Source organism: Anopheles nili, chromosome 2 (genome assembly GCF_943737925.1).
Source record: "Anopheles nili chromosome 2, idAnoNiliSN_F5_01, whole genome shotgun sequence".
Taxonomy (NCBI): domain Eukaryota; kingdom Metazoa; phylum Arthropoda; class Insecta; order Diptera; family Culicidae; genus Anopheles; species Anopheles nili.
In genome coordinates this window covers 17,498,942-17,643,120 of record NC_071291.1, presented here as the reverse complement: position 1 = coordinate 17,643,120, position 144,179 = coordinate 17,498,942, and the positions used below count along the sequence as shown (strand labels likewise).

At 51.0% G+C, this 144,179-nt stretch overlaps 2 protein-coding genes across 2 annotated transcripts; one reads left to right on the top strand and one right to left on the bottom strand.

The window, feature by feature from the left end:
* Positions 1 to 72,612: 72,612 nt before the first annotated feature.
* LOC128730907 (limbic system-associated membrane protein) lies at positions 72,613 to 100,351 on the bottom strand. The gene is made up of 10 exons (XM_053824000.1): positions 100,324 to 100,351; positions 100,152 to 100,268; positions 93,388 to 93,588; positions 82,994 to 83,134; positions 82,741 to 82,872; positions 76,396 to 76,493; positions 75,420 to 75,797; positions 74,507 to 74,715; positions 73,044 to 73,102; positions 72,613 to 72,743 (listed from the first exon to the last, which is right to left on the bottom strand). The coding sequence occupies exons 1-10, from the start codon at positions 100,349 to 100,351 to the stop codon at positions 72,613 to 72,615; spliced, it is 1,494 nt and encodes a 497-aa protein (XP_053679975.1).
* A 32,214-nt stretch (positions 100,352 to 132,565) lies between these two features.
* LOC128721732 (retinitis pigmentosa 1-like 1 protein) lies at positions 132,566 to 134,964 on the top strand. The gene is made up of 3 exons (XM_053815513.1): positions 132,566 to 132,662; positions 132,740 to 132,989; positions 133,063 to 134,964. The coding sequence occupies exons 1-3, from the start codon at positions 132,618 to 132,620 to the stop codon at positions 134,892 to 134,894; spliced, it is 2,127 nt and encodes a 708-aa protein (XP_053671488.1). The 5' UTR covers positions 132,566 to 132,617; the 3' UTR covers positions 134,895 to 134,964.
* The last annotated feature ends 9,215 nt before the right edge of the window (positions 134,965 to 144,179 follow it).

The following is a 144,179-nucleotide window of genomic DNA, read 5'->3' as shown; positions in this document are numbered from 1 at the left end:
CGAAGGATTACGATAAACCAATCACAACGGCGTTCCGGTCTGATTATCAATGTTGTCCGTCGGCCATTGCACGCCACGGTCCGGGATGGTGACCTTGCGTCGAGTGACAAATAAAAACGCGAAAAGGGGCATAAAAAAAGGGGAAAGAACAGAAAAAAAAACACCGAACCAAAGGAATCAACCCGGTCGGGGGTTTTACATAACCCGTGGGCTCGGTGTAGCGTGACGGTTACGGGTTCGTTTGCGAGGGCGGCCAGGGTTTTACGCCACTCGACGATGGCACCGGGAGTGATCCCGTGAGGCTTTTGCTTTGGCCAAACACCGTGAGGGACGCAATCGTTAGCCATCGCTGATAATTCACTTGTCATGGAAGTTCGTTTTATTGCCACCCGAGCGGACGTGAACGAGCGTTTCCATTAGGGAGATTGTTGTTTGTTTTGCGTCCCGGGCGCAAAACCGTACGCAAGTTATATCACGCGATGCTGCGTAACGGTTGGTCGAGCGCGTTGTTGTGCTTGAGCTGGGAAATGCGAAAAAAAAAAATAAAGACAATCGCCGATCAGCTCTCTGGACGCTGGTTATGCAAGATAATCCACCGGTCGTGTCTTCGCGACTCGCTGGTGCCGCTTTTATGCGGACAAACTTTGCGCACAATGCCGGGTGTGGGCGTGAGAGTAGTTCGAGTGAAAGTTCGTCAAATTTGGCTCAATCGCTTGAGTAGCTGCACAGGATGGGTGCTTTCACGCATTCCCCGTTTGAGTTTGCAGCTGTGGAACGTAAGAAGCTACCAACCAGGCAACGTTGAGCATGCATTTAATTCCATCTCGGTTCACTTCATCAAGATTCCGATTCAAATTAGAACCCCCATTGGAGCCCGGTTTTCCACGGGATGGATGGAAAAATTGCAACAACAAACACAAGGACAAAGAAACGACCCCATAATGGCTCTCGGGCATGCACCGACTACGAACAAGGGCTTCACTTGTCGAAAAACAAAGAAGGGCAAATTATGCAAACACCGTATTTCACTTACACGACGTAAATGCTTTTGACAGTGGCGCGGTAACACACTCCCCCTCCAAAGCCCCTGCTCAGCTCACAACCACCGCAAGGGGCCCAAATCGACTTAGCTCAAATTACTAGGAAGTAAGCGCAGGTGAATGGGAAAGTCGCTTTTCGATGGCGCGAAAGTGGTAATAGAACCAAAAGCCAAAGAAAAACAAGCAAGCTCAACCAATTTCCCAAACCCCCCACCCGGTTGGTGCTGCAAGTGCAAGAGAAAGAAAGTGAAAGAGAAAGAGAGTAATTTCATTAGCAACCCTTACCAAAGCTTGAGAAGCTATCGAAAATATTCGCCAAATGCCATTCGTCGGACCCCCCGTTGGGTGAAGAAAGGGGACACAAGGGGGGTGGGGGGGGGCATTCGAAGGGTGGCCACTTGACCCGTCGGTGCACTTCTCGGTGACCTGTGGCATCGGTCGCTATTTTCGGGGGCGATGCGATCTGAAATTACACACCACCGCCGGCTCGCCTCGGTTCGAGCGCATTTGCATTCGGATGTAAAAATGTTCGACAACGGAATCCAATTTGCATATTTCACTCACCGACCGACCGACGGCGGTGGCGTAGTTGGGCGGTTTTTTTTTTGTCCGGCTTTTTTTTTCTTGCATGGCCGGCAAGAGATTTCGACCACGAAACCGGCTCCGCGGGCAAGCGCAAGCGGGATGCGATATCTAAGACACACCTGGTGCCTTCCAGGACGCCCTTTCGGTAATAAAGCACTGGAAAAGTACGGCATGTCCTTTCGTTTCGTGGCCGGACCACATCCCGCAGGTGGTCTGGGTTGGCACATTCGTCGCAGTTAGGCACATCAAACCCGTGGCTCCGTGGGGCGAATGTGGGATACGGTGAGTAAAGACGAAAACCGAATAAACAATTACCTCGCGCCGTGGGTGGCCTCCCAGCCAAAAAGAGGGAGGGGGGGGGGGGGAAGGCGGGTCAATTGAAAGTAAGAAACAATCGGTGTTGTTTCATTTTCCACCCGAATGCACCAGCTCCACACCAGACGATCGGGGGCTGGATCTGCAGCACAGCTCAGGGAGCAGTGTTGATTTAAGTAATAGTATCGTTCCTCCGTTGGCCATTCCGTTGTCTTTGCGTGCAAGGACGAACGCTCTCGTTTAGCTTCGTGTATGTGTGTGTGTGTGTGTGTGTGTGTGTGTGTGTGTGTGTGTGTGTGTGTGCGTGGTGTTGCTTCTCTATTCTCTCCGGGTGTGGGTGGCCCGTTTTTTTGTGTGTGCCACTTTGCGCCACAACAATCCTCAAGGATTCGCTTCCAGGGATGCCACGAGCGGACGAGAGATTGGGACGAGTTTTATTTACAGTTGTTGCATCGCCCGACGGTACGATGGGTGGTTCATGTTTATGTGTGCCTGTGTGTACATCTACAGCATCCCAACCACAGTGGTCGAGCTTTCTTCATTTACTTTCGCCCCTGATTGTGCCGGCAAACGACGCACCATCCGGTCCAGTCCGCTAGGGGATGCCGGGTTCGAAAGCCGGGATGCTTCTTCTCCACAGCTTCTGGCCCGTTGACGATACCTTTTAGCGGGCAACCTCAACTTGGGATGGTGTGTGTGTGTTTTTTTTCTGTTCCATTTTTTTTCTTCATGCCGTTGTTTCACTGGAAGGGATTTGTGGTTCAGTGGGATCCCGAAACAGGCAGCATATGCACGCTCGCGCGCTTGGAACGCACGGTGCGGGAATGCGCAAGTAAAGTGCAGCTAACCACGCGAGCCACCGGTTTGGCCACCCGAGCCACCGGGTGACAGCGATGGGAGCCACAAAAAAAAAAGAAGAGAAAACCGTTGACGAACAAGCGATTAGCCCAACACAGCAGTGTCAGTGTCGTTCACCGTGGCCACGGCTCATCGAGACCAACCGTACCGTACGGGTGAAAGGATCGGAGTGATCGTTCGTGGAAGCGCGACTCGCCCGCCAAGGGCCAGCTAGGTACAAGAATGTTATAAATTTCCATTATCTTGGCCGGATTTGTGGCGTTGGAAGCGTCCGGTCCGAAAACCACAACGAGAAGCACGGTATGGTGGCGGTCCATTTCTGGTTTCGTTGTAGTTTCGCCCACACTCTCCGTGGGTGGGTGGGTGGGTACTGGGAAAGTTCTTGCCTACACGAAACGTGGTTGTGATGTGTGTATGTGTGTGTGTTTACATCGCCACCCGGACCGTGGGAAGCGCAGGGATGATGTTTTTCCGTGCGCCAACACCGGTCGCTCGTTGTTCGTGGCCCTGCGGCTGAAACTAGCGGACCAAGTACCGTGAACACCGGTGCATCTTACGCGTCCGGTGGGACGAGCGTCACGGGGCCAAACATGTACTGCAACCGAAAAAGCCATCCATTCGTGTGCCCCACGTCCCGTAACCAGAACATGTCGCTGACGGTGCAGCCGTGTTGCAGCGAGCATGAGCCCCGGACCGGGTTCGCGCGTGATTTTTCTTTTATGCAAATTCTAATGATAATTAATGTTTGCGTTCCGGGTGAAATATACGTACACTCGTGTGTGCACAAACACACAAACACACACGCACACGCAGTGTATGCAGCGAACCAATGCCCCGGGAACCGTTGGGCGACGATCGTGAACGACTGGGCGTCTCCATCGCGCAGGGAATAAAAACATCAACGCAACGCGAAGGAAGCCACTCGGCAGAAGGCGTGCAAAATGGCACCTTTTTTGTGTGCTGACTTTTTGCGCTACACTCGCGATGGGATTTCGCAGTACAGGTGGGGGCGGTTGGGGCTTTTGTTTCTGTTTCGGGACGCATTTTGCGAGCTGCCGTTGGTTTTGTTTTTCTTTCGCTTTCACTCGAACACACGCGCCGGTGACGATTTGCAGGGGCTGCTCTTTTGAAGGGAATCGTTTCAGAAAAAAAAGGGGTTTTAGAATTTTTTGTACCACCTTTCTATCGAAAGCGTTACAACAAGGGAAGCGCATTCGAATTGTTACGAGTATCGGTGCAGCCAAGCTTCCAGCGCCGGTGTGGTGCATCATCAATTGATACGGTAATGATGTGCTGTTATTCGTGCTTTTTTTTTCTTGCACCCTACATTATAATGTGATGCCTCAGCATGCTTCATACACCCGGGTGTAATGCTATTACTACTATTGAAAATGTAATTTCCCTGCTGCCAGGTCATGTTCGTTTTGTATCGTCACACAAAAGCGAGCCACAACAATGGCACTGCCAAACGGGGCACAAATGAAGCGTTCGCAATGTTAGAAATACTTTGCAACTGTTACCCACGCTGTGTTGGATGAGATTTCGCTGGAACGTTGGATTAAAAAAAAGTCAGATGCAAACCAAACGCACCCACGCCACCGCGTTGGCGTATCATAATGCGCAATTCATCCGATTATGTTTGATGTACATTTATCGATTTTGTCACGGCCTTCCCGACCACCCGGGTTTCGGGCTGATCGGATTATTTTCACTACTGTTGCCGAAGGCACCTAACTGGACCGTTCCCCCTTTTGCAATGGGTTTACGGAAATGGCTTTCACCTGTTGCCGTTTTGCGCGCTCGGTAAACAAATCGAGCTGCGTACCGTCCCGGAGGCCGATCCGTTCGAGATCGAACCGGGAAGGATGGCACAGCGTAGATAGGGCTCCCCGGACGCATTATAATGTGCTGGTTGAATTCGCTCATCGAGCCCTGGTTTGGGCTGGTTTTGGGTGGAGTGCTTCGAAAACGGTTCAGTTCAGAGCACGGACATTCCAATTTGTTGTTTCCAGGACGAGTGATCTTGTACGGCTGCAGGGTTCGGACTCGTCGGCACCAGAACGATAGCTTTCGGCTCTGCGTGGTCTGTTTCGCGGAGTTGGGTTGAAATCTGCGTGTGCCTTTCGAAATGGTTTGGATTTGCGGATGTTTTTGCCGCACGATCCCACGAGGGTCCACTCTGGACAGCCAAACCAGCCCCGGTATCGGCTGTGGCAATAATATTTGTTTTTACCAACGAATCTCAGCGTTTGCTCGTGCCGGAAACACAGTTTCAAATCCCCAAAATAATGTTCTCAAGTAAAGGAAATCGTAAACCTGCCCGGGAAGGTCTGTCCTGCCGATCGGCCGTTCGTTCTGGCACACGTTGGCTGCTGCTGCTGCTGCTCAAATGCATCAAACCGTTCAGTGGGCTGGCCAAAAGAACGCTCCAGTGTCCGTTCCAGTGAGCTCACGCGCCCATCACACAGCCAGGTGCCAGTCGACAGGCAGTTCGTTCATTCGTTCGTCTCTTCGAGCTGGACGCTTGAAAAACGACGCACCCGTCGGAAAGGAAGCGTAAGGAAGAGAGACAGAACCTTTACGCTTTCACACGGACATTCGATTGTAGTACATTTCCGGCTCACGCCATTGCGTGCCGTGCCGGTCGCTGGATAAGCTCCATTTGAGCACAAAACCGAAGTGCTTCCGGTTGCACTTGCAGCACGAACGGTTGGCTGGTGCGTTCTGGAACCAAACCGGCACTATGTAACTACTTTTTGCCGCACTCTCATGGTGCCATGATTTACCTCCCGAGGCCGTTGGTGGGTGTTCGTTTGACGCTGGTTGGCTTCTTGCATTGGAGGTGTTCGTCATGGGTGCGATCAAATGTTTGGGAGGAAAATGATGCAAAAAGCAAGAAGGAAATGCGAATGCGCTTCACGCACCGTCTGTCGATGATGCGCGTCGAGCATTTTGCCACGAAAAATTACGCTTCACCCAGTCACAGATGCAACCGGTGAACCGCGGAGTGCATTAGCGAATTTAGCCGGTTTTCTTTGCCTCCTCCCTTATGATGTGGGTGTGTTGCATTTTACCACCCACCCACCCAAGAATCGCATCATCGCAACGGCACCAATAATCGTGACCATTTGTTGTGAGGTTATTTATTGACCGGTTGGCCGGGTGGCCAGTTCGTGCGATTTCGAACCTGCTGGCTCTGGTTGGTGTTCTCGCGAGATGGCAAGCCAAAAAAAAAAAAACACCCCCGCCTCGAGCAGTATCAGGGCAGCAAGGTGGAAAATTCCTGCCTGGGAAAGATTCATGGTGACAGATTTCCCATTCATCCGTGGCACAATAACTCTCGCGCATGCTTTCCCCGCTCTTTGGTAGGAAAGGGGTTTGCGCTTCCGGTTTCGCCTTCGAGAATGTGGCGCTAAAACGTCGCCATAAATCTTTCTTCGTTTCATAAAAGTGCGCTTTTCTGCTTACGGTCGTTCCCGCTTGAAATTGCGGGGGGTGGTAGAAAACTCCAAAAAGCTCGGTTCGCTTCGATACCTGCAGCGCCGATGCGCTACCGGTGCTATGGCGCGTTTGTGCTGCATTTGCATAAAGCGTTTGATGGAAAACACCGACACGGTGTCATTTTTCGACGTCTTGCGCTGGGTTCGGGCACGTTTTCGGGGCGTAATAAAGCGGACTGCTGCCGGTTTTCCCGCGGTGCGCGGGTGAATGTCGAAATCAAATTGTGATTTTCGTACGCGAAACGCTACGACCCACCTGCCTGCCTGGGAAACCACCGGCCGATACGGCCGATAAGGGTGATAAGTTTTCCTTTCGCTGTGCTCCATTTAGAACCCGACCCGCTCTGATTGCGCTCCGAACGTCGTGCCGAAAAGAATGAGAGGTCGAGATTTCGAGGTCGAGATGTGAAAGAAAAAGAAGGAAATGAAAATGAAGTTAAGCAAAAAAAAATGTCCAGCCCTTCGGCTGTTGGTGCTCGGTAAGGGCAAAAGTGGTTGATAAAAATTTGCATTTGATTGAAATTCAAACAGTATAATTATTACGAGTTGTTTTTATCGATTGATATTCCACCCCCGCTACGTCAACTGTTCGCCCAACTACACCCCCGTCGCCTGTAGGAAGGAAGCAAGCGAGGTTTTCTTCACCGAGGGCGCACATCAAAGGCGCCACTCGAATTGGCGAACCCTTTCGCTCAATTGCGTTCATTTGTCTGCGATTCCGCAGCACCATCGTACGAATGGGTGCCCCGAGTGCCAGCAGGACCAGGGCACCGGCGCGCATTTTCCTTTCAATTTAAACTGAATAGCGGTGGCCGGGAAATGGTACCACCGCTCAATCAACCGTGCCGCTGTGCCTCATTTAATTTCTGGTCCGCACCTTTCGCGCGAGCGCGCACGTTCCTCAGAGGGAAGAGAGAAATCTATCTCCAATAATTTTCCCACGAACCGGAATGGCACGGCTCGCCGGTCGTTTGCGTGTTCTTCTCTACCACGAGTCAGCCAAAAAGCCGTCGATCGAGGAAAACGCCAAAGTCGGGTTGGTGGGTTTGTCCGTGCTGAGTCGCCCGGCCGTATCATGGCACCGGCTTTTGGGCTGTAAGAATGGTGGACGGATGGCTGACCGCGTGGATGGATGGGTGGTACGGTTTTGGTGCACCTTCGGGTCGGTCATAAAACTCGCAAAGTTGTCCGTTTCCGTTCGGGAATCTCACTCCCTCAATCGCCCTTACGCCATTGAGGACCACCGACCCGGAGAGCTCGTCATTTTTATCATACAACGCCGCGGAAAACTTTTCCATCCGATTGGTTTTTTTTTCTTCATCATCTTGGCTGGGATTTTTTTCTTGGCCCTTCGCTACATTCGCCAATTGCAGGAAGCGCCTTTGCGTGCGGATTGCCCGATTGTGGCCGTTTCGGGGCCATTTCGCTCCTTCGTTCAAAAACCATTGAGATGGAATGGGACGACCCGATGCCATTAACCTTATGACATCTTAATAATCAGCCAATGGCTTCGGGTACGCGGGTGGAATTCAAGCACCCGGCACCGGGATATCTCAGGAGCGTCATCGAACGGAATCCAACGGTTCGAAGGTGAAACAAGCAGTTTCATTAGTGAGCTGCGTTTGTGTGTTTTTTTTTGTGTTCCTTTTTGTCGTTACCCGGCCGGGTAACACGGAACGCGAGGGTATGCTCGTATTTGATCATAAATTAATATGTCCATACTGTGCCGGGTTGGGTGTTTTTATCTACTGTTTGCTTGCGAAAGGCCAATCGCAGAAATCTAACATTGGCCCGTTGAAATATTCATCGACCGACGCTGGGCGACATCAAAGTGAACCCGATGGACCCTCGCAATTGGCCGGAGTGACGTGGAACCACGTGCCACCGAAACTGGGAGGCCCGCTTCGGGGCAAGGGATAGATCATTAATGGATAAATGTAAAATTCGAATCCTTACGCTCTCCCCGGTGAACCCGTGATAGGCACCGGAGCCATTTTTCTCATCACCAAAGGATGTTGATTATGTGCCCGTGGATGGTTGGCGTAGGCGCACGCTGTACATGATGCTTCGTGGTAACGATAAGAGAGCGAGAAAGAGAGACAAAGAAAGAGGAAGAATTGAAGAAAAAAACGAAAGGGACGAAGCAATCCCAATCAATTTTCCAAAAGCCGGAGCGAATTCCGCGGATTCGGGGGTGGTGGGAAATTAGAATAGAAATTTTCGCCGCCTAATCGATCGATATCACTTGATTGATTCGAGTACCGGCGCACTGATGGAGATGAAGGTAAATTGGTTGCGCCGGCCCTTTGATGGAGGGTTTTATTCATGGTTGATGAAAAGCACAAATCGCTCGGAAGCGAAACGAAATGGGCAGATCATCGCGGCCCGTTATTTATATTTTATGTTCCACCCAGCGCTTCGATGTCAAGTGTCATTGAGTGGGGTTTATGAGCACTGGTTCGGGGTTTGGCTTACGAGAAAGTAGAAGTAGTAGGCCTTGAAACAAGCAGAGCATATTTTATTTCCACTTCCCAGTGCAATGCTTCGCAATGGTTATGATTGTATTTAACACGAGCATTAATCATGGAACAAGGATAACAGTAGTAACGGGAAAGAAAAAAAGTACCCCATAGACAGCGCCGCACTAAGCTCACGTTACAGGATACATTACTCCATTTTCTGTGCCCCGGGGGTGGTGCAAATATAGCAAGAAATAGAAAACCTTCCCACGATGCCCATCACTTTTCAATCTCCGCAAACGGGACGCGGGTCACAGATTATATCAAGCATCCTTGGTTGGATCCCCACGCGGTAAAACGCGCAGCAGCACTGCGCTGACGGCGCTGACACCCGACACAGTCGTGGATCATTTATTTTGCTTTATCAACACACAGGTCGTGCTTTTGATGCGGGCAGCCCGAACCGGGACCTTTATCCTTTATCCGGAAGACGCCGGAAACAAGTGTCTACCTACGGCTGGTGCCAAGGAAGTCAACACAAAACAACAGCAACAGCGCCCCCGTTGATGACAACGACGACGACGACGACGACGACGATGGCGATGGCCAACAACAATATGTCACGCTCAGCGCTGTGGGCGCAATGCAGGAAGAGCCGGGCAACCCGTGGCCACCCGCAAATGGGTGGCCATGATGGTGTGATGTCAAAGAAGGGCGACCGCCAACAACTACTTGAAAGCCCACCGGCATTGGTGGGAGCAGTGGGTTGCTTCGGGAATCAAGAGGGATGAAGAAGACAAAAAATCTCCCCACATAGCTCCCCAGTGCTCGGGGTGGTTTTATTGCTGACACAGATCAAAGATAAGCCGCAGTCCCGGGACTAGTTCTCGCACCATCCTGTAGGGGGATGTGGGATTATGTGTGGGTGTGCGAGATGAAGAAAGCAATGGAGGTTATTTTCTTTCCCTCCCCTTATTCGTGCCACTGATGGTTTGAGGATGTGTGTAGTGTTTCGAGGGGTGCTTTGCATCCCGACCTGCTCGATACTCCCGAGGCGTCTGTGGGTTGGTTGGTGACATCAGCTTGCCGTCACGCGAACTCTTCCTCCTACGAGTACGAAGAAAGACAATGACACGCGCCCGGTGTTTGAAAGTGATTTAAAAGCGCGCGCGCGCGGGCGAACGCCATAGGTGAGGTTGTAGGGCATCAGCTGGCCCGGTTAAGACGGGTTGGTTGGCATCGTGCCGGCTTGAGTGATGATGCTCCAGAACTTGAGCTAGATTAAATAAGTTCCGAGTTCTTGCCGGCCGCAACGCAACGATGGTACAGCGCGGGTGCCACCTCCGGCGGCGGTGAAAGTGAAACGGATCGCTCTCACGGGCGAATGGAGAAATAATAGAATTTTAAAGTGCTTTCGAGCGATAATTTATGTTTATCCTCTGGCTCTGGCACGAAGATGGATGCTCAGCTTCGGATCATCCCCTGTACGCTAGCTCTCCAGCCGGGCGGATCGATCCGATGGAGGCGCCTGGTACCGCATGGTGAAAGCAAACCACTTGAGTGGGCCACCAGGCGCCTCCATTCCGATACATAGCATGAATATGTGTGTGTGTGTGAAATAAATTAATGACAAACTTTCGAATTGGGACACTTTCGGTCGGGTAAAGCTGGGTACTTATGTTGGGTCCCGACCGTTCGGTGAATTTTCGAGGCTCGATGGGCCCCGTTGCTGATCGTTTGCTTTAAATGACTCTCGATTCACGGCCACAGAGTCGACGGCCCCGTCGGACTAAACCAGAGGACAACGACACACCACCCACTCGGTCGGTTGTCTGTCTGGACCGATCGGTGTCGGTTGGTGGATGGCGGAAGATTTTGGTATGATTAATTTCGCCCCGTCTCGAGCAGGCAATTGCAAGGGCATCTGGAAGAGCAGCTCCCGGAAAAACGATCGAATCATTACCGTGAGGGAGTGGGGCTTGTGATAGAGAATAGAAAGGATGGGGGTAAAATGAAAAATGAATGCCAAAAACTCGAGCCCGGGTCCTTCCGAGCCGACTTCCGGCGTGGGAAAGAGCCGGTTTTTTGGTGCCACAGATCAAAGCCACCAACCGGAACGGGGGCTGTTTTACGAACAATAAACGTGCCATCGTGGCCGCTACGAGTGAAAGGCCTTGGCACTAGCAAGGGCGGAAAAAAAAGGAACGGCGGGAACCGCTAAAATGCTGGTTAACCTTTGCCACTTGGGGCTTCAGTGAAGTGTCTGTCTTTTGTTCAACCACCGCTGCCACCGCGTACCACTATTAAAGGAGCTTGTCTTTTGCGGTTCGTGTCAACCGTGGCGTGTTTGCGCTGGGTGCTGAAACCGGATGCCCGCCCGGGGGTTGTTTCACGATGGTGAGTGGATGTGTAACAAGTGTCGTTGTGCCATCGATTGGACGTTTGATTCGATTTTAAGGGTGAGCTTCATCAGCTAAGAGGTGGCATATTTGCCCAACGTGTAATGCTATCGGTGCACTTGTGCTCACGTTCTCCTTGTGTTATCGATTGTTTCGGTATGCAGGGAGAATATTGGAAGCTTTCGAGCTTCCATTCTCTACACCCTTTATGCATTTCTACTCATAAAGAATTATTGCAGTGCTGTAGCGAACGAAAATCTAGCTCATAAATCTGTGCAGCTCTCGTGGCATTTGTGCGAATTTACCGAAGAGCTTGCAAATGGATTGCTACAATACTAATAGGTGTTTGCAAATTGTTATCCCGAGCATGCGAGCTTTAGCCGCTGCTTCCGGTTGGATTCAAGCGATGGGTGTCGGGTTGAAATTTGCTTCAAAGTCCTTGTCCTGATCTGCCGAGCGCAAGAGCTTTCAAGAGCAAGAGCAAACGAGCACGCTGAGAGCGAGAAGCCATGTGAAAGGAAACGTGAAACTAGACAGTGACCGAGCTCGAGGATAGTGAACCGAGTGTCACGGTCGGTGGGCCACGGACGGTGACATCCCTTAAACTTCCGCCCTTGTTTTAATGGTCATTTTTATGGGTGATAATATTTTAAATGTCATATCTCGCCGCTGATTCATTTGAGGTCCGCTCGTTCGGTTGTGTCCTTTTTCCGTCCCACAAACCCACGCCGGGAACATAATGAGGCACGGTCGGAGGTCACAAAATGGTGGGCATAGGGGACGTTGGTAAAATGTAGCCCCCCACACACAGGGGTTGTGAGAAATAAAGTACCATTTCCGCAGGCGCATTTGGCGCGGCTCGTGCCAAGTGTGGAAAACTTTTAACCAACCACTTTTCGGTGTTCATGAAAACGGTTCGCTCGTCCGGGATCCGTGTCGGGTTGTTCCTTTCCGGGTTCCTTCCCACATCGGCGCCACACGTCGATATTTGAACGAGCAGAGCATGTGTACCACACTTGGGACGTACCGGATGATGGAAAAACGGGCTTTTTGATGGTAAAACATCCCTCCGAGGCGCTATGTGTGTGGTGCTTCAGTGTGGCGCACCTCACAACATCGACAGTCCGGGGACAGGTCCGGTGAAAATAAACGCTTGTTATATCCGGTGCAAATGAATAACACTACGATTTTGTGGCTGTCTGTGGGCTCCCGGGCCCACGAATGTACCGGAACCAGCGAATCTTGCGGGCAATATTTTCGCCCTCCGCACGGCACTATTGGTGCTTCGTTTCGATAGAGCCATTACAACTGTCCCGAGCTTTAGCCGTACGGTCGGTAAATTGTTGTCCTCGGGGTGGCTTCCGTCCGATCCTTCGGTGTGGCTGGCAGCGAAAGTGAGAGAAACCGTACATATCTCGAAGGTTTTATGCAGCGGAAAATTATTTTGCGCTCACCGCCGCAGACATGTTGCTTTTCCGGGCAACAGTGGATCCTTGTCGTGAGCACGGGCAACGGACCCACATGCGGATACGGTCGGGATTCGTTGGGTGGGGCGCTGTCGATGGGTTTTTGCATGCATGCAGCGCATAAACATTCGCTTCGGCTGCGTGCGAACGTTTGCCACGTTTGGCGGGTGTTACCGTGTCGCCATTGTTTTCCTTCACAACCCAATGCCTTTCCACGGTGCCGTTCGCCTTTTTAGTGCGAATGCGTCGCCCGTGTTAGGGTTTTTTATTTCAGCTCACCGCTCGGAACCCGCACCCCAAAAGGTGACCGGAAATATGATAACCGCTCGTCGTGTTTGTGTGCGCGCCGGTTGTTGGAGAAAACCAAAAGCCCATCGGCTAATGGGCAGGATCGAGTGTCGAGGGGCTTATGATAATGTCACTGATAAAGAGAAACTACGCCCGTAACGATTGGGCGGGTCCGGTCGGGGTCGGGCTTTGCTTCTCCTTCTTCTACACCCAGGCTTATGTGAGTATGCTACCAGACTTTTCAATTAACCTTAATCTGGAGTGCGACTGGACGGGGGTGTGGTGGAAAAAGGGCGCGGTGGGAAAAGGTAAGGAACTAAATTAAGATATCGATTACCGGTCCGAGGGCTAAGTGGCCACTCGAAGGCGTCCGGAATGGGACCTGGGCCAGACTCGTAACTTACGTAGAGCGTGTCCTAGCGTATGTGTGTGGGTTGTTGTGTCCATTTCCATTATGGTTTACAGAAGAAAATAAACTGTTTGCTCGATGGGCTCGGGTTATGGGCAGATAATTTGTCGATACGCCGGGACGGGTACGATGGGCTTACAATCTCGCTCGGGTTAGATAGGAACACGTGTGCATGGGGTTGGTTGTGTAATTGTTGATGTGAAGTATGTAATTGATGGCTAAACACTGGAGATTCGATTAAATAATATCGAACGATTTGTGTTCACATAAACTCCAGCAAAGAAGGTCCGACCCGTGGTTGCTGAGACACGGCTGGGTAACTAGATGACAAAAAGTTTATTCAATAACTGGCACTTCAAGGGTTTAAGTGACTGACAAGTAGCTGCTGACTGAAAATTTGGTTCACATGAATGCGAACGAGCTTTTGAGAAAATGAGTTTTCAATAAAAAAAAATGTGATATCGTCGTACAAAAATAGCACAATCCGTTTAGTGGCTTACCCGAATCGACGCTTTGATGAAACAGGAATCCATCACATTAGGTGTGGAGGCAAAAAATAAAAAAGCTATTTCCGTGGAAAGCACCCGGCCAACCGATTTCCTAATCATTCTACATTGCTTCGTGAAAATCATAAAATCAATTCCATTCCCCATCTCTGTCTCGATTGACGCGCCTAAGCCGATCTGCCCGGTGCCTTTCACCATTCGCGCCCTCCGGTCGAGATGTGGCGCGGAGAGCGCTCCCAAGGGTGTTCGATTTATTAAATTTCGTTTCATCTCTATTCCTGCGGTGAACTCAGCACGGCGCGCGCGTGTGTGGTGAAGAAAAAAGGAGCATTAAAACACCACCCCATGCACGGTGGGCCCACGTACGTATGTGTGGCATTCTTTTTTCTCCATTATATCTGTCACTTTTATCTCCGCTCGCTTCGCCGTGTTCGAGCCGCGTTCGGCATTCAAAAGGATGCAATTTGAATGCATTTGCCATCGTGCTCGGTGCCGTTTCACGCGGCCACAAATCGTTAGCGATTTTTTTTATGTTGCTTCCTCTACAACCGATTTTGCTATCCATGTTCTAGTGGGATAGCATCCGAAGCCGCGATAGAGACAACAGAGTGGAATGAATTGTTCAAATGACGAACGGAGCTAAACCAGCGGGTCCCGTTTGGGTTGGACGAAGAAAAAAAAAAGCCTCCCTCGAGCGGAACAAGAATGAGGGTGTTAGAAACGTGCCAGGGGCTTTGGAAACCGCGCCTCACGATGATGACACTAAATGTTGGTATTGAACCATTATGGACGAGCAGGACGTCCCGATGGGCCACTGGTGTGAAATACACGGCCCAACGGCACGCTCGGGCACACGACGACACGTTTAAATGAGGCATAACACGAGGTACGGAGGCATGAAGTCGTGGCAAAAGGGTTCACAGTTCGGACTCTAGACCGACGATCCGAGGAAGCGTTCCGTGCATCGGCGCGACACCAGAATGGCCGATAGCAGCAAATTGGATTTTTACAGTTTGAAATATGTTACTAATGGTTGGAAATTGTTTTCCATTGTCATTCGCAGCGTTTCGGTATGGGAGTGCGAGTCCTTGCCGTCGTCCTTTGGGGGCCGCAATCATTGCATCCACCGATCGATGGGTTGTGCCTATCGACCGAACCGTAATCGATGTAATTTATCCAGAAAATATTGGAACAGCTCGAGCCCGAGACCACCGAGTGTACTTTAGCCGGGCGATTCGCACGCTCTTGAGTGTTGGATTTTCTTTTTTGTTTCATGTTGTTTCGCTTCGTTTTCCCCTTCAAGCATTCGTTCTTTTAGCAGGAACGGGGGTGTTTTGTTCGCCCGCCCAGGTCAGGACCGAAGCACGCCGGAGACAAATGGGTGCCGTTCGATCATTTTGGCGTGTGAACGGCACAATTAGGGAAGGCGCGAGCTTGGGTTTTTATTCCCATTTTCCCGGAAGTGAAAGTCCTGCTCGTCCTGTGCCCAGTGAGAAACAACCGGGATTTTATCACACATGCCACACGGCACACTGGGCGTTAATGTTTGATGACTTTTGTGGGGTGTGCGCCTTCGAGCTAATCGAGCAAATTTGTTTCGTCCTGCCTCGGAGCTACGTTTGAGTGACGGTGCCCCACTCCGAGGTATAGGTGTCTGGAAAAGGGGCCATTCGTCCTTTGGTGGTCATTTTTTAAATGCATTTTGTTTTTTCGTACACGAATCTGACCACCTTTTTTCGGTGCAATTGCAGGGCCTGACTTTCAGCGCTACGGGGGCGAATGTAGCACACGCGGTGGCAAAACGAGCAGTAGTCGATTGAAGTCGTCCCAACGTCCCATAGGACCATGATGGCCCTTAGGGAGGCAAGCATTTTATTATGCTTTTTGTGCTGTTTTTTTCGTGTGTGTGTGCGCTCCTTTTACAAAGCTTTCCGGTCGCTTTCCATTAGGTCCGCACACGTCTACCAGTCGTGCGTTGGTTAAAACGCACTCGCTCGTAAAAGTGGTCATTCACGAAATCGAAAAACACACGCACACGACCGGGGACCGGAAATGTTAAACCGGATCGGAAAGCGCGGTCCCTGTCCCACGCGTCCTGTCACGCCTGCCCACTCGATCGAAGCTGGGGGTTCCCATAATGTCCGCGTGGCGTACGTTTTTACGACCTTCATTGCCATTTCCACCCCACGAGCGAACGAACGACCCCGAGTGCCCGTCCGTGCATGCATTTGCGTCTTTTTATGCGTTTTCCGGAATATGGTCCGGTCATTGCAGGCGCCGTCGCGTTTGATGGATATGGACGGCGCTGGTGATGGCGATCGGTGGCACCCATTTACGTGCGCCAGTGTTGACGGTTTCGGATTCGGAATCGATTAGATGGAAAGTTGATGCCACTGTCCCCCACGGCGTACGGGAAGCACATATTCCCTTGACTGATTGATGATCGTGGCTGGGCGTTCGGGGGCAGTAATCGTCCGAGTTGAGCAGCCCAATGTGAAAAGCTACTGGACGTTGGACACAGTACAGCCTTTGTGGACGTGTTTCCTCGCAACGAAGTTCATCGTGAATCGTCTTTCGGTGCCGTACCACGTGACGTCAAATTTGTTCCCGGATTCGACAACGGATTTACGAGAGCATCCATTTCCATTGCGCACAGTAGAAGGTTTGGTTGCACGCGAGACTCGACGGATGGCAGACGATCCGCGTCCTGGGGCGTATCGGATTGGACGGATTTTTCTCATGTTTAGTTTTACATATTTCATAAATCTATCAACTCCCCAAATCAAACCGTGTCTTCTGCGTCTGCAAGCAGGACGTCCCGTTCATTGGACTTACCCGTGCAAGGACGCTCGTGTCCTTGGTTGTGTGCGCATTCCCGGCACACGATGGAAATCCTGCCTGCATCAGGTTGGTTACGTTCTCGCAAGGAAAGTTCTCGTTTGCAGCACACAGTGAAGGTGAATGCCTTCGGTTCCCAATTTCCGTCTCACTGCACCGGGAAAGTTGGTGGTGTGGGAAAATGCCACCCTCGCATCCGGCGCTGGATGCCGGTGCACCAACACACTCGCCCGATGCCGAGAGGCAGGAGTTTTGACAGCTGGTTTTGAATATTTTATACAAATCGAATCACCGTGACTATTCCGTGAGAGTGAGGGTGAGTGCAATCCTGGATCTGCAATCTTCGGTGCAAATCTCCAAGCTATGGCAGGGGTTGGCGTGGGAGGAGAAGGTTCTGTAAGGGAAGACGCTGTCGGTCGGTCTTGAACCTGCCCCCTTGGATTACGAGTTTCCTCGATGAAGTTCATTTTGTGACGGGGAAATAAAAGTTTTTACGATAGGCAACCATTAGGGTCTAATTTGGCACCGGTCTTGCAACACCCCCTAGCGCGAGTCCTTTTCTCGAGGACTCTGGCGGATAATGGGAACGAATTTACGAGCCACCGATACGGCCACGAGTTACACGCCGGTTTACACGCTGGTGGAATTAAATCATTCGCCAGTGCGATCAATAATCGATCGTGGCCAGTTACACGGTGCTCGTGAAATGAATCACTCAACCCGAGGTTTTTGGGACCCGAAAGGATCGCCACGGAGGACCGTCTAATTCGTCTGCAGGTACGAACGCATCGTGCATCGGCACTGGGTGGCCATTTCCCCGGGAGCGGTCGAAAGGATAATTTAAATTTCGAATTCGTTAACAATTTATCAACGGCAGTCGGCCGGAAGGTGAACCGGCATCGAAGGACGACCCCGGTGGCCGTGCACCGTGGGTTTATCTTTCACTTTTACTACGGGATTATCGTTTACTGGCGCGGCATTAAAATTGAAGTCCCGAAGATGTACTGTTATTGCTTTCGCCCGGGGCGTTAGAAATCCGCCTTCGCGTGATGCTTCGGCCAGGCCGGAATTTTTTGGTATTTTTCGCCATTTCGCCGGAAAATTGAATGGCATTTGCTTCGCCTTCCGCACCGCAATAAATTGTAATGGTTTGGGATGGGGGGGGGGGGGGGGGGGGGTGGGTGAGCGTTTTTTTTTATTTACTCGTTGTCGCTGCGTTTCTTTCTTCCTTTTTTTCTCTCTTCTGCTTCGCTACATGGCGATCACTTCCATTACAGCGGTGCCATTCGAACGCTTCCAACCATATTCAGGTATTAACGACGACGACCGAGGTGAGGCTCGAAATGGCTGTTTGGTGGGCTTTTTTTTTCTTTTTGCTCCCTTTTTTCTGGCCCAGTAAAAAAGGCTTGTTTATTTCGGTTGCTTGGATTCGGGAGAAAGAAATCCCCCCCATCTTGTTACCGGGTATCGGTGATCGGTTTTTCTCAGTCAACAGAGTATGCTAATCAGCACGATGTTCTTCAAACGAAGATTTACGGCTGAGCGTGCCGTGATAAGCGACGGTGGCGATGACTTGGATCTCGCTGTTTCGGAAACTCGCCGATGGAAGATGGTCGATCGCGATATTTATCTACCCACCGGTGGCACAAATTTTCCGAGCCTACTGTCTCGGGTTTTTCTCCGGCCCGGCCCAGGGGTCAAAAAGAAGAGGAATTGTTATTTTTGTTCGGCGACCGGAAATAAATCGGATCGGCCGGGCTGGGAACGCTATGTAACGGAATGCTAGCATGCCTCTCGGCACGGGTGGCAGATCATATTTGGGATAAAAATACGGCCCTATAACGCAGACGGTGAATGTCGATGAAAAGCGGGCAGATGGCCAGCGGCAACCAAAATGGAACTCGATCGGAACCCCGGGCTCGATGGCGTGGTTCAATCGGACGGAAGCACAAGTTTTCTGCGCCATCGTCGTCCGAGTTTGGCGTCGGTTTTGGGTCATTGCATTTCCCATCCTTTGGGGGTTTGGGTGGCCATTGGTCGACGTGCCAATCTGTCTAGCCGAACCACCGAGCTGGCATTGTCGCTTGTCACAGTCCTGGTTGGATTTGGACGTCTTTACCAACGGGCAAACGAGCGTGTTCGCAAAGCACCACGATGGTTGGCGTGATGAGTTAATCAACCCGCTCCCGGGAATGGAACACGGATCGAATCCGTTCGATTGATGGCTGAGAAAGAGAGGGTGAGTTTTCAGCACAGTCACCCTGTTGCTGCAGCCGGTCGAACCGGTGGTGAGATTATTTATTTAGCGCTCGATAGCGCACATTTACCTTATCGGTTCGGTGGCCTCCGGTGCGGTCCGGGAAACGGCAACATCAGTGCTAATGGCGCCACAACAATGGACCATGGGCCGACCAACCATATTGACATGGGGATGAAAATTCTTCTCCAAACCCCCGGAACTCGCAGTGCGTGTGTAAAAGTGAAAGGACCTTTCGCGAGGCAACAGGGAAATGATTTAGTCGCCCGATAAGCCGACCGGTGGGTGTGGCGTGTGGGTGGGCTGACTATCGGTCGGTAAATGGGTGGTTGGTCGTAAAATGGTAAACCAAATGGAGCGAACGAATTATCGTTTCCTCTTGTCGGTGTAGCAGCATGGCCCATGCCTCAACCAGCCCGATCAAATACGGTTTCAACATGCACGGGGACGTTTCTCTCTTTCTCTCTCTCATTCTCTCTCGCTCTCTCTGTTTCTTGCTGGGGCGGCGAAAATAAAGCATGATGGAAATGCTCTAAATTGCTTCATCAAACCGAAGGAAACCGGTTGAGCCAGGAGTTGCAAGGCAGGCGATCCGAGCATTACACTTTTCATCGGCCCAGCTCGTAAAGGTCCCGCTGGTCCGTTTATCGTGCAAGTAATCGCGTTCGGTAGGCACCCTTCGAAACTGGACGGCTCGTTTGCTTGCCATTTTTGTCTCCACTGGTGGTGTTTCGCTCACATCCTTTCCCGGGACCCGTTTTGGGGCAACGAAGTCACCGATTTGAACCAGGGTACGCACCCGTGCATCCGTGGTTTGGGGCGTGTTTGTTTTCGATAATGAAATTGAGATGAATTTTGAGTGGTTTGAAGGCAATAAAATGGAGCAGGAAAAAAAGCACTCTCGGAACTCAAACGGGGCAAAGATCAATGGAAAAGGATGTCATGAACGAGCCGGCCGTGGTCGAGATCGGGCCGCATGCAAATGCTATCTAATTTGATGAAAGCTTCTCGGGGTCTGGAACCGTTATTTGGTAATTGAATTGAAATTTGTAAGCGATGCCTTGGCAACGGGCGCATTATGGCGGCGAGTTTCGGGGCTATTCATATTCATTTCCGATACGCCTTTCGCAAGCAAGAGTCGCTTGTAAAAATCGTAAAATGTTACCACGAACGCTCCTAATAAAGCCTCCCGAATTCTCGGGCCAGAATTCTGCGAGTAAAGCGTGTTGCTGTAAATTTCCACGAATAACCCCATTTAGCTGTAATTAACGCAATGAAAACTTTTAGCATCGCTTAATCTCCATACATAACCACTGCACCGTGCCGTGGGTGTAGTGGCCCCGGATGGCCATGGCAGGCACGTTAACAACAACCGATGGTGGCCACTTAGTGCCGGGTATCTCGCGAAATATACCTGCGCCCGTAAACAATGGGAAAATATGACGTTTTTAAGGGGTGAAACTGCCACCACCCAGAGTCAGTGGCGTAGAACGCATCACAAATACCAGCCCCGTGCCGGTTCTGAATGCTTTTTCGCGCTACGGTGGCTGGCGTGGCATGAGAAGCCGCATTATTAACAATAACTGACAACCGGCTCCATTGCCGTTTTGCGTGCCGGGGTACCGGGATGCATCCTCCCGAATCCTTGCGAAGAGAGAAAACGAACCCCAAACGGTTCCGTTCGTCCTTTCGTAGGCGAAGGACTCGTTCGCGTTAGACGCGGGTGCGCTAGCAAAGAGCCCGTCCTGGTTTGCTGGCTGGCGAAAGGATTATGACCGCCCGGCCGACCGGCACCACAATGAAGATTTATGCTTTCGGTCGAAAGTTGCAAATATTTAATTCAGACAATTATAATCTTCCGCCACCGGGTGGCCCTCCTTCCGGTGATAATTGAGTACCGAAAATATGGATCGAAGCCAAACCCGCCGGTCTCGCAAAACAAAAAAGCCCCGGGGCCAAGATCGGGGCGTTCTTCGGCCGCCTCGGGTGCGGTACGATGAGCTTTTAGTGTTTTTCCGAGGGATGCCGGCCGCCTGCTTAATGTTCATTAGCGCGGCTTAGCGTGTGACGGCGGCAAGGGTCATTAGGATGCGGGTGTCCTTCTGGTGGGAGGTCTGACAAGCAGACGAGCGGCGAGCGGCGAGCGGCAAGCGGGCTTTGACTTTAATGTTGGGAAATTAGAAATTCGTGCACTAATAGCAAAGTTTACTGTGGGCAAACGTCAGAAAAAGTCGTGATTAATTGACAGCCGTTTGTTTGCGTTTGGTGACCCGGACCGAGTTCAGAAGCACCGGGCACTAAGAATTTTCGGCATCATTCGGCCTGTCAGGCCGCCTTCGTCGTCGTCGTCGTCGGCATCGTGTTTGGGAAGATTGGCGGCCGCCGATAAAGGAAGAACGGAACAAATTACGGCAGTCTCTGTATCCCGGGGCCCCAAAACAGGGGACGCTTTCGTCCTTTTGACGTAGCGAGACAATGATTTATCTACCGTTAGCCGGTCGGTGAGCGTGGTTTGTCGTTTGCGCGCGTCCCGAAAAACCTCGTAAGCCTTTTTAAAGCGCTCGAATCCTTTCAAAAACTGATGAACCGTCCGCTAGCCGACCGGGTCCCCGAGGGTAGCGAAAGGTCGACGACATGCACGGTTGAGCGCGCGGTCCTCGATTGTATGGCGGACGAACAGAAGAGTGGGTGGGTCGGATGGATCAAAAGTGCGCATTAAGAGGGCCACATTTATAACTGCCAATTAAATTCGCTCCGTGTGAGCGAAAGGATTTTTACCACCCTTTCTGTTCGGGCAGCATGGTTGGAGCCGTGTGTGAAGCTTTGGACAATATTTTCCTTCCGAATAATGTTGCGAAAGTGTTTGTTTATGATGACTTTTTGTTTGTTTGTTCTTGAGCAGCTTTGAAAATAACCAAAACCGAACTCTTCAGTTTGGAGCGTCTTACTTTGTCAACTTATGCAATTGCCGAGTTCCCTTCATTTCGAGCTACTTCCGCGTCGTTAGCGAGGAGTTTCATCGCAAAGTCCTTTTTAGTTTTTTTGAGAGCATCATTTTCTTCCGTGCTTCCTTGCGGTTGGTAAAATTTGTGCCCCTCGAGTTGTGGCCCTCGTTTTTTCTTTGTATTGATTCCTTCTTTTTTGTCCACAATTCGTGCTGCCTTGCCGACAGTGCAGAAACGCGCGCGTTGCCGCGAATGCAACAGGATGCCGGTCGGTCGCGAACTTTGATCGATCGCTCGGGTACAACCGAAATGGACCGGAAATCCATCATCAGCGTTTGGTCGCTGCCATCGCTGCACTTTCGATCGCAATCAACGCCGCCATTGCTGGAGCATTGGGGTATGCACTTTTTTTGTTATTTATTTACGCTCGCTTCCCCTTTTTTCGTTGCTGGTTGTTGGTGCTGGTAAACGAGCCTCGGGTCACCGTCACGGGGAAATGATTTCGAAAGTTTGAATTGCGGCCAGGGTGGATATTTACCCCTCAACTATCCCTTTTTTTAGCCATACAAGAACTGCGGGGGCTACAAACAAAACTCCTATTCACACAGATACTGCACGCGAAGTGAAGTGCGCTGGCGAAGCGATCAAATAAACCATGGAAAATGAACCGTAGCTAGGCGAAAGTGAGACGCAGATAAAAAAAAAAGCGGAAACATCCCCATCGGCCACTATCGGCCGCAGCAATAAGTAGCTTTTCCAGCGGTCAGGCGTGTTTTTGCAAATCAATCGCCTAAAAAAAACAGGACAACTCTTGGGTTTTTGGGGAAGCGATGTTTTGTGGCGTCCCCTTCCCGGCTGGCATTAATAATGATGAATCGAAATGAAATTCACCATTTTGCCGCTCGTCCGTCAAAGCGACCACACCACGCCAACTAATGACGTGGCCTGGGATCGAACGGGAACTGAGAAACAACAAAAAAAATATATTGCTGGCGAACGGAACAAGCATTCGAATGTTTGCGTGATCGTAAAAAAAAGGGAACAAACGTCGAGGAGAACTTCCTTTTTGGCTTTCTCTTTCTTTCTTCTCTTTTTTGTTCATCGTGCTGATGCGCCGCGTGCACGGTTGGATGGTGTAATTTCGAGAATGTCCCAATCAACCGTGCCGTGCTTCAAACGAGCATTCGCAGATCGATGACTTTCGCTCTCGGTTCCGGTGGCGCACGGTTGAGTTATGGCCAAGGACGAGCGAAAGTCATAAATAAAAATATTTTGTTGATCATAAACATTTAATAATTATCTTTTATTCATGCCGATCGATGCCGGGTTTCGGGTGGGTGGGATGAGGCATTGACCGACTGATGCCGGATCGGGTGGTTCCGCTCACTTTTTATTTCGCGAACTCGCACGACCATCCTTCCCGGGGGTCAATCGAGACGCAGGATCATAAGAGCCACCACCCGCCCATCGAGTTTTCCATTCACTTGCGTATGCCGGAAAAGTTTTTTGACCCCCCCCCAAACTGCCCGGAACCTTCCAGTTCCGATGGACGCGCTCGAAATACGCGAACACACGCTTCGACGATCGGCGATTCCGATCATGGGCAATGGATGTTCATTTATTTTTATTAGTTTTCGGTTTATTTTACTTTTGTAGTTCATGGGTTTTCATCTCCCCTTCCGCTTTCTTCTTCTCTCTTTGGTCTTTGGTCTGTTTCATTTTTTTTTTTCGCCCGGGTTTCGGCCGTTTCCGAGGCTCTTTTGGCTCTCGTTTGAATCGTTTTTTTTGTCCCGTTTCTCGCCGTTTACGGTCGAGCTGCTGCAACGGGGGACGCTTTTGTGTGTGTGTGCAACCGCTTTCTCTTCACCCTCCCCCTCCTCGCCACCTTTTCATTTCCACTCCCTCCTCCCCCCCGCGAAAAAAAAATGAGGGACGCAAACGAGAGCGATAAAATCAGGTGGCGTTGAGTAGCGCCGATCATCGTGACGCCGCGGCCCCTAAATGGGTTGGCGATGGATAAAATGACGAGGAACTGGTGAAAGGAGGCGGGGTGGGCTTTCCACCCTACACGTTCTGTTCGTCCATCTGCTCTGGCGCATTACCACGGGCACACGGACACACGGACGGCGGCACGACGATCAACCATCGTCAGGCCCGGGTGGTCATTTGGGGATTCGCTTTTACGTTGATTGCGTTTCGATTTATTCGCCTTTCGCATGTCAAAAAATCATTCGAAGCTGTTGCTCCTGCGCTCCTGCATGTGTGTTTGTGTGTGTTTTGTTTTTATTTCGTGTCCGGTTGCTTCTATTTTCGTGCCCTCGTCCTTTGGGCGCACTCCGTTCGTTCCATTTCCCGGCCTGCTTCGATAACCGTCAACCGAGGAAACCGAACTAATGCATACGAAATTGGGAAGCAGCTTTTGGGAGGGGCGAATGTGGGCGAAAAGAAGAACACACACACCCACCCACACACACACACATGGCCACAACAACAACAGAAAAAAAGAGGAAATTCCCCGGAGCGCCGGAACAAGCGAATATCGAAAACTATCTATTTATCATCGCTGCCCCTTCGCGAACACGGCCGGGCTCGGGTGGCCGAAAAGAGGGAATAAAAAAGGACGGCCCCAGCACGAGCGCGAATGAAAAATAGATTATTTCGACTGCAGTCTAGCACCGGTTGCGGGACCCACCCACCCATATTGGTTTGACACTCGGAATTGAGCCACCGATGTCCGATATAATCGTTATCGATGGCGATGGCAACCGGAGCGACCGATTCCGGTTCCGGCGGCCACCGGTGCGCCAGCTGATGTATTGTGATGCCCTTTGTGAGGTGGAAAAGAAGAGGAGGGAGGGGGAGCGGGGGTGTGAGATGGAAGCGTGTGGGTGATCTTCGTGGGGCAGGCAGGGGTGCCAAAGATTAAGCTCCACGTTCTCACTCCCTCATCATCGAGCGAGCAGCGACAGGGCGCTAACCCTAATGTTGCGCGACCAACGGCACAAAACGGGCACACGAACGTGCGTGCGTGTGGGTGGATGAGTGGGTGGGTGGAGTGGGCGGTACGGTGGGCCAATTTCGCGCCCTTCCGTGTGATGATTTGACAGCAAAGCCGTTCCGCACGCCATCATCGCTTGGGGCGATCATTATTTATTGGCTGGGATGGGCCCATGGGCAATGGGTCGGGTTTGGTGGGTGGGATCGATTTGTATCGCTTTGAAGTGTGCGTGTGTGCGTGCGTGTGTGTGTGTGTGGGTGGATATGTATCGCACGGATTGACGGATGTCCGGTTTTACTTAACGACGTGTTATCGGCCTGGGTCGTGCGTGGGACGGCTGGAAAAGCTTAGCATGTGTTTCGTTGCATTTTTTTTTCTTCGTTTAGTGTTCTCAACACCACCACCGGGTTGGTTGGATCCCGTAATAATGGCTTTCGAACGAGCTAGTGCGGGGGTGGATTAGTACGCAGCCAGCGTAATAGCAAAAAAAGCGAAGCGAGGGTAATAGTTACATGAGTCGTCCCAAAGCCGAGTGATACGGCGCATTTTTTGAGGCGAGTCGTGATGGTTTACTGAGTTTTTTTTTACCACGGAATAAAACCAACCACCGACGACAGACGAACGGCGTGTTCGGTGACGTGGTTCTTTCCACATGCATCCACCGCCACAATCGATGCAGCTTACGAGGCTTCGTACGGACGACGCGACAGAACGTTGCGCATAGAACGTAAGGCGGGCTGCATTGCGGCGCTCGCGTTGGCGTTGATAATGACGATAACGAACGGGGAGTTTCGTATGGAAAAGCCCCCCCCCCCCGGAAAAACGGCTTGGGGCTCAGGTTGAACGGTCGACAGTCAGGAGATGGGCGGTTTTTTGTTGCTTCTTCACTTTCCAACAAACCCATGCTGGCTGCCTGCACTTGAAAACTGTGAAGAGCGAGCCGAACCCAATCACAAGCCCGACCGACGCACACAATGAGCCCTTATGTCTCGCTGTAGCGCTCCGGTGGTGAAGTGCGTCGGTGAAGTCCCATACATGACACCCGCACGTGTGTGGCGGCTTCAAGTGTTTGCGGATGGGAAAAGCTGGTTCTTAACCGTCCGTCCGGGGTGCGTTGCAGGACCACACCGGGTTGGGATATGCAAAGCTGACCGGGACGCAGGCCGAGAAGCAGGTGTTTCACCGTTGTTTGGTGTCGCAAGCGGCTCTCGAAACACGCGGTGGATGGAAGGAAAGGATCGAAAAGGACGATCCTGTTTGTGGGTGGAGCAGTTGTGGAAAACTGTACCATGGGAAGTGCCTACGTCCGGTCGTGTGGTCCCCACCACAAGGGAAGCCAATTAATATTAACAGTTTGCTTGATAATGCGTTGCCGTACGGAATTCGCTCGTACAATTATGGCACGCACTGTGGCGGTGGTTTGTTGCGATGAAGGCGAAGTGACGTTGGCACATCAAAGTGCATATCTACCGATACGAGCGCTCGAGGATGCTGTACGCCCTGCAGGATGGGTGTCAGACGACGGAACTTGCTTTACGGAGAACCCACGACGTTTCGAGCAATAATTGACGCATGACGCCAAAAACGTCGTGTTGACTTGACGACACGATGTAAAACGACGAGTCGGCATAATGAGTCGGCAGATGTGATCGTGATCGCGAGAATGCTCCGTTATAATTGCAGCAAAATGATATGAAAATTGGAGCTGCCGACATAAATGGTTGGCAGGAAAATGATACGGTGAAGCATGAAGCTGCACGTTTAAGAAGAAACGGTTCGTCGATTGGACCGTTTGAAGAGCTCGTGAGACGTGCGCTAGTTTTCTCGTCCATCAACACGCGATTGTGTAGCTGCCGTATTCGAGCAGGATAATATGCATGTTTTATCACGGACCGAGAATGAACTGTTCGCACACCATTTTGGGATAAGTGGGATGGAAATTTGTGTCCTAAAAAAAAAAAAATCACAACCCACGGTTGGCGGAGAAATGACCCATGAAATGTCCTTAACCTTGTGGTTCTGTGTGTGTGCTTTCGCCGCTATCTCGCTGACCGATCGACCACACCGGGATGCAGAAACAAAGAAAAGCCCGGAACACCGTGTCCGGTTGCACACATTTGCATAATTTCATAAGCACACCATGGACGCGAGCACTGCCCGAATGCCAGAATGTCAAGTGCAAGGTTTCGCCTGTAGCCCTGTCCGTTCGCCCGCTCGAAGGGTGATAATTTTCCCAACGTTCGCTCCTCCGGACGAACGAACGAACGGACGGACGGGCACCGATAAGGAGTGCAATTGTTACTTCTCATTTTTACGAGCCTGGTACCGGTGCATTTGCAGGAGTGTGCGGCACCGAAGTTTAGCACCTGTCCGCTCCAACCCAGGCAACGCCAACGGATGCGAATCAGCAAAGATCTCGCCCTTGCGTCCCGGTTTCAGTCAAGTGAAATCTTTGTTTCGGTCTCCGGTCGCTCGGGAAAAAATGCGGCACAAAATGACTACTCACAAGCGAGAGCAACAGCAGGCGGTAGCAGAAGCAAATGGGAAAAAAACAGGAAGGAACCCGGCCAGCATACGCTCACAAGCTCGTGATAAGAACGTTGCGAAGGTGTAATTCACTGCCCTAGAATGACGTGTCACGTTTCTGCATTATTTAAGATAATTTTTCTTTTGTCTCCTGCCAACCGGCAAGTGCGCTCCATAATTTTCACGCCCTCACCTCCGCTCAACCGTTCCGATATGCATTTGTCTGTGTCACACGCTGTCCGGGTGTGTGTGTGTGTGTGTGTGTGTGGGTGGGTGTGTGGAGGTGTATGCTTCGCACGTGTTTCACCGGAAACTGGCCCAGTTGCCGGGCGGTGTCGCTTGCTTTCCAACACGCTAGATTCAGTCCTGGTTCAGGTTGGATGTGTTTTGAAGTTGGAAAATGTACATCCTACCTTCCTGTCGAGGGGGGCCAGTGGGCCAGCGCGTGGGTGGCAGAAATGGAAGGCAAGGGAATAAAAAGCTTTACTCCGGTTTCGAGCTGCCAAGGAAAAGGCTTTCGTGCTTCGAACATTACCCGTCCGGTTGGCCATGGTTGGCTGGGCGGTTGATGAGGAATGGAGGCCTGTGTGTGTGTGTGTGTGTGTGTGTGTAGGTGTGTGTGTCGGTGACGGTGCTTCACGATACCACCTCCACCGGAAATGATGAAGGAGCTTCGCAACTGCGCAACGCCTTCCCCAAAGGTAGTCTTGGATTGTTCATCAAGAAGGCAATATGCGGTAAAAGTGTCTGCCTTCTCAAGGCACCGGCTGAGAGCCGTGCGGAATTCGACCACCGAATGCTTCCCCACCTACGCCCCGACCGCCCCCGAAAGGTATGACAAATCGGAAGAATTCGGAAGCAGGTCCTGTGCGCGGGCGTACAAAACGCCACCGGTGGCGCATGGTTTTTAAGCACACCGACGTGCTGTCGGTGACAGCGCACCGGCAAAGATAAATGGGCGATTGTGTGATTTGACTTGCTGGCGTGTACGTCCTGCCTCACAGGATCACACAAAACCCGGCACGGCAGATCAATGGAATTCGAGTTTTTGCGCGGTGCATTTTTTTTTTTGCTGCAACTACTTCGCATCAACAAGTGAAAGGAGCCATTTTTTTTGGTGCTTCTGCAGAGACGCTCCGACACGGAATGCGTATTTGATCGAGTTTTAACGATGCGGCAGCGTGTGTGATTGATGGTGGTGGATTGTTTAAAATAAACGCACGCGTTCCTGTGTGTCACGTTGATAAACATCCTCTTAAGCGGATGCGCTCTTGGAAGGTAAATTTATGTTGCTTTTGCACGTCTGCTCCTCGGATGCATTCCAATCAAATTGGACGTGAGCCGCTTCTGAGGGATGGTGACCCGGTGACGAGGTATGAATATGATTACCCCACGGCACGGCGACCCGGTGGGAGGGTTTGTAAATGCACTCGAGAGCAAAATTGTCCACCAGTGGGACACGTCCCGTCGAGGACATGCAGCTTGGGATGTAGGAAGAATAAAAAAATAAGGAGCGATGAACCAGCCCCCAGGACGAGTGTGTTTAGCTTGTCCCATGTGTCCTGGGTTCTACCTCTGTCGCTGGCCCCGGCGAGAGTGTGTGTGTATGCGCAATGAGTTTCCATTGAATAATGAATGAACACTAATTGCAGTTTGTGTTGCGCGGCGTGGCCGTGCTGCGTTTTGAGCAGGAATAAACCCGAGCACTGGAATGCGCTCCGCGTGCAGTGGACGTGTCATTATCCTGCCGCCTGGGCAAGGACCAAAAACGCTTAGCGAACTGTCCCGTGACGGTCCAACCGGCGCTTATCAGTGGCTTCCGTCGTCCTGGGATAGCTCCGGGCAGCCGGCACGCGGACGAGATGCACTCCAAACCCCGGTCGACCTGTCGTCGTTGTCGTCGTTGTTTTCTTTCCCATCCAACTCCGAACAGGGGAGGCGGGATTTACGAACCGCACCGCTGAAACCGAGCCGGAACTTACGGAGATGACGAAGTTTTCGTATAAATTTCGAGCTTGTTTTTCATAATTTATTTAAATATATTTATGCTTCTCGAGCGCCCAGCATCGAGGATTCCCGCACGATTCCCGCAACATGCACGGCGACACGACGGTGAGAATGATGATGGGATGACCCTTCTTCCAGGATGCACGATGAGACTGTGTGTGTGTGTGTGTGTGCGAATCGTTCTTCACGAAATCACGAAGAAAAGGATGGTAGAGAGAAGAAAAAAAAAGCGCCAGCGTTCCTAAAGGGTGCACTTGTGGGGTGAACCCCCGCCCCAAAAACTCGTGAAGGTTCTGCGTGACCGACTTAGGCGAGTGTGCAAGATGGTGTGGGCATTTTTGGTTTTTCCCTCATTTCCCCGTTGGTTAGCGCCAGCACGCGGCAAGTGCATTCTAATGGAAGCAAGAATTATGGCGCAAAGTCCTCCCCCGTCCTGGGGACGCGTTTCGGTAAAAGTAGGCGGCGGTGTCGGCGCGAAAAGTTCGTTTCCGGGGACGCGCTTGAAGAAAAGCGAAAAGTTTTCGCATTTGTAAAATGTGCTCCCGTGTGAACGCTAATGTTTGCTTTAGTACCGCTTCCAGCCGGTTCCGGTGCGGCCACCAGCGTTCCCGCGGGATCGTTCCGGCCCGGTGGTCTTTTGCCGTTTGCCGGCGCCAGGTGATCGTTAATGGTACCTCTAGGAGTCGGTTCCGGGTTTTCCGTGTATTTTTCCAACCACAATCCACGGGTGGCAACGGCTTGGGTGGGAAATTTTCCATCCAATTCCATCCTGGCCGCATAAACGCTGACCCAATTTAAGGCACCAGGTTGCATCCGCCTGCTGGCATCCTCGGTGATCAACGCTCTCTCCTTAAAGGTGGTGGCACTTTAAGTGACCCCCTTCGAAAGGGTCATTTGAGCGTGCGCGGGCGTGAAAGGAATGAAAATGAACCGAGCTGCGAGCTGTGCGTGGGAAAGGAAAATGCTACCCTGGCGGTTCGCAAACGGTGCTAATACACAACGGTCAGGTCATCGGTCCGAACGGTCAGCAAAAAGATCTGATTAAAGCCGTATCGAGTTTCGCTCCACGCACGGGAGCCGGAGTTATTCGATTAGTCCGCACACAAAGTACTCCCAGTGCGGCTCCTGGCACGGGTGGACCGGTTTTCCACGGTCACTTTTTCCATGGCACGCTCGGGATAATCAGCTTCACCCGGGTAGGACCCTCACGTGGCTAATGTTTGGCTGTGCTGCCAAACTTCCCCGGCGAGGCTCTATGAAATTAAACTTTGGCCAGAACCCGTCCGGTTTTGGTGGTTTTGCCGACGACAGCAGCTGGGTGGAGGCCGAACACGGTCCCGGAGCACTAATTAAGCCGTTCGCCGAGTCCGGCCACCAGCTATAGTAGGCCAATTTTGTGTGCACCCCGTTGGTTTCGCCCCCGAAAATTGGGGGTGGAGGTCGTTGCATAATCGGCACATAAAATATGTGTCCTGGCGTGCCCGCGCGCGCGCGTTTCAGAGTACTTGCCACCTGCCGTGTACGAGGAGGGTGAGTTTTCCCGCTGACCCGGGAAACCGCTTGCCGGTGAGGTTATGAACACAGTGTGCAGCGTGCTGCCACGGATATGGGCTCTGCAGTTTCCATCAGGTTTCGCACGAGGCGTCAGCACCAATAAGTGCAATTATCTGGCTGCTGCACTGGCGGGGCGATCGTACGGGTTCTGGTTTTTTTTTTGCCAGCCTCAACCCGTTGGCAACCGTCAACGGTCGTGTTTAATAGTGTCGGCCATCGAGCGATCGGAGTCAGCAGCTAATTGAAAGCACGTGTGGTACCGGCGTGGTGTCGAGGGTTTTATGGGCTGAGCCACGCGTGATCGGTCCGTTTGTGGCGGTTCCGATGGTCAGTCGGTCGGCCGAGCTACGTTCGCAGCACGTTGGGGAGTAAGTGCATCGATTGGAGTGGTATCAAAATTAGATGACCTTATTTAATACTCCGCACGTGGTGACGCTTGCGTGAAACCTGGGAGGTGATGTAATTTGGTGGAAAATTTCCCTCGAAGCGGAAATGAGCAGCTTCGCAACGATAAAGAACCTATTGGAGGCAGTTATTTTATGTCAAAATCGAAGGAGAACGAACATATTACCAACTATTTACTGCAAGAAGCTGCCTAACGGCGAGGTCTTTAAAACCGTAGTTTAAAGGTAGCAGAGGTTTATTTTTAATAATTTAAACCCACTACTTACAACTTTTGCAATATTCTCGCGAACCTCTAGAGCTTATTGTCAAGAGCACTCCATTAGCCAAACCTTTAGCGAGAGGGATTAATGGTACGCCTTCAAGCAACGAGTGTAGACTCGTGAAAGTTGTTCAGCCGCTTTGGTTGCTAGGCAGCGCTCAAGACAAAGCCAACTACTCGAGAAAATGCTCGAGAGCACAGCCAGCGCTCGTCTCCACGGACGCGAACTTTAAAGCGAGTTGCCTACGAGTTGGCATTTGACTCGCGTGAGCGTTATATCGTTGCCATGTTTACCCAACGGATTGCGAAACCCCTTTTGGAAACGATGCAACGATGCACGTGCCCTTTTGTAATGCACGCACTTTTGCACAAGAAACAAACCCGACGACAGGTGGTTTCGGGCTCACCGACCGTGGAGTCAGGTTGCGTGTGACGGAAAGCCAACGCCAATCCACGCCAATTGGCAACCCGATTGATTGGCGATGTATACTTAAGGGGTTTCATGTTCGCAGTTTAAATTGCCGGGTCGAAAGCGAGTGCCCGTTGGCAAACAACCCGTGCGCTTGGGTTAAGATGCCCTAATTAGCCTGTAATTATCGTCACGAGTGGGGTTTAGCGCGATGGTTCAGCGTTCCCTCGGAAAAGGCATCAATTTCCTGCGCCACAACCGGTGGTGCGCGTGCTATTTGTACTCATTTGCGTAATAAGGCGACCCTATCCAGCCAGGACATCCAGCCAGCTCCGGTTCCGGTTCCGATAGACGGGTGCCATTATTACACGCGCGGATACTGTGTGCGACTGTGTGGCGTGTTTGTGGCCATCGAACCCACCGAAAGGGTGCCGCCAATCGAACGCGAACGGCGGATTGCCCCCATTGTCCCAGTGCTCGAGAAAACAGGGCCACCCAGGGTCGGGATTCGATGGAACGGTGGGTTAGATCGATCGAATCGATCGGCACGATGGGCTGGCGGGTTTTGCGTGGGAAAAGCGAGCGGAATTCAATTAAACCATTGACGTCGTCCTGATTTCCCAGCGTCACGGGAAGCCTAGACAAAACCCCCACGACGATTGGCTGGCGTAGGAAACGGTACGACGCAAAAATGCACCCCAGAACGCTTGTGTGGGGCAAAAAGCAAACGCAAAAGCAAAAAAAAAACGCAATCTAGCACACGCAGCGCCAGCTCTAGTAAGGGTGGCTTGTGGTTGAGCCCTTTTTTCTCTCCCTCTTTCCAATCCCACACGACCCAAGAGTGGTTTCGAAATGAAGTTGTCGAACGCTCGTCATGAAGCGGCGTCCACCCGGGAAGGCGCGTTGATATGGGTTGGGAGAAAATTGGCTTCTTTTCATCGCCGGCACCTGCTCATTTTCACACGCCTTCAGAACCCCACGCGCCGACAGGTGGCGCACATTTCGGGAAGCAGCAGCCGAACCGCTTTCAGTATCAGTCCTTTCCGTAGCCGTCGATCGAGAACGTCACAATCGTGCTGTTGCGTTTCTACATCCTGATTTCATTCCCCCATTCCGGGCCACACTGTCACACACCTTCGTGCGATTCGTGTTAGCGATAAGAGGGAACCCTCCTGCCCTTCGGGTGGGTGGAAAAATCGAGTGTAAAAGGCGCCAGCGTGCGTTCCGTAAAGGAAGCGTGCGGATAGTCCATAAATCACACCTGATTTTCACCGTACAGCAATTGGCTGAATCATGTGCGAGGTGGACGGCACCAAACCCACGCCACCATAGAGCGGAATTCATTTCTCTCGTCAAGCTTCTAGCCCTCTTTTTCCCTGTTGTTCCTCGTTCGGTGGTGAACAGGATTCGATTAAACGCAAAGGAAGCTACCGTTTATGGTTCACACTGGGCGCTCGAGAACGAACGTCCGTCAAATGCAACCGCTCCGTGTCGGATTCTATGCGACCTCTTACATTTTAATTCCACTCCACTTGGTGGGTTGGGCATTTTCCCGGGAATCACACCGGAACCGGTGTGCCCTCGAGGCGGTAGGACCCGGAACTGGAGATCAAATTGTCACCCCTTTGCGTTATTTACTCGCTCCGGTGTGTAATGAAATATTTTCTGAAAAGGGCAAGCATCCTGGGAATGCGTTGGAGGGTGAAAAAAAAAAAGAAGTGAATAAAGAATTACGCGCCCCCTAGTCGGGTGTCCTTTTCATCGTGCTGCACGTGGCCGCATCGGGCCCGTTTATCACGATTGCAGGTAAACAGGAATATTAAACGCATGTGCGATATCATCAAAGGTCGACGGTTCATTCACGGGTGCGTCGACTTCACCAACGTCATCGTCATCGTCATCGTCGTCGTCGTCGTTGGCATGTCACATGTGCGATGAAAACCATTTGCGGCACGGTTCTCCGAGCGCCACACCGGCATCAACAGGCATGGTGATGACTTCTGTGAACCCATTTGCTATTATTTAACCTTCTCCCGTGTGTGTGCCCGGCCTCAGGCCTGGCTTTCGTCCTCAACCTCCCAGCAATCCTGGTAATGGAGACGCAGATCAGACAGATATGGGTTGTGGATAATTTGTTTGCTTGGCTTTTGCCCGAGGAACGGACCAGGTGGCTCGTCGTTCGTCGTTTACGCTCGCTTAGCTGCAATTCCGGAATGCATCCGTTTTGTCGGAAGAAAAACCACCCATCTACTACAAGGTACGAGGAAAGTGGGCGCATATGCACCCGGTGCATCAAAGGTCGCTCGTGTTTACATTTTTCTGCCGCTCCGGGCCGGTGTGTCTGTCTTTTTGCGTTCTACCGTTCGTTAGGGCGTGCAGAATGTATGCAAGTTGCGCTTGATGTGGTGCATTTTGAACATAATTAAGGAGAGCACTCGGTTGAGCCGGTCTGCTGCAGCGAAGCGACTCATGGATGCTCTTGCGCGGATTAAAATTAATTTTGCATTTCAACATTCGAAGAACCGGTGCAAACCGGTTCCGACTCCAAAACCGCCCGAGCTCGTGCTCAATCGAGTGCTCCTTCGAATGTAAATAACGCACGCGAAATGGGCAGTCATTAATCAATTAAAATTAATTGACGCACCAACTGACTTCAATGGTCGGTTGTCGGGGTTCTCGTGGTTGTGCGAGTGTTCGCGCGGGTTAAATGTTTTATGCGTGCACTTGCGCGTGTGTGCCCTGTGTGCGCCACGGAATCCGATCGATTTCGATGGGCGGTTCTTTTCGCGGCTCTGCCGCGTTGCGGTGCGGTTTTTGCGAGCTGCACCATCGACGGCCAAACGGCCATAATGCGTCATCCACCGCTAACAAATGTTCGGTGATAAATGTTGAATCCACTCGAAACCGCATGAAACCGGTTGAGAGCTGCTGAAAGAGTTCGCGGGGCCGTAAAATCATCTATAGTCGTGATAAAAACTCGCGTTTCGGCGTTTGGGAACTGAGAAAAAAAACCCCTTGAACGAACGCTGCATTCAGCTCAACGATTATCCGTTCCGTTTAGTGTGCTTTATTGTTTTTCCTCCTCTAGAAAAAGCTCTAGTTAGCCAAACTCGGAGGCGATCATTAGGCTGTGGCTGCAAAAACCCAAAGGATGTCCAGTTTTAAGCCAAATTGGAGGCTCACGAGGACGTACATATTCCCGGAACGAAACCAAAAATCAACCTCAGCATCTTCCACTCGCAGGCGAAGATAAAGCGGCGCGATTTCGCCGATGGGTTGGAAAATCAGAGGGTGGCACCGAAAGAAGCACAGAAGACGCCCGTGTACCGCAACGAAGGGTGGAACTTTTTCCCGTCACACAAATTTCATGTTTGCCAGGCAGGATTAATTCAATTTGAATAATTCGCTTTGCTGATAAAAGTTTGATTTCAAATTGAAATTATGCTAATTTCATCAAATTACTAACCTCACCGAAGCAGCGCAGACAATGGCGAACGGAAAATCGAACGCACGCACCGGGAAATGGGAAACGCGTGCCTGGTGCGTACTTCTTGTGAACCGCGCGCCGGAAATGGTTACGATTACCGGTGGCCTTTTTGGGGGGGGGAGGTTGGTTGGTTGGGAAGCGAATTGAAGTCGAAGGCGCAAATTTGTTTCCTAAACAGGGTGGAAGCGACGCAGCGAAAACTTACCCTGCGCCCGAGTTTTGCAATGGCCATATTTTTTCCGATTGGTGACGTGCGCATCCGTGACTGTTCGTGGCACCGAAACCAGCACCGGAAACAATTGGATGAAGAGAGAAGAGCGAGAGAGTGTCTGTCACGCGAGCAATGGGTGATAGTGAACCGTTCCGTTGGCGTTTACATGACAGATTCGATACGGCTGATACGGTGAAATGGATCTGCTTTTGAGAGTTCGGCAAAGCAAGAAGGAGCCAAAAAATCGGCTCAGCATTTACCGATCGTGGTGCGTGTGGGGGGGCGAATCTGTCGAGCAGATTGGCGTACTTTTTTTTTACCACCATTAGAGTGAGGAAATCGCTAGTCGAGTGCAAGTTTTTTTCTCTCTTTCGTTGGAGGGTGAGCCACCGAGCAAAAAAAAAGGCCCACCAGGAACTTGCGGCCCTATCAAGATGAACGTGGGACTGGTGGCAGAGCGAGAGCTTTGTCGAAATCTGTTTAATGAAGAGATCGATAAGCTAGGCCAAGTCGTCCCGCGGGAGATGAACAGGAAGGCCGGGGTCCGTTCTCGGAAAAGCAGATTAATTTATTCGGTAAACTTTGGTCCCACGAATAATGAGCCCCCAGCGAGCCGCGTCTAAGCCGCGCATGGAGCAGCCGTCCCTTGCAGACACGCGAGGGATGAAATCAACACGGACCGGGCGGGAAAGAGCGAACGAAACAGAGAGAGAGAGAGAGAGAGAGAGAGAGAGAGAGAGTGAGAGCGAGATGACTAGAGAAAAAAAAGCATTAAACGTTCCCGGAAGATCAAGGACAGATTTGCAGGACCGCTCGACTGTTTCGTCCACTAATTGGGTGCACCCGCGTTACAAAAGCGAACCCAGACGAAACTCGAAGGACCCCTAAAAAGGACGAGCTTTTCCTTCGCGGTGGCAAAAGTTTACCCTCCCAACGGTAATCGTATTAATGGGCTCCCGTAACGACCGGTTCGCGCACCGAAGGACCAGAAGGACGTGTTTTTCACTTGCGACAACGCCACCCAGTGCGTTAAAGCACGCGTTCGGTTTCGTTGACGTCGCACGGGCTATCCTTTCTGTGAGAATTACGCCTACTTGAATGGCCTGCTGAGATGCCACGAGATGCTACTCTTCAACGCCTGTTGCTCGTTGCGTGGTGATGTGTCAAATGTAACCGCTTGCTGAGCTTGCGCGACCTTGACGCGACACTTTCGCGTACGTTTTGATGTGCCCACGATTGCGAGTTCCACGCGGCTCGTTAGGGAAAGTACCGTGGCCAGCATTACGCCTGACCAACCCTTGCAGCGACTTTCCATTGGCACAACCCGACCACCCGGTGTTTGAAGTGCCAAGATGTGCTTATGGCACGTTTTCCGATGCGCTCGCGAAAACAATGCCCGTGCAAAACACGAGAGTCTCGTAAAGGTACACGCCTTTCCAGGATGTGGACCAGGTACACCTGGCCGTGTCCTGGCACGTCCCAAGGCCGTGCATGCATACCGCGTGCGCTTGGCAGGCAGCCGAGGTTAAAACGGTGGATAAATGAATGCAATCAAACCCGTGCCCCGTGGGAAGTGCAATGGAAAACAGGACGATGCATTCCGGCACGAAGGGTTCGCAATGCAATGCCGAGTCCTTTGCGAACGCGCCACTCGGCGTGCATTGCATAAAGTCGCGCTGTTGCTGCTGCAGTTGAAGCCAGCTCGAGGCGATCTACCCGGTCTGGGTGAAGCCGGTGCATGAGAATGAGCTCGCATTACGGCTTGACGGTTGGCTGAGAGCTGGCTTCCTTGGGACTATTTGCGCGGCACTCATTCGCCTTTGTATGTGTTTGTGTGTGTGTGTGCCGTTGGTAGCTCTACACCAAAAGCTTACGTTAATGTTTTATCTCTAATAATTACGAAAGCTCCTGTCGAATGTTGCGCGAATGCAGGGTGAGCAAGAAAAAAATACAAAAGTGCCATTGCCCAGTGCCTTTTCGGCACAGTTCCCTTTCATGCATCGCTGCATCAGAAAGGCCATCCACGGTGCACGTTTGCACAGCCTCTTCGCCAGCTAAAAGAGGGTGAGTTGGGACTCCCAGTCCGCAGTCAGCGAAATATATGAGTTTGCTTTCCTGCGCGAGACCATCCTTTGCCCGGTTCCCCGGTTGGTCCTGAAGCTCGGTAGCGCTTTTCCCGCCGGGTTTTTGGGGAGGGTTTTTCGAAGAAGCATAAAATGTTACACGTCTACGAACGTTATGACTGCCATTAATGTCAGCGTGGGGTGAGCCCCACGCCAGGGCAACAGCAACCCAGGACGGAAGTTCGCGATGGGACGGCGAAAGTTTGTCGGCCCGACGTTTGACAGTTGGGCGAAGTGCGGGTGTTGGAAAGCCATTTTCCAACTCCGGCATTGGAAACTTTGTGCTACAGGGTGGTCATGGGATGCGCGGGTGCATCCAAGTGCAAGTGTGAGTGGATGCGCGCTCAAACTTCGTGCTGGTAAATGCACTTTAGGGATAATTACAGGATGTTCGAAGTTGCGCGTTGGTTTTTCCGCTCAGCGGAGAGGTTTTTCGGGGCCATGTTGAGGCGGATTTGTTTGCGTTTCGGGTCCATCGCCTTTCGAGATTCGTCTGTGTGCGTTTGTGGAAACGCGCGCGCCCTCGAGACCAGCGGAAAATGACTTTGTTTACGTGTGCAGCGTCGGATGGGAAAAGGCGCGATCGACTACGAGATCCGTGTGGGTGGGTTTATCTTCTCGTGACGTGTGGAAAGGACGAGAATGGAGAAAGTCCTTTGCGAGTGAGCTAATCAAACAGATCACGCGGAAAATGTGCCCGTAGCCGTAGGGATGGAAATTCGCCCTTAAAAACCACGTGATGTTTGAGTTTTGGCCTGTGGAAAGAAACTTCAATTTCCCTTGCCGGTTGTGAAATGGGGGAAGGCGATTTTATTGCTGCAGCTCAGGATCCGCTCTGGGTGCAGTTTGGCTCGTACCGGTCAGCGAAGGGACGCGTTCCCACAGAATAGCGCCAGAACCTTTCAGTGTTTGTTGCCGGATTCGGGATTATTGTTTAGTTACATCGCAATTTACATAATGAACGCGCCCCGGGACCGGGGCAACAATCGGCAACCCGCCGGGTCCAACCGGACCGAAACCGGCGTCAAAGTTCGCGGTGGAATGTTGTGAAAATTTAATCAAATCGCCCTCCCCCAGCCGGTTGGTTTGGGGCGTGGATTTTCCACGACGGCGGGACCCCAACCGACGGGACCGGGTGCGTTTGTGCCGCGCATCGTTGATAATCGTGAAAGTGAAAAATACTCTCTTTCCCCCGTCGGCACGCTTTGCCAACTTATTGGTCCCCCGGTTCGCATTGGCCATAATCATCATCATTCGCCCGAGACGCCGGCTTCTCGGGAACCGCGCAAAAGAATGGCCGAACTTGGTGGTGTTTTTCCGTGGTCTTCTTCTTTTGCTGCCGCTGCTTGTGCGCTCGTTCGACCCCATCGCGGTGCTCATTTTCGGTTGGCAATGCGACCCAGCATTTGAGGCTTCACGCCTCGGATCCCATCGGGAGCAATTTTCGTGCGTGCCGTTTCGGCGAGCGTGTTTTTCCCACCCCCCATCACGACACAACGGTAAATATGCGCCTCGTCCTCGGACAGGAGGACAGCTTTGCGATTTTCCCACCGGTGGGCCGCAACAGAAAACAAACGCAAAGCAAAACGGATGAAGCGAGTGAAAGCAAGTGAGAGAGAGAGGGAGAAAAGAAAAAAAGACAAACAAATTATGATACACGGGGAAAAGAATCGAACAAAAATATTACGCACACCTCGGGCAAATGAAAAAAGTTTCCCGAGCTATAAAGTAGAATTATTTGCATAAAAGGTGTGTTTAGTTGATTAAATTCTGTGGAGAATTTATTAGTGACCGGAGACCCACCCCGGTCCGAACGGCGTCCCAGCTGCCGGCCGACGCGCGGGTTTGGGATTTCTCGGGAGCTTGGGAACCATTTTCCGGCCCACTTTTGCCATGCACCGGACGGCACGTGCGTGCCAGGTGGTTCGGGAGGTAGGCGAAATATCGCTGCCTTCGGTGTAATTTCAATCATTCCGTAGCCTCGTGCCATCCATCTTCCACCAGGCGGGGGTGGGATGCTGCGCGTGGGTGGTGGGGGAGAAGATTTTTCCGTCGAAAATTGAATTTAAATCGGAGCTAATGAGGCGCTAGATTGAGACGTCCGGTGGCCAGAACAAATTATCACCCAAAAAGGCCTCCTTCGAGGCTGGCCTCGAAAGCGCCCCGGCCCCGGGCCAGCTTTGTATTTGCGAATTTATTTGCGGTACTATTTCACTTCCCAGCGGGTAGGGCCATTTTCCGGACAGGCATTACCCTCACAGGCAACGATGTCGCTGTCGCTGGATTGGCTCGGGATTGTGTCAGTGGCATTTAATTTCGAATCCCGCTTGTGCTCGGGTTCTGGAGTGTTTAGAGAATGTTTTATTGTGCTTACCGCAGCAGGCGACGATGTTGTCTGTATGCCTCTCTCGCTCTCACTCGCTTGCGCGCGCTCTCTGTCACGCACGCATTTGAAACGCGGGCGCGCGCGTCTGTCATTAAACCCCCTTCCGAAACGCGTGGGGTTTTGTAATATTAAATTTTATGACTATTAAATACGGTACGACTAACGACACGGCCGCCAGATGGCACCACGTGCGGGTCGGATCGTAAAAATTCGTCCCAGCGCTTGTGTCGCGGGGCCAGTACATCGACCACCGGGCGGTTAAGGGTTGGTTATCGGCTGGTCTGGGTTGGGCCCTGGCCGGCTACCGGCAGGACGGCTTTGATTGACTCCACCCGTGGCCCGTGTGTCAATATTGAAAACCCCCTTTCGCATTATGGGGAAAACCCGGCTCCGCGAGCATTGAATTACCATCGACATTTTCGCCAGCGGAAAAGCGGGGCAGTAAATTTTTATGACGCTGAATGGAAAACGGATCGCCCGCTCGTGGGCCGGAGTGTAACGGGATTTAGCATCAATAGAGCATAGGTTTTGTTTCAAACGGCGCGACGTCTCGTCGTAAAAAATCGATGGAAATCCCTCCGGCGATTTTTGTGTCCAACTATTTCCAAATATTTGATCTGCTCGACCGGTGGCTTTGGTTCCAGTGTTTGGCGTAAATCAGGACCCACTCACTTTAACAACGCGTACTAATGCGCCCGCCGCAATTGTCACGTAATCACCCGGACACGTACTTGTCGGCCGAAACGATTCGTTAATAATCGAGCACATGAACCAGGTACAGGTGCGAGTCGAACCAGCTGTGGTCCAGCCACCACTCGGTCAGTAAATAGAGTTATCCAGCTAATGAGCGTGGGTGGGATTGGAGCCAAAATTAGGCCCGCCCCGAAATGTCTTCCACGCGTCACCACGAAAATTGGGCAGGGGTTTTTCCACGGCCCCGGGCAGGTTGGTAATGACACGAGTTTCACCCCGTTCCGGGAGCGAATTATAGGATGGGGGATGATTTTGTTTTCGTCCCGTTTTCCTGTGCTTCGTTTTGGGCGACGAACGCGCCCTGTAAGGACCAGCTCAGGTTGGCCCGTTGGGACAGTTTTGGGTTTGAGTAGGGGGACCTCAAAAAAAGGAAAGCAGAACACACAAAAAAAACCCTGGAAAAAGCGAAGGCAAACGTCCACCTTTCCCGGTGTGGCAGCACGCTAGGGTCATAATTAAATACAGCGGAATTTGATTTGACGACAGCAGGGTAAACTAATGGCGCTAACCAACGCACCGGTCCGCACGCTAATAAGACAAGTGATGAATTTTTAATGAGAATCTCGCACCTCCTCCCACCTCTCTCGGCCACGGGCTTGAGCGTCCACTTCCGGTGGACTGGTGCTGGTCGCAGGAGTGCGGTGGCCAGGCTCGGAAGGGTGCGTCGCGTCACCAGGACCCGGGAAAAAGGCAACCTTTGGCTGGTTTTGTCGGTGGGTTTTTGGAAGGGCATCCGTTCGGGAGCGCGTTTCGCAGCGCTAGTCAAAGTTTGCTCGTGAATATTAAAGTGAGCGAAAACAATTCCGAATGAGACGGGTTTTCGCCGGCCGGAAACATTGTGCCACGGGGTGGGAAGTGTGCGAGATCCGCCAGTGGGGGCGGGACGAATGAATCCTTGTTTTTGGTAAATATTATCAGATCCTGCAATAATCAAGGATGATAATTTTATCCTACCCGCAGCCTTGGCTGTTGGCGTGGTGCCGGAACTGGGCAATGAATATAATTGTTCCATCCTGGCCGTTTGGCCTAACGCTGGTTCCGATGATTGCGAGCGATAGAACGCACGGAATGATCGATTGTATCGGCTCGGTGAATGCGCACGCGTAAAGATGGGGATGATTTTAATCCACTTTTGCTCGGTGCCGCTTCCGGTGCTCGGAAGTTCGCGCCACCAGATCCTCAGCCCGGAAGTACGCGTCAAGGTTGCGTTGCGGTAAACGAAACCGAACCGGACGTTGTCTCACAAAAGGCGAAGCATTAGCGTCAAAATTCATTCCCCCTCCAACATAGTGGGCCCGGCGATGATGGAACGCACCCGACCGTGACAACTGGCGCACGGACACTCGCGGTGATTGGAGGGTGCGGACTTCTGTTTGCAAGCGGGCGAGTTCGCCGGGCGTTTGCGGTCGCCTAGCCATGCTTTCGGGCGTCGTACAGACTGGTTCTAAGCACGGTTCACACGCGCAAGGACTCGTTGTACGGTGATAGCTTTGTGTGAGTGGAGAGCGAGATAAAACGAGCTTTTGCACTCGGTTCGGTTCTCGAGAAAGGACATCATTTTGCTTCCTTAATGCATCAACGAACTCAAACACCACAAATGAGCTTCCTGCTCCTTTTGCCAGCTCAATGCTGTGTGTGTGAACCGCTCTTTAGACGATTCGTCCTTCTGCCCTGTTTGTGCGGAATAACATGAAGCCGCACATGGAGAAGCAAAATTCTTTCCGACCAAAAATTCCTGGTCATCACTGGCACCCCACCACACTTCCGGTGTGGCCTTGTTATCGGTCTTCTGCGAATCCGTTCCATCTCCGAGCGTCCATTCCAGTGTGACCGCGGCTTCCTGCCCGACTGGCGCAATGAACTTTCTGTCTTTCTCACCGAACCAGCGTCCGGTGGCTTCGTGCGGCCGTTCACGTTTAATGGGTTGTTTTCTTTGGGCAGATCTTCATTATCCCTTCTGATTATGCGAAAAAGCTTCGCATCGTGGCGCGTCTGCTCCATCACCCCCGGGACCAGTCTGTTGGCCATCGTGTGGTCGGTTGGTTGTGGATGGTGTCCTTTTTTTGTGCTGCCGTTGTTTGGTTTGGTTTTGTTTCCATTCTTCCATCCATCATCCATCCATGGTTCGGCTCCATCCACGGCTGTTCAGGTTCAGACCGGGTGCTTCGATTACTGGCCAAGAGAGTTTTGCCGTTTGCAGACACCTTCCCGGTGCGGAAAAAGCTCCAGCAAGGCTGCTCTCCGTCAGCAACGAGGTTGAGGTTAAGGTGTGCCAAGTAAAGAAACACATTTTTTTTCAAGGAACTGTTAGCAACACTAGCCCCCACCGCAGAGGAGGTCTGTTCGGTTGGTAATTTAATATGCTTTATGACAATATTTTCCCAGCTACACCGTAATGCTATTGTTGGCAAAATTTTCCTCCCACAGCGTGAGGGTATGACGGCAGCGGCACGGGCGTGAAACCGGATGGATTGTGAGGAGGTTTTTTTTTCATTCATTTTATTTTTCCTCACCCAGTGTTCTCTGGAGGAGTAGACAACATCAACAATGCCGCGTTGATGGGAGCTCATGGCTCAGAACGCGATGGGCAACGACACTGAATGAGCCGCAGCTACGCAGTAAGCCTTGGAAACAGACGCGAATAGCAGTGAGGAACAAAAATGGCGCGTCCCATCGATGGAGCGCGACGGGACGAGAGACGTTGACAACCGTGACAAGGTAATTGACAGGTACCGGTGTTAACGTCAGAAAATAAATTAAAAGGTATTAAAAATGTGTTTTGGTTTGCCTTTTTATTTCTTGCCTCCCGTTCGACAGCGCAGGAATTGTGCTCATATTTTTCCCGACCTTCAGGTGACGGTGCAGAATGAAAAGCTTCACCGTGGCCGGCCTTGGCAACCGTACGCCTACTGTGCGAGTGGAAAGAAAAGAAACTGTTTGCCCGTAATTGGCAAAACGCGTTCGCGGGCTTTAATAACACGGAATTAATAACATAGACTGTTGAATAAAAAGCTGATTTAATCTGCTGCTGTGTGATGTTGTTTTCTACCTGCAAGCTTCTATATTTATCGATTCTTATTTTTGCGATCCGCTTTTCTTTTTAGCTGCAAACTTATGCCCCCCATGAAGTGTTGCGTTAATGAGATTTTTTGCAAAAACGAAACAAAAAAAAAACGTTTGCCAATATGCTTGGCAGGTCCTAATCACGTATTTAAGTGAATTAATTTCACTAGAACTTCGTGTCGATCGCAATCAGCTGGTGGGTAGCTTTTCGGTGTTCTTCAGCGCCCGGTTTGGCGTGGCGTGGGCTCGATTTGAAAGCAAATTAATTAATTGTTGTGTCGTTTTCGGGAACGTGCACTTCGATGGCTATCGTTATGATTTATGGTGCTTAAGGAGGCAACAGCAAAAAAAGACGGCCCACACGTCAGGCATCCTTGGTCAGCAGCTAATTATCACCCAACTGAGAGATAGATTGAAGCACTTACGGACCGTCGCATGATAAGATCGTATCGGCTAAAGTAGCGCACGCAACGGACCGAAAGAGAAAGAGTCGTTTAATCAGAAAACCAATCGTTAGTATCCAATTTTTTTCGCGATTGAAACGTACTACCATACTGCATGGAAGGAGTAACATGAATTTTTCCGAACCAGTTTTCAATTCGAAGTTCATAAATTTGATCGCGCGTAAATTGCACGCCATTCCACACCGTATGTGATGTTTAAGTGGTTGTGCTTGGTCGTATTTCTTAGTACGTCCCACCCCAGAAGATTAGTACTGAACAGGACCTGAAACACGAAACCGAAAAAGAAGTGCGACTTACCTCCAGCTTCCCGCTAGGGGTTGCAAAAATGGCCGGCAATAAATTGAGCTATCACTTTTGCGAAACCATTCGGTACACTTAAATTAATTAAATTTCTACACGATTATCGTTGCCGTGTTCGAGCGCCTGCGAGATGTCCGATGTCCGTGTGGGCCCACTCGGAAACGTAGGCAGGTTTTGCTGACCAATCATGGCGTACCTTGGGCGCGTATCCTTGCACAGGGTGGGTTGGATGCCAATGGGCGGCCAAGGGAAGGCCGCATAAATACATCGAAACCGGGCCGGAATCGAAGTGACCGAACGATATAATTAAATTAGGAGTAAAGTTCAGAGATCCCTCCGGTAAGCTATATTACGGCGCTGACCGTGCAGGGTGCCATGACGAGGAACGAAATCGTGCTCTAAAGCGAGAGATTTCTCCGGTGCCGTTACATGTCGACTCGGTGGGCAAAAGGCACGTTCGCTGGGGCGTTGGAAGGGAAAAGATTTAAGAAACACACCCAAGGAAAAACCGATAAAAATCAATCGCCCCAGAAAAACCAACCCCGGCTCAGCGAGCTGGAAATTGCAACAAGCATTGCCTGTTTCTTTTTTTTTTGTCTTTTTTTGCACCCGCTTTCATGCTGCGTCCTTGGACCGCAATGGCCGATTGGCTGGGGGGTTTTGGACCGTCGGCATCGTGGTGGTTGGCTTTGCTCATCGGAATTAATGGCATCCAACCCACCCTAACCCCACCCGGTGGGTGACGGAGATCGGGAAGCAATTTTCCAACCGTACCGGGCCACCGGTTGCGCACCAACGCCCGCACCACGCGGCACGGGTTCAATTGATGGAAGTACCATTTGTTTGTCGGTGCTGGTCGCGTGCGGGAGGCCACCATGTGAGCGAGACCACGACGGAGCGGATGACTTTAATGCGATTAAAATTTATGATACCATAAACAGCCGAAGCGCCCGGGCGTGGGATGTGGCTGAGCGCTCGGAATGGGGACGTTTTGATATCATTAGGAGCCGGAATTTGTTGCGTGTTTTCGGTTGTAGCTTGTTCCGGGCCCCGGTCCGGTGCGTTTGATGGCCAATCCTGGCCAAACCCAGTGTTCAGTGGGAAGGCATGCTTAAGCGGCAGATTAGCGGTCCGGTGAGCGATGAGGCACGCGTCCTTCGGCACGGATTAGGCGACCAAATGGGTGGAAAAGAAAAAAAAAGGGAGCGCATCAAAATAGAGACAGCGAAAATAAAAAAAACCGGGCCTCGATCCGGTCGTTTAGCTCATTACGGGAAGGGTTAGGCATTCGCGTTGGGTTCGGGAAAGTGAGATTTGAGCTGCCGAAAAATGGGAAACCGTTTTTACACAAACGGGAACACCAACGCGACGCGTAGTCCATTAATCTGGAGATATTAGATTTCATGTGGTACGAGAGCGCGAGTGCCATGATATCTAGTTTTATGCGCGATTTTATTTGCATGGGGATGAAGGCTTTTTTGTTATTTCAACGCGCTTTTCCCGAGCAGAACAAAAACCACACCCAGTTTTTGCTCGATCTCATCATGCCGTTTTGATTCGGCGAATTGTGTGGCGATTCGACCCGATTCGAGCTGCCATGGTGAGGGAAAAGTTCTGGCGCGCGGTCGAATGATATTAAACTTCGCAACGATCAACAGGGTCTCGATTTCCTCGAAAATAATTAATGAAACAAGTTTCGGGTGAAGCCCCACCACGCCGGGTTTTTGGGGGTGTTTTTACTTTTGCTCGGGTCCAATTCTAGCGACCGGACAAGCGGTGGTTCTGCTTTAAACAAATTCACCCAGCCACGTTAGCGCGTGCAGCTCGTTAGGGGCGAAATGTGTGGGTGTACTTTTTTTCTCTCTCTCTCTTTGCTCTTCGTCTTCAAGCGCATAATTGACTTTTTTTCTCCCAATGGCAAACGAACGAACGCTGGTACCGGCTGTGAGCTTTGCCAGAGCTTTAACTGAAGCCCTTCAGGCGTACGTCCGGCGCAATCGTTGAAAGTGCTGCGTGCTCGCTCGATACGATAAACACAAGCCTCAGCCGGTGCTGACTGCGCACACTTGAGAAGTTAATTAGGCGAAGAATTTAATTTCGTCAATTAGTTTCGCAAACCAATATTCCGTTCACTCGCAGGAGGGAAAGATCCTTGCTCCGGCGGTGACGACCAACTGACGAGAACCGACGAGAACTGACGGAAGAGCTGAAGTTTGCCGCACGATTCGCGAAGCCAATGGTCGCGATTTCCAAGGGGCACCCGGCAGGTCGTTGGGCTGTAATTATGCAAAGTATGCATCGATTCGGCGAACGGCGGCACACGCTCTCTGGTCGTCTGGTGGCGTTCTTTGGAAACCGCCTTAGAACGCGCCGTTTTTGCATTCGCTCTCGGATCTAATCGCGCGGAAGAAAATGGAAGCGAACAAACGCTAGTGTGGAGCAGCCGTAAAATTATGAAATTTTCCACCGATTTGCCGTGGCGTGCCTCAGGCCCGAGTGGCGCCAGCGTGGCAAATCGATCGAGGAAGCGCCAACATTAGCGGCGGATGATAGCGGCAATAAATTTTGATCCTATTCATGAGACGTGTTGGGTGGTGCTTTGCGTTCATCTTGTTGCTGTCCTCCGTCGGCTGACTGTTGCCCGAAACTGTTGCGATGAAGTGGTTCCGCTCAGGCTGAGATTGAGCGCAAGCTTCACATTTTGCTTCTCGCTAGGGGGAAAAGCCTTTGCGCTTGATGCTTTCGATTGACGGGCGCGTCCATTGGGTGGTGGGTGGGTGGTGAAGCTGGTTAAATCTCCACCTCATCCATATTAAATGCGAGATGCCGTTGGAGGCTTGTGAAATGCGGCACGGGAAATGGGCCGGCTATTAATTGCCTGGGTGTAGGATGGAAATTAACACTTGCTAATTTCTGTTTGAATTTGCGCGTTCTCAAGGATGACGATTTGGCCGTCGGTTCGCTTCCGATTGATTTCGAGGAAAACTTTGTTTTCGCTCGTAAAGCAGCTCTCGTGAGTTTTAACGAAAACGCGAAACCATTCAACAGACAGCAGACACTGTTTTGTTCCGGCAGGAGAAAAGATGGACCGGAATGGCGATCGTTTCAAGATGTACGGCCACGTTTTATTTCACGATTTTGTTTTTTTCGCGGGATTAAGCTAACAGCTTTTTAATTTTAATGGCAGATCTACCCGGTGGGTTGCTACTCGCTTACTCTGGCACTGGCACGGGTTTTAAATGCGAATAGGTGAATGGGTGGGGCCATCCTTCGGGAAAGGGAAAAACAAAAGAAGAAGAAAGAAAGAAAAAAACAACGGAAACAACAGCACCCCATCTTGGGGCCATCTTGGCATTGGCCTGTGGAAGAGGTTCTAGGAGGAGTTTTGGGTTGTTTCTTTTTTTCGTACACTTTCCACCTCCATTTCCGTACTTCTACCGGAGAGTGATAAAGAAAAGCCTGGGCCTGGGTGGGTGGTGAATGGCGGTATCACTTTCACCGCGAGCGAAACGAAAAGGTAAAGGACCTTCGCAATACCAGGTGCATACTTTCAGGCGCTTCTAAATTCCTTTCCGCCCTGAGGCGAATGCGAGGGGGTCCGCACAAAGGCATTCCCACCAAAAAAGGGATGGAGATTTAAATTCCTTCCACTTGAGCTTTTCTTTTCTTCTTCTCTGCCTTGTCTTCGCTCATTCAAAGCTCTGCCCAGTGCCACCCCCAACCGCATCGTGTGTCTTTTAACCGAGGCCCCGGAAAAAAGGCGCAAAGAAGATGGTTTCGGTTATCGTCAGGTTTCGTACCCCGGAGGAATATTTTATTTGAATATCTTGTACGTGCTGTTCAAGCTAACGATTAGTTTTTCTTTTAACGCGTCGCAACCCACCGCACCAAACGACGGCTGGCACGTTTCGTTTTCCCTTCGTTCAAGGTGTTATTTAGCTGCGGGATCGTGTGTTTTTCTTTCGCAACCCACGCACACCCCCGCCTGGTCGCGACGATCCGATCGCCCACGCTCAATCGGCTACCCGGCCGAGCCACCGGCGCTTTCTCTTTATCTTTTCGCGTGCTTCCACGGCGCAGAAAAGCCCCATCGATCTGGTGCCTGGCGGGCGCACGGATGGCGAACAGCAGCGACGCATTAACGCCCATTTCCGGGAGGCTGCCCTTGTCAGGTGCGAAAAGCGAAACCGAGCCGGTGTTTTCCCGCACCGAGCCGACGAACGCAAAAGAAAACAGAAAAGTTTCACACCCTCTCTCTCTCTCTCTCTCTCTTTCCTGCCCCATGCGTGTGTATGTGGGTGGGTGGAGATTGAAGCGCTTGTAACTGGGCGGATTTACTCGACGAGCGATCGCTTTGCTTTTCGATGCTTTCGATTGCTTTGGCCCCACCACGATAGGGAGATATTTTCTTTCTCTACACCCTGTGTGTGTGCGTGTGCGTGTGTGTGTGTTTTTCTTCGCCATCTTCCCGCGTTTGTTTGCGGGGGTGGCGGGCGCAAAGTCTCTGGCAATGGCTTCCGGAATGATTTATGTGCAGTATGAGGTAAGGATTTTCGGCTGGCTGATTGGTGCTGATTTACGATAATTGCGTGATAGCGATGATAAATTGAAGAGTGCGAATGTATTTGCTCCCCTGGCACCCACCGCTGCCAGCCGTTCACCGACGAGTGGCAGGACTTTTGAACTTTCACCCTCGAACCCTGGGGTTGCGTGATTGCTGGTGCGTGAGTTCCTCTCGTGGAAAGCTGGGGGTGGTGGGGAGCGCGGAGGAGGGGGAGGGATTGTAAGTGTGAGAGCATTTTTCCATCCCCACCCTACGGGTGGATGGTTTTTCTCCGCCCACCACCGGGAACGTGCTTGCGTCACGGATGTAATTTGTTGCAAAGAATGAAGCACCACTGGCAGAAGTGGCTCGCAATGATAATAATGGTAATAATAATAGCAACAATAAGAACCGGAAATGCCGCAATCTAATTGCTTTATAATATCCGTGAAATTACGCCCCAAACACCGGCCCGATAGCCAATTTTGCCAATCGAATTCGTTCCGACGCGCGATGGCGCCATGCTTCACTGTAACAGTTCGAACCGTGCTCTACGCTAACGAGCCCATTTGGAAGGACCTCTCGGCAGAAGAAAAATGAAATTTAACTCCCACCACCCATCCACCCATCCACTTCAAAGGTGGCCATCGCGCTAAGGCACTCATCATAAATCAGGAGCATTTCTTGCCAACTGTAATCATGCGACCAATGGTTGGGAAAATAAAAATGAAAAATGTGTCGATTCATTACGGTGTCCTCTGTGTGGTGCGCATTTTCGAAACCCTCCCCGAAAGCGGGTGGCAACCCCTTTTTCAAGACAAATTACCACCTCAAAGGCGGTCACCCCAAAAAAGGCTGGCCGGCCCATTGCCAGTATTCAATAATAACGCACACAAAACGTTCAATATTTACAAATCATCACGAAGTGGACGCAGCGAGCTCCCCTTTTCCAGCGAGATGGTCCTTCTTCGGACGCTGTCCTCCGAGTGGGTGTGCGTGGGGGGGTGGGGGCGTAGTTTTGTGTAAACAAATTTCAAAGGTTCTTTCCCTCCCGGGGAAAGTCCAGCCCGGCTCCTGGTGAGCATCGATTGATCTCCTTCGAAAAGGGTGCTTTTTCCCAATCGAACGTGAGCCCGATCGAAGTGAGGGCTGTGGGTGTGTGTGGTGTGTGGGAGTTGACCCCCTTCTCGTCTTCAAAATCCACCCACCCTCCCCCTCCCTCCAAGAAACGGACCGATTTCGTGGTGACATCTGCCGAGATCGCCGGGATCGCATCGAAAACCGGCCCATTGGCTGAATTGGTCGTGCAATATCCCCAAAAATGTAAACTCAATCGATTTACGTCGGTTCGTTACCTTTCATATTCTTTCGTGTCCGTTTTTTTTTGCATTCAGGACGTGAGCCTAGAGTTACGCCTAGATGAAAAGGAACGCCTGCATCCCAGGCCCTCCCCGAGGTTGGGCTTTTATCTTGCCGCCGCTGGGCAAAAAGGGTTTCTCACCGGTCACCGCCGGGACCGGGGCAGATAAATCCCCAGGTAACGCTTATACCTTATTCAAAATTCACATATTTTCTTTCTTTTCCACCAACGCACCCTCACGCTTTTATTTTGAGGTGTACTTTAGCCCCCACCCCCCTATAGTCGCTTCCGAGTTCGTTTCCGAGCCGAGCTTTCGGTGTGCGGGCGGGGTTGGAAAAATTCAAAGATGAAATTCTTAACCGGATCTTCTTCAAAGCTCGAGAGCGCCTTCACGTTGACCACGGGATCGGAGCGCACCCCGGAACTAGGACGACCCCGCCAAAACGGGGGGACGTGATTCCTCAAATCGAATACCCTTGGCGATTATTCGCCCCGGCACCATCTTTCCCCGGGGCCGATGATGAGGATGGAGAAAAATGAGCCTTGCCCAAAGAGTAAGAAAGCGGGAAAATAATAACAAACAAAAAAAAAATACACGCAAAAGAAAAACGAGTTTGCGGAAGGTTGCCCCAAAAGGTGAACGAAATTCATAATAAAATATCCCCACCACCATCACGGTATTCGCCTACTTTGCTCTTGGGGAAGTTGGGGAAAAAAACCCACTCACTCACACACACACACACCTACACACATACAGCTTGCGTGCTTTTGCGCGGCCAAACTGGGAGTGAAAATTCCTTAATCACTGCTGGTATGCCGGTGGCAGTAGCAGTAAGCAACGTGAAAACTGGATGAAAAGTTCTCCGTGCTTTTGTGCTAATTCTTTGCCTTCCACTCTCAACCCTCCACCCACCTGCTCTCTTCACGATCCCTTTCCTCTTTCCACCCTACCCTCCCTCTCTCTCTCTCGTTAAGCCCCACACAAACCTCAAACGGCACATACTTGATTCGGTTTCGGGCCGGGCAAAGCGTTTCGGTGATTTTTTGGAGGATTTTGTTTACCGCACCCACCCAAGGGGGTAGGACACGGCCACGGTCGGGCACAGGACGCAGGATTATCGGGCGTCTCTTACCTCCCACCACGGTTTTATTTTTTCTTCCTTCACCAGGGTTCAGTCGGGTGCGTGTATCGTTGCGAGAGAGGATTACTTCCCGGATGGCTGAGCTTAACGGCGACGAGGCCGGATACTTGACGCAAGCCGGGTACTTCGCCGGCGATGGAGCTGATTGTGCTTGTCCACCCACCCACCCACCGGGTTTGTCTTGTGCTTGTTTTCCATTACCATTTCCGACCGGGTGGTTCCGATGGGCCGGTGAAGCACAATAGGCGACTTCGGGGAACATTTCGCGACGCCGCAAAAGCTCCGTTCTCGAAAAGGAGGACTAATTTTGGGGAGAAGGCATAGGGCGCAAAAGAAAAAAGGAAGCAAAAACAACCAGTAAACGGTGTATCCACGAGGAGAAAGATCCCCCAATTCCAAGCTGCTTCCAAAATGGGCCCGAGAACAGCGGCTCGAGAAGATCAAGTCGAGCGAAGGAATGAGAGTAGCAGAGAGAAAAAAAAAGAACGTGATACAAATTAACGTTAATCTCGCCCGTCTCTCTGTTCCGCAGCTCGGGTCCGTTTGGTTTGGGGTCGGGTCGGGCGTTTTGTTTTTTCTCTACTAGCCCTCTATGCGATTGGTGGCATTTCACTGCTAGGGACTCATGCGAATGGGGCGTTGTGACAAGCGAGCAGCCGGTAGTTCATGTTGGCACCGGAAACATGCACCATTCGACTTGATGGCGTGACCACGGAGCATACAAATTTGGGGATATATATATATTTTTTTCATCTCATCGTGTCCCTGGCGCAGGTGACTTCACGACCAACGAGCTCGATTGAGAACGATGCGGTTGTTTTTATTTTCAGAGAAAGCTCTCCGAAATTGTGTCCGCTTGTGCGTGGAAATTAAATTCACCTGAAAATTGCGCTCGATTGCGTCGCGAAGCAATTCCCGCGAGTGGATAAGATCTTCCTGCTAGGCTCCATTTGATGTTCGCTTGAGATAAGGATGGGTCTAATAGACTAGCTACGGCTGGCTTGGGGTTGCTCGGATCTCAAAACCACACCACACAGACGCGGGTTTCATCAGTGCGGCCAACAACACGACAAAGTAGGCCGCGAAAGCCACATTAATCATCGGCGCTGGAGCTTTTGGCAGCCGGAAAAGAAATCCAACAAACAAGCACATCCCCACAAATCGGTCCCGTGGCGGTCCACGAATGGATGCATGAGTCCGGGGATCAGTTACTCCTGCAGTAATCCTGGCAGCCATTACCAGGGCGCTCATGTTCGCGGATTGCTTGGCACGGATTGTTGAGGAACAAACGATCGACGATGGGTTTCCTTTTTACTCGCCGGTTGGGTTATGTTTTGTCTCAATTCCACGTAAGGAAGTGTTGTCTGGGAAGTTTTTCCGTGTCAAAAGCACTGCCAGACTCCGGTGGGCCAGTTCGATAAAAGAATTGGTTACTTTTGCTTCATTCTTCGGTGCGTCTAGCTGGAATCTGGAACGGAATTCATCGAAGCTGTGTCAAACGAGGCTAATACTAAGCTGTTATGCCTGTTTTTTGATCGAATTCCGATTTCTCAGCAATGTCTATTAACTTAAGGACGGTGGGCAGAACTTCTTGGAAAGGAAAATAAAATACCCACGTGCACTGGATTTGTTTACGGGAAGCTGCAAATCGAGTCAAACCCTGAAAACTACAGATAGATTTCACTCGTACCAATCAACAACCACAAGCCTTCTCTCATGACCCGTAAACCAATGGCAGATATCAAGCTCACTCACGTTTGTTCCGCTCATTTCGATTGACTTCGGTAATTGTGCGTCACTGCTAGTGCCATCATGTGCCACCGTTCGGCACTAGTTTGTCCATTTTTGTTTCGTTACGCAAACACCACCAGCTCTGCTGCCACTGGCTTTTAGTTAAACACGAGATAGTTTGCTGCCAGCGGTGAGTGGCTGCATTGGCTTGATTGGATTGAATTCTCCCGCTCGGGTGGACCGGTGGCAAGATATGCTAAGTACGGTTGATGCAGTTAGATAAATTCGAGTTCCTCTTGCTTTTTCCTTTGGGCCACCTGACACAAAACAGACGCCAGCAACAAATCGGTGTCCCTGTGACATCTCGAAGACAATGGCGCTGGAAGAAACGATCGCAACGAGCTTGCCAGTCGTCCCGTTCATCAGCATCCGGCTGCAGCGCTTGGCTGTGCTAATGGAATTAATTCAGTAAAAACTTCTCATCTTTGCCTTTCAGCTCAGGGCACGTGACATGGTGGGTGAGTGACAGCGTTGCCTCGAATGCTTCCCTTTTTGCTGGGTAATGCAATTTAGGTGGGTTCATTACGGGGTGTATTTGTTAGAATTATTGTACGCCCCCGGTTATCGGATTGAGTGGAGTGGACCGAATGGATTGGCCAGGAAAAGTTAGTGCCAGCGGACAAGACGCCAACCGGAGGGCCAAAAAAAACAGTTCATCGACGTCGTCAGCATGGAGAGATGCAATGGTTTATCTGCTTTCAAATTAAGTCCACCCCGAAGGCCACCTCCATGGCTGTGTTAAGTGAGCGAAAGCGGTCAATCTGTTTGCCGTTTGTGGGGTGCACCGATCTGGGTTGCCCTATCTGTTGAGCGAAATTCGACTATTAAGTGGTACCATCACCCGTTATGCTGATAACGGTTTGCAACCCGGAGCTCGAGCAATCCCGGTTAGTTAGCGTGGTCATGGAAATGGCCGGTGGAAATGAAATCATTACAATTTTCAAAGCGCTCTCCACGACGACGGACAGTCACCCACTTTATTTCCCACTTATTGCCTCATTGCTAACCAAAAAAATGGGATAAGATAGGTAGAAGTGGCACGCGGACTTTTAAGAAAATAAAAAAAAACGCGCACTTTACGCTCTTCTTCACCCATCGACATGAACGACTGGGCGCCTCCATCGGAATGGGATCTTTTTGAGGCGCACGTTGCCGTGGCGTATATAGGGGGAAAAAGTTTGCCTTTTTCCGATGAAAAGTACCAATGATGGATGAGTGTGTGTGTGTGTGTGCGTGAGTGTGGCGATACCGGAAAGATGCCACTTTGGCGTTTTGCGAGCAGTCGTGGAAAAGCCCCGAGGTTTAGAAAGAAAGTTAGCTGCTATCAGTTACTGAACTTGTTCCTTTTTCGTTCAAATGTTGCTAGGCGCTGGTGCCGGTGGTAGAGCAACGGTTCGGTCGGTGGTTAGCACCTCACAGGCAGGCAGAAAGTTTCGTCAATCACGTGCGAGGTAAGGTAACCTGTTAGCCGGATGGCGCAGATAGCACGAACTAGCTCGACGCTCCCGGGACTACCAGGGTGCCAGGGTCGAGCAGTGGACGAGACCGCGGGATTATTCGAGCGGAACCACAAACACACCGTTTCGTTGGATGATAGTGCTTTAGGACGCGGCCCGGTCAGGTGGTGAATCCTGCACGTGGATGCTCCGAAAACATGGATACGGGCTCGCGAGAAGAGCACTCACCAACCGAGAGAGAGAGAGAGAGAGAAAGAGAAAAAAAGCACACGGAAACAAATATCCGATACTCCGCTCGAAACGCCAAAAGCACTCGGGGTCGTGTTCCGCAGGGCACTCGGAGCTTTCCTCGGAGTGGCCTCGCGAACGGCCTGGGGGCGGCCCATGAAACGGCAAACTTATTACGTGCTAAAATATGGAGAAAATACAGTTAAAGATACTCCCGAGTTCGGTCTCACCGTTACACGGGATTTGCATTAGTTATGGGGTAATGAAAGCATAAATTATGGATTTCATCTCCCACGTCACTACCGGGCGTAGTATCTCCATTTTTTTTGTATTTTTTGCTTTTTTGGGAGTTGGTAACCGAGGATCGTGAGCCACGGCCAAACACGAACCGTTGGAGGGCTTTTCTCGCCTTCGCGGCCTCGCAAAACAGCCAACCGTGGCACTGAGCGGTACGTTGGGATGTGCTCGAATCGGTGAAGCAGAAACTTGCTCTTCCTCGATGCTGGCCCGAAAGCATCGGCAGCAGCAGCAGCACCAGCAGCCCTGGCGGCAACGTCAGCACCGCCAGTCAGCGGGAAAGGATGCGAAATGCATCCGAAACCCGATGCCGGAACGCCCGGCGGCATCGGAACGTGTACGGTAAATTGAACATTTTAAGATGGGGGGGTCGAAATTTTACCTCCACGCTAAATTGAGTTATCCAATCAACACTCGCAGGGTAAAAGCCGTTGGCCGCGAGGTCGAGACGAGCACCTGGGCCCGTATGCCCGGGCCTGGTATGTGTCGGCACGTCAGGCACGCATCGAAAGTTTCCACCTGCCGATGTGGAGCGGCTAATGGCTCGTACGGAATATGCAGCCGTACCGGTGCTGATGGAAAACTTGTTGCAAATCCTGACACGCTGCACGGTGCTCTCAAATGAAGCCGAAAATAATTATAACTAATAATGAACTCTGCCGCAAGTTGAAACGTTGCAAAAGGCAAAAAAAAGCTTCTAAAATACAGCGCACCGTTCTCACATACGGGAAAATTGCTTCTTTTTAAGTGACACACGAGCTATCGGTTGAGAGGTTTCAATGGGGGATTCCGAGTGAAAACGACATTAAATTGCTGCTTTCCACTTCACGGCATCTGCCAGCGACACCACCGAATGACATTCTTATGGCATTATTGTGTGCAATTTTGCATCAATTTGAAGCCAGGTTCGTTGCGGCCCACTCGAAATGAGCTGCCCGCTTTGGTACGTTCTAATTCTGAGTGTTAACGGAGGATGAAGACCAAACCAATTCACGAGGTTTTCTACGAAATACGTCAGCTACAAATTTAGTCCCAATCCCCCATCCGTATCGTTCCCAAGAACACAGGTAGGAAGGGCGCATCGAAGGGTGCCTTTTATGTACCATTTTCATTCGCCACTTTAAGCGACTATTCCGCTCGAATGGTGATGAGAACCGGCTCGAGGAGTGTCGCGCCTGTAGCACCAGTGCTTTCAATAAGCGCCCGGACTCGTCCATTCTCATGTGTGGTGGCTCAAGTTGGGTGGGGTTTTTTTTCTTCTCTCACCTGCATTTGCACTTTCGCATACGTCGCACACCGGCCACGAGCATTACGATGAAACGGCACCCAACGGTAGCGTGAGACAAGCTGGAAAGGCCCGGAAATAAATTTAATTTTCACTTTCTAGCCCTGTAGCCTCGCAGCCAGAGCAACGGGATGCTTGCATGCCTCGCAGAGCTCGCGAGTGAACGAAATTGTAAACCTCGAGTGTCGAAAGCGCCGGTCACCTGCTGGAAACCGGCTTGGTGGTCAGCTTCTTGTCGCAAGAATTCACAACCTGGCCTGGCTCAGGCCAACCGGCAAGCAAGTGTGACACTTTCCCAGAGCGATGGCAATAATCTGACCGGGACTGATGGCCCGGTTAGACGAGTCACACGAAGACGAAAGCGCTCTTCAATGAGCCTCATTGCCGTGGCAGGCTGCAAATGTGACCGAGCGTACAGCGCAGGCAGCGAGAACGGAGCGCAAGTATCAAAGCAAGTGGGCTACACTTGTGCTGCCGATGTTTCCAGTTCCAACTTGGCTCCGGTGCTGTTGCGACTGCTGCAGCTGCTGCAACCGACACTGCTGCTGCTGCTCGATTATCTCGTGCATGGGACGAGACGGCAGGAAAGCGGGAAGCAAGAGCGAGTTTGGGGGGGATATTCACAAAATCCTATCTTTCAGAAATAATTGAATTTTAATTGGCTGTTGTCTGAGATTTTAATTAAAATAAAATTCAATTTAATCCTGCAAAATCGTTCGCTGCGCAAAGTTGAAACATCTTCACCGCCGGTGGGTGGTTTAGGTGGTACGATGGTTCGCGTGGGTGGAGGGTGAGGAGAGAGGGGAGGAGGAGGTGGAGGTGGGAAAATAAATTGCTAAACCGGTTCGTTAAAAGGTATCACACCAGGTAGCCGGAGGCACGGAATGTCCACCGATGATTTGCACGATATTAATGTCGGTTTAGCGACAAAGACAGGGTGTTTGTGAGAGCAAGAGGGAGAGAGAGAGAGAGAGAGACAGCAAGCACTGAGTGTCCTTAAAATGAATGGGCTTAGTAATAGTGATTTGTTTGATGTACGCCATTCCTGACTTACATGTGAAACATTGGCAAAATGTAACAAGAAAGTAAATAAAAGAGCAGCTCTGTGAACCGCAACGTTGAGCTTATGGTGTTTAACACCCAAAGTAGGAAAGCAGATTGCAAATCGCATAAACTGCTGCAACCCTTTTGTTTGGTTTACTTTTCACACCTCGGTTAAAGATACGCGCACAAAGAACGTTTAAATGCTACCACCCGAGCGAACATTAGTTTGCCATCATTGGCTTACACACGCGCATCGTTCCATTAGGGTTTGATATCACGGGCGAACAAATGGCAGGCAAAAAGGATCCTCCGTAATGGGCGTAGCATCCGTCGGTACGGGCGCGCCATCGTGGTGGGCCACCGTGTAAGTAAATGTGACCGCGGCATGCAATGTTAGCATTATCATTACCGTTATTTAATCATTCTTATCAAACACAGCGACAGCGAGACGACGACGCGCAACGCATACGCGGTGATGGGGTTTGACGGTTTGGGGGTTGACGTTCTGACCCACACGCACGTCTGCCTGGAGACAAAACTGGGCACTTTTGGGTTCGCTTTCCCGCCAGGATCGCTGGTTGATAAGTAAGTGGAACGATTCGTGTAAGGCAGGGGAGCATGCTAACCATCATCATTGGGCGAAAGTTCAAATGGCAAGCTGATTTGACAAAGGAACGTAACTTGAATGTCGCACATTTCAAATGTCAAACTAAATGACAACCGGCAGCAGCTGCGTGCGAAATTTTTGCTTTTCTCCCAAAGTCGGTATCCATGGAAACGGTGAGTTTACACGCTCGAGTGAGATTCCTAAGGGACGATGCATATAACCGAGCATCAAAGTACGTCACTGGATTGAGAACAATTGCCAAACAACCTGGGGTCTTTGAATGTTGAGCTACCTCGAAACGGATGAAATGGTTACCCTGCCATGAAAGTGCTCAATCGATTACCCGTTCCTATGGTCACTTATCATTCCTAATCCGTTTGCACACTCTAGAAGGTTCGCCCTTACACCGAAGGATCGAGACTTTCTGGTCTGTCGTGCCCCGAACATTCGTCACTCATCCGTGCGGGTGATTTTCTAAAGTGACCCTCCTTTTTCACATGACCGCTCGGTGCGGGCAAGCCAACGTTGCCACGTGGCTAAACGGAACCGGAAAATGTCACCCTCCGAGCCTCGAGCCTGGAGGGTGGTGGCCATATTTTTTCCCCACTGCCCTTCCCAGCCAACGCTCATTACCGCGTTTGTTCCCCGGGTCAGTGAGCCTGCACCTGCGGAGTAGCCCTGCAGGTTCGCGCCATTTGTAATTCGCTATAATTTATTCATCATTACAAAGGACATTCAGGAGCGCGGTCGTTGTTATAGTGCTGCCGGTAGTGGGCAAACACGGCTGAATGGCAGGCAAAAGGACGAGAACGGACGAGCGGAAACGGTTCTGCTGCCAGCGGACGGTGAAGCCACGTGAGTGCATTGTCGGTCGGAAAAGCCACCGGCATCGGGTCGAATGGTGCGAGAGCGAGAGAGTGAGCGAGTGAGAGTGATGGGGAGAAGAAGAGAGAAAAAAAAAGCGCACGCCACAATGAAAAGAAGAGAAGCGAAAAAAAAGCACGTCGTTTGAGCGTAGCATAATGCCTTGCGCGCGTGGAAGCCAGCAGAGTTTCGGAAGCGCAAACAAATATCAACCCCGCCGGTGCCGGTGGTGGGCAGGAAATTTGAAGCATGAAAAGCGAAGCCCCGGATGCAGACGCGGGGCAACTCGCGCTCAGCACAGCATGCAGTTAATCATAATTCCCTCACATTATTCATCGCGCACCATCGCGGACCAACGCCACCCGTGGGGTTGGGCGTCCGGTGCAGCTGGAGCGCTTCACTCCGAGTGGTTCCGCCCGAATGTCGCATGTCAGCCAAAGCCCAGTACCGGGAGCCATTTTCTTGTTAGTGTCAGAGCCGGCGGATCGGAAGCCGCACATCTGGTGCGACGGTCGTTTGAAGTGGCCCAAGTGATGGCCGTTCCAGCGGCGACGACGACGACGACGACGACGACGGCGACGATGGAGGAGATTGGCTGAATTTATTAAAACTTGTGTATGTGACGAGCGCGTGGCCACAGCTCAGGACCGTGCATCGGGTCCCTGTGCAAGATGCAGACGCGGCCGTGGTTCGGTTGATGGACTTTCAGTCCCAAACAGCGCGGATTAGGGCCAGCTTGGGTGGATGATTAACGAACCGAGCGTCCTTCGGTTGGTTCGCTGCCTGCGAAATGAACCGAGGAAGCTAATCCACGGACAAAATACGCCCGCTGATGGCCAGCGATGGTCAACGCGTGGGATTTCGCTCATGAATAAGCTACACCGTGGTTAATGAACATATTGCAAACGTAGCGCGTGACATAATACGCCAGCACGAATGGTCGACACCGTCTGCCGTCCTTGGGAAATGCTGCAAATATCCTTAAACGTGCAAGCTCTGCATTCAAGGCAGATTGTTCTCGGGTTTTTTGGTACGCTCTTTTTTTTTAGCTTCCACTTTAAAGAAACACCAAAAAGCGATCACTTGGGGGGCGTGCTGATCTTTACGTTCAAAATCCGATTTGTGATACATCTCACTACTGGTTACGATCCTGGGTCCAGTACTCGAACGGAAGCTGGACTACGGGGTGGTGTTCCTTTAAAAGCAAAAGCTGCTCGTTCCTCGTTCTTGAAAGCAAACTGCACACGCTACAATTCCTAGGATTTGTATGCATATTTTAAGGACCTTTCATCCCGTTCGGCAACACCACACCAAACCGGTGGGAGCGTGTATCGGAATATTATCTTCAACAAGTTCATCTCCACCCATGGACCAAGACCAGGAAAAGAGGGCCACACGAGAGGCTGGGGCTGGGTCCGTTTCCGGGAGGACGAGAGTTTTCTTCTTGCCATCGCCGGCCAGTAGCTAGGATGCCGGTGCAGGATGGTTGTTCCGATGCAATTTCTGCACCATTTCCTCGCATCATCATTCCTGCGCGTCCCAACGGACCTTGGGTCGGTGGAATGCCGCTACCGGGATAGGAACGGGTACGTTTCCTCAGGAAAAATGTCCACATGACTGAACACACACACACACGCTCTCTCGCATCGGATTGCGTTCGTCTTGGCATGGCGGTTCCCTTTTGCAGAGGGTGATTCCGGGAGACCGCTGTACCGATGGCAACGCCGTCTAAAGCATCGTTAAAGTTCACTCTGCCGTTCAAACATGTTCCGACGCCCTTTTCCCGGGTGGAGAACCATATGACGTACGGCCTCGGGAGTGAGGATTGTGGGCTGGATGGCGGGAGGAAGTAATAATCTATTTATATTTGAACATCGGCAATATCTCCACATGAGTGCATATGAATATGAGAGCGTGCCATTACATATTTGAATTTTGCTCGGGGGTTCATTTTACAATAGAAACCGAGGGGTTGAACTGCCGCTGGAATGAAGCAAAATGGCGTGGGTGGCTCAGCCAGGCTCAGGGTTCAGGCTTTTTTTGCTTCTCCGGTACGTTAAGCAGATAGAATCGTGGAGCGAAGATAGATCAATGGTCTCAGCCATCCGTTCCGTTGCATTCATTGCATGCACCAGGTATTCGGCCTAACCCTTGGTAGCTCGAACGTGCATTATATGCACGAACCACTCCTTTGCACTGAAGCTGGAGAAAGGAACTTCAGCAAAAAGAAAAGAGAGAGTAGAGAAGAAAAGTAAAACGTGATGGAAAATAAACTGCAAACGATAAAGACACGAACCTTGCGCGAACAAAGAAAAGGTATCGTTTCGTATTTTTTTTTGGGAGGCTAAAAGCTAATGTTTCATATTTCTCCCAGCATCGTTGTATGCCCTCCTGTTTGCCGATCCATGGCGTAGTTTATAGTGCAGTTCCATTTGCGGTACATCCAAGCCACGATGCATGGTAGCCTGCTGGAGAGCTGTGAAAACCGTGCGCTCGCTCGAGGAATGCGCTGCTGCACCGACATCAAACCAACCGGCACTTGCGGCGCTTTGCGTTACGAAATTGATAACCCGTCAAGGACAGGGCGTCATCCATCTCGCGGGATGGATGGGAACGACCGCATCGACAACCAACCGCGTCCTCGATCCGACCCATCAAAATGGAGCCAAAGAATGGAGCCTCAAGAGTCGCCGGGCATCGCATCGCAAGGTAACGTTGTTTTCGCAGAAATATTCAACATTTCATCCCCAAAAACCAACCAACCCCCCCCCCAGGCACGCTGTGTGGAGAAGCAGCGTGAAACATTTCATAACATCATCAAGTGAAGACGCGCACCGCGATCGGTGAGTGTGGCGTGGCGTGGATCCTGCGCGAAATGGCACGCCGATAATGTTGGGAAACGAGCAAAACACCGGGGGGGCGATGGGACGGGGATCGAAGTTTTTCGCCGATAAAAGTGAACCGAAAAGTGTGCCCCTGGACCACCCCCCCACACCTGTCCTTGGCGGGGTTTTCAGGCGCACGCGAAACAATGGCACCATCGGGAGCGGTACTATTTACGAGCATTGCCAGTCTGGGAGCGTTCTCGTGGCTCGAACGGTGGCCCGCGACCCTGGTAAAACGCTTCAAATTATGTTAAATTTTATGGCCACATCCTCCATCCGGCATCGATCCGCTTCATCCGTCGTGTCGGTGGCCGTGCCGTGCAGCGAATCGTTAACCAGAACGCTGGCGCCCAAACTCACCAGACGGAATGCATTTTGGGTGGTGTGGAGTTTTCACCGCGAGCTATCGGAACAGAGGAGCAAACAAACAAAAAAAACAAAAGTGCGTCAGGATGAAGTTTTCTCAACGCCCCCGCCCCTTTCCTAAACCCCCACGCCAAACGATCGCGCGCAAGGCTCGCACGCTTCCACACATAAGCATATGCTAATGCTATAAGATATTCAATTTCTCCCCGCTGAGCAGTAGCTCGTCCGGCTCGTACGGGCATGATTTGCATCTCGGTGGTTTTCTCGGTCACTTACGGCACCAGCCCACCAGGATGTTGGATTGTGCAACGGCGGATGGCAGGCCTGGCAGGCGATCTTTGCGAGTGTGGCGTCGCTTTCGCGGCTATCGGTGGCCTTTGTTCTTGGACCTGGGCACTGCACAACGGACCGTCGAGGAGGGTTTTATGGGCGCGTTCGGATGGGGCAACTTTTCATGGGCACTGGGACACAGGATGGACTCGGGGCGATTGGCTTTATCTTCGTGAGGCCGTGCGGATTGTGTGGTTTTTGCGCTACAAGCAACAAGGGTTTTAAAGCTGTTTTTTTTGTTGCTTTGCTGCCACAAAAAAAGCGTTGGAGTTGGTCGTTTGACGCAACAAAGTGGTGGTGTTTGACCTCAGTTTATCGCACAGATTAATCGTTGTGTCCAATCACATATTCGCTCATCACACAACTCATCACACTCAGCGGGATCGTTGGCAATTTGGTGTACAAAAAAATTCAACACAACTCGGTCAGGCGTTTTCCCGGAGTGCATCAGATTTCCTCGATTTATTGTAATTCGTTCGTACATTCTATGGTTGTAAAATAATAAAAGCTTTTTCGCTTATTCGTGGTTATTATCAGTTCACTATCGAGCTCATTTCAATGCCTTTATTAAATGACTCTTTGATTCTGCCGCATGTTCCCGGAACTATTGATCTATTTTCACACGCTAAACAGTGGCGGAAAATCTATCACCACAAACCGCGATCCCGCACTCCGTGGTTCATTCGAGCGAAAGGTACTCCATTCAGCAGCTGCAGCAGTTCAGCCCTCGATATGCGCGTGGCTGCGAGATTGGCACTCGTCTGGGGGATTCGTTGCGTGTGGAAACGATCCTTACCTCAAATCTGCCACTAGAGGCCTCCTGGTGGTGTGCAAAACCCGACGGTGGTTTCATGAAATTTCGTCCTTGCACAAATTGGATCACTGAAAATCCGGCCAACGCGCCCCGGTGTCCTTTTCATTGTTCCTCGACGGAGCCACCTCGAAGTGAACGCTGCTGCAAACCGGACGGACGAAGAAAAGCCATCAAACCTGGAGCCGACCATTCGGAACGGCGTTGGCACCGTCGTTGACCCACGTATCTGGCCACGGCTTGACTGACGTTCCAGCGCCATTCGGTGTCCGTGTGGGCATGGATGAATGTGCGGTTGGAGGACCTAGCAGTAGCGTGGCCGAGGAATGTCACTTTGGTGTCCTCTCAATCGCAACGCAACACAATTAACTCGGTTCGGGACGTAAATTCCAAGCCACCGACCGGGGACACCGAAAGCGCCAGCAAAACGTGCCATTTTCATTTATGATCCGCCTGACATGTGCCGGTACGTGGTGGCGCATTCGAGAGAAAAGGTTCGTTTTCCCTTTCGATTCGTGACGGTCGGGTGGGTTTTTCCGACGTTGGGCCAAAGGGCACAAGATGCGCTCTAAGTGGGTTTCGCGGCTCAACCCAATCCTTGCAACCGCTGGGCTCTTGAAGGAGCCTCTAGGGCCGTGGTATTGCGTTATCTTGCCAAATGTGCACTCTCTCGATCGCACGGAGTCGGCGACATAGGATGTCCTCACGAAATGGGCTCACGCAACGTGGTCGGGTCACCGTTTTTATCGGTGGCTTATTTTTCATTTCCAGTGGGTTTGGGTTGTCTTCCGGAAACACAGCCGACCGAGATCAATTAGAGCCTTGTGATGGCTTGGGAAGATTATCCCGAGCCGGTGGATCCCGAGCGATGAGCACACTGGGTGTTGTACGTGACGGGTCCTTGTCACGGAGCTTTGAACGAAGCGATTACCACCCTCAATGAGGTCCACAAATCGCACATGTTTCTCAGCAACCAACGGAAAAGTGACTACAGAACGGGAGCATAAGTTGGGTGGCTTTAGCGCGTGCCTTCAAAATTATGTCCTTACCATTTTGGGTGGCATTGTTGCGCACACCCACAAACAAAACGCGCGAATTCAATTACCCGACCGGTGAGTAATCATATTACTCGCGCTTTCTCCCACGTGAAGGCGCATATTTTCAATTTCACCTCAAGCCTTATGAAAACGAATGGACCACCCGGCCGGGCCAGCATTTATCAGCCCTGGCAACACCACCAGGTGCCCCTATCGGGAGCGATTGAGCAAAAGCAAGTGGGGTTTATAAAAATGTCATCCACCCACCGACGACACGGGTAGACGCGAAATCAACCTCTTCTCTCTCTCTCTGCCATCCACACACACACATAATCCGCAATAATGTGTAAGCCCGGCGCACAGGGGTTTGGGCGCACAAAAACCACCAACGCGCGACGATAAAGCGCCCACCGCAGCATTATAAAGAACGGTAATCTCTTAAATAATTTGCTGAAATGTGACAGTCTTTACGACGCGCCGTGTGGGAGAGGAAGTTTATCCGTTCGCACACCTGGCTGGCGTCAGGACGCATTTTCACTTTCGCTGCTCGCGAGTGCTCGTTATCGCACTCGACAAAATTCACGGCCATCGAGTGTGCCATGGATCACCTTAGGGCTGGTGAGCGTTGGTTTTTCTTTCTTCCGCGTGACTTCTGCACCCCAGGAATGCAAGCCACTTTTTGGGCATCGCAGTAGGCGGCGGGTTGCAGGTTGCTTTCGATCGTAAATAACGTCACCCGTTCGTCGCGTGTGTCACGCGCAAAGAAAAACAAAAATGGCGGCGAGAGTGAATCAGCAGCAGCAGCAGTCGTCTCACGCCAGACGCGCCGATTAACCCGCGATTCGGATACGGAATGTCAAGTACGGTCGCTGACGGGCCCTCGTAAATGCGTGCCATTAGAGCAGCCGGTTTGGTGAGTGATTTCTTTCGTTTTTCCGTGCATCAACATTCGACCGGTGGCTGATTGACAGTCGAAACGGACGTACGTGCCAAGCCCTATCAAGTTTGAAGGGTTTTCATGCTTCGTCCAGCAGCAGCAGCAGCAGGGACGGTCGATTGCGTGGTTCCATCGTCTCGTGGCCCAAAATACCTGGCACCAGGCGCCGACTTTAATGGTTTCATTTGTTTTAACTCTCCCCGCTCTCCACTCTGATCCGCTGCCCCATTGTGCTCACGCAAATGGCGCAACCACACGCACGAACCCACACGAGCCGGACGGACGCATTCCGTAGAACGCTCGTCGTCGAGATCGTTTCCGTTTGCCAATTGACTTGCTAATTCGGGACTTTTCCCCCAGCCTATCTTTGGTGCACGATTTCTCCAGCGACCAGCTCCAAGCCCCGTGTGAGTGATGTGGCGTTGAGGTGTGGCACCTTTCACGAGGTGCGCTCGATTAAAATGAAGCGGTGCGTGAGGCGTGCGTTTGATTAGTTTTGGCAGCGGCCGTCTTTTCCGCTAATTGATCGCCGCGCACAATCTTGCGCTTGTTGGTGCGGAATTTCGGTGCCAAATCCGGTGCCACTCTCGCCTGGTACCTGGCGTGCATAATTAATTGAGAAGGAAATTTTCATCTGATACGCCACACGGAAAAAAGAAAGCGCTCACTCATGGTCCTGGTTCGAGGGCACGTCAGGTGAAAGTGAAAAACAAGACGCCCTTAATGGAGTGGCCCACGACAGGGTCCTAGGCGAGGGATGATGAATGGAATGTGCCGGGGTTGTGGGAAATGCGTTCTAAATACTTACCCAGGGGGTGCTAAAAGGTCGGAAAAAATAAACTACCCGTCGATGTGTGTGTTGGTTTTTTTTATTAGTTTTTATTGAATTTACTTTATTTCATCTGCTGGACAAAGTGTAGTGTTTCCTCGTTACACAGGTAGTCGGGAGTTTAATTTCTTCTGCGCCCTCCTTAATCCTTCCCACCCGTCCCCTTGGCGAAAGGGGTGGATTTTTTTTTGTTTGCGCATTTTTTTGCTTGTTTTTGGCATTGCATACCGTGCTTGGTTTTGCTCCCACGTGCTACCGACTCCCGCGTTACACGGAGAGTAGTTTTGCAATGGCTCTTGGGTTTTACTGTTACTTCGATTCTTCGTTTAAATTGTTTCACCTTCTCACCTATTCTCTACTCCTGTGCAGTGTTGCTGTTGTGTGCGGATTATCTTGAAGGACGACGAGTGTCGCCGCCGTCGACAGGGGGGGGCAAAAGAAAACGCTTTGAGTGAATGAGTTTGCTCCTTTTCTTCTCTGCCAGGATGCCCTTGCGACCGGGATCGTGTGTGTGTGTGAAGACTTATCTCATCTGTGTTAGCTTCCTGGGCGGCATGAAGCTGCTCGACTGTCTCACTGTACGTGTGTGGGTGTGTGTACGTGTGTGAGATAGGGAATCCTTTGAGTAATCTATTCGACACATTTTGTAAGCATTGCAAATACGCAGAATTACTTCGATTCATCTTACACGAGCAGTTACGGCTAATGTTCGGCTCTTTCGTTCTCTAAACACCTCGCACCACGTGACCAACGATTTTTGTGTACGTGTGTCTCAGCATACATGAGTGAATGTGTGTTCTGTATGTTGCGTGGGGATCCTTAGTATCCTTTCCTTCCTCTCTTCGTGTGAATGTGTATGTGTAGATATATACAAAAAGTGCATCTAGAAGGTCACCGTTCGGTTCGCTACATGTGGGTTTGTTTTTCTTTTACGCTTACTTCGACTCATCTGCATCCGGTTTGCTGTCTGCGTCGTTTCGCCTACTTTGTTCTTTTGTCGTTTTTTTTTATTTAAATATAGTTATCATAAAAAGTATAAGTCATCATATAAAGAGTTTCTTGTTTTCTCCTTCTCCTTCTTCTTTTTCGTCTTGTATCATTTTTATCTTAATTATCCCGCCCCGCAAACGCGTTTGCAGCTGCTCGTTCGCGAACGATGCTCGTTGCATCTATGCCACATACATAGTATGATTTCATCCCCCGGGAGCCGGGAAATGAAACGATCGCTCGTCTCCTCGTACGGTGCCGTGCGTCGTGAAGGTAGTGAGAAAGAGAAAGAGAGACAGTGGGGTAGCTTGTGGGAGTAGCTCTAACTCCCACACTTATAGGTCGTCCATCCGATTCGGAGGTAACCACCAGCTCGTCCTTGATTGAGTGCATATTTTGTGGGGGAGATGTTTGTGTGCTCCTTTTTATCTCTTTGAAAGCGAACACTACTCCTCTCTCTCTTCTCTCTCTTTTCCCACACACAAACACACACACAGACACGCTCACACACACACACACATACTAAATACACTCAGGAGTATCTGGTTTTACGAAATGTGGCTCCCTTCTCCGTACGCACCTTATGCTACACGGGAACAGCAGCGATTTGACTATCGAGTATCGAGTATGGGGAGGGTTTTTTTATCTCTTGCAAAAGCCATCCCATCCCGTCGTCGGTTTCTAAAATTATTCTAAACATGTACACCACACTCCGGGCGCACTCGGCGCGAGTGTTTCCTTCATGCGTTCCTTCTAGCTTCCGCTTGTTTTCTTCGTTTTGAGCAGGTGCTTTCACGTAAGCCTAGGATCGGGTCGCGGGTGTCTAACGGGGGAGGATGGAAAAAACCACTTGGAAACGATTGCAGGTGTAGTGCTAACTTATGTCACGATCGCCGATGCAGCCATCCTTGCCGTTCAACGATTGCATGTGGATTGTTTTTGTTTTCTTCCTTTTTTTCTTCTTCTTCTTCTTCTGGTTTTAATTTCACTTTTTCATTTCGATAAATAATCTTCACAAATAGTAACGATTCTCTGGTTCCGATCGCGGGGAATGATCAAGCAAGTATTCAACACAGACAGATACACATCTAAGGCGCTAGAGTTAATGTACAGAATTTCTTTGCTGGGATCGGGACAAAAGGACACGGGTGCGTGTGTGAGTGGGAGGAAGGGGAGCAGTGAAAGAAGGGAAGGAGGTAAGGTTTACAACAAATTATTTTATCCTAATTTTTAACCCTCGTTCTCTCTATTTTTCTCTCCACCTTTAGTCTCTTCGCACGGAATGCAACTGCAACAGTGACAATTCTGGCGTCACAAACCGTGTCCGGTGAGAGAAGTGCTTCTTAAACGTTAATTCCTAGCATCTGCTATCTTATATACCATAGAAGGGACTTGCTGTTTCCCATTTTTTTTTCTCTAATCTCGCGGGCGTTTATGCTTGTTGCTGCAAAGTTCATTATGGCGCTCGATCAAAACGCGAGTCGTACGGATTTTGTTTTGTAGCATCAAACACACATACATAATCATATTTACAGCGTTTTTTTGTATTCTCTCTATCTCTTGCTATCGGCTGAACTCTCGCTAGCGAAAGGATTCAAACCAAAAGCGAATGGGCTCGCTCGGACGCGCAAACAAACGACACCTAAGCCGGCCAGGATCGGAACAGAGAACGAATGGAATGCATTTTCGCTCACAGCGAGGAGAAAATGCACCGCCGAGCCGCGGGTATGCGAAAAGTTTCCCACAAGGACATTAGCATCCTTTGCCGCACAGCTGGCGATCGCGATTTGGAAACGCCGCGTATCCGACGGAACAGGTGGAGTGCTACGGTTTTTTTCTTTTCTATGCTCGAATTTTCTCTCACTTTACCCCGTTTGATGGAGATAAAGGTTTTACCAGAACAACAGCGAACACAGCGACGATGATGATGCTTCAGATGGTGATGATGATGATGATGATGCTGCTGCTGTTGGTGCTGCAACCAAACGCAACCGGAACGGAATACTACACGGAATTGGAGTGCTGCATTTGCGGCCGGATACCAACTGGGACGTTTTGCCGGTGCATTTCTCCGACGCAACCGGTCGACCATTCCGTACTTTGCATTGTTTTGTGGCGAGCGCTACGAGACGCGGATTAGAACGGGAGGCCGCAGAAAGTTTGCACGAGCCATTCGGGCCGTGCTTTTTTCCAGTTCGCCTTCATCCTTCTATTCGTGGGTGGAAATCGAGCGCTCGAAAGGAAAAAGTTTCCCCATCAGACGACGAGCCGCTCACACGCCGCTCCGATTCTAATCAAACCCCGGGCGCTTCTGCGGGGTGTCGAGTTTGGTAAAGATAAACTCGAAACCATCCCGGAAGCAGCATGCAGCGGTAGCCAAAACCACCACCGAAACACGGAACCGAGTCGATTCCGTGCCTGTTGCCGGAACGTTGGATGGGTTTGAGTGTGTGTTTTTGGGAACCACCATTTCGCTGGACTGGCGAGTTTGATAAGATGCCCTGGCCCCACGGTCCACCGTTCGCTGGCTTCTTTCGTGTGGACGCAAAAACTTTCCCCAACCGGCAAAGACCGGTGGTTGTGAAAGGCTTCTCGAGCTCCAACTTTAGGCGTAGTTTTCTTTTTTTTGGCAATCGTGTGGGGGTGAATAAACGCAGAGGGCATGTTTTGTAAGACGCGCATGCTGGAAAAGTTTGTGCGGTTAGAGATGGACGATGGAAGTGTGCCTTGGAGAATTCATTAGGAACACGAGATACACGCCTTCACGGGAGCTAACCGGAACAACTGCTGACCAGCTGTTGGACAAGCTGTCAGGGGAAAGTCTCAACCGCCTCGAACGCCGGCCTCGACGAACGCATCAGCGCTAGTTTCGCACTTTAATCAAGGGCGCTTCTGAGTTTTATTGAGACGTTTTCAAACATGCTGTTGATGTGGGATAGCTCTCTTACTTCTAACGGCTCTCTTGGGTGCTTTTCTGACAATTCATCCATGCTGTTTTCCGGGAATCGATCCTACCCTGGCAGTTGGCGTGTCTAACAATCGAAGAGAGCCTGACTTTAAAGAAAGCACAAGCCACACTCTAGTTAGCTTGGAAGCTTTGCTTCATCGGTATTACCTTTTTGTTTTTTGAATGCGCACAAGTGGCGCACCGCCATAAAGTTACATTTCCCAATTACAACGCGGTGACTGGGACGTTCGGGCTTGGACTCATTGGGTTGTTATTTTCCTACGGCACGATAAAACCACGCACAGTCGGACGTTCGTCCGCTACACCCCCGGGAGGGGGGTTGCTTGTTTGCGACAAAGGCGTTGGGTTGAAAATTTAATTACAACTCCCGAACTTCCCAACTCGGCAGCATGTGGCAGCATGGCCGGTTGGACTGGCGAGATCCAATTTGCGATCGAAAGCGCACCGCAGCGCAGATCTGTTGCGGCTTTAGCAGCCGGTGTGGGTGGCCTTTTTTAGTGCGTGGCGTGCCCCCTTTTTCGAATAATTGCATTTTACGCACCTTTTAATTGCTGGCACTAAATATGGCTTTTTCCGTCCCATCGGGGGGGTTCGGTACAACGCAAATTAGCGGATTGGTCGCAGGAAATGGGCCGCTATTTTCATATTCATAAGCTCATAACAATTGCATCCGCAATCGCGGGCGCCATTCTGGGGTTTGGTGGCATAGTGGCCGTGCTGGTCATTACAATACGGCCTATTTTGTGGGCAATCAAAAAACGCGATGGCGTTGAATCACCACAAATTGAACGGTTAAATTAAGCAGCAAACTCATGGAGAAGCGCGACTCGTGTTGGTTTAACATCGAAGTCTAAGCTTTCTCGAAATCATTGGCGCTTTCTTGCGTTAAAACTCACTCGCAACGTGGCATTAGCGAAATTCGATTCGAATAAAACAAGCTCAACACGTGATGCTTAAATCCTCGCCTTTACGTGCTCATTTCGTGCAGGCAGCAAATCATATTACGGCTCAGGCTGCCGAAATTTGCCAGCTCCCAACGGCAACCGGAACAGACCGGCAACTCCCCGGAGCACCATCGAGACACAATAGAGTGTGATTTCAATTAAATTAATTTCATTTTTGCTCCTTACTTTCGCTACGCGCCCGTTTCGCTACAACGCTTGTCCGGGTGCGCCTTTTTTTTTGTTCTTTTTTGCACTGCATTTTCGAATTCGACACGAAATGTATCCGCTTACGGTCGCGTCCACAACTCGGGCGTGAATCCTGCTCCCGGGGGCGATGGTAATAAATTATGACCACCTGTACGCGGGTGCAGACCTCGTGACCACGATCGTCACCGTCATCAGCATCATCAGCATCATCATCATCATCGCCTGCGTAATTGCTGAAATTGCCATCTTCGCCCGTTCGCGGTGCACACAGCCGCGGGTCCAATTTGAGCGGTTGTTTATTTTATCAGAGTAAATTAAATTTCATTGAAAAAATATATAGTCCTTGAAGTTTTAATCAATTTCGCCCGGGCGTTCGTTCCGTCGAATTGGCCTTTTTTCGCCGTTGTGTTCTGCCGCATCTTCTTGCCTGACCCGGTCGGTTTGCAACAGTGCGCGCTTTCGTTGGTTATCGCTGTTTGCGCGCCTATATTTACGTCCGGCCTCGGGTTTTTTTTTATTCTTGTTGTCTGAATTCAACGAAAAATGAAACTTTCAAGCAGCTGCTCGGGAAACGAAACCCTGCCAAAGCACACCTGCGGCCTGATACAAACGGTCAACAATAGGAAGCGAGGACATGCAAAATGATCAACAAATAGCGCTCCCACCCGCGGGAGTGCGTGGATGGTGTGCTTCGTTTTTGTTCCTGTTTTCTTCTTCTTCTTCTTCGTTTTGTTGCTTGCATTCACTACAAACCAAATGCGGGAATCCGTGGAGGGAAAACTCCAACGCGTTGGCGATAACAAATCACTACTGGAGCGAACGGGCGAGACTTACGGGGTTTTTGAGCTGTCCAACGAACGGGTGTTTAAGGAAGAGGTCAACCTCAAAAGCTTGCCAGCCGGCAAATGGCACCGAGTAGTAGCGCTCCCACCAGACACCGTATTTCACTGGCCAAGTCAACCGACGCCCGCGACGAGCTGTAATGGGTGACGCTCAAATCGCGCATCTCCGTGTCTGTGGGAAGAATCGACAGGCATGATACGTTTTGTGAGAAATGAGAATTGTAACAGCTTGGCTTTGGGGAGAGTAGCAAAGCTTTTTGAATGCATTTTGGTTGCAGTCTTGGTTTAGCTTTGACGAAGAACCTGCGTTCACAAACATGGCATGGTGAACGAAATAAGGGTGGCATTTCAACCACCGATAGTAGAAGGTTCCCTTCTAGTCGATTGCAATCGAAAGGCACCGTTATCGAGCTAACTGTGGCGTGTAAGTGCTTCGTTTGAGTGTAGCGTTGAGCTCACACGATCTACTCACCTGTGTTTGACGTGGTGAAGAAAAAGCTCTCGGAGAAATCGCTCCAGCCGTACCGGTTCCTATCGGGTTCGGTATGTGCCGTGCATCGGTTGGCGAAGGATAACGTTGAGTAAATACCCCAGCGACACGCCGAATGCACCACCGGGTACATTTTGTAGTGGATTTAATGCATTTTTTTTTGTTCCATTCCCACCAAACCAGCCGAAGATAATGGTTTTAATCACGACGAAGCGTCGTTTCATCAGCGCCGTACGTCGGATGCAGGCGAGAATCGAAGGAAAAGAAAGATGGAGAAAGACAGAGCGTGAGCCGGGCTGAGTTGATTAGAGTGAATTTAATTTAAATTTCAATTTGAAAATATGCCACCGGTTCACCCGGGCCGTGCGCGGTTGATCCGCTTAAGTGCACGCCCGTGCCCGAGCGTTCTGGAGCAAGGATGTCTCTGCCTCACTGCCGACAGCGCGTGCGAAAGCGAGACCAGAAAGCGAACTCCGTTCAGGAAACGAGCGCACTCGAATGCGCATCTGCATCCAATCACACATTGCTGCTGCGGGTGCTCAGATCCGCCGCACGGATCGATCAAGCATCTCCCGGGAGAGTGACACCATTATTAAAAACCGATTAGAAGCAATCAATTTTATTCACACGAAGTGAGAGAGAGAGAGAGACAGAGAAAGGAACCCACACCACCGAAGCCCGCCGGCACCGTAAGAAGATTAGCATTCGTGTATCATTCGATCACATGTCCTGGCGAAGCTCTCGGATGTCTCGGATGGCCCACGGGTAGGCTTAAGAAGTTAATACGAACGCAGAAAGCTTGGGTCCCCCACACCGGGCAGAGAATTGTTTCCGAGCTGCTCGAACGGTTGGATGATTGGATTTTCTGTATGATGAATTTCGAGCTGACGGCATGGGCGCCATCCTTAAACCGGGGTGAGTACTGTCAGGATCATTGGCTCTGCGTGATGTCGGTTTGGAAGCTTGTGCACTGAATCGCTCGAACGTCAGTTTTGAGCACACATTTGGTAGACGGCCACTCAAACGCAATCCGGCTCGAATGCGTAAGGAAGCGTTTTCTGTGAAAATCAAAAGTTTAGGACCCACCCTTCGGGTGTGACGTCCTTTCGGCTCCCACAGGAAGTACCGTTTGAAAGTGGATACCATCAATTTTCCCCGGTCGATGCGTCTTGTGCACGATGCATCGATAGGGCAATGGTTTGGGTAGTCGGCAGGCCGGTATAGGAGTCGGATTATAAAAGCCAAAGCTTCGAATCATGCACACCGACTCGACGAACGCAAGGGCACGGATTGCGGTTTAGTGGGGTGATGGTCTGGTGCACGTGAGCAAGGATTATCCGGGTTGGAACTGGAAGGAAAACCCACACCGGAACACATGGTTCGCATTTCCCGAAGGAGTCGCCAGCTTTCGCTAGCAGGTGGATGGGCTGGTCATCAATAATTACCTGGATTGAACCCGGGCCTCGTACTGCTGGTCGGACTCGAGACCCCGTATCAGGTAGCTCATGCCCTGGGTGTAGTGGTGTGAGTACGGGAACGCCGGCAGCACAATGTCCCGCCAGTCCGTCTTGGACCACTTGTGGTGCAGATTGTGGTAGCCGTTGTTGTACGCGTAGCTGTCGTACGAGTTGATTTTCCGGTTGTAGTCCAGCATCTGTTGAGTTGCAGGATGAGAGTTCCGGTTCCGGTTCGATCGTGTACGGCCGCGTATCAGGGTGCCACCCACCCACGGTTGGAGTTTCGTGTACAAATTGAAGGATTTGATGGTGGCATGAAATCGTCGTTTGGAAAACGTGTTTTTTGGTGGCCACGTTTTTCCATCGTTCCCGCCAGTCGTGATGTCGCGTGCAGGCAAATTTCCATTCGTTCCGCAAGCCACAGATGGTAGACCAATAGCACGTTACAGGCCGCCATGCAGAAAGCCGTGGAATGATGAATGTGACACATGGAGCGAAACCCCGGAAAAGAGAAAACCGAACGAACCAAATGGCATTGAATTAATTCACCATTCCCACTCGCACGTTCCGGGTCCGGCTTATGGACTGAGGTGACATCTTCAATAAAAGCGTACAACAAATTTGACCCAAGCACCGGCACTCGGTGTCCAGTGCGTCCGCCGAGAGCGATGGTAGGCGGAACGGACGACCCAAGGACAATGGACAATGGGAAGAACTCAATCCGATAGCGATTGGAAAGCAAATTGAACTGACGTTTATGATGACGGTTCCACTGGCTTTGACAGGTTGTCTCTCGTGCCGTGGTGGCACCGTGGACAGTCAACGCAAGCTAATCGATCGAGTTTCGTCCGATTGACGCACCAGGGAATGGAAGGAATGGGAAGACGCCTGTAATACGTACGTTATCACCCGCGTAGCTGTGGTGCATTTTCCGGCTGTCGAGGAAAACGCCCTCCTGCGGCTGAATCGTATCCCCGTCCACCTGCCGATAGTACAGCTTAAACTCCTCGATCGGGGAGTGTGAATCGACCATCCACGAGATGTTGTACTTGTCCTTCCACTGGCTATTTGGCACGGAGCGGAAAACGGCCATCTTCGGTTTGCCCGTCAACGTCACCGTCTTGCGTGTCTTGCCCAGCTGGTTGTCCGCGATGCACGAGTAGTTGCCAAAGTCCTGCGGGTGCACCTTCCGGATGATGAGCGTGTGCCGGGCGCCCCGGTTCTCGATCACGTGCCGCTCCGTCTGATCTATCTGCATCGTGTCCTTGTGCCACAGTACCTTCAGCGAGTCGGAAAGCGAGCGCGCGCGCGTGTGAATTCGAGAGTTTGAGCAAAACAGACAGAGAGAGAGAGAGAGAAAGAGGAAAGAGCCGAAGGATGGACAGTGAAAGAAGAATGAAAAAAGAAAGTAAAAATAGTAAAAACATTTTTCCAAACTAGCGTTACGCGGTGGCTACAAAAGGGGAAGCGTTATTAGGCGGCACTAAATTACGCGCAAATTGCGCTCTGTTTGCTTAGCAGCGAGCACCATTTTGACGTACGTCCATTTTCGACGATTATACGAAAACGGCATACGTGTGCGGCTAATTATACACCGTGCAAGATCGCGTGCAGTTTTCGGGAGCTAAGCAAGCAAGCATAAATGGGCTGGTTGTTTTGCTCTAAATGAGTGGTTTTTTTTCTTTTTTCGAAAGCCACTCGCAGAAGAAAAAACTCTTGCCGCTGTGGCGCATAAAGAAGCGGAAATTATAAATCCTTGCGATAAGCATTGACGGTCAGCATGCGAGGCGGCAAGCATGTCCGGGTTCGAGGTTTTTTTTTTCGTTTCTCACTCCTCCAGCGGTGTGCTTAGCGAGCTGCATGGGTGAAGTACTTACTTCCGGTTGAGATTCACCGTGTACGATACACACGAGCATCGCTTCCTGGCCCTCGCCGGAGTACACGATCGGGTTCTCGACGCTTATCTCGGGTGGATCTGCAATGAGAAGAAATGAAAATAAAATAAAAACCGTACGATGTGAAAATAAGGCGGCCTGCAATGTGGAAAAAGCCTTTCGCCGGGCAGCCCAACCAGGCGGTCAGCAATCGGTTAACGAGGGCCCGGTTGAATGGCCAAACGCGAAGCCGAAAGTAAATAAAATTCACCCCACACTCACAGGTTTGACGCAGTGGCCACCCGTGTGTGGACGTGTCTTCCACTTTGGCTTTCCCGTGCCATTTTATGAACCATTTGCTAGTGGCTGCTTGACGGTTCTGCGTTCCCCCTAACTGCGGACGGTCGTTTTTCTCGTTGTTAATGAAACGGAAACGCTCACACGCCACCGCAAGACGAGCGTTGCGAAAAGAAAATTGAATTGAAACGCACGAAATGCAAATGGTGTGCGGTGGTGAAACTTCCCAAACCGAAGGGAAACAATCAGCCTTACCACTGCCGTATAATTAAATTAATTCTAAACTTCACCCGAACTGCAGCAGAGTCGGTTGGACGTTCGAGCGCGCGTTCAACTGCCCGCTGCTGGCCCGGAACTGGCCCCGGAAGTTCGTGCGGCAAACCGGGAAGTAGCATCATCAGGAAGTCAAATGTCAAACGACGTCAGCGCCTTCCGTTTCGCTCGTTTTCCCACCCGATTCACGATTCGTCATACGGGACGCGTGTTGGATGGCGGGTGGTTGGCTTGCAGTCCGCTGCAGGCACTTTTCCGGAACCCAACCTGGGGGATGGGTAATACGACCCGACCCGGGGCTAATTGGCCGAAACTAAAACCCCGACAGAACGGCAAAACCGCAACCCGTGGCAGGGGTGTTAGTTGCCTATTAACGGCGCAGGCTAATGCTCGTAAAAGTTTCTCTCTCTCTCTCTCTCGCTCTCGCACTCACTCACACACTCAAAAGGATCCGTGGAAAGCGAGTCATCATTCGGTGGCCGACGATTCGCAAGCAGCGTGGTCAATAAGTTTTGCCGGTATGTTCACATGTTCGACATGCCGGTCAGCTCGAGACCCACATGAAAAGCACGTTGACCGTAGAAGGCCACCAAAAAGGGCACGTACGTTTGTGTTTCACCGTTTATGAAGCCAACCGTCTCGTCCTTCTTGCCTTCGTGAGCCATGAGTGATGGGAAATGTCGCCATTACGCTTTTTTTTACTCTGCCTGCTCCTCATTCGCACGGGTAATTCGAATAGGAAATAGCATAATTTTATGCTCCATCCCCATGCTCGAGCGCTCTCTCGAGCGCTAAAGGTAATAGACTTGTTCTCGGCACTCTGCGTCCATTTTCCGGCCCACTGTGTTGTTGGTTTTCCCTTCGCACCCTTTAAATTTACGCCCGTGATGAGAGGCGTCCGTGGTGGGTGAAAGCACCATAAATCCTCGGTTCGAGACAGAGCCAAATGCTGAGGGAGTGATATAATTACTGGGAGGGCGCTAAGCTGGCACGGAAGTGCGTGGCTTGGTGAAATAAAGCCTCCAAGTGGCTGGAATTGACGGATGAAGCCACCGGCGTTCGCCTGCGGAAGAAGCAAAAGGCCGGTTGACTTTAGCTGACCGGATGTTGAGCCGTTGGTTGGATCAATGCCAACCGTGCTGTGGGCGAGGCCGTTCTACCTTTTTATACCTTCATTGCTACCGTTTTTTCTCCAGACCGTAGCTATTTTAAATCGAAGGCCATAAATTGCGCTTACGAGAGATGGCCTGGAAGGTATTGCACACACCTTCAGGGGGAAGCTAGTTGTTTTATGGGTGATAAATAAATGTACGATTTCATCCGAAAGCGGTGTGTTAAACCCAACCGTCAGTGTAGTGTACATCTGCTCGTACATTGTGTGCTCTCGCATCATTGATGCGTGGGCTTTTTCCTTGAATTTTGAAGCACAAATGCCCGCCTCGAGTGAGGCATTTACCACATTTTCCGATTGACTGTGGCTGCGCTTGCAGTCGACCGAGCTGCAATTGTTGCACGATGAATAGCGGCCATTGCCGTCTGCCGCACGGAACAAAAGCAGCTTGAAGCAGCGGTCGGTTTTCCCTGCACTCGACCACCTTCCGGTGGCACAAAAACGAGCACAATGGGTCATTGTTTTATTCTTCAAGCACCCACCCGAGAGTCTCTCGTTCATGTTTATTCATCACATGCCAACGTACAAAAAAAAAAAAACGGAATGAGTTGAAAAACCCGTACCGGCACCGGTTCAGTTGAAACCAGTCCCCGTTTCAAACTTCACACGCTCTCGCGCCAAGTGAAAGTGTCCCCCGCCCGTACGAATAAGCAACGCAAACGGGAAGATTTTATCTTAATTGCTAATCGCTGTGAATCGTCATCGTCACATTACGTGAGCCCCACCGTGCGGGTTTGAGCGAGGAGCGCCCGAAGAATGAAATCGGAATAAAAGTAAAACGCTCCCACACGCACTCTCGTGTGAAGCGCTCGTTTTCGGACCCTCGGAAGCGAAATTCTTTTCGTCCTTGAATCTCCCCCTCCTAGATGTGAAGGCACGCAAGTGGCATTTGCGGTGGAAAAGTAAGGCGCGAGCGCTCTGGCAAGCGACAAGGCTCGAGGAAAGCGCCGGAAAAACGGCAGCAGCTGTCACTCGGATTTCAGCGCTTAATTTTACGGTTGTGTTATAATTCAAATCCGCACCTGGCCGCCCCCCAATTCGGGATGATTGTGTCAGAAACAGTACGCAGCGTGGCACAACGACGCACATCAAATCACACAATGCCCGTCCGTCGTTTGCGTCAGCAAAGGGGAGCCCGAAAATGGCCTCCACCCTTACGGAAAGGAGGCGAAAAATCGCTGTCTCCTTCCCGAGGCGCATGGGTTTAACGATGTTTCGAATGAAAGAGGAAAAACAAGAAGAAGAAAGAAACCCGGTACGAATTCCGCGTCCTGTGGAGGGTGAGCGCCCACAAAAATAACTCCGGAAGCAGGATGTTTGGCAATATCGAGCCCATTCCCAGGGGCCACTGCGGACGTGAAAAGGGTGAAATGGTGGGTGGTGGGAGCACTTTTTGGGGGGGGGGGGAAGGGGATAGGAACCAAAAACCACAGCACCCCTTTCGGGTGCGGTGGTCGAAATAAACGACTCCCCGGCACGGAAAGGCCATAAAAATTACAATTATTTGTTGTTTCATCATGAAAATCGCATTTCTTTGCATCGGCCACAAAAAGGCCCAGACCGTCAGCTGGCCCACCCTGTGTGTGTGGGGGGGGGGAGGAGATGGGGAGGCCAAAGCGGACGAGCGTGATTGGAATAGTGTGTTTGCATCGGTTTCCCCTCGAGAAAGCTAGCACAAACCCGCGCATAAACTTCCGAGTCATTCATTAAACGTGTCTGGCAGGGCGTAAAATAGGTAGAAGAAACGAACCGCTTTTTCTCTCTCTCTCTCTCTCTCTCTTTCTTTCCATGCACATTTTCCCACCCATGGCAACAGCACGCGTGCAACCGATGCGGATGACAATCGGATCGGACCCCACGGACTGTGCGCTAAGCCTTCCACCTTCTTAAATTCAAGCACGCTTTTCTTTTCACCATTTCGGTCCGGCACGAAAAAAGCACCAACGACAAGGGTCGAATGTCGGATGATTATCGTCGGAACGCTCGAATCGTTACGTGCCTCTATAATCTGTCATCATGTGGCCAACCGAGCGATGGGAGCTAGCCCTGGACTTTGGGTGGTGGAGTTCACTCCCCACGGGGGTCAGTTGAAATTCCAATTTATTTTCACCTTATTTATCTTTGACGCCGCACCGTGGTGGTGGCACGTTTTCTTTGCCACCTTTTTATGTGAGGGCCGGTCCACTAGGCCCACTCATCGCACGGACGTTGTCGCCATTTTAGACGACCACCCAATGGTTCCTTTCGTCCTGCGGCCAGATCCCAACGCTAGATGGCGCGACGATCGCCGTGCATGTGGCCAAGCGTATGCGTGAGAGGTTCGTTTGAAGCCTGTTTTTTTTTGTGTGTGCTGCTTCGAGTTTCACCGGTGTCACGTTCCTTCACCGGAAAGGGTTGCCGGTAGGACGTGTGCGTGTGGAAGCAAATTTTCAAGCGTCTCTCGTTCTCGTCGTCTTCATCACTCTCTTTCGCGCTTTGCGCAGCAAGTGTTGCTGGGAGTTTGGTTCGTGTGACCAAAGCCCATTCCGGAGCAGGATTTTGAGCAGCACCCTTGGGAATGGAATCTCATTTATCACGAATACTTTCCGCCAGTTCCGGCACCGGACCCGACCCGGTCGCAGGCGTTCTATTGGCAAAAAGCTCGCTGGCGCTCACGGTCGGTCGGGAAAGGGAACGAATATAATGAAAGGGCCGTATCAACGGGGCTGTGTTTGGTGAGTCTGATTATGTGATAAATGCACGGTTTGTTCCCAACGAGTCCAGCGAGCGAGGTCAAGCGAGCTGGAGTGAAAATTAAAGGCTTCGAAGAACCAGAACCTTCGAGGTGGGTCGCTGGGTGAGGGTTTGATTTGCATATGCAGATTAATACGGAACTTCATACCTGCAGTCAGTGATGCTTATGCGCTCGAACGCGCCCCAGACTGCTGCAGTGAGTGAGCTTTCTTTGGCGACGCGCGCGAGGGTTTGCGCCTTTGTCGTTTGCGGTGTAGCGATCGCGCTCAATCACACTCGCGTACCTACAGGTGAATGATGAATTCGTACTTCACGATTGGCGCATATGTTCAGTCAGCTTGATGATGCCGATATCGCGTCATGTTTTTTTTTTCCCCGGAACCGATAATCTGACAGCTCGAAACGTACCGAGCGTTCACAACATTCTGCCAACGTGTAACGTAAGTATATGCGGGATGTTTTGAAAGGAAGAAAGGCAACCCCGCTTCACCGTGGAACTAAAGTCACGTCGACAAAAGATTGGGCTTTTTTTTCGAGCACGCAACGTCAGCACGCGATCGTCCAACCACAACGCAACCGCATGAAACCAAAATAGCAAGGTATGGCTTTAACGAGCTAACAGTCGGCTCTATTTTTTTTTGTGTTTTGCTTATTGTTGCCCACCGAAGCATATTTTAAGATGGCTTTCTTCATTCCACCCGACCGGATGTGTCAGTGAGCGCGAAATGGGTTCTTGGCACACACACACACACACAACACAAGGCGCGCGTGCACGAAACGGGTTTTAGCGCGCCTTGTTTGTTCCGCATTTAATACCTTCGGCAAGCGACCAAGCGATTTAGCGGCGCTGTAAGGCGGCATGAACGTACTACCAGTACTACTTGTGACCATGGCACTGGTTAGCCATTGGCAGCTACCCAACCTCACTTGAGGGTTGAGTGAGAAAAACGGCTCGAAGCGGTTATGAAACTCATCAGCTCGTTCGTGGAACGAAGTCGAAACGGTCGCTCGAACGTGAAGTACTGGGCGCCTCCATCGTACGCTCAAATCCCAACGAGTGCTTTCCTGTCCATCAAAAATTCTCTCCACCAACCACTGTGTGTCCATCACAAAAGCCGGATGCACAATGCGGGAATAGAATGACGATGGGTGGGAGTGGAGAAAAAAAAATAATTTAAAAAGTTCACAACACAGTTTCCCGTCAGCGAGCAAGTGCAAGCGAAAAAAGGCTTTCTCGACAAGCGCCACTGACGCAGCTGTCGGCTCGAATCGTACGGGATGAGTCAACGATGCTGCTGAAGCGTGAGCGTGAGCGGTGAGGTGACGATGACATTAAAAGTTGCTTGCAGCTTCATTCTGTGACTTTGGCGCGTTTCGATTAGGGAGTAAAAACGGCAAAAACCCCATTTCACCATTGCACGGTGGGTTGATGGCCACAAACGCAACTAGAACCGGCCATTTGGGGTGAACCACGATGAGCTTGTTTCGTGTCGTCCAGTTGACGCTCTTTCATCGCGGGAAAGTAGTTCTGTGTATTTGATGAGCTTTGGTGGTGGTGAAAATGTCCCCAACGACCCATTCGGGCACCGTGAAAGGTTAGTTTTTTGTGTGTGTAGCCTTTTAACTTGCTTCTGACCCAGTATTCGAAGGAAAATTGCCTTGAAAGGATGTTTTCCCAGCACTACTGCAATAGTTGTCTACCGTCTCTCGATTGAATGGCTACTCTCCGGTTCCAGATCGAACGCACCGCCGTCGTCTCGATGTAAGGAAGCGCAACCTAGGGAACTCGCCTGGGGAAGTAATTCGCTTGAGAGGTTTTGATTGTCCACCTCACGGAATGGCAGGTTGCTGGCGCATTTCTCGGAGCTACTTACACAGCACGTGCAGAATGATTTGGCTGGTCGCCACCTGTCCGACGCCGTTGTTCGCGGTGCAGATGTACGTGCCGCCCTTGTGCCGGTCCATGTTTTCGATGACGTACACCGGGTTGGTGAATTGTTCCTCGCCTGCGGCACACCATCCAAGACAGTCCACCAGATTTGCGCAATCGAGAAAAGAACACAAGCCCAATAATGAAGACCTCTCGCGGTGAGGACGAAAGCAAAACAACCACCAATTAAGCCTTACCGTTTGGCAGCAGGTTGTTTTTCCGTGTCCACGTGATGTTCGGCATCGGGTTGCCGGTGGCCGAACACTCGAGCCGCACCGGTGAACCCTTCCGAACCTGCAGGTGTCCGCCGGAGGTGACGTGGGTTATTTTCGGTGGCACTAAACGAGTGAAAGAAAGAAAGAGAGAGAGAGAGAATGGCAGTTAGAAAGGGTGAGCGCTAGAGACAGCTGCATGCCAGGTGTTTTTTCGGTGCGATCGATTGCTCGAAAAAGGGTGCCCTCAACAAAACGAAAAAGGATGTTTCCGTCAAAATTTCGTGTAACGGCTGGAAAACTCATCCAGCTCCCGCTTGAAAACAGCCCTCTGCACAGGTGCACAGGGGCAAAGGTCAGTGAGGAAAATTTTGTGGCCGTGCTTCGAGGGGGCGGCCTTTGGCGGTGGAAACTCGCGTGCTGGAGCTGGTGCTCAGCTCGCTAGCCTGGCCGCATTTTCCCGCCATTAGTCTCGAAGTGGAAATCAATTAAAGTGTAATTAAATTAAGAGTTGAATAAATTTGCTTCCTTCCTGCGCGCCGCTCCATTCGGTGCCATCGATCCTCGGAAAACCGTGAAGTACGGGGCTAGCAGGGAAAACATTTACACCATTCGTCGTAGTGGGTCATTGGCGAGAGAACGTTGCCGGATGGGAAAGTCAAAAAGCGCGTAATTTCCTTCCAACCGCTCGACTTTTCATTTCCCCTCTGTTCCATGCCAGCCACTCGAGTTTTCAAGTAATTAATTTCAAATTAAAGAGTATTTCGCCTAGCGCCTCGCTGGCACCACAAGGGTGGCCAAACCCACGTTTTTGGGGGATATGAATGAACGAAAGCTTTCGAAGCGGTTCGAATTGGCCCGGCATGAATTCGCATCCGTTAGCCGGTAATGTTTTTCGTCTTTCCGTCTTCCGGTGGGTGCTGCTGTGACCGCTGGTTGAACTGTTATTTCGAACACCAGTCTGGTGATGCTTTGGTCTTGCCATTTGTACTATTAATAACCTTTGTTTTGTAATTCGCTCGCAACCCTCTCGACAATGTTTTCGCCCCCCTCGAAGGGCTTAACGGTGAGTGGGGTTTTTTTCCCACCGAGACGTGGAGTGAGATTTCAACCACTTGGCCACCGGCGTGGCAGTTCTGGCGAACGTCTGGGGAGAATTATTTGTTTCCAGCCCAGTTTTCCGGTGATTCCGAGCCACACGGCAGATAGAGCAGCGCATAATGAAATAAAACGAAACAAAGCCCAAGCACCACTCATTGGCAGGTTTTTGAAGCGGCGTGCTTGAGGGTTTTTCCTGTAACGATGTTGGTGAAGAATAAATACGATCATCGTTTTTATTTACCTTGTAGCAGCCCTCGAACCGGTGGGTGATGGGAACCATTACTCGGTGGGTGGGCAGTGCTGCTTAACGCGTGAAAAACGCGCACATGGGGGTGTTTGTGTGTGTGTGTGTGTGTGTAAGTACGCGGGATTTCACTCGCTTTGTTTTTTATCTGGTTGTGTGTTTCGTTGCGCTCTTGTGTTGTTTTCCAACCTCAACCTGCTTGTTGAAAAGGGTATGGCAACACCTACGCGAGCGGGCAAACATCGCCACGTAACGCGCGTTCGCTTTAATGCGCGCCACTTTCCGGGGCTGTAACGCGAGCCGGTTTTATTGGCAAATTTAATGACGAAAGCGTGGCAAAATGCGGGAGCGATGGCGATAAAAGCGCAAAAGTGCGGCGGTTTTGTGTAGCGATGTAAGCGATCATGCGAGGGCGCCGTGAAGCTGGTTACAGGTTCGTCGTCCCAGGACGTCGTCCCGCGTGAACCACAGCAACAGTAGCAACATCGGCAGCAGCCACCCACAACTCATGGGAAACTGAAAATGGGTTTTCTTCGGTGTGGTATTTGCCGGGCAGATGGTGTGCCATCGTGAGGCGAGATGAGACACATAAGTGCCAGTACCGGTAAAGTGACGGTGGGATCGACGTGCTGGATTTTGATATGGCCCATGGCTGGAGCTTTGCGTTTGGTGGATTTCTTTTTCCCCGATGATGGTATTGATAACATTTCGCATTGTGCGTGAACTTTATTTACAATGTATTGCACAAATTCCTCACATTTAACCACAACAAATGCGATCCAACAGCGTGTATTGTTTGAATAATTCAACCATCCCCACGCAAAAAAAAGGGGATCCCAATGGCACCTGATTTTGGGGAGGAAAATTGCTGCGATTAACCGCTGTGCCGTACGCCTCCCGAAGGGACATTCGTGAGCCCCATTTATCATCACCGGCAGTGTGGCCGCAAAACATGCTTTTGTTGATTTTTCATTGACTCCCGGCCGGCGCAACCAAAGGCGACAGTGGAAGCGCGGAAATTTATTTCCATTACATGACCGTGTGTATCGCTTCGAGCACCGCAATGGACATGACCGGCGCGTACACGAATGTAGATAATTTATGTTCTCCCACCCCGGGCCGGACTGCATGGCTGGGCCTTGGGTTGGGACTGCAATGCAACAAATATATTTCATGCCGATAATAATGATCCGATCGTACCGGCACGTTCTCGGATTAAAGCGCTACAATCCCGCAGGCGGGTTTTTCGGGGTTTTTCTGCTGCCCAGCATCCCAATCCTGGCAGCTCGCGTTTTATAGCATTCCAGGTAAGGGTACGCCGAAAATCGAACGTTTCGCTGATAACGAGATAATCAAGGGGGTCCAGCAAACTGCCACCATGGTTGGGGTACCAAATGCCTGCCTGCGCAAACAATAAAGTAAGGGTGAACTTTCGTAGAATTTGCAGCACATTGACGGAATCCTCACAAGTGGGACGCTTCGTCCGGTTCGAATGGAGGCGTTCGTGTACTGGCGTTCAGCCACATCCAACCCGGCATCCGACGAAGGATCGCTCGTTAGCGGTCACGGGATCCGGCACGGAACGATATCGGACCACTCGGTCTCTCTTTCGCTCGCTCCCGTGCTGATCCAAATGTTTTATTTATTAGCTCTCCGTATGGTGATTTATTGGCGAGGAGTTTGGGATTAGTTTTGCAGTCACATAAATCTCGTTCGGCCTCGGGGGCTTCATGATTTCTTTGCTCCGTCCGCCAGGTGGATGCCTTGCCTTTCCTGGTGTGTATTTATGTGTCCCGAGCAGATACAGCAAGATACGCTGCCTCCGTCCGGTGCGGGTTTTCCCGCAACCGGGCTCTCCGTGCGAAGTGAAAGCGGAAAGAAATTCCAGCACACGGGCACATAAACATGTGCTCCCAAACCGGGGTTTCGGTTTTCCCGCCGGTGGGGATAAGATTTTCTTCGCTTATGCCTTCGATTCGTTTCATTACTCTCCACCCTTCGACGGGTAAGCGGTATTTTATTGGAAAATTAAGAGTCCCTTTCCGCGGTGGAAGCGAGAAAGCGCAAAACGAGCGAAAGGTTATGCGCTCGCAATCGACCACCGGTACGGAAGGGCCACCCTTGTTTATTATTGATTAGAATGGCATCGACCGGACGGCGAGCATGCAAGTGCCGGCGCGAGGCTTTATTGGCTGATTGGGTGTCCCTAATGTGGGCCAATAAAATTCGATCCACCACCATCACCCGAAACCGGCGAAACCCGGTGGCAGTAATAATGGATTGAACCGATTGCGAAGGCAACACAGCAAAACGGCACACCGCGGACGAGCGCACAGAAAAGAAAGGCCAAAATGGTTGCCCCATTAATCTTTTACATCTTTTCGAGCAACTGAGCTGCGGTCGGACTGTACGATTTGCGATACGGGGCATTGATTTGCTCGCGCGTGGGGCACCCGCAAGTGCTCATTGTTCGTCATCCGTCCTAAGAATTCGTCCGAACGAGTGCTTGAGCCAACAGCAACAGATGTTCGCTCTTCTGCAGCAAATTTAATCTCCATTATCGTTAGAAACCCACCCAGAGCGCTGGACGAGCTGTGGACGGTGAAAAAGTGCTTACGCAAATATTTGCCATTGGATTCACTTTCGGATTACTAACCCATTTCTAGCGCTACGGGCAGCGTACGCAATCCGCAATCCGATGCAAATGGCTGCAGAACAAGCACGTGAGCGTTTGGGGAAGCGACTACGGTTGCTAGTTTTGAGCAAACATTTGCCTTTCCATGCAGCGGACAGTTATATCTCCAATTAGTTTATTAAAATGTAAATTTTTATGCTCACTGCAAGTGGTGAGTGGAAGAGATGTACAATTTCATCCTCGCTTCAGTCGAACGAAGAATAAAATTAAAAAAAAAAAATACGCCAACCCAACCGGTTGTCACATGTGCATTTCCACAAGGGACCTGTCGGGGTGGTGCTTTTTTTATATCGTTCATTCCGAGTGCCCCATTCGCGTGTGCCATTGTTGCTCCGTTATCCTGCGAGCTGCAGGACCACAACGGGTGACTGTCCGGTAACGGTGTGGATCCGGCTGACTTCCAGCTGGCGGCACGTTTCGTTTCGCGAACTTTGCAACCACTTCTCGCGTCGGTTTTGTAGTCTTCGCCCAAAACGGGCCTAGGATTTGAACTTTTAATTCGTGTGTGTGGGTGAAATGTGAGCGTGAGTGGGAAATGAGAGATCTTTTCTTTTTTTTTTCTTTTGGTGCAATTTTCATTTCCCTCACTCAGCAAGCGAGCGATGACAAATGCAAACGAGCACGGACAAATGGACCCTCGTTCAGATATCTCTACGCTAAAAACGGCTGTCGGATGGACGAGTGAAGGCGAAGGCGCTTCCGGCCAGCAGGCCAGCGTGAAAGCCATTGCTCCACTAACCTCCACTGGGAACCGACACGAGATGAGGCCAAATTTTCCCATTGTCCCGGTGGCGTTCGTGCTCGCGCCATCCTGAGCTGATGCTTTTTGCGTGCAGTTTTATTTTCCCCCGTTTTTTGGGTTCCGGTTTTGGCCGCGCATGGTGACTATTATTTGCTCCCGCTCGAGGGAACAGCACAATGGTGGGTGCTTTCCCAAAAACCACCCCGAGCTGACCGGGTGCCACAGGGTTGGGAGTGGCCGCTTGTTTTGCGCAGTGGGTGTTGGCGAAGCGTGAAGTGAAATGAAAATATGAATAACGAGAAGGACACGGGTTCGGTTCGCCGGGTTTCGGTTCCACAATCGTGGCTGAACGTAGGAACGTGGAATGAAGCCGAAAGGGTTTGGCCCTATTTTTTTTTCCTCATTTGCGTGCGCCCCGAACGGAGGGCGGAAAACGATGCAACTGTCACGGATGCAATCGAGCGTGACTGCGGAACGAATGATTGGGGATGCAATTTTTCGTTTCCGCATTTTTTTTTTGGTTCCTCCGGGAGCAGCCAAATTTGACGATGATCCCTTGCGGCAGTGGACGTTTTAGGGAGTAGGTATGAGGTTTTTTCTTTTTATTTTAGCCCGTTCAACCGTCAAACATAAGTTTGTTTGACACGAAGTTAAAATGTGACTAGCAATTTTTCGTTCGTTGCGGAAAAATGCATTCAAATTGTGTCGCAATTAACACGAACCATTCGAGCCCTAATTAGAGCTTTCTCTCCATATTTCGAGGTGATTTAATTTCATGCACCGTATTTGATTTATTTTTATCCAACATTGCGTCTTATATATTTCCAGCTTCCAGGAAAGAAGCCCAACAAGAGGTAATAATAATTTCCTAAAGCTCATTTCATTTTTAACGCGTCCGAACCGAACCGTCTACTCTTCCTAGAACAGCTGCTCTCGCTGGTGCTTGGGCACGCTTCAATTGCACAGCTTCACGGCTACTAATTACTTTTATTGGCCGCAACTCACTCTCCAGAGACTTTGCACGCCGTGACGTGGTGCAATCATTCGCTTCACCTTAAGCGCCGTGGCTGGTGATCCTCACAATGTCCCTCCGGAAGGCTTGATCCGGAAGTGGACTGGTACGGTGGCTTCACATTCGGCAAACCTCGAATCACCCAAAGAAGCGCACGGCGACACGTCACGTTTCTGGATTTTTCTGACCGGAAATAAATTCTATTTTATCCATTTGCGACCGCCCCCGCGGCTGGTTCGCGGAAAACTTCTGCCCTGCATCCGCAGGCCAACGTATTGCCCTGGCATTACCGTCGTTATCGCACCACAGTTACGATGGCGCTTGTGTCCTGAAAAGTTTATTATTTCCGGCCCTTTCCCGCACCGAGTGGTGTGGTTTCCGTTTGTGTGCGAGTGTGTGTGTGTATGTATGTGTATGAGTGTAAATAAAACAGGCAACCGGCATCGAACGGGAAACACTTTCTCCGCCTTCTCCATCATCGCACCACGCGTGACTCAGCGGGGATCAAATGAGAGAAAGAGATAGTATAATTGAGTGAGAAAGAGAGAGAGTGCGAGCGAGAGATCGTGTGCTGGAAAACAGCCGTCGAAAATGGAGCCTGAAAGTGTTGGAAAATCCCAGGGGAACTGTTGTCACGTTGGCGCAAAAAGGCGCCTGCCTCGTGAGCCCCCATTGGGTTCAACTTCAGCAACGCATAAAGCTTTGGCGTGGCTCCCCAGCACCACCCCCCTGTAGAGAGTGTGCGACATATTTAGCAACACCCGCGCCAACGGCACGGCGACGACGACGACGACGACGAGCGCCTTGTTTTGGCACGCTCAGCAGCTGAAATCGCAAAATGTCTCTCGTTTTCCGTTTTCAACAACAGCCACCGTCGCAACCGGGCCCGCCGATGGTGCGGCATAAGTCATCCCCCGATGGGCTGAGTTCCTCCCGAAGAATTTCCCGTTTGCCTCCTGCACACCTCTCTACCCTCCCCCCCTTCCCTCCCTCTCTTCCTGCTGTACAGCCTCCCACAACGGGAAGCCATTTGAGCTTTGCTGCTTTGGGGGAGTGCGCGAGGCAAACAAAAAAAAACTCGATGGAAAACCCTAAAATGAAATAAACCACGCGGATGTAGTGCCGATATGGAGGGAGGAGGAGGTAGAAGGTGAACTCCTGCAGATGAAACAACCCACCCCGAAGCGATCGACCTTTCGGAATCGACGCCCCCCACTTTGAAAAACCCCCCGGGGTGACTCGACGCACGTTGCGAGGGTGTTACCGAATGTGGGGGAGGTGAAACGGTGCTCGAACTTTTGCGTCCCTTTGCTGAGTACGTGAGTTTTTCTCCCGAGCGGAAATCTACTCTCGTGTGGAAGTTCATTTTCCTGCTGACTTCCGCTTCCGCTGGTCGCAAACACACCCACACACACACGCGGTACCGTTTTTCCTCGCCCGATCGTGGATGGCGAGGGCGGACGGAAGAAGGTCGCTGGCGCAATGCGGAAAAGAATCCGACGGGGTGGCCGCGCGACTGGCTGGTGGGTGAGTTTTTCCGAGGAAAATCCCGCTCCCGGGTTGGACTCGACAGTAATGGACGGCATGGGGGCGTGAGGACACGAGTTCGGGAAAAACTCGAACAGTATGTGACACGACCGACGATGGATGGGTGATGGTGCGGGGGAAGAATCATCACCCGCAGCTTGGTTCGGGGAAAATTTCCGTTCGTTTGGCCGTCTTTGCGCGGCAACTGTTGACCGGAGTTTGGTTTTCCCAATTTGTTCCGATTTGACAGTGCGGAAAACCGTATTATGGTTTTGCGTGGGTGAAATTTGCGTCGCCGGATCAATCGAGGGTGGGCGTTCGTCGTTGTCGTTCGGTTTTGGGCCGGTTTTGGGTGGATGAGACGGTAAATTCATCCCCGGATGAATATTGATCCGATGCGCGCAGAATGTCGCGTGAGAATTTTTCCGTCTGTCGGGCCAATAATTTCCCGTGTATTACGTGAAAATCTGGCTCATTTTCAGCTGCACCCGGGTGCCTACGAGCCAACGAGCTAATGCGAGCTAGATTGGCGGGTTAATTTGCGCATAAACGTACCGGCAGCCACCCATTAGGGCCATCCACAAACTGCAACACAGAGCGCCTGGAATTTGCATTGCCAAACGTCAAATTACCCGCTACTGGAAAGGGATCATCCGAAAGGAGCCAACTCCTGTCCCGAACCGTCTGGGGCCGGTTGTTTATCATTGACCCCGGGACCCCGAAGTCCGGAACGAATGAAACCAACGATCTCGTTGCAAAGCTCGCTCGCTACCGTTCACTTCATTTGATGCGCGAAATAATGATCAAACATGAGACCCCGGTCGAGTTCGGACACTGACAAGGGATCTGATTTGATTCTCGGGCTGTCCTGTCAATTCGTCTGAATTCCGCGCGAAGTTCAGACGAAATGGTTTTTGCCGTATATCGATGGCCGATCGCTTCGGGAAAAGATGAATATGGCGCTCGCGTTCGTCACAGTGGGATGCAGGGGTATTTACAAATAGGGGTTGAGTTTTGAGGATTTTTTTAATCTAGTTTGCCGCAGACTAAATCACTCGATTCACACGAATCACACAACCGTTTCGTCGTTGGTTTCCATGGAAACATAATATTTCTAGCACGGGTGCATGGCGTTAAAACCACAGCCCATAGTGGCATCGTGGCGCATGGTGCATCAGTTTGTTCGGAATCAAGCGGTTGATGAGTGAAGGTTTTAACATTCGATCCGTTCGGTCAATCGTTGGGAAGCTGCATTTGGCTTCGTATGCGCTAAATGGAAACCATTGGCACTCATTAAACCGCATGATACGCATATCGCTCTGCCAGCTAACGAGCCATGCTTGGGCATGAAACGTGGATTTTCCAGCAGCAGATTTCCTGGAAAACGCCATAGTTTAACTATGGGTCCGGTGTATTATTTTTCACATTTTTCTCGTTAGCGCTAGCCCCGGGCATATTGATCGAACCGAACTGAACAATAGGTAACCCTAGGAGGTGGCGTTTTTATTCAGTGTTTGCATAAACCATACTATTTCAGGGAAATATTTAACAATTATTTTCCGTTATGCACCATCGCAGATTAGTGGAAACGTGAGCTGATGGAAATTGTGTTTGCGTTGTGCTGTTGATCGGATAAAACGATTTTTCCTGAACTTCGGGGGAAAAATTTCCATTTAGAATAATGCAGCGAACGGTAAACTAATTTCACCACTAAACCTGATAACCGTGGCTTTGCTCGAAACAGTGGTGAACCACGACGCCAAGGGACTATGTTATCGTTTCACACGAAAGACAGTGATTAAAGTGCTACCCTCGCAGTGGGTACTGCACCATATTGTGCTCCCATAACGGTACGACCAAACGATGCCACCAACTGCCGTCGAGATATTGCAACGGTCCCACGTTAGCGCGGGTCTAAGTCAACGGAACTAAGCCAATAAATCCTGACACCAGGATGGTTCCGCTCGACACCGGTTCGGGCGTTTGGTGAAAGTGTTTTCTCTCTCTCTCTCTCTCTCATCCCACGGTGACATCCTTCGAGCTGCGATTTTTTTTCCTACCCAACCCCCTTTTATCCCCGATGTGTCGCCCTTTTTCCACCTTCCACCGTACCTCCGCCACGTGCCACACCTTCTAAGCGTTCACTTTGCCAAATGAAATCACTCAAAAAGATTTAATAACCTGCGATTGCTACGGTACGTGCGGTGAAAGTTGAAAGGTTGTCTCCGGATTTTGTGATCCTTACATTTTTCTTTCAGTTCTCGCTCGCTCAGCTTGGCCGTGTTTTTTTTTCTCTCGTTCGCGAACCGGCCCGCGCAGATAAAGGGACACTGGAAATCCGTCCCACCCGTTCCGGCGGTAGATAAGGATGCGCAGCCCACCGCACAAGGGCGGGTTGGGATGCGAACCCGCCATAAATCAGCATGCGAGACAGCAGCAAGTTTCTTTGCAAAGATTTTCCACCACACCGCGTCCCAAGCGAGCGACCGGAGGATGGGTGAAAGGTGGGTGGTGGCCCACGAAAGGTGGATTGGAAAATGGGAGCCGAATTTTCGCCACCGGGCACACGAAAGCGATCGATGGATTCATCTCGTGCGCCATGTTGGCCGCGCAAAACTTTCCGGCCCAACCGTTCCTCTGCGAGCGATAATGGGCGGGCGTGGCGTGGGTGTGTGGGGGAAGGGGCGGCGGCGGCAGCGGCGGCGAGACGTCTGGCGGGAGATGATCGGAAGAGCTTATCGGCGATTTGTTCAAACAACTCACAAAAGACGGGAAGTTTTCCGTGGGGCGCAATCGCTGGCGGCAAAGCCGTTGTAGTTTGCTGATAATCGCACCCTTCCAAGCAACCGAGCGGACCGAGGACGTTCGCGGTTCGGGTGTGTTGTTCGTGAAAGTGGAAACATTTTGTCAACATGGAAGGAGACGCCGGAACGGCTTCCGCAATCAATACCCTGGCCGTTTGGAAATGGATCGAATTTTCACCCCCTCCGCTTAAAGCACGGCTACGAAGGGCGTTGTCCTGATTCAAGCGTTTAGATCGCATTTCACGCGTACTTACCGAGAATTTCAACGTGGTGCGTTATTTCTCGCGGGTCCAGCATCGCGATCTGGCAGATGTAGTCTCCAGCGTCCTGGGGTACGGCGTCGCGGATCTGCAGCGTGTATCCGTTGACGAGCCGGACACGTGGATCGGGCGTGACTTTGACGGACCCCGCTGTCAGGATGGCGATGCCTCGCTTCCAGGCCAACACGAAAGTACCTGCGTGAGAGTGGAGATGGATGGGAAAAGCCGAAAGATTCGATTAGTACACCATGAACCCTTTTTCCCAGCCGGCTCGTGTGTGCGGGTGCGCTGCGTTTCCAGCAAACTTTTGGGACGTGTTCAATTTCAGGTGAAACACGGAGTCCTGGTGCCCTTTTAGGTCTCGCGTCCACTACGTTGCGTGTAGCTCCCGGGAAAGCCGGTTGCCCGGCCATTCCCGGGAAAGTGCGGGTGCCGGACTGGACGAGACGACGGTATCGCTATCAATCTGAGCGCCGCATCACGGAAGGTCGTCTTATCGAAGGACGGCAATAAAGTGTAAGTTTTTATGAGTTCTTGTTAGCAATAAAACTGATAGCACGCACCCGGCCAGTGAGCAAGGACGATGGGATGGTTGACGGTTGTGAAGGTGCCGTGATTATGCTTCACCGAGGTCGAAAGCGCAGGCCATTTCCCAACGCCTGGCTCCGGTTTCGGAAGCGATCCAGAAAGTGATCAAACATTAACGGACACCAACGCTGACACGCTGCGCCGCTCTATCGACCGGACATCGGCGAAGGACGAGAACCAACCCGGCCCCATTAGATTTTGGCCCTTTCGGTGGCCGAGTGTTCGCGCACGCCCCACCAAAGCCGTAAATCCCCTGGCGCGAAAAACGAACCTAATTAAAATTAATGAAGTCTTTCGCTATAAAATTACATGCAAAATTGATCCAAAACCCAAGTGTCGACGGCTTCGCGAAGGCTCGCGTTTGCGTCGTTAAATGGCGTGTCTAACGCTGGCCGCGGGTGTAAAACGGCCCAGTTTCGAGGCCCATTCAAGCATTATTGCCGACGCAAGGCGTTGGAGATGGGTGAAGAGTCACCATTATTGCCTCACCAGCGGGTGTTCGCGCTTGTCGACGGCTGCTTTTGAATAGGTGATTCTGACTGTGTCCCGTGCCAGCACCAGCTAGGATAACGGCCAAATCACCGGTCAGTTGATAACTGTCGAGCTCGGTGAGTAAGCCAGGCATTCGACACCAAATCACGCCACGTGCTTGCGCTGATGGAGGCGCCCAGTCAACTCTTCCCGGCGGAGCGCGCGCCCGCGCGAACGCTTGTGATAATCTAAATGTTTATTCAGTTGAGACAAATTTTATTTTATTGTCCCGTTTTACGCGCGATCGAAAGGATCCCTTGGGGTGAGTCTAGGGTGGAGCATAAAACAGAGCCGACGATAGTATTGCAAGTGGGCTTTTTTTTCTCGGGTGGCACAAAATGCGACCAATCGGGTGGAGATATCAACCGACATTCCGACGGGGATTAAACTCTTACGGGAAAATCGTAACGACGCCGAGCTTTAAATCCCCTTAAGACGTTGCGTTCGTTTTTGCTTCTGTTATAGTAATGGCGTGAATGGATTTAGGGAATCTTTTTTTTTTTGCAACAAGCTGAAATAACTGAAGCGCAAAGAGATATTATTGTTTTGTTCTCTCTCAAAGTGCAAATCAGCTAAATTCTAAAAACCTGCATTTATCAGTTAATGATTGAGCCTAGTGCTTTAAAAATAGGTCAAAGTATTGCTCATCATCGCTCATCATCCAAACCTCTATGTATCTGAAGTAGCCATCAATTATACCTGCCATGTTTCCATCGCCTGGCGTAGCGTTTTCGGTACCTATTCGTCTGCGTTTTCATTGATGTGAGCTCTTTGATTCTATCTGCAATCTTGCACGCTGTATGTTGGGTGGTAGCGTGTAGTGAGCTGCGAAATCGATATACGCTGCATGCTGCTTTCTCGGCAGCCATCACCATCGTCGGCATCAAACGATGTTCGGACAGAGTGGCATCCGTTGTTTTTGCCAGTTTTGCACGAGCCCAGCATGTCTCATTGCACCAAGGCTCGCCTGTCATTTTTGCGGTAGTTCACATTTCGCCAAACTTGTCAGCATCCGCTTCGTTGCCCCTGGTAACGCCCATCGTTTTCCCGCAGATTACGCAGACTGTAGCCATGGTGACGGTGTAAAAAGACGCCTAGGCGGCTAGAGTGGCTTGGATTTTTTTTGGCTTCCGGTTCTGGTTTGTTGTTTTTTTTTCTTTCGTGAGCTCTATACGAATGCGAATTTTGAAACGCAGCGGTTGGTTGCAAACGCAATCTGTGGCTGTGGAACGATGCGTCGTAAGGCACCGGCACGTGGTGTGGGATTTTCGTTTCGCTCGATGGCTTCATCGATCCTGGGCTCCCGGTGCATTCGAATCCCTTTATAGGGATCTGCCATTGACACGATTCAAATTGAGCCGACTAGAGGAGAGTTTTCCGGGACGTGTAACGGGTCCACCGGTCCACGGACCATACACCGGAAGGACTCGCAAGGCGCACGGGTGCCATTCATCGAGATCGATAAAATTTCAAAGGGACATGTTCTGGCAATCCGACCAACGGGCTCATCGTTGCCAGTGACGGCAAAGCGCGGTTTCTGGGCCTGTCGTTGATTGATTGTCATAAATAATTGCGCTACCGCGCGAAGACCACCTGCCGGCTGGAGGCCAGCTTGAGCGTGGGTCAATGGAATCGATGAAAAGGTCATTTTGGCTCGTGCGCCAGTACCAAACCGTCTCGTTGAATTATGAACATCGGACACATCTTACTTCGTGTGCCTGAACGGTGCCTTTGAAGGGAACCTCCGGAAGACGGGATTACTCAAAAAGGCGGTTATTAAATTGACATGCTGAAGCTGAAGCCCTACTGAGTACCCGGCAAGTAACTGCCAATCGGAACGAGTGTTATCGTGCTCGACCCACGTCATCGCGTGAGCTGCAGCCCTGTCGCGCCATATTGTGGGCCTATTTTTATCCTCCATCTGTGCACGGCGCCCATCATCTCCTAGCAACCTGGTGTCTGGTTGCGACCTTCATATATAGCTCGAGTGAGGTGCGATTCGATGCGTCACAAACGCGTCAGCAAAAGGAGAGCTTTTCCAGCCCGTGGGCAACGTGTTTCCTGTTGCACGCGTGCAGATCAATCGAACCCGGACCAACAACCGAGTACAACTGCAGGCGACAGCAACCCTAATCATATTGTTGAGGTGGCACACTTAGGGCAGCCTCGAAGGGGTATAGCTTGTGGGATTAATACCTGTAAAATCAAACGTACGCCATCAGTCCCAGACCCCCAGAGCGACTCGGTCTGGTCACTGTCCTTTCCCCGAAGTGCTCACCGCTAGGATATTGATTGAATTTGCAATCAAAATAAACTCGACCGTGTGCCGCAACCCACAAACCGGGAAACCGAGCCAACCGACAATCGACCCCCCCGGAGCCAGTTCCGGCCCGGCAGTGCCTTGGCCAACTGTCAAAGCAAATCGATTAATGTCGTTAGCAATAGGTCAGGATCAGGCGCACGCGCTTCGGTCCCGGGCGCGCTAAATCATTGGCGAGATCCCGATGGCGTCCACCAGGAAGCGAATCCTCGCCTCGAGCCCCGGCAATCGGATGTGTATCTTTCCTGTCCGATGTGGCACAGGCAGGCCGCACCGTGTTTGCTGATACGTGGATTTGATGAATGGCTCCTGATTACTGGGTCCGATACGGACCCGGTATGGACTCGGTCAGGACCGACCTTTGGCATGCGATGAAATACGTTCGGTTTGTGTCCGCAGTCCCGGTGCAGGAACCAACGATGGCCTAGCAGCGTAGCACAGGGACGAGCTTGCCGTACATCACCTGTGGCGCTGATTTATGCCCGAGCTCTAATAAGTTGCCGGCGCAAGTGCTCAGGTTGCTATTGAAACGAGCCAACCTGCTGGTGGGTATTATTACAGCCGCCATATCGACAAGACGCCCATATTGAAGGCGTAATCCGCTGCAACATTGTTGCTACGGGTTTCCAGCTAGGGTTGTTCGAAGAATGCGTCCCCGTGCATACCGGTGGTGATGAATGCAGTGATTGCTTTAATTATGTAACGAATGTGAGCTCGTCCATCATCAATTGCGTCGGCGAACGCAGCGGCAGATCAGCACCATCGCGTACAAATGTGGTGTTTTGCAAATGAAATGCAACAGAAAATGTTCGCAAACTGTTACTGTGGAAAAAAATATTGAGAAACACTCACAAACACATATTCGCGGGCAAAAAATGTAACCACCAACCAGAACCAGTGGCCAATATGTTGTTCGTTTTTCGCAGCATGCGGCACAACTTAAAAATTCCAACCCATGTCCATTGGGCGGAAATGTTGCCATGTTGTTACTGCTTTTGCTATTTTTTTGTGTGTGTTTTGTTGGCCACCACCACCGTCGATTGTGTCGAGTTGAGTTTGGTTGCTTTGTTTGCTGTTCGGTGGTGTTTGACCGCAAACAAATTTTCACCTCACCCGGGTTGGCTGTTTTTTTTTTGTCTTCATCCTCCTGCACTGTTGTCGTAGAGTTGACTCGCTTTTTTTATGTTCCTCCGCATTTTGTGCGCTTTTCATTCTACACCGTGTGCTTTGGTCGCTGCTCGCTCGCTGGTCAATACACGCCGTACCGAGCGATCGTGTATTGTTGCATATTAGCGCGACAGCGGAAATTTATTGCCTCCAGACACCACGAACGCAAATCGATCGATTTCGGTTTCGAAGCCACAGTGGTCGGGGCCCGGGTCTGGTCAATGAATAATTTTGCCCTTCCTGCCGTAGCTCTTCGCTTTCCCGGCCGCATCCGGTCCGGTAGCGTCGGTCAACGATAGACGAGAGCGCACCGATCGGTCCCGGTGTTTGGAGGACACAAAGGAGAAAGCAAATTTCTCCACCTCATCAATGTTGCAGCCGGCTCGGGGGTTTCCGTTCGGTCCGCGGCTCGACAGCCCAGCGACAGCTATGAATTCAAAAATATGACAAATTTCACCCCTAACTCCTAGCCGTTCGTTCGCCACCACCGTCGGGAAACAAACAAACCAGCGGAGGAGCAGGACGCCATTTTCCGTGGTTTTGAATTCCACCGGCGTTATAAATTTGCCATCCATAACGATGGCATTAAATATTGATCGGTCCGCCAATGGGGTGCGGATTTGTCGGTTGCCGGGATTTTCCGACGGGGAAAATTCTCACGATACCGATTCGTAATGACGCCCGTCTTTGAAAGCTCCCGTTGAACCCGTCGAGGGATCGGACTCGGACTGGAACCCTGAAGCCGAGGCGGTGCATTGGGGTTGTAATTTATTTTCCGTTTAAGTGCAACCATAAACAGTTCAATGACATATTTCTCAGCCCGACAGCCGGGATCGGGTTTGGGTGGCTTAATACCAGCCGGCAGTCGGGAGTTTTGAGGTCAGGGCTAGACGATTGATTTATTGGCCTGGCGTTTGTTTGGTTTATTGACGGAATCGGTTCGCTAAATTTATGGTGATTGGGTTAGACAATTTGCCAGCATTGCGCCAACGCGAGCGCTGGAGCTCTCGCCAGTGGAGTTTTCCTACGGAAATGTAACCGTCCGACGGAATCCAACTTTAAATATCTTGTCAAATTAACTTTCCCAGCGCCACGGTGAAGAGATACGGCCGCACGTTTCATTTTCGTTGAATCTTTCGCTTGAAAAGTTGCCCAAATAAAAGGGCCAAATGAATTCAATCCGTTAGAACAAAAACCCGAAACCAGTGCGGGTAAAAGGATCAAAAGGTGCGGCGGCGTACTAACCGCTTTTTGTTTTCCTCCCACAAAAACCAGTGGGGTGGGCCGCAGGGCTGCAGGGTTGATGCCTTTGAGTCGAAATCCCATTTACAAATATAACCCCGTTCTTACGGTCGAAAGAAAAATATGTTTCATAATAAAATAAAACCCAAGCCATTCCCTCCCTGGCTGGCTTCCATTGTAGTTCGGACCCGTGTTTGAGATTGCCATATTTTTTTTTTGCTCGTTGCTTCTTCTGTACGGATTTCGCTCACCTTGGCCGCCCATAAAAAAGGGATAACCCACCCGTCCCACTGCTCACCCTCCCCGACGAGTCCAGTCCTTTGGGAATCCGCCTAGGAACCCCGGACGCTCGGGCCTCGAGAGCCATATGCGCTCTCGCAAATGGAAGGCAAAAAAGGGATAAATCAATTTGTGTTTTATTTGGCCTCTGCTAAGCCCTTCCCATTCCCGTGGCGTATGGGTAGGCGAAAAATCAGCCCACGGTCGGTGCTTGACCGCTGCACAGCCCTCGGCGCGCTATCCGCCCGAGTTCTGGTACAAATTAGGCGCCTGCCAGCAAGGACGAGAACGGCCCGGCCCGTTGAACGCCTTCAATGAGCGTTCGAGGTGGATTGCCCTTCTTTTTTTTTTTTTGGCTCTCACTCTCACCCATCTGTCGCCCAATCGCATGCTGCCGATGTGGCTGACCGATGGTTAGCCTGTGGTGCACGTAAAAGGATCGACCGGAGGACTCCTGTGGATAATTTCCACATAGTTATGGCTCCCCTGGGGGAACCCGGTGGGGAATAAAAAATAATCTGAGAAATGGATGCTTCCTTGCAGCCATTTATTTCGCTTCTCCACCCACTGGGACCGTGATCGAGTTTCCAAGACGCCACCCGTACATCCGACGCCCCTAACCGACACTTACCTGGAGAGGCAACCTCGCAGGGAAGCGTAATGGTGTCGCCCACGGCGAACTTGAACGCTTCCGATCTTGAGATGAACAGTGGCTCCGCTTTGTTCAGAATTTGACTAGCTGCTTCTCCTGTGAAGTGAAAAGAAAACAAACAGAAATCAACAATGAAATATATCAGATGTACGCTTCACAGAGCTGCTATGAAGAACCATTGTAAAATGCGTGTAAAAGTGACGGTGAAACGCACACCGTAAAGCTTCCGTAAAGCGTCTTTCCGCATAATGAAGGCATTTCTTGCAGGACTACCGATACGATCCTTACTCCGTCAGACATATCCTTAATTATCGATGAGACTCAAACTCGACTACACAATAAAGCTCATTCTTCCTGCCTTTCCTTTAATATTTTATCATCACTTTTAATTGGTAATATAAGAGACCATGAATAGCGTGCAATTTCACTATGAGTTTTTTGCGTACTTCGCTGCTTTTTGTGCATTCGCTAGCCACCAGCACCTTTTTTTTTGCTCACGCCGGATCGTATCCATAGCAGATATTCTGCCGGACCTTGCAATTTCTTCTCTTTTTTTTTCTTTGGTCGATCGTCTCTCGATCCATAAACGTCCACTAAAGCCCGGCGAAACCTTCGCATCAGCGAGCGAACAAAAAAAACAAGAACGTGGTAAAAAGACGGTGAAAGTTTCCAGCTCTTCTTCATCATCAGTTCTCAGCGGAGCAGAAATACGCGTCTTTGTGCCTCCGGGACCGTCTGCTTTGCGATTTCGTGCTGAGGATGTCCAGCATAACTAGGGCGGTGAATAATAAATGGCACTTGGTGAAAATTATTCATCCAACCGGGCAGTACGGGCAAGTTTTCCCTCTCACATTAATTGGGCTGCACTGGTTGTGCAGCGTGCCTGATGGCTTGAAACTCACGGGTCAGGGATGCATCCACGGGAGCTGGTACGAGAGCGACGTTCTTGGTTCTGACTTTTCTTGGAGAAGTATAATTGATAGTGGTTTCATTGTGATGCAAACTGCGTTAACTATCAGCTACAAATTCAAGCCATCCGTTCCGGTGATCGAAGAGTGCCTTTTGTAATTACACAATATGACATGGTTTTCTTGGTTCCAAATTCCCAAGAAGCGCTTAAGCACTTCAAAGAGCTGTGATCAGATCTGTTAATCTTCACCGACCGGCTGGGCATCACAATCTATTAGGGGTCAGGTATGAAAGTTTGATTTTAAAGCGCTCATCAGTGGCATGTCGTAAATTTTTATTATGATAAACTACACTCTAAACCGCTTAGCATCGCACACATTATTAATGACAAATCCATATCCAGCTTCACCATTGACCCGTTTGGTCTTTTAGCGTTTGGCAATAAGGCAAGCTTAACGAGCAAAGTGTGCCAATGGCACGCATCAAAATGAGGTCAAATTGGAATCAATCGGTTTTAAACGATGTTTCCTCAGGCTGTTTCCATCGTGTGTGTGTGTGCACTTCTAAAGCTGAACAACTTTAGATAAGCATGGCTTAGTGTTGACGCCTGCTAGCAGGCAACTCAATGGCAACACACGTGCTTTGAACGGAGCCATCGCAAGTGTGACAGAGCGCGTTAGTGTAATCATCGTTTCATTTCGATTCAACTGACGAAATCTATGACTAATTCCCTGCGACATCCAGCGCATCCGAATTATTCTCAGCACCGCACAGCAGTGCAGGGCTTTGCGAAGGGAATTTGGGACACCCTGCAACCTTTCAGTCGCTTTCTGATTCCCGTGGCAACGTCGATCGATGCGCTCGTCGACGGTGAATCCATACGTTGTGACATTGCGGAAGATAAATCTATTTATAAATGCCTGCCGGAGTCGGAGACACCTACCGCGTACCGGGTTCGTGTCTCGCGTGGCCACCGGTCTGGAAAAGCAACGCGGAAGGCTTGTGGCCGTGGCGGGTGCGGGATTATAATTGTGTTTGCCATCCTTGACAGGTGGAGTTTTCCACCCGAGTTGGCGGGATATCGGCTTGCAAGCGACGGCACAGCAGCGGATCAGGTTACCACGCGTTCCAAGCAACTCTGCAGCAAGGGCGTCTTGGTACGGCGTCGTGTGGAATAATTTCGGCTCCAAATAGCTGGCTGGGTGGGCCCAACATGTTCGTGAAACGAACACAAAAACGTCGCTTCCAGGCAACACGCAGGGATCGCATGTTGTGGCACTCGGTTTGCAGCAGCGTCGTGGCGTAGTTAACGCACAAATTACGTTTACAGGATCCTGCACCTTTTGTGCCATTTGCCCCTTTTTCCAGGGCCCGGTTTCTGAGAAGCCAAAGGTTAAAATAGGGGCTTATTCACCCGCACGTGCCTGTTTGCAACGGGGTTTTTTCGTGTGAGTAAGCCCGTCCCCGTCTAATCACGAAACACGATTGCACTGGAGAAGCGTTGCTTGGGTGTCGTTTGCACCACATCATGGGGCTCATAAAAAGGCATCGCTACTGGCTCCAAACAACCATCACAAGGTATGCGGCTTATCACCGCTGCTTATTGGAATTCCTCCCAATGTAGTTGGGAGACAAAACTTTTAACCAACTTCATGGGCGGGCGGGCGTAATATCCGTTTTTCGATTTCTCCCGGACCGCTGGTGACGTTTTGTGTCACAAAACGCACGTTTCAAAGAACGATGCCGGTCAACAGGGCGTGTGAGCCGAACAATAAGGCAACACCCTTGAATTCCATCCAATAACTATCTCCCACCGCGCCCGGGTGATGATGTACGATGTGTATCCTTTTTGCAACCCTTTCCGGTCGCAGGACGAGCTGAAGATGCTGAAGACGTGTGAAGAGATTCTCCCCAACCCAAGTCTCACTGGCCGTGAGCCACTTGCGTTGCTCATCAATCCGACAAGGGAGGGTCCTGACCGAAGGACCCTCAACGCATCAACCCTCGCCCGGAAAAAAGGAACGCCGTACGCGGGCAGCATATGAAATGAGAGCAATAAATTTCCCCGATCCGTCGTCGTCCCGCGAGAGGCCTACCTTTCTCGGTGGCCCTTTGCGGCTCCCAGTGGTGGTGGAGTTTCTGTGCGTTCGCGGCACAGGATTGCGAGGTGGGAGTTTTCCCCAGGGGGCGCACGCGGTAATGGCGGTTTTTTTTTTGTTCGTTGGCCCGCGAGCAAATGAGCCACGGAGAATGCGAAATCGTTTTCACTTTCATCATCAACCGGCAACCGCTCGGCACGGGCGCACACGAATGGGTGCCCTCTTGGTGGTATTATTTCGCGCATTCGGTGGGTATTATTTTTTCCCGAGTCCTTTCCGACCATGGAATTGGCTTTTTCCTGCGTGATTTTGTGAACAAATGTTTGCCTCAATTGCCACGCTACGCAGAAGGGTGAGCGATCGTTACGTAGCTTCACAGCATCTTCGTGTTTGTCGGTCTCAACGTGCTCGGGAAAACATGTTCCATGGAAAGCTCGATTACTAATTTTTAAACACAAACATACGCACAACTCGCGTTGGCTCCCTGAGGAAACCAACATGGCACGAAACCAACCCCACCAGCAGCGACCTATCGCAATTGCCAATCGGTGGCGCAAAAGCGGCCCAGGCTGGCCCATAATCATTTGGCCTTAATTGTAATCGTTTAACTGAAGCTTCCAGATCGTGGCAAAAAAAGAGAAGCAAAACACACGCTAACAATCTTGTTCACGTCCCCACGGGGTGAGGGTGGCCGTCGAAATTATGCAAAACTCGCCGTCGCAATACGTACGGAACCACAATCGTGACGGTGCGTGAGCTCGGTGCCATTTGCAATTGCCGCAGGAGCAGAATCGAGGAAGCACTCTGCCGCCGGAAGTAGGTGCCAGCCGTATCGTTTTCACCATCTGCTGTCAATTGAATCGAAATAAAATGGCCGAAACCATATTCTCGAGCTTCCACGCCCGTAATGGCCCACCGCGCAGGGGATTAGGGTGCCTGATTCAACTGAGCCAGGAGGGAAAATAGTTTCATAATTGCCAAAACAAATAGGGATGTCGTGTCGTGGGCTCTTACGGGTGGGCATTATTAAAGCAGTCCCGTAGTTGGGCACTCGTGGATTTATGCCACCATCCCGGTGCCATTTTAATCGACCAGATTGCCTCCACTCTAGCGCTAATGCAACGGAAATTAAGCATTCCAGCCCACCGTGTGTGTGAGAGAGCGAGAGAGAACGATTGACCATCGCAGCTGCTCGCACCGGGTTGTTCACACCCGGGGATAAGAATTAAGCTTTTAACGATAGCGCTGCAGCACATTGCCATTCGTAATGAGACATTTTGCCGGCGTGGGAGACATTTTCCACTCGGTTTGCTTCGTTCGTAGGGTCTAAAAGAGGCCAAGGGGGGGGGGGGGGGGGAGGAAAAGGCGCGTGGGCGTGTGGGGAAACATCCATATGCCTGCCCATGTGCGCAGGAACGAACATCAAACGGGATCGCATTACTTCAATGGGAATGCCAGTTCGTGGGGCGGTTTTTTTTGCTTCTTTCTGTTGCGCTTCGTCCTTCCGAGCCTTCGAGCGTCAGCGTGGCCTGGTGGCTGGAAAGCCCATCATCATCATTATTATTACCCTCATCATCGTCGTCGCTTGTCACCGTGGCGAAGCCAATATGCTCGAGCCGGTATGCGACGGAATCGCCCCCAAAGTTGCCAGACCGTGGCGTTCACGTGCGCATCCGAATCGCCCGGGCGGAAGGAATCGGACGGAAAATTGAATCAGGTCTGGAATTATGAAAATTTTATTAACCGCTTAGCACACTCGGCAGCGAGTGCTGCGGTGCTGTCACCGGCGGGCTGCAATTAAGATAAAAGCCCACTAGCAAAAGCGCCCGTTGGGCGGAGCGGAGTGGATTTTAATTGCATTAATACGACGGTTTATGCCAGCGATTATCAGCTTTCCGTTCCGATCCGCTTCGCTCGATGGAATCGGTGGATTAGAAGGCGGAAAAAGCGATCGCCTGGAACCGTGCCGGGTAATTCGATGGAAATTGTTAATAAGTCTTACGGGGGCACGTTGCACGCGGTGCTCTTAGCGTGGCGTTCGTAATGCATTTTAGCCGCGCGCCGGAAAGCGAAGAAAATGTCGTAAAAATGTCCGTACGAAACAGGGAAAAACTTTTCCCACACCCACCCCCCCCCCCCTATTGCTAACCGAATTAATGTGTGTGTGTGTGGGTGTGGGAAAGCGAGCCGGTCTCGCGAGCAAAAATAAAGAACTGTCAGGTTCATGTACACCGCCATGTCTGGCGTGACGGGTCGTGTCAACGATAAATCAGCCCGTAAACGAGCCGAACGAAAATGGTCCGCGTGAGAGCACCGTAAAGGGCGCGCGCGCGCGCGCGGGTCGTCGCGTCCCAAGTTTTTTTCTTTTGCCCGCGAACCTCCCAAATTTGCCTGCCGGAAATCATGCACACCCGGCGGCACCGCACCCGAGCCAGTTGTTGGAGAGTTTCCGGCGAGTTTCGCACACTCGAGAGGCAGCGGCTTCCGCAAAATGTGGTTATCGTTCGCAAAGTTTAATTATCTCATAAATTCTACGTTATAATAATAATAAGAAGCCCGAAAATCGCTTTTTGCCGCTTGTTTCCCCGCGGTCCGACACCATCGAGCCGGAGAGATGGAAAGGACGCGTGGTTCCGGTGCCGTTCCGTTCGCTCCTGTTGCAGCCACAGTGTTGGAGCATATTTTTCTGCTTGCTCGGTTCCGACTCCGGGAGCTGAAGGAACCCTCGTTTTGTCGGAAGGGGCTGCCACTGGCAGGTGTGGTTTTTCCTTTCCGCTTGCGTGCGGCCTCGTTCGCCTGAGAAGATGCTGTGACCATAATGATAGGTTCCCCTCGGTTGCCAGCCAGCCCGGTCGTGCTCGTGGTATGAATTGCCTAACTTCATTATATTTTAAATCTTCCACCAGCCGGCGGAAATCTCTTCCGGCCAGATGGAGGGCGACAGCCGAAAATGTTCGCCCGCTGGGTTTCGCGGCCATGAGCCACTGGTGTGGCATTATCTCGCGGACACGGTTTGCGCTCGGGACGAAGGGCTCAAGCCGCTTAATCCTCCTAGCGGCTTGATTTGTGTAAAAGCGAATGAATATTTTAAGCCGTGCGCTATGCTGGACAGATTTTCGCCACATCGTTGACTGGAGACCGCCGGCTGGTCGGCGAAGTAACTCTTGATTTCTTCCAAATTTAGCTGATGGCGAATTAAACGTGCCTCGCGCACCATAAGGCCGTCAACTTTTGAAGGTTTACCATATAAAACCGGTTAGTTATCGGGCGCACGGAAGCAAAGCATAAATCAACATCCCGCAAAATGCGCGATCGCAGCGGAAATGGAATGAAATCCCCATTTGCATTAGAATCTCGTTTAAACTTCTACAAGTACGCGCGGTGCCCTGACCGGTCATCTGTAAACGGTGCCATTTCGCTTTGTTTGCCGCTCGTTTGTTGCTATTTATGTTCACCGATTTGGTGCTCTGAAGCATTTCCCCACGCGAGGTGGGCAGTCGCAGGATAGTGTGCTAATAGAGTCGAGTTTCGGGAAAGTTTGGTGTTTGCTTTTAATGGGAAAATGAAGCGGACCGCACAAAGCTCCGGATTAATCGGATTGCCTTCAAAATTGAAGCAAACGAACCTTCGTGGTATGGATATGGAAATAAAGCAGCAACAAGCCAAGCGTTTGTGTTTTTAATAAGTCTCAGTACTCAACGGACTATGATGGATCAATACCATACAACTCAAGGAGCATGGAGACCATAATTTTCCGCTCCTTATCAATTGTGGATAAGTGTAAGCAAAATGCCTATTTTCCAATAGTTGTAAATATTTGACATTCTTTGAAGGGCTGTATTGTAATAGCTGCACGAGCTCTTCTGTCGGTAGATGGTACAGAAGCAGCAAATCCGTTTTTTTCTGCCCAAAATGAACGCCTCGATGCACGGTTTAATTTACTTCTCATCCTTTCGAGAAACTCTTCAACGGAACGGTACGCCACTTTCAAAAAGCTCAATATTTGACTCGTCACCGATTGTCTCCATCCGGGCGTATCGATTGTCTGTTGCCAGATCTGCAGCACTAAAAGCGATTCCAAAGTTGCCGTTAGCAGCTGGCACTACTGACAAGAAGAAACTCTCCCATTTCCCATCGAACACGACCGCACACGTAAGCCAGTTTCCGGCGCTCCTTTCTTGTTTCCGAGCTTTGCCAGCGCCGCACGAAACCGGACGAAAGATGATTGTTTCGGCGAATGGCACCGGAAATGTTCTCCTTCCGAAGCGCAAGGTGATCTGGCCTTCCGCCGGCGGTTTGGCAAGCTTTAAAGAACGGTCCATCGGACTGCCGTAACGATCGATCCCGCAATAAGTTATCTCCCTTGTTTCGTTTGTTCGCTCGCTCGCTCGGTGGTGAACGTCGACTTACGAGCGGTTTACGATAATTTGAATCGGACTCGGATAGTGAATCCACCCGCAATTCTACCGCATGATGCAGGGGAACGCCTCTCAGACGATCCACCAGGACGATCCGGGCCATTCAGGTCAAAGTCAACATGGCAGGAAAATAACGTTCGTCCAAATTGGAATTGGTCCTTCAATAGCTGCGCCGGTTCTGACGCAGATCGAGAATGCCATGAGACGGGGGTGGGTCCTTGGGCAAAAAGACTCCATCCACATCGAGAATGTTCGCTTTTTTTTCGCTCTGCACTCGAAGCCGGTGCGGGTCCAAAGAAAACTGCCCGATTTGGTTTTCGATATGAGACCGAATGGAACGGGCCGGCTTGAACCGGGGTCCTAATTTCAATGTTTGGTTGGATGCGGCAAAAACATTCTACATCGTACACTCGAGTTTCGAATTCGCAAAGGCTAATTGACGCAGGGTGAGGTTTGTGCAAGCGCCACGAAACAAAAACATCGAAATGAACCGATTCGAAAGGGGTTTATGGGAGCATATTTTATGATCTATGACTAAACAAAACTATCAGGTCTACAGGTGCACTCGGGTGGTTCAACACACGAATTCCGGCCGACCACCTTAATTGTAGTTTAAGTAAACAGATACCGAACCAAACATTATTGCTACCAGCGCTCAGTGCTGAAACTCCCTCGGAACGAACTAACGCAAAGCTTGTTCGAATAATCACCATTTTTATCTTGCTTGCAGCCACACGGCAAAAAGAGTGTGCGTTAATTGCGCATTATGAATGTTTGGCGTGCAAAAATACTCGCTTGTCGTCGCACGACTCGCTCGTTAGTGCATCGGAGCGACGTGTCAGCATAATTATCGCTGCTTCGCCTGGCACAAAAGCTGACATGAATTTCAAAACTCCCTATTCATTATTCATTATTCCCAGCTCCGTGCCGCTGGGTTCCGTTTGTTTCGGCGAATGGGTAAAGCTTAATTTCTGCCAGTCGAAAGAAAATCTCAAGAATGCTCCCTCGCCGGTACGTGGAAAAACAAAAAATAAGCTTAACCAAAACGAAAGTACCACTCGGCAGCAGAACCGCCGAGGTATGCCAGGGTAGACTAATTTTAATCACATGTCACGCCGTTGGACGACGCAATCTTGTCACGGTATAATTGAAACAAAATATTTAAATGAAGCAACCGCTTTTTCTAATGTATTCCGCACGGTAATTCGGTTCACTCCCGGGACTGGTATGGCGCCACGGAAAACGCCCTGAGCAGATGAGATGAGAAGCTTTTTGCGCCATTCGCCCGGGGAGATAAACTGAACGGGGTGTATTTTTATGCTCACCGGAGGCGGTTTAAATCAAAGATGCGGAGGGACTTCCGTGAATTTTCCGTGCGCCGTTTCCCAAACCATCGCCTGGTGAAATATCGCCGTAACCCAAAAATGCTCGGAAAGCATCCGGGGCTCCAATCCGGTGTCAATTAATAAGCTGAATTTAATTATAACCACGTGGAATTCGATTCCGCTCGTTCTGGCGGTTCCCCGAACGGGGTCGGGTTTCGATAGAATGCGTGAAATGTTGATACCGTCCGAAGCACCGGTTAAACATTAAAACCCGCGCATTTAAGCCACGGATCCACCGGGCCGGGCACAATTTAAGACACCCTTCAACGGCACACTCCGATTGCGAGACAAAAAAGCCATGTGCCATGAATGTTAAGTATTAAATTCTCCGCGGTTTAGCGATTGCATCCCGCGATACAGTTTCGATACAGCTTGCCCGCGGATCGGGTGGAATTTAAGCGCAATGAAATATTTATATTCACGCCACAGCGCGCGATCAAGAGCGGCCCAGTAGTAACGCGCGCGGGCTGGTGGTAAATTAAATTTTCCATCGTTCCTCGTTTCAGAGCCGTTCCGATGCGGATGCAATGGCGACCGAGAAGGGTGCTCACTGAAGAACGGGTGCCAACACAAATGGCGAGAGAAACAACAACAACATACACGCACAAAAAACACGCGAACGACCCGCAATAAGGAAGCAGCGCATAAAAATGCATCGGAAGTGCATCCGCCCGTGCCCGGACGCGAAACAAGCGCAACAACGGCACCCATTCGAAGTAACGTCAGCGATAAATCATGCATATTCATGGCGTTTAATCAATTTATGGTGCACGGCCTGCATGTTGACCACACGTTGTGATAATTATAGTAATTAATATTGTTTTCATTTGCACTTGCCGGTTGCGGGGTCTTGACAGGGCACTGCCACCGCTTCCGAGGGTGCATTTCCGTACTTTCCACGGAGTGGTGTTGTTTTACTTTTTCCCTGCCGACAAAAAGCTGCCGAACTTCAGCATGATCGAAGGCACTTCAGCGCTAAAGCGATTGTGAATGAATTGCGAACGCTCGCGGCGGTGGTTTGCCCTGCTCAAGTCGGTCGTGTTTGCCCAGCCACCCGAACCACTTGGGAGCTTAGACACGTCGCCTAAGTGACGATCGCACAGGACTCGTCACTGCGTCAATGCGTACAATCTATGCACCACACTGATGCCACCAATGACATCAGCCCGACTCGATTCCAATTCGCTCTCAACTGTTTGCTTTCATGTCCTGCGAACGGCGAGTGAGATGAACTAGCAGGGAAAGAAAGGCAAAGAAAAAAACAAAAAAAGAAACTGTTTCTAGGTCGCGCGCCAAGTTCGAGTGAAGTGAAGCCTGGCAACGGTAAAGCCGCAGGAAGGAGCGAGGAATTCTATTACCAACCAAACACCGCACACAATCTACAACAATTCAATTTAGTTGGAGCCGAGCGCACAACATACGCGCGGCAGGACGAGAAAAAAGGACGACGAGCGCGAGAACCAGACCGGGCGAGCACTTCGAGATAAGACCCCGGGACTGTCTGTGGCTCAGCGGGCGAGAATCCCGCAACCAACCGGCACAAAACCCCATCGCGCTCGAAGGCCGACGAAGAAGAGTAAGCCACTTTTCCTGCGGCACTCGAGCCGGCAATCGTTTTTCTTCACGTTCACGGCTACATCGTGGGACAAATCACGATGGGGGTTGCACGAGTGCCACCCGTGCTGGAATGAGCCAGCTCGAACATGGAAACAAGGTGGATAAGAATCTTTGTGCCCGTGTTCGATGCGTTGGTGCTCGCTTGGCGTCGCAACCGATCGGATCATCAGCACGAGCGAGAAAAAAGGAGCCAGATTGATCTGCCCACCCGGGGTCGCTGGAGCATGCCAGGCCGAGCTTTCCTGCGGCATCACCTGAGCCGAGCTTTCGCCCGCAATCACTTTCGCATCTCTGATTTTTCAATTTAATCTACAATATCTTCGAGGATTCCGTCTGCCGCTCGATGGTCGGCACGAGCGAAGGTTGTCTAAGCCTGGCTCGGAACGAAAACCCACGCCAACGGGTGGTGCATTTTGTCCGATTCATGTTTCTTTCGGCATCAGTTTCCGTCCGGCGGATGGTTTTTCCGCTTGCAGTGGGGTTGAGCCAGATTCGCTCCTTCAGTGTTCGCTCACCTGAAATCATAATGTTCAATTTCTCGGAGCCAAGTGGTGCTGAAGCTGATTTAAAAAGTTTATCCTGATTTCTCGCGCTCGAGCATTCGCAGACAGAGCAAGGGAGGGTTTTTTAATATCGCCCTCATGGACTAAAAGAACCGTGATCTAATTGATTCACCTTCCATTACTCGCGACCGATGTAATAAAGTCGTTCCGTTTGAAATCGCAGCGAGAATAATACACCCAAGGGACCGACCGTACCAACCAGATTGCGAGCGAGCGGTTGATCCGAGTAGGTCACCAGAATCCCTGTTTTCCCCGAGCCATGGCAGATACATGATAGGTTAAGTTTACTTCATAAATACTTTCCCTCCGCCGGGCGCGTGCAGGAAGCAATCTCACAATCTCTTGTATCGCTTGATGCCTTGTTAAAACTTTTCCAATAAAGAAAAACGGCAACAAAGTGGACGGAACGGGATTCCTCTTACGACAGCGCACACCGACTGAGAGATAGAGTGAGAGAGAGTGAGAGGGCACACTTAGGAAACAGGGAAAGCAAAAGCAAAATACATAAGAAAAGCACCACCGATACCATTGCCGACATTCCGTTGACGGCACTATCGGGCGAAAACTAAACGCCGTCTATGAAGACCACGAAGAGATGCTTTCCGTTTTCCGGAAAAAGCCGCACGGAATGGGCTCCAAAGTTGCTCGAGAACTGTACTTAAGGCGTGCGCGATCCACAGAACTACAGGCTGACCGAAGCCGGTTGCGGAAATGGCTCTGAGAGGCCCGATTGATTGCCCCACCGAGTGTCGTGTTTCCCGTCCTACCGGGGAAAAGTTTCGTGCTAACGGTTTACGTGGAAATTCCACCACCAAAGTCCTTTTTCCGATCGTACCGACGCATCCCCAGTGCGATGATCGATGCTAATTATTAGTTATGTATCTGGAACAGAGATCGCTACAAAAGTTCCACAAACCGGTCCAGCCGCAGTGGGAGCGAAAAACACTCATCATTAATAACGGCTATCATTACGGCTTGCCGCGGGTTTTGTGATAATACGCGTTTAGCCCCTAATCAATTAGTTCGATCACGTTCCGCTGGTTGTAAGCTTTCGCGTTTGGCATGCAGTACCGGTACACGTGTACCGGTATTTCCGAACGACAAGCCTTAGTTGACCTGTTGTTGAAGGACCTCACAAGGGATTTTATTTCCCCGAACCGGCTGTCAGTAGGCGATGGTGTTTCGATAGAAAAAGAGAAACGACGCCATAAACGTCAATCGCTTGCACTCAATCTATTTCTTGCTCTTTCTCTCGGTTTCTCTCTATCTCTCTCTGTCTCTTTTTCTCTTTACACATTACCGACACGAAACCGTCGGCATTTTCTTCCGCTAGCAGGCTATGGCAAAGTTTATTACAATTCCATTCCACTTATTGTGTCCCTTACGCAGTGGCGCTGAAAACGGCTCGCGCCTACAGTCTGCCTCTGTTTTGCGCGCAACTTTCACCGTTCAAAGGGCAAAGGGCAGCATTTCCTTGGCAGTGAAGCGGGAAAGGCAGGCAAATTGGCGAGCTTTTCACGCGCCTTCAAGCGAGCGGCAATCGATGCTAAATAGCGCCACACTTCTGCTCCATTAGCAGCTCGGTCGGGCGGCCGGGACTCGTGAGCGGTGGGCCAATGGGGTGCAATTTTATTGTCATGTTTAATGCTGCAATCTTTGTAAAACTTTGCCCAATTGTTTTGGCAGGCGCAGCCAAAGCTTGCCCTCTGTTTCTGCCCTCCCAACTGACGGCTGGAAGGAATGCCCGTGGCCCTGGCCACGAGTCGCTTTCAACTTTCAAGTGATCTCATAATTGATAAACGAATTTGCTCTCATTTATCTCGCCGGCGGTGTGGGCGCGCCTGCTTTCACGCAAGGACCTCGAAGCGAAGCGGACAAGCGCACGCTTTCCCTCGTGCCGGTTGGCAGCCGACACACGATTACGCAACCATTACCTTCCGGATTCGGATCCGGATCCGTTTGTTGGCCAACTATTTCTCATCTCCACCAGATAGCTGCGCTCCCGTTCCGTGCGGCTCATAAATTTCGTTTACGCCTTTTTGCCGCGGCATCACGGGAAGGCGGGTGAACTTTAACGAAGTTGCTCAGTCAAAGTTTCCATTACCAGGAGACACGAGTTGGGAGATATGTCAAGAATTTTGCAGCATTCTGGTCGAAGACGGTGCTCGGAAAATGCATCATCCCGATGACTTTTCGCCGCCTCGATTTACGACCCGTGGAACCCGGGGACCGGTGAACTAGAAAATATGTCCCAGACACCCGCACCAAGCGCAAGGGAATCCATATCCTGCCTCCGGTGTTTCTCCAGACTCCACGCTAAGCCTTAAAGCTTCTGCCCTATTCGACATTGTCAAACTTTGGTTGGATGCAAGACCGAATCGACGTCGCACTGCGCCCAACGGGAGAGAGCTGAAATTGAATTACATCGGCTCCCGGACAAACAAAAACATATTTACATACTAAATTCGATATTTTATGCAAATGCACGATCCACATGCATCCCGGTGGTGGTGGTGCTTCGGGCGAAAATAAACGAGCTGCCTTCTGATGGAGGCCTGCCAAAGTGCACGGTGATGTTTTCCGGTTGCATCAAACCCGACCCGGATCGGGTTGTCGTGCACTTTGGCATGCCAGGGATGCCACCGTAGCACCCTTATTACATCCAACGGGGGTGACATCCCGATCTTACGGCAGCGTACGAGGCGGCATCAAAGGGATTTGGACGAATTTGCATCTAATTCAAATTCCACCTTCCGTATCATGGATCAATCGAAATGGACTTTCCATCCCAACCCCAAGGGGTGGGTGTCGTGTGCAACCACCCACTCGGTCAATCAACCATGCCGAGAAGCATGTTTCTCCTCGTCCCGGCCCATTTCGATCGATAAAATGCTGATAATTGATGATGAACCCGAACGGCAATCTTACCGCAAAGTACGGCACTCTGATGGGGTTTCGGTACTTCACCGGAACTGTCGGCACAGGGCCGGCATACCGAATTAGGGCGCAAAATTCCATCCGGCAAATAATGCCAACAATCCACAGGATGCCGTGGCCGGTTGGAGCGCCGTGAGCGAGGCGAAGGGTGGTAAGAACTATTTCAAAGAATGGCGAATCGGGTGACACGGGCGACCGGCCGTTGATCGAATCGTGGTGAAGAGTGAATTTTCTCCACCCCGAGTAGTACACGTGATCGTGATAAATTGTGAAAGTCTCCCACCGGAGAACGGAAGATTGATGTTCCCACGCCACCGGTCCCTTGGGTGGGAGTTTCTGGCGAAGAAAAGCCAACGAAAGAGCCAAAGAAAAAGCTAAACAAAACGGGTCCGGTCGAAGGGACGTGGTCCGGTCGGACGGATGGTTTTGGAAAATGGACGATGGAGAGATACGGCCGACCGAACGCGAATGGCGGAGCTCGGGATCGCAACCCCATGCGCCAAATAGAAGGACCTGCAATAAAAGCGGTCCCAGCTGAAGTGAATGAAAAATGCTTTATCACTTAATTAAGATCATAAATGGACGAATGGCATGAAGGGCGAGGGGACAGAAAAAAATGTGATGAAAACGAAGAAGCAGAAGTAAATAAACCATCCCGTTCGACGGACGACTGACGCCGGACAGCGATGATGGCTGACGATGGGAGCAAGAAGCGGTTTAAATTAAATTCCATTCGCATTTAGCAGATAAGAAGGAGCTCCAGGAAGGGTCCAACGAAAAGTGGAGTGGCAAAATGGGAGGAAACAAAAAGAAAACTAGAACCACACACATACACGCCCACACACACACACGATACCGTCGTTTGATTCGTTTGGTCACCTCGGAAGCTTGCAGAGTGTTCCTCGAAAACCCGCCAACAAAGCCGACGAATCTGTCAACGAATGGCACCCGTTCGCTGGATGGATGGCCGGTCGAGTATTGTACGGCACAAGAATCGGCAGCAATTTCAGTGGCTCCGCGGGCTCACCGGATGTGTGAAAGGGCCGGTTCTTTCCCGGTGGAAGGCGAAATAAAAACATGAAAAGTGCGCAGCAGCCTGGTCCAAGGGAAAAAATGGATGGGATCATCGAAAAGCGAACGGAATCCGAACGAAGTCGATAGGTGGTGTGATGAAAGCGAGCGGTGTTGTTGAGAAGCGATTCCGTTCTCGTGTGGACCGTTTTTTTGGTACTTTTCTGCGCCAGGAATGCTGCTGGTTGCAAACAATCTTGCCGTCGGTGAAACCGCCTTCCTGAAGCCACTAAAGGACCACACGGGACGGTTCGGTTCGCTTGGTTTAGGTTCCGCATTCTGCGAATATGTGTTCTTCAACGTCATCGAGCGGCGTCGGAGCGGTGTCGATGTAATCCGGCGAGAGTGGTTACATGGTGGACTTTGAAGGATTTCGGACCATCCTACATAACGCGGCCTTATCCGGCAAAACAGGAAAGCGAAAAACGAAAAAAAAAACGCACCGCTCGTCGAAAAAGGTAGCACATGCTACCGATAATACGGACTAATATGGGGTAACAATTTCTTATCCCGGACGATGCATCTGCAATCTGGCACTCGGACCCGACTTTCGTATGGCGCGAAAATTCTCACCATTTGGAACACCTATTTTCTCGACCTTCCCTTAGAGTAAGTCGTTACTCATTCGTCTCGCGTCACCATCTGACAACTGATCCGGGGGATTATATGCTCGTTACACTTCACGTTTGGTCGTGCTAATGATTACGACATCTAAATCACGCGATGGTTTTTGGGCGTGAAAAAAAAGGTGTGAAATCTGTTCGTCTATCCACGGAGCATCCGTTTCCGTTCCCGATGAACACTGCTTTCGGAACCGGATGTCAGTTTTCCCTCTTGACAGAATGGAATGGAAGATTGACATTTGTTTTCGGTACTAATAGTAGGCGTTGCTATTGATTGCTTAATGTGGTCAGTATTATTTTTCTCTTTTTTCATCTTCACACCAGTTGTTTGATTGATGTTAGCGTGAGGAATATCCGATGGATGAAAATAAAGCGACTCAACTTCAAATGCTCAGATGAATATAAACGTATGAAAGAAGAAGAGTATAATCTTTTCATATGAACTAAAAAATATGAATCAATTCCCCAACAAATAATGTACTTTCCCTAAACTTGTCGAGCCATCTGAAAACGTGCCGAAAATTTCCATTAGATGCTCTAAAGCGCACCTTCTGATCGACATCTGACGTCATGCCAGAAGCCAGCTAGTAGCAGGTCAATGCGGGTTAAAGCTAATTACGTCATACCCATGCAAACTTCCGATGTTAGTGTGCTTCTAAACAGGGCCTGAAACAACAACAAGCGACCACCTAGTGGTGGAAGTCTGCGCGTAACGGGGGAAAGTTTTCCAACACAATATCTATAATCTCAAGTTGCGCCAAGTTTTTGCTCCCCGAACGCTGCAAGGGCGCTCACGGCGGTGATATTACACAGCAGATAAACTTCTGACGACCGAACGACCGACTGACGTTCGCCATTTCGAGCTCGATGGAACGAAATTAGGTTGGTCCCCAAAATACCCCACGAAGCGCCGCATATTCGCTGAAGTTTTTTGTTTTGTTTGAATTTTATCACACCCTTATGAAGCGGTACCGCTTTTGCCTTTGGCCGACAAACCTTGTTGACGATGATCGGTATGTTTCGACGAACGAGTGATACGGTGCAGAAGAACCGGTTAACAGCCACAAGGATTATGGTGCTAAAAGGATACCACCACGATACAACGCCTAGTTCTCGGCAGAAAACTGTAAATATGACGATGTTTTTTTTTGCAAAATGAATTTCTCCAAATTGAGCATTACTTCCATTCGTTTCGCTTTAAGAAGCAATCTGTAACGAAGATGGCCTCGCTGCAAAAAAAAAATCCCCACAGATGGAGCAGCGTCTGCAGACACGCACGCCGTTAATAGCTTCGTGTGGTTTGAAAATCTCGCATGTCCCGTGGGTCTGCCGAAAAGCCCACGGATTGCACGGATTACAAAACAATTCCCACCCTCTGCATACACACGCAGATACGCATACCCTAATGGACACCAAATCCCACTTTATCATCGAAACTGACGCCTCCTGACCGCGAGACCCACGCCGGTGACATTTCCGGTGCGCCACCCGGGCGCACATCCGGCGGGACACAATAAATTGAATTATTGTCCCCAAGATGGTCACGAAACGCGAGCAAAACCGCGATGGCGTGTAATCCCACACCAAAGATTACCGCTAAATGGGGGATCATTTTTCATCTCACTTAGCAGCGCGCTCGCCATTACACCGACGTTCGCCCATTAGTTTTTGCAGGACATTTTCTTGACCACGGCGCTAATCGCACACGGCGGTGGTTTTGCTCGTACGGTGCGCGGTCAGCATCGTCCTATGCCACATCGGACGTGTAAACATCATCATTACGACGATAATCGTATCGGATGACAACGGGCCTACGAAAACGGGCACGGTAGACGCAAAAGGCGCAAGGAGACACACGTGGCCTGGGACGACGGTGTGCAGTTTCGGTCATTCCAGGACACAAACCACAAACGCGAACGGTTATCAAGATATGAAAAGGACACGCCGTAATGATTCATTTATTAACTCCGCCTTTACTCGCCGCCTGACCTGTCATGGGTGTGTATGTGTGTGTGTGTGTGTGTGTAAGGGTGTGCGATTTTGGGTGCTACAAATTTCCCACAGAAAAAGGATGCGACAAAAGGAGTCAACCATCGGTCAGGCGAACCAGCGAGCCGCGAGCGATAGAGAAATTGGTCCTTTTTTATGTGTACATTCCACTAAAACAATCACCCCCAGGCGCAGCAAAGTTCCACGGGGAAACATTTTCGTCATCACCATGAGTGCATGCCATCCCACAGTACCATTATCTCAATAATCATCATCATCATCAGCGTCATCATCATTAGCAGCCAGCGAGCAGCGGCTTCGTCAGGATTGTCAAACACCATGCGGATGTTAGCCGCCACGAGTCATTAATGTTGCAGAGCTGGCGGCGCTTTGTTGGAGTAACATTTTGTCGCCACTTTTCTGAAAATGTGTCCCACCAGCAAGCGCCCGCTCGATGGAGGGAAAAAAAAGGGGTATCCTCAACCGAGACGGACCGAGACCAAAACCGTACCATGGAAAGCAAACAGCAAAGCCTTGGCGTGGCGTTTGGCAGCACGACTCCCGTGGGGAGGATTGCGAGCGCTGCGTTACAAATTTGTTCGCGATTTTGTTTGAGTAGGACCGGCAGGAATCACTTTCTGGGTTGAATTAGCCACCGCGGTGGCGCGTGTAATTATCGCTCAAACGAGCAGCGGCGTTTGCCCACCTTCGCAAACATGTTCGCAAACGCGCGTCTTAAGCGACCACGCCATCGCGAGTGGGGCGAAAGAAAAACGAAAAAACACGCCCAATTTGTTCAGTTTGCCGTGAAAATCGTCTGTTGGTGTTTTTCCTTGTGCAACGGCAAACATCTCGACGATCGACTGACCGACACGTACCGTGGCCCCTTTTTCGCACGGAAATCATTCGTCACCGCGGAAAACGCCGGTCGCCATCAGCCACGGGAAATAGAACGGAACCGGGTGGTGGCAAAACATGCTACATTAATTTATTTTCGCCACGCCACGGAATGCGACGCGGGCGTCGGGTGTCCTTTCGTGTCCTGCGTGGGACAGGCTGTCCAATTCTCGAAAAAGCACCCATCGGCAGGGATGGTCGTGTGACCGTCCAAATCGTCATTCACCACCCTCCGGAGGGAAAAGGACGGATGCTTTTTTTTTCTTCCTGCCAGGTTCGGGATGACGCGGTTGGCCTTTTTCCCGCATGGCGCACCTTTCCCTCACGCTGGTTGCCACGTTGCCACGTTTTATTTCCTAATAAACTTTCGCCAATGAAACATAACCGGTGGTACGTGATTCGCTTTTGGGGCAGGTTTTACTGCTTCATTTTTAATGAGATGGGTTGGTGGACTGTCTCCCTTGGTGCCCGCGGTCCCGGTGCTCCCCGTGGCATTAAAACATCATTCCCGCTTGGCACGTACGATATGAATCGGCAGGAAAAGAGCGCCAAAGGGTGCGAAAGGGCGCATATGGAAACACCGAGAGAGAGAGAGAAAGAGTGGGTGAGCCGTTGAGTAGGAGAGCCATTCCCGTGGCTTTCAAAGAAGTGAGACGAACGAAAAAAAAAAAAGGAAACGATGAAGGAGGAACGAACAAAATGGCACACCTTTACCGCTTCAGTGCCTATTAAACTCGCCACGGAGAGATGGTTGGAGACGCGTATGTTAACCGTTCCCGCGAACAGGGCAGCAAAAAGGAATGGAAGGATGTTTTAAAAATGTTTCAAACACCCACAACCCATCGCTCCCACGCGCGCATCGGAATGATAAGCGGTTGGTGGAACATAAATTGGTGCCGCTTGTTTCGCGATACGAAAGCGTCTGCTTCGCGAGCGTTCCGGGCTTTCGGGCTGTTTAACGCAAAAACCCCTTACCTGTGCTGGGATTTTGCTCTTCCGCCCAACCATCGCGCCTGTGGAATGTTTAAGGGAATGGCATTTTAAGCGTAAATTACAGCGACATTATGAGACGAGCTTCCATATTTAGCGAACCCGTTTGCGATATCACGCGGACTCGTCGTCGTTGAATATTGCCTCGAGCAATTAAATTATCGCTCATCCAGAAGCATAAATTTGTGAACGCAATCACATTTAACGAGCCGCCCGTACTACACCGCTAGAGGTGGAAAACCACTTGCAAGGCGCCTGATTAGGAGTATCAGAAGCATCCTTCCGGCACGACCCGAATTGGCTCAAACACTGATCCAATGTATAGATCGGTGATCGGTGCGACACGGTTCTCGTCTCAAGCAGGCCAGATTACGTGAGCGCAAATGCAATTAGCCGACCAACGCGCAAGTTCCGGAAGCTGCTGCACTACACGGCGTGGCGTGTTGACCTTTTCTCAGTGAGGTGTAAATTTGCAGCTCACCACAGCCACATGTACGATGTCCGGTGCAATTTGCATCTCTTATCGCAATCTTATCGGGCGAAGTGCATGCATCCACGCCGACACCCGACGTCGACGATGCTGATGACAATGGTTTGCGGGTCACGAAATGCATTATCATCCGAGGCAAAGCACAGTTGCATCCCCTCGACATCAACGGCAGTTGTACGTTTTGGCGTGTTGATTGACTCACCGGCGCCATGCGGAGGCACGTTCTCGTCAGTTTCGATAGCACCGATAGCTTTAATCCAGTAGCGACCGGGCTTTGAATCTGCTAATTTGCGATTATGTCAGCCCGCTGTCACAAACGCCATCGAGCTTAGATCGGGATGTTTGACACATTTTTTATCGCTTGTCTCGTGAATTGTGCCAGCAACATCTCATCAATCGAGCACCTTTCTTGACGAGCTTTAAAGGGGATTATCTTCCGCAGTGTCGAATGTGCCAGAGTGGATCAAACTTCGACATCTCCGCTCTCGATTAAGCTGGTGGAAAAAAAAATCGCCATGAAAACAACCCGCCATGGAGCCATCCCGCATCCCTGGGATGGAAATTCCGACACGGTAAATTTCCGGACCCTCCATGCACCGGTAGCGGGTCGATTCGGCACCGGTAATTACGGAAGCCGCAAGTTCGGCATGTTCGCTCGTGGTGCATCAAATATTCATATGCAATTAAGTAACGGCAACAAACCATTCATTCGTCCTTTCAGCACCCCACTCACACCGGGTGCAGAATGTGATGCGTTTGCCCAAAGCGAAACGAAAAGCATTTCCACCAGGTCGTGCATGTTTTAGGTGTGTGGGTTTTTCGTACAGCGGTCCGCCCGGAAATTCCCAGAAAACTCTACCGAAGAGTGGTGGTCTTCACCACATCCACTTCCTGCTCCACGACGACGGTGTTTTTCGCTCTCACCACCCGCTACACTCGGGGAATCAATTAAAAGCCCATCAGCCCAAAACGCTCCCTAATCCGCGCCAGGTGCAGGGTTAGAACCGGGGTGCTTACATCCGTCGGCATCAATCAACACGACGGCTGGGTCCGGGTTGCCGAGCGGTTGGTCAGATTTCCCGGTTCAATTTCTTCGGGTCAAGCGTGTGAACGTCGTGTGACACCGTCAGGCTCTCTGGTGGGCTCGGCCATACGTTGCTCATCGCTACGGTACGTTTTAGCACGCATAAATATTGCAACACGCTTGGAGGCTGGTGAATAATTACCGCTCGTAAATCTCGCACTTCTGCTTTGGCCGCTGGAGACTTGCCCTTGCGGTGCGGGCAAACTGAACCCGTCCATCAAATTCCACTAATGTACCATTGCGTGTCGAGACATTCGTCGACCGAAAGCGTTCCAATTGCGTTGGTGCCGTAAAAATAAAGACAGCAGCAAACACGGCACGGCCTCTTCATCTGCAAGCGTTAACAGGCATTGACGAGGCTCTTGATAGTTCTCGTGAAAAACGACGAGTGAGATGGCCGGTAATGAACACCCAAACACAAACTGCTTCCCTCCGTAATCAGTTCATAATAGCTCTAACGTAATCGAAAATAGGATTTCCAGGGAGTATTAAACAAACCACAAGTTCCTGGAAGGTATTTCGATCTCGCATCGCACGATTAAACCCGACACTGGCGTGGCGCTTTGGTTCGCAAATCGTAGAAACACTTGTTCGAATGCTGTTAAATTTAAGTTCAAGCAGGTGGAAAAAGTCAACCCATATTACCGGGAGCAAATAGAATGGTAGACCTGGGGAAGGAGGCAAAAAAAAAAGATGAAGTAAAACCTGAATACGGCAGCCTCAAAGTCGGGCTACGAATAATGACTCAATTTTCCCGACGTCACTTGCAGCGAGCAGCAGTAATCTGTGCCGTGGCTTCATGCAGATGAGGAGACACTTCTGGCGTCACGGTGTACTATTTTTTTTTTGTTTGGTCTTCACCCAAGCTCAAAAGGGCACAAAAACGGTTCACCGAGAGCCGTGTGGAGTGGAGCAGATATAAATCCACCCAGCCAACTTCAAAGAATGTTTCAGAAATGGTCGCAAGCCAAAAAAAAAAGAAAAACGTAAAATAAAACGCGACCACCAAGCGTCAGCTTCAGCACCGGCGGAGCGTATCGTGCACCAGCAAGCCCTGAAGGGCGCCAGGGCGCTGGAAAGCCACAAGATTTCATTCGATGGGAACTTCGCAAAACCACTCGTGAACGGCGGCAGCGATGAGAGAAAGCGAATCTATTACGGCACCATATGCAGGGTGGCAGAGTTGGCTTCGGTTCTTTGCTGCACTTTCCGAACCAAATTGACTTTCACGCTTGCTTTGACCTCGGGTGGGGAAAAATTTCCATCACCAAGCAACGGGGTTGCTGCTGCCGTCCCGTGGTGTGGTGGTGTTGAATTAAAAACTCATTAAATTTCGCCTGTGATCATATTCATCAATCTCCTAATTGAATGAGCGAATTTTGCCGCACGCTCTGGCCCACCAGATGCTGCAAAGCCACCTGAGAGCCAACCCGGGCAGCAGGATGATGGATGGTGTGGTGTCTGCTCTCTGCCCACCACGTTGACGCGTTCGTGGTGCTGAGGAAAAAGAGAGAGAAAAAAAACAACCTCCCAACAACGCACGCACAACCGCACAATTTTCGATGGTAAACGTTTAGTGTCGCTTTCCAGCCGCGTCACATCGTAAACCCCGTTGACAGGATTGCACCGCGGGATGAGAGCAATGAGACACGATATTAGTCATCCACCTACAGCCTGCGATCGCGCGATAACTCTAACGACAGTGTCATAAAATATTCGGCACAAATTCACGTCCATCAAGGTGTCAGCTACGTGGTGGGGGTTGAAATCACTGCCAAACCGACGGCCGGAATCCGCTGAAAGGGTTATGAATGTGAATCGAAAGGACTCGCTCCCTTCGCGATCGCGTTAAGCGACGTGTGTGATGACACCCCCGTGGCGCAAACGAGCCAAATTCGAATTAGCACAACGCGGCACCGAGCGAAAGTGGAGCCAAAATTTATGGCCAACCAGTTTGTGGTTGACACGTGGCGTATGCTGCGGGATCAAGGACGGTTAATTTCGGTCGGGCTGGGGTGAGTTGTGTTAAAAACAAATCATCGGATCGTTGTGGGCCAACGATTGGGTTTGTCGATTCGAATCACCAGTAACAGTGGGCTTTCGGGCCAGATTTATGGTTGTCATGTAGTTCATGGGGTAAAATCTCATCCCACCCTCATCGCGAAAAAGATGCCACTTACCTATTCTAATATTTACAAGCATGTGTGTAAGCAGCGTGGCAGCGACGAGCAACAGGTGCAGGTGGAACCGTTGATGGTAGCTCCTAGCACGGCTTTTCCACCGTGGTGCCGATGTGTCCTTGCCAGCCCACCGCCCAGTGCCATCCGGTGCACCATCTTGAGCCACCGATCGTACATCATCGTGGTCGCGTTCCGGCGTACCGGAAGCGAGGGCCGGCTGTTGCGCCCGGCGGTTGTAAATTTCCATTCTGCCGCGTGCTAATCTCACGCGCTACTCCGTGGTTCGGCTCGCGGTTCGTCGATGGTAATCGATTATTTATGCCCTAGCCTTGCGTTTGTTTGCGTACACTCGCGCGCGTGGCGGGAAAAGCGGTCGACGACACGCGACGACCGGCTCGTCACGTCACTTTAATGGGGTCGCGATTCGTTACTTCTGGCCGTCGATTTGTGCTGTGCTGTTTCTACGGCTGCTGCTGCGGTCGCTCGGCACTAATGTAAATGTACGCATTTGTTGCGACCTTCCGGGGGCCAGTCAAACGGTCGTAAAGTTCGCGAAGGATCACCGCAACTGGCACGCGTTAGCCTTTCGTGGTGTTTTTTTTTCTCTCACACACTGATTTTCACTCGGTTTCACTGGGAATGCCTAAAAAGGTACACTACTGCTTGGGTAGGGCCTCTCGCACCGCCCAAATACCTCACCGGCCGCACCGGTGTCGAAGGAATCCATCACCTGCGAAGAAAGAAGTCGATGGCGCCCCGAAATGGGGTGTAAATGGAACGCCAAAACAAAGCCAAAAACCAACGCTCGAGGAAATTGCCCACAAAATGGGTGCCCGCATTGGGCGTGTTGGCAGGTTTGGCTAAACAAACTACTCACGCACCGGCAAGACTCTCGGTGCAAAAAAAAATGGCCACTAAACCACTACAAAATTGCCGCCAAACACCGAGCAGGACGTGCGGCTCCGTGGCAGAAGGTTTATGATTTTATTCACGCGCCAACAAATCTAATTGCTTGGCTCGTTACAATTCGTTTCCCATAAAAAGAAACCCCTCCCTTGCGGCGGAAGCACACACACACACATGAGCGTGGTTTGCAAAAAAGAAAAAAATAGAACCTTCAAACCAGTGCCAAAGCCCTCGTGGGCACTTTTTTGGGCATTCGTCATCAGCGAATCGGAAGCTTGATTTCGCACACAGACAAACCATCGTTGTGAAGCGTTGTGCTGCAGCGGCATTTTCCGGGCCGCTCTTCATGACGCGAATTTCCATCTCTGCGCCCGCAAAAACAACAGCTCGGTTCAGATTTTTCTCACATCATAATTGGATTTCGTCTTTTCGCCCACTTTCGCCCACCCTCAAACGGTCAGGACAAACGGTTTCCTTCCCGAGCGCCGCGGGATTCACTTCACCGTTCGTTCCGTTTTCGCGAAGCGCAATCCGTATTGTGTTCCGGTGCTGGTGCGGACGCGCGCAGACTTCGAGCTCGAGCGCAAATGGCCTGGAATGAAAAGAGCGAATATCAGAGAGCGCGGAATAATGGGAAAATGGGGCAGCAAAAAAAAACACGAATAGGCAGCAGAAAAAAAGAAGGAAGGTAAAAACGAAAATCCTCCAAAATGGCAGAGGAAAAGTTTCCAAAATAGAGCATAATGCATTCGCCGCTCGTGCGCGGATACTGGGAAGGAAAATCTTTCGATGATTTTCCCACCACCAAGGCCGGTTCACGTGGATCTATTTTTCACCCACCAGCGCGCACCAGTGCAGAAGCGGATGCATGCACTGGCGCAAGACGATGGAGGGCGATGAAAATTGAAATTCAATTTTTATCCTTGCCAGTGACGTGGGGTTTGGAAAGATCAGACCCCTTCTTTTCGCGTAGCTCTTGCGTGGGTTTCACTCTTTCTCTCTTTCACTCTTTCTCTCTTTTAGTTACTTCTTGGTTATGCCTTATTCGCTGTGTGTGCGCTACGCTAGCCTACGTCCGGTTTTCGACGAACCCGGAAAACGGGGTTCACGTGATCGACTTGCAAAAAAGAAAAAATTGAAACGAAACGAGGCGACCCTCCCTGAAAGGGAAACCACCGAAAAGCGATTACGAGGGTACGTGACGGTGACATGGGTCGATGATTAAATTTGTCAACTTTAAGAAACGAACGAAGCGACGCTGCACGCGAGAGAACTTTCTGGCAGGTGGCCAGTGGTGGCCGGTCGACGCTGATAATTTTAGAACCAACGTCTTGTCTGAAGGCCAGCTGAATCCAGCTCGAGATCGGGTTTCGAGTGTAAATGGGAACATAAAACTAGGCCGTTTTCCGGCCACATTTCCGAGCGTCGTTTTCAGCGTCGTGGTTCAGCACCAGCACGCATCAACAAAAATACTTCCCCGGCGGCATCGGCCAAGCAAAACACACAACCCGGGAAGTTTATCGTTCCAAGCGGCCGGCTTCCAGTTGGCCGGCTGAGAGTGCAGCGCTAATGGGCCGGGTTCAGCTGCAACACCGCAAATCCCAGACCATAGTAACAAAGCAAATGCATCACACACTGGCGTTTGTTGTTGTTGAAGCCAAGCGCCTAATCCCGCCACTGATGCTTGTGCAAAGTTGAGTCTTAGCTCGGGCTACGGGCTCAAAGAACGCGTCGAGGCAGAACGGGGCTCGTCTTTCGGTGCCGTTAAAGATGCTGCACGTTGTTGTGATGATAAATATTTTGCTGCCACTTCCGGTCCGGCAACAACACCGCCCGCGCTTGCTCAGGGCCTAGCGGCGACGTACAGGAAGTGTATCTATTTCTCGAAAACTGCCGGAAGCTTCGACGCATACAAGAAACCACACACCGTCGTGCGGCAAAACACGTTACCGTTTTGCGCAAAATGCGTGCGTTCATCATCGCTTGGCCGGGGTCGTTCAGCTCAACGCGCTAGTGTGACATTGTTTTTGCGACAGCCATTCGTCGGGTGAAAGAAAAATGCCCACACCCGTATCTCGAGCTCTGTCACTCTCTAAAGCATGCTGCTTTGATAAGCGCACAAAGCGGTGGATTCTAAAATGGAGAAACATTTTCCGGCCGCTATCGGTGCCGGTTTTATGATGCGGCCCTTCATGGTTACCGAAACGTGAAAGTGGCACGGAGGGCCAGCCCCATGCAACGCATGCCATTCGAGGAAAAACTCGTGATTTATGTACTGGAAGAGCGCCGTTATCTTGCGATGGGGATTAATTTGTGTCAATAAAAAGAAACGATCCGCACATCCTTGTGCCAACGAGCGGCAGCGGACTTGTTCTCAGCCCTTCCAGCGGTCGCTTTTCGTGAGGAATTCTGTCCGGAACCGGCGCATATGCTCCGGAAGGGTCAGCTTAATTTGATCCACATGGGACCCATCTATTCTTTTATATCCTTTCGCTGTGACGGAGTACATTTTCAACTCCGGGCCATAAGAAATCAAAGATATTTTTTTTATAATGTTACAAGAGAAGAAAGTTGGCCGTTTATGACTCTTGTTGTAATTTCTTTTTTTCCGAAACGACTTAAAAGAATCATCAAATTCCGAACCGTCCCATAGCCACCGTCCATTTCCAATAGGCTATTTTTATGCCAACCGCTAAGACGCAATCTGGCTAATGCTTGGCGTTAGTTCATCGGCATAAATTGAGCGAATTCGTTTCCCAATCGCTACCGTCCGGGGTTTCGGTGCATATTTCATGTCTTTAAGTTCCCAAACCAACCGACGACCAGTGACCGCCGGTAATGGGAAACTCCGAAAACCACTTGATCAGTGTCGAGCTTTTTTGCGCACCAATGAGTGCGAATTTTCATGACCAAGCGCATCCCTACATGCTTTCGCCCAACAGCACGCGCATCATTTTTCATTTCATTTGCCAAACCAAAACCAAAACAACCATGAAGGAACCGTTTGGCCACTGGCCACCGGTTAGGGCTGATGATCCACAACGAGTGTGGGCGCCAAGGCAGTCCAATGGGTGGGGATTTCCTTTTTCATCCCCGCTGGCATGGGATAATTGCAAACAAAAATTAGTAGGTCAAGAATCGCTCGAAAATGCGAGGGACAAATGGGGTGCAGAAGCAAACAACAAGAATAAAAAAAGAAATACAGCAAGACGCAGCTCAAAAGGGAATTCAAAGAATTGGCCGTGGACCGTGACCGTTCTAATGTTTCGTTCTCAAGTTGCTTCGCACCGTTCCGGCCATCAGCCTCGACGAGAAGCGACAGGCACTCCCTGCGGGAAAGAAGAGGATAGAACACGAGCAAACAGCCAAAAGGACGCTCACAAATATCGCTCCCACCAGCAGGGGGAGACCGGCTTATAATTAATTGAATTTGTTAAAGCGGAAAAGCGCTTTTGTTGAATCGGTGTTTTCGTCCATCGTATCTCAGCTTTTCTTTCCGATTAGGTCGTTTTTTATGATGTTTTTTTTTTATGCTCTGACCGTAGCCCGTGGAACACATTTTCTCGAGCTTTTATGTCCGCAGGATCGAAAACCGTTAAGCTGATGGGCTGATGTGTTATTTTTTTTTTCTCTCCCCTTGTGCATCCTCCATTTCATCGGTTTGGCCGATATTCATTTCAATGTCCACGGCAACATTCCACGCGCTAGCGATACACACGGACACGGTGGGCTTCTGCACAACAGGCAACGGAAATCCACCGAGTGGCAATCGCATTAGAGATGAACATCACAATTAAGTGTTTGAGTAGCGGAATCTTTGATGTCCGATTAACTTCATCTGCATATTAAACCGGCGCGGTTTCAAGTGTTTGCTGCCGGTTTCGCGCATCGAGCAAGTGCTTCCTTCAGGGTGGTTCGCGCGCCACCCAATCAATTAATGGAATAGCACTCATTGGGGATCGCTCGTTCGCGATGGGCATCTTGTTGGAGTTCGGCACACAATTGAAACGGACGTAACACCGTGTACGCTGTTTTTTTTTCTTTCGAGAGGGCGCACACTCCACTCTTGGGCCACAATTCCTGGATGGCGGTGCGATGGTTCATAAAAATTTCACCACCCAAGTTTTTTTTTTAAACAAACAATTAGACGAAATGCAATCACGTATTCCATTTTGCCGTGCATTATCGTCCCTCGTCGGTGGATCGTGCGGCAAGCAAGCTTGAGCTGGAGCTCGAGGGCACGAGCCCGGGAAAATGGTCGGGAAAGAACGGAAGCGCCCAGATTCGCTGGCGGGGCGAAAACCGACCCAGCATTAGCTTGATTTCCCTCGAGAACTAATTACATTACGGTGTGAAGTGAGGCGAAAAATAAAAGTATGATCCGACCGTGCGGTCGAAGCTGCGCTTGCAAAATCCTTCCCCACATGAGCACACTCGCACACGAACGCGTTAACGGTTCGCACACAACCGCGCACTTGGGTATCGTTACACGGCGTACGGCGTCGTTGGGTGGAAAAATCCAGGATAGCGAGCTAGGTGAAAACCCTCCAGCTGCCATTTGTAGAAACGGGCCGGAACGAACGGATAGGTTCTGCCTTAGGTGGTTCAAATCCACAGGAACGCGCGAACAGTTATCATTATTTACTCGATTGAGCTGCTGCCTGTGCTATAGTAGCCACTCGTTCTGTGGAACGAAAAAACCGGCGAGTTCATTCGAAAGCGTAAATTAATTGCATATCACTCACTCCTCAAGCTAAAATCAAAGCTCAGTCCACTAGCCACAATTCAACATGTTTCCGCCCAGCAGCAAATACAGCGCTGTTTCGGTTTAGCTGAACGTTTTTAAACGACGATTGCACAAAAATAGCGATCTCCCGTCGTCCTCGGTAAGAGATCGATATCAGCACGGAGCAAAAGGATAATCTTCAGCACCGCATACGGAGGTTTTCCACAGGCAGCAAATGTCCTCTTCTTCCCTCCACGGCAAGTTGTGTGCAAAGTGTGCGAAGAGAAACTTTAAAAAACGCTCAACTTTGTCCAGCTGGTGACCCGGTGGTGACGGTGACGGTGTCCTTTTTGCGTTCGGCAGGGCGTTTCCTTTCGGTACCGAAAGTCGGTAGCCGTTCGTTACGCAAACGGTTTCGCAGAGAGCGGATTCGTAAAATTTTATTGTTTACCGATAAACCGCAACATCCATAACTTTTCCATTGTGCGCTAGCGAAGGATGTGTGCCCGTGGCAAAGGACGACAGTTTTACGCCATTTTCACGTTGCCGTTGGTCGGTTTTGACGCGAACGCAAGCGAACTTAACCATGCCACAGGCGGATAACACCGAGTGGAGGGTTATTTTCGGGTAATTTTTTTAAGTGCAGTGCTTCCGTCACTTTCCCGGCATACTAGAACCCTGTGGAGCCGATCGCTGAGGTAGTGCGAATGAGGCAACGGCTGTGCGGTGGCCATAAAATGGTACGGCTTTTTTACCAGCCACGATGGAGAAGTAAAGGGCCATATTTTTATTGATCACGATTTCTGCCGGTGAAGTCTCTGAAGGAACCGATTCCCAGAAGCGACCTTGCTTGGTGGTTGACGATACTCATCCCAAGGATGCTGTAGAAATGTATTAAGTTTAAATTCCACAGTAAATGTGCGTCAAAATTCGGTGTTCTTGGAAGCGTCCGAATTTCAACCAATTTTCAAGAAACTTAGCTTGATCTTTTCCTAGAACGGATTCTGTGATAAACGCTCCTGCAAATATTCATACCCACCCAACCACCCTGAGATGCCTCTGGAAATGTTTGAGCACGATTATGAGCTTTAAGTTTTTCGAGGCTTAGCAGCTAGAAACGATTATCTTCAACACGTCCCTGAACACCATGCAGTAATGCGATGGGGGTCCGATGGCCTCCTAACCGCATTCCGTTTCATGTGGTTTTCGCTTGGGGGAATGGCAATTCAATCAAGTTTTTCGAACCGGTGTCCGATTTCCACCACGAGAAGCGGAACCGTAAGAACAGCGGGAGTCCTCGCAAGACAAACCCGAGACACGCTGGGGATGATCGAACGCGAGAATCAACAAGAAACTATTCCAACTTCCCACGAACAAATACCCACACACACACACACACAAACCGCTATACGCAAGATCAAAGACTCACCGGTCGGAAACGGTGGTTCGATCAAATCCTGATTGCACTCAAATAGTAAACTGCCGCACTTGGTGCTTCATCGGTTCCGTTTCCATGCGGGCGGTGGCTGGTTCACTTACTGCATCACGCTCGCGCTCGTGTTGAAGGAACACGGAACTGCTCGAATACGCTCGAAAAGCATTCGACGCTGGTCTCGGGGAGCTTTGAATTTGCTCCGATGAGTCCTGTTGACGGGCTAGTATAGAACAAAAAAAGGGTTCCATTCCCTTACACGGATGTGGTTCGTTTGCCAATCGGAAATATCACGAAACTGTGCACCGAACAAACCGTTAGGAACTGCTTTGAGCTGAGAGGTTTGATAGAGGCGCATAATCAAACCGACGATTCGTGACTGCAGTAGCTCGTGAACTAAGCGGAGCAAACATTCCGGTGAAGGAAAACATCTGCAAGAAGACGCTTTTTATGCAGCCTTTGGGAGGGAGGTCCTTCGCTGGGAGTCGCTATTAGACGAGATGACAAGTGAACGCTTTCCCTAAGAATTCCACCGCCGATACGCTCCAATCGATGTCGAGAATTTTCAAAATATTTTCCAAAGGATTCAAGCAGACGCAATGGTTGAAAAGAAAAACAATGCCACGCCACGAGCGAAAAGAATAAGGTGGTGAGAGGCCATTTTAAAACCTCGCTTCTTTTCCGGCACTTTCCGAGCACGTCGTGCACACAACTGTCGCAACGCATTCCTCACGGAAACTTGTCCTCTCGGATCATTACTCAAGCCCACAAGCCGGTACAACATTTCGCAGCCCGAACGGAGCGCCGTTTTGCGCTTACTCAGCTAAAATGTTTTCACCCGGCCGTAACGTTTTCCTCCAGCAGCGCTCCTGTTCGCCATTGCCGGGCGGGTTATTTGAGCGTGCTCATCATCGATATTTTCCACCGCTTTGGTTTTTCGCAACCCTTTCGCTCGGGCAAGGCGCACCGGAATTTCGTCCCATTTTGGACCCGAGACCGCTCGGCTTCAACGATGCGTTTAGCCCAACACCGAGCTGGCAGCGATAGTTACAGTTCGAAACGGCCAAACGGAAGACTATTTTTACCGCCCGCTGCTAAACGAAGCATTTCCATTAAACTATCGCCAGTGGGCAAAAAAAAAGGGATCCCGTGCCATGGCAGCCGGGAGAAGGCAGCGTTACGAACCGATATCGAACCGATTCGGATGAAATGGCCTGAAAGGAAATCGATTTTGAGCCCTTTTTTGTGGGGGTTGCCCTCGCCGAAGGCAGATCCAAAAGATTGTCACTTATTTACGTTTGCACACGGAGATCGGATCAGATACCTCGGGCCGGGCTCGTTCCGCTAGGCACTGCAGTATTTAAGAATGCTGCCGCCTAAGATAATACACCCCAGTGCTGGTGCTGGTGGATGGTGGATCTCGAATCGAATCTATTGTGGGGAATCAATTCCATTTACTGCTTATGGGCTCATTTGTTATGATTTGATTACGGCCCTTTTGGGTCGCTTTCGCCTGTGAGAATGCCGTTTCGAAACTATTTGAGTAATGCCTTCGGGTCTAATTGAGAAGATGAATGAAATTCTCGACAGTTTTCACAAGAACGCTATCTTGGGCAAATCCAAGAAGCACGGGTAGAAGAACAAAAAAACACACCAAAGGCGTCAGGAAGCGTTTCGTTACTGTCTTCGCTTTCGATCTCGATTGCGCTTGGCTGGAAACAGCCGTAGCGTGGGGACGGTTTCCATGCCCCAGCTCGGTTGAATTGAGTCATCTATCCGCAGCACCTGCACCATCGAGATTAGAGAAACGTATCCAAATGCAAACCCGCCCGGCAAAGTTTCGTTGGCAACCGATCTCTTATCTCGCCCCCAGGGAGGCTGAGTGTGCGCTGGATCGTATATCAAATCACTCAACTATCGTCTTCCCCTCTTCGGGTTGTTATCTGCAAATAGTTTAGTTAGCAAATGCGTCCGGATTAAGCCGGTAGCTGGGGCCTTGGTTGCTGCTTGGCGCAGTTGCAAAACACTCGCTTAAATAAGCCCGACCTAGACCCCAGCAGTATCAGTAACGAAACGACCCAGCCCACAGCAAGTCTTCGAGTTGGACACCTCATCACTGGCCGCGCAGAATGGATTTCGTTTTCAAAGTGTTCTTCCTGCAGTTTCTCATATTCGTAAGTACGGAGGCGCGCCCGCGTTAGTGCTGTGAACTAATGGACAGTTTTTCCTGCTCGCTGGCTTCCTGCTGCAGGGCTTGTTGGTGCCGAACGTGCGGCTGCAAAGCGGAGGCACAGATTGCCGCGGCAAAGACTACCTGTGCCTGGACGATGTCCGATTTCAGCTTTGTGTAGACTATGGTGATGGTCGACCGACGACCGTCAACGAGGAGGTGCAACAGTGTCCTCAGGGCACGTTTTGCAGCAATGCCGGGCAGTACGAGTGTGACTCGTTCGTGCCACCATCGACCACTGCTGAGCCACACGTCAATGTGGACGACAGTGGTAAGTCCTGGAAAGCAAACGGACACTCTCGATTGTCGATAGTTTAATCGTCTCGATTTCATTACGTTCCTAGCAACGGCACAGCCTGTACAGGATGAGTCCGCTCCAGCTGAACCAACGGAGACCGTGGTGGTCGTCGAAGAAGCCACATTGCCTCCGGTAGTGGAAGAATCACCCGAGACACCTGCTGACGTCCCAACCACAGGCGAACCCGTCGACCAGGTGGAGGTTGAAAGCACGCCAGCCGCAGAAACACCGGCTGCCGAAGTGGACCATTCTACGGATGGTGCTGTGACGGAGGCACAAACTAACGAGGAAACACCGGAAGCAGAAACTGCAGCACCATCGGAAGTGCCCGAATTGCCGGAACAGTCGGAACAGACCGAATCAGAACCGGTTGTGTCTGAGGTGGTCCCCGAGCAACCCACCGAGGAATCTGCACCGGTGACGACTAGCGTAGCGCCTGAGGAAACGCACACGGATGCTTCGGTTGACGAAGTGACGTCGCAATCAAGCAACCCGGAAAGTGAACCCGAAGTCGAGGCCACAAATGCACCGGTAGAGGAGGAGTCTTCTCCATCAGCGGACGAACCCACGGAAGACGCACAGGAATCGGTTCCTGAAGAATCTGAGCCAGTGTCAACTCCAGCACAAGAGCCAACCGTTGAGGAATCTTCGCAATCAAGCGATCCGGAAGCCGAACCAGAAGAACAGGTAGAAGAAACCACGGCACCCGCCGGTGCTCAGGAAGATGTCCAAGAGGACGCACCGCAAGGACCCACGGAAGGCGCAGAATCAGTCGTGACTGAAGGCAATTCCCATGTGACTGATGGTGAGGAAAGCGTGCAGGAATCTTCATCTCCAGCTGTTGAAACTGTGCAGCCTGAGGAGGAACCCACCCCAGAGGACGGTGACGTCGAAAACGAGGTACCCTCAGAGACCTCATCAACGGTCGTTGCCTCTCCGGAACCGGAAACTGAAGCCCCCGAAGGTGGCGCTTCCGAAACAACATCTCAGCCGGAATCTCAGCCAGAGTCGGAGGCATCGAAATCAACGCCCGAACCTGCCGAGGACTCGGAACCTGAACCAGTCTCGACCTCAGCTCCAGCACCCGCCGAACCAAATGCCAGCGAATCTGGATCGGATGAAGGATCAGCCTCCTCGCAGGATTCGACAGAACGACCATCCGGTGAATCTGGAGCCGAGTCAAACGAGGCAACTCCAACTCCACCACAGGCGCCAGGATCAGGATCATTCCTGTGCCCAGCCGCGGGTCGATACGCTCATCCCACCGACTGTCACCGGTACTACGTGTGCTTCTGGCTTCCTTTTGGCCTATTCAGCCTCGAGCAGAACTGTCTGGCTGGATACGCCTACAACCCGACACTGGAGCGTTGTACCGCTGACCAGAGCGTTTGCTTCCCGGGAGAATTCACATGCATGGGCCCTGGTCGCTTCCCGGATCCGGCAGATCCAACCCAGTACTTCTGGTGTGTGTGGAACATGTTCGGTGGCTACCTGGAGTATAAGATGCAGTGTCCTGCCGGTCAGGTGTTCAACCCTTACCGAGGTCGGTGCGCGTTCGTAACCGTAGGCCGTTCAGCCCTTCCGTTTGACGACGATCAGGACGAGCAGGACGTCGAGGAGTCAACCCAGACAGAGCTAGAGTCCGTTCAGACGACTGAACCCGCACTTCCGGTGGAGGAAACACCGAAACCTAAAGTAAAGTTCCAGTGCCTGGAGGAGGGCACCTTTGCCGATCCGAACAACTGTGGCCGTTACTTCGTGTGTACGCTCAAAAAGCTGGACAAGTTTAAGAAGAGCAAGTTCAAGTGCGTCACCGGTGAGCGTTTCGATCCGCTCATGGCTATGTGTGTCCCCGATGTGGAAGCCCTCTGCGAATAGTGCGGACGTCCCCCCAGACCGTTTGTTGAGTAGGAATAAAGCATTTATCAGTAATTTATAACCCTGGCAAGGAACGTGAGTAGATTGTTTACTGGGAAAACAGGCCCGATGACACGCATCCGCAAGATTCGAGCGAATGCTTAGAACAAAGCAACCCATGCCTTTACACCTTTTTATTGGCACCTTTTAATTCCCGCCGGAAGCAGCAGCTCATTAAAATTCCATCTAGCGCACGCGGCAGGGAAAATAGTTTCAAAATTACGATCGCTGCTCGCGCGGCGAAAAATTGCAATCAGTATGCCGAACACATCGTACACGCCCATCCAATTAGTAACTGTTCGTTCCCAATTAACCGATTATCCTCGCCAATGATCCACTCCAATGCGGATGCTTAGAGGGTGGCGTAGGCTTTCGTTTCGAGCACTCTCTTGGTGTGGGAGCTTTGCACGTGCACCACATGCGCACCGTTGAAACGAAAACATTAATTTTACGCCACATTTACGACTGATTTACCATGCAACCAATGCAACCGAGGTTGGGTGTTAGATAAAATTGATAACCAACCGCCCGACCATTCGTACCACCCTCGCAGCGGCGTGTTGCCACACTCACACACAAAAGTGCACTTGCGGGTGACACTACACTGGCCCGCAATCGCAATCACTCATCGGCAGTGCAGCCTGTATCACACGCAAATGCAGGTGTGAAGGGAGCCAATGGCGAACAAAAAAAATGGCAATTTTCCCGGCCCCGTTAGATGTTCACGGGGCCGAACGCAAATGGGACTCGAAGCGCCTGGGAGCCATGGCGTATGTCAACAGCTCGGTTCGGGTGCACGGCTATGGATAAATATTTGATGAAGCGTGTTTTTAATTAATTTTAATGGAAACAAAATAACCTCAATCTATCGGATGACAATTATTGGACCGGTGCAAGTGTTTTTAAAGGAGCGCATGTATTTCTTTTTTTTCCCCCGCAGTCCCGCACGGTTTTGATGACGGTTGTTTTAGCCCTTGTTGTTTCGCTTTTGTTTTTTAAATAAGCTTGGTTTTGCTCACTCTTCCTCGCTGTAGCATTTTATCTCCCGTGCGATGAAGCGCCGGCGCTGTTTCGGATATAACATTTAAACGCTTCCCATGGCACAAAACGTCGAAACAACAACGCCCGGTAATTGAAATAACTGTTCCACGAAACCCATATTCGATAATCAAACAGTGCCGATAAACATTGCCCTGTCCGGGATTCAATTTTATGACTCCCCACCAATCACGCCCACCCCCCGACAAACAACGAGCGGAACCATTAGGGACCCTTCACAAAACGCCGCCTCGCGAATTGGCCACATCAAACATGCGTTTACGGTTGTACGGCAGCAACCAAGCCGAGGTTGTAAAACTCATTTCTGTGACGCTCCGACGGGTTGCGGGTTACGGACGACGGCATTGCCGGCTGATTGTCTTCTACGCTCCGGGGGAACCACTCCGACCACCGAGCTGGTGTGTGTGTGTGTGTGTGTGTGTGTGTATTTTTCCGGGTGCCACCGGGTGTGCTTTGGTTGGAAAAACAAAATCCAATCAAAACATCATAATTCGCGCCTCACCGAATCCTCCGCTGATTCTGCGGTGGGAAAGAGATAGAGAGGTGAAAGAAAAAAAAAAGCTCTCGGATCTGGGAAAAGCGGGCTTTCGCTTTTCCTGCGAGGTAGCAACGAAGCGTCGCGTGTAGATTTATAATCCCACATGAGGGCTGGGATGAAACTTTGCCTAGGAAACGCAGCCCCAGGACGCACCCGTTCGTCCTTTTCTGATGAAACGCTCGCGCACCGTCAGCCGCGGCAAGCTGAAGGATTGCAAGAAGCAAGCGTTTGTTCGCAAACACATACGGAGCGTGAGGGAAAGTCCGTTTTTTTTTCCGTCAGCTTGAGCCATCGCGAGGTATTCGCGCGGTAGCTCCCGTTACACCCGGGAGCCAGCTTAAAAGGATCAGAATCGAAAGGACGAACATGAGTGGGAGCTTCCGAACAAAGCGAAATACAAATGTTAAATAAATCATTCAAACTTTAGCGACGGCAGAATTCAATTACGATTCATCTCGTGAAGGGGTACCGCGCCATCTTCCCACGGGTTTTCCACGGGTTGTTCGTGGAGTTGCGGCGTCGTCACCACAACAAACGAGAACCGGGTTCGTTTTGTTCTCCCACCGGCGTGTGGGCGCATGTTTTCTTTCACCGAAAGTCCGCCCGAAATCCCCGGATGATGCTAGTTACGTTGGTCGGCGCCCTCGAGCGCCCCAGTTTCCATGCGTTGCCAAGGTGGTCTCGCTGCGCCTGAACGCTTTTGTGTGCCCTTGTTTGGATACAGCCACGAAGCGGTTACAACACCAACTGGGAGGCGCATCAAATCAATTTGGAAGTCGGAGTCAACGAACCGAACAGCGATGAAATATTTACCCTTCATGCTTGTTGATGGTGGTGGTGGTTTTTTTTTTTCGTCCTTTTAGCGGTCGTAATATTTAAGGCACCTCCGTTTCGGTGCTTATGACTCCTGTTGTGTGACCTTAGCGAGACACACAGCACACGATGTTGTGACCCAACGAACTTCTAAGCCGACCTTTGGGTCGATCATCGAGACACTATCATCGTTGCATTAAGAATTCAAAAGGCCGCACGTCTCTTCGCGGAATTGATGGGAGATTTTTCCATCGCCCACCATCGCGATGACCTTCAACGGGACACTTTTTCCGTAATGAAACGTATCGGCATCGGCTTCCTCCGGCCGATCGATCGTGCCGTGCGTAAACATGAGCCGCCTGATGCGTCAGCATCGTCGCTTCCATCATCCCTTGGTTGTGTTGTGATCGAGCCCGGAAAAATAAGCCCGAATCGATGGCCATCCCCCATCCCAAAAAGTAAACATCCTCCGGCGGTGCGAAGTGACAACGCACCGGCAAAGTGGAACAACAAACAGACGGATTTGGTTAGCTTGTGGTGGTGTGGGTTGTACACGCGTCGGCAAACGGCGGAAGTCAACAAGAACGCACCCCCACACGACGACGCCGGGCGGTTGCTTTCCGTGCGGTCACGCTCTAACCACAGCGCGCCCATTCCGCGGTGTTGGGGATATATTTATTTTCCCATTTTTAGAACCCACCCTTGGTAAGGGAAAGGTATGCCGGTGGTCGTCGGTCACAACCCATCCCGTTGCTTAGGCAGGAACGGGCGCTAGATTAGGAACGCATTTTCCTCCGGCACGCCAATCATCCATCGGAAGCGCGCGGTTGCTCACGGGCGGAACCGGTGGGCGGATACACGGACCGGAAAGGCCCGCCTTCCTGTCCGGTGGGCATTCGAAAAAAAGAAAGAAGAACAGGAAGCCAAAGGAAATCGGCTGGGTGAAGAATAAAAACGGGGAAAATAATACACTCGCTGGATCGGGACCCCGCGAGGCAAGAGCGTTGGCGTTGGCTCATTGTTTGCTCTGCGAGTGCCTCTCAAATTCAGCGACGTGTAACTGAAATTGGATTATGTGAAGGACCCACCCACTCCTCGCGCCCACTTCCGGTCCACCCAGTTTCCTTCCAACCACCCACCCCGGGGGGGTTGTGTTTTCTCCCCGGATATGGTGACCCGCTTCCCGGTGCGCTGAATAATGCATGGGCTGGGAGTATGAAAATATAATTTTATTTCTCCCCAAAACCTCGAGCCTTGCGGCCCCCCTAGCCGGCAGGGCACGTTTGGGGTTTTCCGGCCCACGCCGCCGGCCAACCGACCGACCGACTGACACCTCGGGAAAAACGGGTTGCTGCTTAGGGGTGGCAGGAAAACCGCAAAATTTGTCACATTTGCCACGCCCGCCCGAACCTAAGGGGACGTTTGCTGGGGTCGCTCCCAAGGAAGTTCGAAAGTTTGATGAGCTTTGGTGCCAAGCGCGCCACCCACCAAACCAACAAGGGTGGGAGGAGGAGGAGGAGGAGGAGGAGGGGGAGGAGGGGGAGAGGGGGGGGTTGGTGCCAAGTGAAAACTTTGGTACCTCCGTCGGACGGAAGGTGTGTGCCGTTTATCGGTGTTCTTAGTTGGTGCTTCCCGGAAAATTTCCATCGAACTTTGACCGTAAAGCGACCAAAGGACCCAGTTCCTCGTTTCCGAATGGAGCTGAAACGCACCCTCGCTTATGTGTGTGTGTGTGTGTGTGTGTGTGTGTAAGTATGATGGACAGCAGGTTCTGGCAGAAAGGGTTGTAAACCGAGCACGATTTGTGACGTGCAAAACTTTCTCCGCAACTCGGGTGTCGTAAAGCAGCCTTCTTGTTTGCTCTCGATTTCAATTATTCAGGGTCTCGATTGGGTTTTTAATTACGCTTCCAGCTGTAAACTCTTAATCTCCTTCACATCCCGGCGGTGCCTTTGATGTCGAAATATTGTTGAATGCTGCCCGAGATGACGGCTTGGATCGCAAAAAAAAAACGAAGCAACAAAAAAAAAGCACCACGAAAGAGATGCTTTGATTTTCGGCCTTTCTCCTCGTTCGCCTGTTGAGTTCGCCGGTAGGGCTGCATCTTCCGGGTACTATCCGATCCGAGTGGGTCGATTTCGCCACAACCGTCCGGCCGTTCATCCCAAATGCCGAACCAATTTAGTTCAGTCGACTAGCCACCAAGCTCTGGTGGCCGATCGACTGCTCGAAAGGCTCGAACTCGTGCACCAACCAGCCGACTGGCGACCTTATTCAATTTCGGTCATTAGGCTAAATGAAACGTTTTGACATGCGGCCGGATGTGGACCCGTTCGAGCCGACCGGAACCCGATGGAACCTAGCGACATCGACGGGTTTCGGTGAATTGGAAAAGGCACCCCGGACGGGAACGACGCTCCGTATCATTTTATCGGAACGAAATTGCTTCCATCAATCAAATTATACCGAGAGATCCCGAAATCATCATAAATTAAACCCAAAAACGAAATTACTGCCATCCCCGGTGATCCGCCCCCGGGCCGGGTCCAGGCGTCCGCAAGCCGTGTCCTTGCGGGAATTTGACCTCGCATTTAGCACCCTTTTTCACCCCAACGGGCCGTTGTCCTCGTCGCGTGTCTTCGCGCGGCGCGATTGCCACAAACCCGAAGCAATCAGTCTTGAGCAAAACTGGCCTTTGAGTTCGGGTGGCGTGGAAAAGGTTTTCCCGCTGGATTACGGGCTCCAGGGGTGGGTGATGAAGTGCGTGTCCCACGTGCCAATCCCCTTGTGCCTTTCAGTACGGTCAGTCGGGTCAGCCGCCGAACCGCGGCAAACGATGAGAAATGGCCGAACGTGCCACAAACCAAGGCCCAGCCCGAGGTTCGTTGAGCCGTCGGAAACGGAAAATCCATCGCCAACGGAACTCGGGTGGCGTCGATGGCGGCGGCAAACAAGCGAACCGGCAAATATGTTTATGTTGCCAATATACACGCTCGTAAATATTTTCATACGATTTCCGCCAACCACCACGCACGGTGAACGTGTCCCGTTCCGCGTGCCATACGCGCGTGTGTGTGTGGCCATCGTGGTGAGTTAGTGCGATATATAAAATGAACTGCACGAGTGCGTAAAGCACCGGAAACCAGCGTCGAACGTCGAAGGTGGCAAAAACGCGCCTAAAACGCGAATGGGGTGGACGGGAAAAACCCGTCCCGAGCGCGGAAAACCTCTCCGGAAATGCGATGCAATCTCGAGATAAAACAACCGACATCCGCTCCACGGTTTCACAGGCGTTGTTTTTTCCATTCTCTCTCACACACGCACACATGTTCTCTCTCTCTCTCTCTCTTTCACACACTTTCACCCACCACAAAACAGCAGCTGGAGACGGTACGTAATCCACCCTTCGCCGATGGTCGCTTTTCGCCTACCCATTCGGGGAAGAGCATTAACATAAATTTGCTGTCTAGATTTTCGCACTTCGACATTCGATGCCCACCCCAGCCCAGGAGGGAAGCAAAAAATCGGGCCACAACGCCTCCACGGCAGTCCTTTGGCATTCGGAACCGAAGGGATCGGTGAAGGATGGCTAGGATTTCCACCGTTCGCTCCCGATGCCGGTCTGCCTCCGTCTAGCCATTGGTGCAGGATTTGTGCAGTCGTCGACGTTGTTGTCGCAGCCATCGATAGCCAACCGGGCATCCGATTCGAGGTCTGGTCGCGATGGTGTGATGGCGTTCGCGCTGGATCAGCATTCCACTTCGGTCGGTAAAAACGGGGGCAAGGATTGGCAGGATGGGAAGTTCATTTTCACTTCCAATAGCGTCCCAAGATGCCGTTGGCTCGGTCGTTCGAACCCCAACGGCACTGTTTGCGTATACGTATCTCGGACCGGCGAACGCCCCATTCGGTCTCCATTTTATTTTCCCTTCGCACACCGAAAAAAGGGTCCTTTATTTTATTCACATTTTCACTTTATGAATTCGCCTTCCTTCCGCCTTTCGGTACGGGTTCGCCGTGTGGCCGCGGTGCGTCAGCTGACGATTCGCCAAGCGGCCGAACCCAACCGTCGGAAGGGCGAACATGGCGAATGTGGCAAGCTCGCTATAAAATAAAATGGAATTACTTTATATGTGCAACTATAAAGATGCGCAGGCAACCGGTTCCGCACCGGGGCTTTTATAGATTGAATTTCACCCTGTTCGCGCGAGCAGCCTCCAGCGCGCTTCGGTTGGGTGGTTTTCCCGGGGATTGAACGCGATCGAACTGCGCGTCCATTTGCGCGCCCAATATTTTCGGCAACCCGCACATCTCTCGCACGGCCATGGGCTAGTCTCCATAATTCGTGCCACATCCCGTAGGACGCTCGGCCCAAAACCCGGGGGCGGACTAACTGATGGGAGGAAATTAGATTTCGGCGTGGGCATTTTACGACTAAGTGGCTGACCGAAAGGGGCTTCCTGTGGTGCTAACGGCCGTGCCGAGGGTAAAAGCGCCGGAGCAAAAAAAAAAGCTGCTACTGAAAAAGTAGTGCGGGAAAAATCGAATAGATCGCGTGGGAGGAAACCGAAGCCTTCAGACAGCGAGTGAACGGGCGAACGAGGAAACCTCGAGCAGGGAGTGGCAACAAATCGCATTAAAATATAAACCCCAAAGCAAAGCTCACGAAACCACCGTACGATTATGTCGGTCTCATCGCCCCCGATAGCGAGATAATCAGATCTGGGAATCGGGCCTCGGTAATGCTAAGCCATGAATATTCCGACCGGCATGATGTGGCAGAGTTCCTCTCTCTCTCTCTCGGGTGGAGTTTTCCGGTAGCAAATTTTCCAACTCCGAGGCTTGACTGGGTCGATCCTCGAGAGAAACAGCACAAGCACTTAACCTCGCTGTACGCCGAACGTCGACTTAATGTGCCAGCGGAAATGCGCCTGCTTAAGCTCCGCGGATGAGGCTTTGCACTTATCTAGACCCCGGATTCAACGAGGTGCTTTTTGGAAGGCACATTTAGTGTGGATACCTGTTGCGTTCGGATTTAGCAGCGAGTGGCGCTTTCAAACCCACGTACCACCGAAACGATAGCAATCTTTTCTCCTAGCCAGCCCCGACGAGTTGCAAATGCATTTCGAGACCTCGCAACCGTCAGTTGCGCTCGATATTAAGGATGCACTAATGGGGCACCAAGCTGTGGGGCAGATAAACCGGATCGATGTAAATGCGTACCGGTCTCACCTTCGATGGGTGGCATCATTAGCGCGGGCATCATCGTGCTGTTTGGCTGGATTTCGTGCGCGCGTTTCGATCACAAACGGTCCATCTATCATCCTGGGACGCAGGGCGTTATCATCAATTCGCCGTCGCCGCTTTATGAAGCCTAATGGAGCCGGCTCGGTTTGCCGGATCCGGAGGCGGTAATTAATATTTCATAATGCAGGCCCGAGGCCCGAGCGCGTCTGTCACTTCATCGTTCATTCATTAGCCCGGCTTGATTGATTTACTTGCGAGCGGGTGTATTTATGCGGCCAGCGTTGAGCTGAAGACGATGCGTGATCGTTCACGAACGGTTCGTGTCTGTGTCTGATGATAACGGATGACACCGACGTACAGCCGTGGACCTATCGGAACTGCCATCATGATGTTCGACCCGTTTTGGACCGCCTTGTGTCCCGCGTTGCCCTCGCAAACTCAATTCATGCCCGGTTGTGTTTTTGTTTTGTGCCTAAACGGAACGGATTTTTGCTTCCATTCCATTCATTGCCCGGTTGCGAAATATGAAACTCACGGAACCGCAAACAACAACAGCAAAAAGCGGCTTCTGCCACAACCGTTAAAGACTTAAGACCCGCGTTGCAGCCACCAGAGCTCCTGGTCAGAGGATCCTGGTCGCGGGCTAATGGACGGCACCAGCTCGGTACGTTGTAAGCATCCCAGGGTTCGTTGGCTCTGGGATCCGCTTATGTTCTGCCGGCTGTGTTTCGCGAAAGCACACGCCCTGCTGCACCGAGGTCCGGATTAATTAATATCCCAAACGAGCGGGTCCAACGGAAGAGTGCAGCGAGCAAAAGCACCGAAGGAAGGCAAGCGAAATGTGAGGGAGAAAAACAATCACCATCTAAATTTCCTGCACAGTGAAGGCACAAAAAATGCGATGAATCACTCCGGCCTGGGTGGAAAAAGCCGCCGGCTGGTAAGCGTGACGGAAAAATATTTTGGCTTTGCTCTTCACTCACATTCTCTCTGCCTCGCTATCTTTCTTGCGCTCTTTACGACTCATTTCAACATCCGGCACCCAAAACCAACACCCCAACGTCGGCTCCGAGGGTAACGAGGCTTTAATAATGTAGAAGCTTTCCCGTGGCAAATAAATTATCATTCCAGCGTTGGGTGCAGCGTGGATCCCACGCTCAGTTCCTTCGCTCCCTAGCGATGGTGGCCATCATGTCAGGGATCTTTCGCTCATAAATTTTAAAACCCAAAACAAACAATGCTTCATTTCCACCGGGCTTAAGGAGCCATAGTGCATCGCATCCGGAAAACTCCATCAATCGGAAGGTAGGACAAATAATCGGACACGATGGAGAGTAACAAATAACCAAACCCACCAGCACTGAAAACACTTGCAACCCGTTACTAGCCTGATTAGTCCGTTCGTCCTTGGGCGGTGTGTGTGTGGATTCCCGCATCCTGGGGCCAAACTCGTCGCCTAACTATGTTTGACCATTGCAGTGTCCAGCGTGACGTTCGCAGCGTTCGTAGAAGCGACCGAAAGGAAATTCCAATTTCACCGCAAAACCCTCCCAACCGCTCGAGAGCCACTCTTTCTCCGGTCTGCCATC

Bases quoted from the DNA above. Each gene is read 5' to 3' on its own strand.
- LOC128730907 (XM_053824000.1), bottom strand. From the start codon at position 100,351: ATGGTTCTTCATAGCAGCTCTGTGAAGC. The intron at 100,269-100,323 runs GTACATCTGATA...TTCACTTCACAG, and splicing joins TCATAGCAGCTCTGTGAAGC to GAGAAGCAGCTAGTCAAATT. The intron at 93,589-100,151 runs GTAAGTGTCGGT...ACTCTCACGCAG, and splicing joins CTGCGAGGTTGCCTCTCCAG to GTACTTTCGTGTTGGCCTGG.
- LOC128721732 (XM_053815513.1), top strand. From the start codon at position 132,618: ATGGATTTCGTTTTCAAAGTGTTCTTCCTGCAGTTTCTCATATTC. The intron at 132,663-132,739 runs GTAAGTACGGAG...TTCCTGCTGCAG, and splicing joins TCCTGCAGTTTCTCATATTC to GGCTTGTTGGTGCCGAACGT. The intron at 132,990-133,062 runs GTAAGTCCTGGA...TTACGTTCCTAG, and splicing joins CGTCAATGTGGACGACAGTG to CAACGGCACAGCCTGTACAG.